General features: G+C 43.3%; 18 protein-coding genes, 1 long non-coding RNA gene and 3 other non-coding genes across 30 annotated transcripts; 10 read left to right on the forward strand and 12 right to left on the reverse strand.

Annotated features, from left to right (window-relative positions):
• Positions 1-12,372: 12,372 nt before the first annotated feature.
• Positions 12,373-15,572, reverse strand: LOC127765061 (uncharacterized). The gene is made up of 3 exons (XM_052289861.1): positions 14,999-15,572; positions 13,428-13,490; positions 12,373-12,712 (listed from the first exon to the last, which is right to left on the reverse strand). Exons 1-2 carry the CDS (start codon positions 15,509-15,511, stop codon positions 13,470-13,472), a joined length of 534 nt encoding a protein of 177 aa, XP_052145821.1. The 5' UTR covers positions 15,512-15,572; the 3' UTR covers positions 12,373-12,712; positions 13,428-13,469.
• A 9,257-nt stretch (positions 15,573-24,829) lies between these two features.
• On the forward strand, positions 24,830-28,181 carry LOC127769068 (indole-3-acetate beta-glucosyltransferase-like). The gene is made up of 2 exons (XM_052294773.1): positions 24,830-25,507; positions 27,080-28,181. Exons 1-2 carry the CDS (start codon positions 24,830-24,832, stop codon positions 27,914-27,916), a joined length of 1,515 nt encoding a protein of 504 aa, XP_052150733.1. The 3' UTR covers positions 27,917-28,181.
• Positions 28,182-28,834: 653 nt separating this feature from the next.
• On the reverse strand, positions 28,835-29,518 carry LOC127768281 (germin-like protein 3-3). Its single transcript, XM_052293830.1, has one exon. It carries the CDS (start codon positions 29,516-29,518, stop codon positions 28,835-28,837), a length of 684 nt encoding a protein of 227 aa, XP_052149790.1.
• A 3,284-nt stretch (positions 29,519-32,802) lies between these two features.
• LOC127768114 (germin-like protein 3-5) lies at positions 32,803-33,758 on the reverse strand. The gene has a single exon (XM_052293643.1). The coding sequence runs from the start codon at positions 33,687-33,689 to the stop codon at positions 33,006-33,008; it is 684 nt and encodes a 227-aa protein (XP_052149603.1). The 5' UTR covers positions 33,690-33,758; the 3' UTR covers positions 32,803-33,005.
• A 1,983-nt stretch (positions 33,759-35,741) lies between these two features.
• LOC127767795 (germin-like protein 3-6) lies at positions 35,742-36,845 on the reverse strand. The gene has a single exon (XM_052293240.1). The coding sequence runs from the start codon at positions 36,689-36,691 to the stop codon at positions 36,002-36,004; it is 690 nt and encodes a 229-aa protein (XP_052149200.1). The 5' UTR covers positions 36,692-36,845; the 3' UTR covers positions 35,742-36,001.
• A 15,172-nt stretch (positions 36,846-52,017) lies between these two features.
• LOC127768761 (nucleobase-ascorbate transporter LPE1-like) lies at positions 52,018-55,649 on the forward strand. Its single transcript, XM_052294396.1, has 14 exons — positions 52,018-52,229; positions 52,325-52,422; positions 52,507-52,683; positions 52,771-52,871; positions 52,981-53,056; positions 53,157-53,216; positions 53,314-53,498; positions 53,613-53,709; positions 54,134-54,220; positions 54,310-54,368; positions 54,453-54,544; positions 54,651-54,728; positions 54,872-55,032; positions 55,148-55,649. The coding sequence occupies exons 1-14, from the start codon at positions 52,136-52,138 to the stop codon at positions 55,364-55,366; spliced, it is 1,584 nt and encodes a 527-aa protein (XP_052150356.1). The 5' UTR covers positions 52,018-52,135; the 3' UTR covers positions 55,367-55,649.
• Positions 53,981-54,986, reverse strand: LOC127768763 (uncharacterized). The gene is made up of 2 exons (XR_008016613.1): positions 54,850-54,986; positions 53,981-54,750 (listed from the first exon to the last, which is right to left on the reverse strand). It is a non-coding gene; the product is annotated as an uncharacterized LOC127768763 (long non-coding RNA).
• Positions 55,650-55,667: 18 nt separating the features above from the next.
• LOC127768762 (uncharacterized) lies at positions 55,668-57,186 on the reverse strand. The gene has a single exon (XM_052294397.1). It carries the CDS (start codon positions 57,034-57,036, stop codon positions 55,801-55,803), a length of 1,236 nt encoding a protein of 411 aa, XP_052150357.1. The 5' UTR covers positions 57,037-57,186; the 3' UTR covers positions 55,668-55,800.
• A 2,691-nt stretch (positions 57,187-59,877) lies between these two features.
• Positions 59,878-62,805, reverse strand: LOC127765298 (uncharacterized). Its single transcript, XM_052290164.1, has 2 exons — positions 62,405-62,805; positions 59,878-60,101 (listed from the first exon to the last, which is right to left on the reverse strand). The coding sequence occupies exons 1-2, from the start codon at positions 62,803-62,805 to the stop codon at positions 60,092-60,094; spliced, it is 411 nt and encodes a 136-aa protein (XP_052146124.1). The 3' UTR covers positions 59,878-60,091.
• Positions 62,806-62,863: 58 nt separating this feature from the next.
• On the forward strand, positions 62,864-65,483 carry LOC127765300 (uncharacterized). 2 transcript variants are annotated; one of them, XM_052290166.1, is made up of 3 exons: positions 62,883-62,989; positions 63,988-64,130; positions 64,988-65,483. In XM_052290166.1, exon 3 carries the CDS (start codon positions 65,002-65,004, stop codon positions 65,344-65,346), a length of 345 nt encoding a protein of 114 aa, XP_052146126.1. In that variant the 5' UTR covers positions 62,883-62,989; positions 63,988-64,130; positions 64,988-65,001; the 3' UTR covers positions 65,347-65,483. The 2 variants fall into 2 exon arrangements, with proteins under 2 accessions (XP_052146125.1, XP_052146126.1); XM_052290165.1 differs by lacking the exon at positions 63,988-64,130 and having other exon boundaries at positions 62,864-62,989.
• On the forward strand, positions 63,621-63,738 carry LOC127769110 (small nucleolar RNA snoR104). The gene has a single exon (XR_008016679.1). It is a non-coding gene; the product is annotated as a small nucleolar RNA snoR104 (small nucleolar RNA).
• Positions 65,484-66,690: 1,207 nt separating the features above from the next.
• LOC127765297 (valine--tRNA ligase, mitochondrial 1-like) lies at positions 66,691-75,137 on the forward strand. 2 transcript variants are annotated; one of them, XR_008016103.1, is made up of 22 exons: positions 66,691-66,898; positions 67,050-67,155; positions 67,337-67,396; positions 67,512-67,681; positions 67,780-67,852; positions 67,975-68,040; positions 68,141-68,224; positions 68,560-68,637; positions 68,888-68,971; positions 69,321-69,400; positions 69,563-69,620; positions 69,712-70,014; positions 70,104-70,274; positions 70,849-71,039; positions 71,162-71,564; positions 72,124-72,375; positions 72,456-72,956; positions 73,060-73,157; positions 73,279-73,378; positions 73,601-73,746; positions 73,852-74,112; positions 74,600-75,137. XR_008016103.1 is itself a non-coding variant. In XM_052290163.1 (21 exons), exons 2-21 carry the CDS (start codon positions 67,075-67,077, stop codon positions 74,015-74,017), a joined length of 3,165 nt encoding a protein of 1,054 aa, XP_052146123.1. In that variant the 5' UTR covers positions 66,691-66,898; positions 67,050-67,074; the 3' UTR covers positions 74,018-74,202. The 2 variants fall into 2 exon arrangements, 1 of the variants encoding a protein (XP_052146123.1); XM_052290163.1 differs by lacking the exon at positions 74,600-75,137 and having other exon boundaries at positions 73,852-74,202.
• LOC127769111 (small nucleolar RNA snoR104) lies at positions 74,625-74,739 on the forward strand. The gene has a single exon (XR_008016680.1). It is a non-coding gene; the product is annotated as a small nucleolar RNA snoR104 (small nucleolar RNA).
• A 3,124-nt stretch (positions 75,138-78,261) lies between the features above and the next one.
• LOC127766380 (receptor protein kinase TMK1-like) lies at positions 78,262-79,788 on the reverse strand. The gene has a single exon (XM_052291435.1). The coding sequence runs from the start codon at positions 79,786-79,788 to the stop codon at positions 78,262-78,264; it is 1,527 nt and encodes a 508-aa protein (XP_052147395.1).
• A 5,897-nt stretch (positions 79,789-85,685) lies between these two features.
• LOC127766381 (uncharacterized) lies at positions 85,686-89,278 on the forward strand. The gene is made up of 3 exons (XM_052291436.1): positions 85,686-85,905; positions 87,388-88,132; positions 88,761-89,278. Exons 1-2 carry the CDS (start codon positions 85,686-85,688, stop codon positions 87,984-87,986), a joined length of 819 nt encoding a protein of 272 aa, XP_052147396.1. The 3' UTR covers positions 87,987-88,132; positions 88,761-89,278.
• Positions 89,199-89,345, reverse strand: LOC127769097 (small nucleolar RNA J26). Its single transcript, XR_008016666.1, has one exon. It is a non-coding gene; the product is annotated as a small nucleolar RNA J26 (small nucleolar RNA).
• Positions 89,346-95,229: 5,884 nt separating this feature from the next.
• Positions 95,230-99,180, forward strand: LOC127767369 (uncharacterized). Its single transcript, XM_052292685.1, has 6 exons — positions 95,230-96,140; positions 96,613-96,715; positions 97,246-97,301; positions 97,606-97,770; positions 98,368-98,481; positions 98,882-99,180. Exons 1-6 carry the CDS (start codon positions 95,475-95,477, stop codon positions 98,972-98,974), a joined length of 1,197 nt encoding a protein of 398 aa, XP_052148645.1. The 5' UTR covers positions 95,230-95,474; the 3' UTR covers positions 98,975-99,180.
• Positions 99,181-99,379: 199 nt separating this feature from the next.
• On the reverse strand, positions 99,380-101,719 carry LOC127767371 (proteasome subunit beta type-2). Its single transcript, XM_052292686.1, has 3 exons — positions 101,428-101,719; positions 101,129-101,252; positions 99,380-99,923 (listed from the first exon to the last, which is right to left on the reverse strand). Exons 1-3 carry the CDS (start codon positions 101,583-101,585, stop codon positions 99,567-99,569), a joined length of 639 nt encoding a protein of 212 aa, XP_052148646.1. The 5' UTR covers positions 101,586-101,719; the 3' UTR covers positions 99,380-99,566.
• A 743-nt stretch (positions 101,720-102,462) lies between these two features.
• On the reverse strand, positions 102,463-112,827 carry LOC127766897 (chloride channel protein CLC-d). 3 transcript variants are annotated; one of them, XM_052292067.1, is made up of 23 exons: positions 112,370-112,821; positions 112,205-112,277; positions 110,375-110,596; positions 110,247-110,293; positions 110,024-110,122; positions 109,378-109,452; positions 108,186-108,274; positions 107,266-107,406; positions 107,104-107,174; positions 106,577-106,656; positions 106,348-106,497; positions 106,188-106,247; positions 106,029-106,103; positions 104,964-105,115; positions 104,655-104,790; positions 104,448-104,579; positions 104,269-104,346; positions 104,103-104,158; positions 103,942-104,019; positions 103,703-103,859; positions 103,503-103,604; positions 103,371-103,412; positions 102,463-102,949 (listed from the first exon to the last, which is right to left on the reverse strand). In XM_052292067.1, exons 1-23 carry the CDS (start codon positions 112,580-112,582, stop codon positions 102,890-102,892), a joined length of 2,388 nt encoding a protein of 795 aa, XP_052148027.1. In that variant the 5' UTR covers positions 112,583-112,821; the 3' UTR covers positions 102,463-102,889. The 3 variants fall into 3 exon arrangements, 2 of the variants coding, with proteins under 2 accessions (XP_052148027.1, XP_052148026.1); XM_052292066.1 differs by having other exon boundaries at positions 103,366-103,412; positions 112,370-112,820; XR_008016316.1 differs by lacking the exons at positions 102,463-102,949; positions 103,371-103,412 and having other exon boundaries at positions 103,543-103,604; positions 103,703-103,788; positions 112,370-112,827.
• A 5,787-nt stretch (positions 112,828-118,614) lies between these two features.
• LOC127768131 (uncharacterized) lies at positions 118,615-123,065 on the forward strand. Of its 2 annotated transcripts, XM_052293662.1 has the most exons (3): positions 118,621-119,360; positions 122,634-122,705; positions 122,790-123,065. In XM_052293662.1, exons 1-3 carry the CDS (start codon positions 118,755-118,757, stop codon positions 122,790-122,792), a joined length of 681 nt encoding a protein of 226 aa, XP_052149622.1. In that variant the 5' UTR covers positions 118,621-118,754; the 3' UTR covers positions 122,793-123,065. The 2 variants fall into 2 exon arrangements, with proteins under 2 accessions (XP_052149621.1, XP_052149622.1); XM_052293661.1 differs by lacking the exon at positions 122,790-123,065 and having other exon boundaries at positions 118,615-119,360; positions 122,634-122,726.
• Positions 123,066-123,517: 452 nt separating this feature from the next.
• On the reverse strand, positions 123,518-124,767 carry LOC127768132 (uncharacterized). Its single transcript, XM_052293663.1, has one exon. The coding sequence runs from the start codon at positions 124,495-124,497 to the stop codon at positions 124,135-124,137; it is 363 nt and encodes a 120-aa protein (XP_052149623.1). The 5' UTR covers positions 124,498-124,767; the 3' UTR covers positions 123,518-124,134.
• A 6,136-nt stretch (positions 124,768-130,903) lies between these two features.
• On the forward strand, positions 130,904-134,945 carry LOC127767705 (nuclear transcription factor Y subunit A-9-like). 4 transcript variants are annotated; one of them, XM_052293129.1, is made up of 7 exons: positions 130,904-131,123; positions 131,979-132,226; positions 132,942-133,045; positions 133,166-133,237; positions 133,797-133,970; positions 134,169-134,292; positions 134,377-134,945. In XM_052293129.1, the coding sequence occupies exons 2-7, from the start codon at positions 131,989-131,991 to the stop codon at positions 134,439-134,441; spliced, it is 777 nt and encodes a 258-aa protein (XP_052149089.1). In that variant the 5' UTR covers positions 130,904-131,123; positions 131,979-131,988; the 3' UTR covers positions 134,442-134,945. The 4 variants fall into 4 exon arrangements, with proteins under 4 accessions (XP_052149089.1, XP_052149093.1, XP_052149091.1 ...); XM_052293131.1 differs by lacking the exon at positions 130,904-131,123 and adding an exon at positions 131,136-131,820; XM_052293132.1 differs by lacking the exon at positions 130,904-131,123 and adding an exon at positions 131,136-131,616.
• Positions 134,946-137,981: the final 3,036 nt, after the last annotated feature.

Consider the following 137,981-nt stretch of genomic DNA (forward strand, 5'->3'; position numbering starts at 1 on the left):
TAAAATGCGTCTCGTCCGACGACGGCAGACATCTCCTCCTCGACATACATGAAGGGATCTGTGGGTCACATGCCGCCGGTCGGACATTAGTCGGAAAAGCTTTTCGACAAGAGTTTTTCTGGCCAACCACCCTCAAAGACGCTTGCGACATGGTTCAGCGGTGTGAAGCCTGTCAATTCCACAGTAAACACACAAGGCTACCAGCGCAAGCACTCCAGACTATCCCTCTTACTTGGCCGTTCTCGTGCTGGGGACTAGACATACTCGGGCCATTCCCACGAGGACAGGGTGGCTACAGGTTCCTATTCGTGGCGATCGACAAATTCGCTAAGTGGATTGAAGCGACACCCACGGGGGAAATCAAGGCCGACAACGCCATCAAATTCATCAAAGGGATATTCTGCAGATTCGGATTGCCTCACCGTATCATAACGGACAACGGCTCCCAGTTCATCAGTGCCGATTTCTAGGATTACTGCATCAGGCTGGGAGTCAAGATCTGCTTTGCATCGGTTTCTCACCCTCAGAGCAATGGACAGGTCGAGAGGGCAAACGACATAGTACTACAAGGAATCAAGACCCGCGTCTACGACAGGCTCATGTCACATGACAAGAAGTGGGTCGAAGAACTCCCATTAGTACTATGGGCTGTGCGTACTACACCGACAACGTCTAACAAGGAGACACCCTTCTTCCTCGTGTACGGCTCAGAGGCCATGCTCCCCACCGAGCTACGGCACCAAAGTATTCCGATGAGGATCAGGAGGAGCAGCGAAACGACAATGTGAATCTACTCGAGGAACATCGCGAACCAGTTGCTGTTCGAGTAGCCAGCTACCAATAGGCCCTTCGCCGTTACCACGAGAAGCGCATCCGAGCACACACGCTTTCGATCGGCGACTACATCCTCCGACGGGTTCAAAGCCAAGCAGGGCAAAACAAGCTCTCACCCAAATGGGAAGGACCATACACGATCACACAAGTCTTGCGGCCAGGTGCATTCAAGATTGCAGACGGCGATGGTCGCGAGTTGGCAAATTCTTGGAACATTGATCAATTACGTAAATTCTATGTATAAGACATCTTACAGCTTCAATAAAGCCTATTTTCAGGTACAGATTACAATCAAAGTGTTCCTTCCTGATGACCCCTTACCCAGATGACACGTAGCGTTGAAACCTATCCTCATGTCCCTTTACGCCGTCTTGACAAGGCCTCCGAGGAACCTAAGGGAACTTCGGCTGGGGACGCCCAGAGCCGATAAGGCCTTGTCGGATCCTGTAGAGACGAAAGACCATGTAAGATCTGGTCGTGTAAGAGTTCTCGCCGTGCGTATTAACCAAGCCGTGTAATCGGAAATTAATTTTCCAACTTCACGGCTGGGGGCTAGGATCAGTGCTTGTTCAACCGAGGCAAGTCAAAGGTCCAAGAGCCTTATCTTCCGAGAAGAATTCTCCGACGACAAGGCTGGGTGCTAGGGAGAGTGTATAACTCAAACGACTGATCGAAGTCGCGAAGTGAGAAGACACTCTTACACACTGCGTCCAGAGTAAGAAAGCTTAGTTAGATAGATTTCTTTTCTATTTCACAAGTACTTCTTACAATTCCGTAAAAATCCAAAATTATATTACACTTATCCCTAAGACACTTGTCACATGATACGGAGACTACCAGGAAGGCCAACGCCAGTCCATGGACTGGAAGACCTCCTCCGCCAGCGGCGCCATTGACTTCGCCAAGTGATCTATCTCCATAGGATTTCTCCGAGAACGAGAAAACCCTTCGTGGAGGAACTCGAGGTGCAGCTGCGGACGATGATCTCGTATGCAAGCCAATACATGCCCCCCGGCATATTGGCTCGATTGACGGCACTCCTGCTTCAGGGCCTCGTCAATACGCTTGTCGATGCCTTCGAGCTGGGTGCAGGCCCCATTCAGCCAGGAGATGTATCCGGCAGCCGATTCCTCGGGATCCCCACGGGGTACTCGGAGCTCTCTACAGACTCTTGTCATGGACGTGCAGCAACTCTTCAGGTACGAGCTGAACCACACCTCGCGACCTCGGAGTGTTTCCACGGCCTAGTCCTTCTTAACTTCCAGCATAGTCCTCTCGAGTTCCGCTACCTCAAATTTCGTCCTCCAATATTGGATACGATGATCTTGGTCAGCAAGCGCACTCTCGAGGTCTGCTCAGCATGGAAACGACTAGGTCAAACTGCTCTTCTCTCCCGAGAACACAGCAAAGCAAGTCAACCCAGACGGAAGAGTAAAGGAGATGAAAACAAAAATAATCAACCTAAGGAAGTCGTCGCCATGCCCGTTTCCACAGGCGAATTTTGATCTACATCGCCCTGCGGCACATATGGCTCGAGCGCAAGTGCCGGAACGATCACTGGCAACTCAGGTTGCCCGCGCTGCTGGACATCCTCGACATCAACATCTCTACAAACGACAACAAAGTACTCGAGATCAAAATGCTAAAGAAAACTAAGGTGATGACTGCACACACAAAGGCGGTTGGAACCAATGAGAGTTTTACAAAGCATGACTAAAGAGTACAAGGGAGCCAAAATCCTACTCTTCAAAAAGCAGGAGGACGGACTCCTTCAGATCGCCGACTTCTTCCATCACATCCTTGCGCGCGTCGCTAGCCGCCCCCTGATCCAAGATCTTCTGGAGATCGAGTTCAGGGTGCGCTAGCCTCACACACGCAAGGACATGGCACGCCCTGGTATAGATCCCGTTAGATGTCTCCTCTCCGATCCTGGCCGCGCGCTTGGAGGGGATCGCCTCCATCGCCGTCACCAGTTCTGCAAGCGAAGACGTCAGCGAGAACTCGTCGGGATTCGCCGGGATGGTGGTCTTGACGCCACACTCCCCGGCGAGCTGGTGCAGACCAGTGTATGTGACCCGCAGCGAGCCACAGATTTGCGACAAGTTGTTCTCAAGTTCCGACAAACGATGCTCGAGCCCTTGCCGTTGTCGCTCATTGCCGGCCACCAGCTCCCTCATCTTCTAGAGGTCCTCGCGAACCTCCGCTAAATCGCGTGTCAGCCGGTCGGCGCGCTCATTCATCGACGACGCCGCCGCCGCCCTCGCCTCCGCGATCTCGCGGCTAATGCTGCGAGCACCAGCCTCAAGGAGGCTCCCCATCTCGACCTGGAGCTCCTCCCAGGTGAGGACGGCAGCCGGCGGACCCGACCAGCCGCGAGATCGCTGGCTGGGCCGCTAGGCGTCGCCTCGCGGCTCCTGGGAACGACCACAACATCTGTCGAGGCCACAGTAGGAGACGCGCTGGAGGTCCCACCAGATCTGTCTTGCGCCGCCTTCGCCCGCGCCACCCTGCAAAAGGCTGCGATTGGGACAGGCTGCAAGAGTTTGACGAAGTGACAAAACCTCAAATTCATCCACTTACTTCTCGCCAAGCATCACAAGCCGCTGCCGTCACGGAGGCGGGGGAGACGCATCCGAGGCCTAGAGTATAATGGGCATGACGTGAAGTGGAAGTTTTCCAACTACGCGATGAAGGACAAGGAGAGCTTACCGAGGGGGTGGGTATCTTTCGACGATTTCCGATCACGGAGGAGAATTTCCTCCCCCTTTTCGGAACGTTGCCGCCACTCGTTGTGGCAGCAGCGGCAGCAACATCGGACGCCTCCTTGGCGACGTCCTCCTTCAGCGACGCCGCCGCCTGATGATCCACGAGTGGCCCGATGATATCAGTAAAAGGGAGAGCCTACGCTTCATGAAGTCACAATGCGATCTCGGAAGAAAAATGCAAAAGGGCCGCCGAGTACACTTACATTGATGGCAGCTTCGCGTTCGGCTGCCCCCTTCTCGCAAAGGAGGACGGGGACGTTGCTCGCCGTTGTCGGGCCGCTGATCATCAATTGGCCGACGCGGCACTCCACGGTTTCGCTGTTCAAACCTGTAGATCGAGAACCAGAATTCAATAAGTCAGGAGGAACACGCACATAAGGAAGTGAATTTAAATACAAGAAAAATACCTCGAGGAGAAACCCGGGTCGCGTCCTCCAGCCCAAAATAGTCAAAGGCTGGGTGGGCTCAAGCCTGGAGCGGCTGGATCCGCCTACCAATGAAGTCGGCAGCGACTTCATACCCCGACAAACCTCGTACTCGGAGGTCATCGATGGCATCGATGAAGGATTGAAGAGAAGGGGTCAAGGCGGGTTTTGCGGTCCAAGAAGAAATCTTGTCTGGTTGTTCCTCAGGAACAATGAAGACTGGATCCGAATGTTCTATCTGAAGATAGAACCACCTCGCCCTCCATTTGCTACGAGAAGAAGGGCACTGGAAGGGGATATAGCGTGACTTCAGGCCATCCCGGAGTCAGAAACCGACGCATCCGGATACCCTGTTGGATTCCATCCAACGCAACTCGTAGTAGAAACGAAAGAGATCAAGAAACGGCTCTACCCCAATGTAGGCCTCATAAAGATGCGAAAAAATACTGAGGAAGGCGATGGAATTGGGGTTCAAATGGAGCAAAGAAAGGCCGTAGAAATTCAATACCAAGAGAAGAAATTCAGAAGGTAGAGGAAGAAAACCACAGAGAATATAGTCCTCGATCGCAACCATGCGACCCAGGACAGGCTGGGGTTCAATACCTCCTGCTTCTCTCTCCATGGTCCCGCGACCGGGAAGGGCGCCATCCTCCTGTAGTTTCTTCAGCGACGCGCTGGTGGAGGTAGACTTGTCGAGATCCATTGCCGCCGGAGATCGCCGGAGAAGGGACCGAGATGAGCTAGCTAGGGTTTTTGCGGGAGCGGAGAAGACGATGAACACTTGGAGGCTGGAGAGTTTTTTTTCACAACAGGCGGACTTCAAAATGGATCCCCAAAACTCCCTTAAATAGTCGCACTTCCGACGATGCGAATTCCAAGGAAAGGAGAGAGATAGCCGCCGGAAATTTCTGGGTCCGTTACGTGCGGCAGTTTTTCGGACTTCAATTGAAATTCACTCATGACCGTTGAGCTTCACTTGGCGTTGTCAATTACTCCTTGTCTCTCGGTCCTCACATCGAGAACGACAACAACCTCGACATCAGAAGTCACGATCGATTACACGAGTTCGTTTAAGCAGAAGTCGGGGGCTACTGTCAGGGTTATGGGTAAGGTATACCCTCTACCCTTCGATATACGTCACATATCGATATGGTTCACTTGCGCGTATACGGACGTTTTCGGCATACGTTAAGGAAATTCATCACGGAGTTCACAGATGGAAGGAGTCCTACTCGGATAGAATTGGGTTGTCACTGTATCGTGCCGGGTCCGATGTCTCAGAGTCCTACTTGGAGACCAGTTAACCTGTGATATAAAAGGGACCCCCCGGGAGGACCTAAGTCATCGAATCTCATAGCCAACACATCCACCACAGCCTACGGAGTTGAAGCCTACAGGAGCCAAGTCGCCGGGAGATCTAATCGAACCTGTTCGATTACGATCTCGACGGTATCATCGAGTTCCGCTATTCCCTTTGTAATCTGTGGTTTCCATCGTATAATCCCATATCAACTGGATTAGGGCTACTACCTATTAAGAGGCCTGAACCAGTATAATTTTTGTCTTCTATTTGCTTGATGTCGTATTACGTAGATCCTCGTACCAGCGTACCCCAGTACCCTCTATATCCGGTCTACGGGTATCCCCCGTCGACAATCATGTGCTAACGACTTGTCTCGTTTTGTATATCTTCTCAATCTTACCCTTTTCTCTTTTCTCAAACACACCCAAAAATTTGATATCAAACCAAAAAATCCCGTAAGTTCACTCTAGCTAGCACTCTTCGGCTGAGTTCGTTTATGCGTGTCCCAAACTTCTCTTCGTTTTTCGTGCGCACGCTTACTAAACTACTAAACGGTATATTTATTTTCTTTTTGCAGAATTTACTGTATGAAAGCTGCTTTAAAAATCATATAAACCCATTTTAGAAGTTTTTTTTAACTAATACTTAATGAATCATGCACTAATCGGTTGCTTCGTTTTTCATATCGAAAGGTGAGGTTCCCAACCCTCGCCCAAAAACAAAGCTTTCATGTTGTTTGTAACTCTTTCTCTGCTCAATATATATCAACCCGTAGTTGGAAAAGTTTTCAAAATAATAATAAAAAGAAAAGACAACTCGCGATGACCAAATCTCATGGGACTATGGGAGTTATTCTCTTTTGGTTAGCATTTATGAACAGGTCCAAATTATCAGGTTACTCCACTAAATAAACATGGGGAAAAGTCTGAATCCCCCCTTGACTTACTGAGTGAGCACGAATTATTCTCTAAACTTGGAAACCAAACATCTTTCATCCCCAATTGTTAATATCGGATGAAGAACCCCTTAGCAGTTTTGCGGACGGTTTTGATCCTACATGGCAGTACAGTCAACAACTTGTTTTTTTCTAAAAGAAATCAATAGAACCCACCTACCATATTCTCTCTATTCCCTTGGTCTTAAAAAAAACTCAACCTAAAAGAGAATGTGACTCCTCCTAAAAGAACGAATCTGGATAAAGGGCTATCCAGATTTATTACACTAGACCCCTCCTAGATTGAGTTTTTTTAGGACGGAGGGAGTGCTATGTATCTTTTTTCCCCTTTCTCTCTCACCTCCCCTCTAGTTCACATCAAAATTGGAAGTTTGGTTGAAATTGAAACGATGTGATGAAAAAATTGAAAGTTTGTGTGTGTAGGAAAGTTTTGATATGATGAAAAAGTTGAAAGTTTGGACTGGGCCTTTCTCCTGTCTGGTGATGGCAACATCTTCCTCCTGATGGCCAGGACCGGAACTGCGGGCGTGGGCATGGCGGGCATCGGGCACTTGCGAGGAGGGCGATGGGTGCCGGTGCGCGTGGTGGTCGAGTTCACCATGCGCACGCTGCGCACCGCCATGTCGCGATGGGTGCCGGTGCGCGTGGTGGTCGAGTTCACCATGCGCATGCTGCGCACCGCCATGTCGCGATGGGTGCCGGTGCGCGTGGTGCAGATGCTAAATATGTAGGTTAAAAGACTCGAGAAATTAAGCAAGCACTGTGATATGACGGTGAAGGAATCATGATCTAGCAGCGTGACTCTTCTAACCATTAAAATCCAGTTGTTCACTACTATTCTCTTATTGCACATACATCCACTTATTAATTAGTGCCATCTAATTAAGCTAGCCGCCTACCCTTAAAAATTAGTAAAAAGGAAGTGCTATAATCAATCAGTATTGAATTTGAGAGCGATAGAAAAGAATCAAATATCGCCGTCAAAAAGAAGCCGACCTCTTATTATTAACTTTGTTCTGTTATTGAGAGCGATCGACATATAATATATTTTCAATTTTTTTTTACCATATTCAACAAACCAAACTCGATCGACCGCAGAATCAAGCCGACTCTTTCTGCGGCCTCTGCAGGGACAATTTGTTTGGAATTTAAAACGACTTACTAGGTTCGTACGTGTTGCACTTGCATGCATGATGCATCCATGCCAGCCGCCATGCAGGACCGTGGACTTTTCTTGTTTACTCCACTAGAAGTACAAGGCTCTGACAATGCGGAGTACGAGTTGTTCATGCCACGTAGCATGTGTCAGCGTCGAGCTGGGCGAATGTGATTGGTTCAGTTGTCGTGTGGTTTGTGGCGATTCTTCTAGCAGAGAGAACACATGATTTATCGAGCCATCGCGCCCGTAATAAAATATATCTGACTTGTCTTTTAGAAAAACATTTACTTACCCTTTGTATATATGTTCATTCTTGTAACTAATTAAGGTCCATTTTTTTCTCAACTTTAAACTTTTTTTTTCGTTAGCACGTTTTTCAAACTGTTAAATGATGAGTTTTTTTTATAAAAAGTTTCTATATAGAAGTTGTTTAAAAAAATAAATAAATTTATTTTTTAATTTTATAGTAGTTAATAATTATTAATCATGTGCTAAGGAGTTTTCTTGTTTCGCGTGCACTAGAAATATCTCCCCGGTTGGAGAGAATGAACTGTACCTTAAGAGCGTCGTTTGAAGTCAACTTTTATCATTTCAATAAATATTAGTGTCAAAATCTTGATAAGTTTTGGCAGTATCATACTTTGTATTGGTGTTGACAAAAATTGGTAGAAAATTAACCATACATGAGGCGCTATTGAAATTGCTAAGAATTTAGTAGGTCTAAAATTGATATCACTCCAAACAAGCCCCAAATTTTATGAATTAAACTGCATAAATTTTAAATAAGCTATATAATAAGCTGTTGCAACAAAACATAATATTTAATATCAAATTTTATTACAAAACTACATAATCAAGGCACAATGTCATGAAACTATAGAGTTAGCATTGGCTTTATTATAAAACTACAAATTTTAAAGCATGGTTTTACCACAAAACTGATTTTAGTGTCTCGTTAGGATAGCAACGTTGGAATGAACTATTCCATATGCAATCTATAGTTTGATTATAAATTATAAGCTAAATATGTAGTTTTATATGCACGTTCGCCCGGTAGTTTCATTTATACTGGTATAAATTGACGGAAACTAAATATTTGTTTGGCAAAAGAAACTAAACAATTCAGTCTACTTTATTCAAAAGCAACCCTCAAGCATCATGCATGCTTCATGCGTTCTCGCTAGGGAGTGAGGCCTAATCATGTGAGGAGGTGACCGGCAAAAAAAAATAATAATCAGATAGCAATTTCCCAGAGAGATCGAGATGTTTTTCCCATAATTTGCCCGCCACAAAAGCAAGCAAACACACACCACAAAACAGTAGCCGAACCACCATTTCGACTTGTAAAGCATCAGGTAATTCGTTCTGATCGATATGATATGGGTGTCCAAGTCTGAAAGCTCCATACGCAAACGAACATATATATATATATATATATATATATATATATATATATATATATATATATATATATATATATATATATATATATATATATATATATATTTGTAAGAGAATATTCCACGATATATTTTCCTTTTTCAAATTCTTCGAAACTATACCGTGTCAGTATCAACGGCGAAATGTAAAAAATCGGGTGGGTTCTACGAATTGAGAGTAGCTCAGATGCTTATAGATTTTTAGATTACTTAATGTGAAATTTATCAACTTAAGTTGCAATGCAAATTTATTGATGCTTACATTTGCAGCTTCTTTTTTTAGACGACATACCTGTCGAGATAACATGTGTTTGTGGCGATTTTGCTAATTTCAGGTTATGCTAGTGTAGTTTTTAGATGCTTAAACCGTACGATGTATCACTGTCACGTGTATAAGAGTGCTTATGTCTCTCCTATTTTGTCTTAAAAAAGAAAAAGGTAGCTTTTGTATAAAGTAAATGCCAGATTTGTCCATTATACTTCCTCCGTCCCTAAATATTTGACGCCGTTTACTTTTTTAAATATATTTGATCGATCGTTCGTCTTATTCAAAAAATTTAACTTTTTTAAATATGTTTGACCGTTCGTCTTATTCAAAAAATTTAAGTAATTATTAATTCTTTTCCTATCATTTGATTTATTGTTAAATATACTACTACTACTCAAGTTTTTTAATAATATTCACAAAAGTTTTTGAACAAGATGAACGGTCAAACATGTTTTAAAAAGTCAACGGCGTCAAATATTTAGGGACGGAGGGAGTATAAAAGAAAATCAAAATTGATAGTCAAATTAATATGACAAATCTCATGATTTTGAAACCGCAGCTGTATATGCAATATAAGGTGGCGAAGAAATCAACAACAAAACGCGCGTATACAGGTCTACGATGTACGGCCGTGCGTTGAAACAATTGAGGCTTATATCAATAAATTATTGGCCATATATTTTTTTCAATAGCTTTGGAAACCTTGCGGCTCCACCGTTTGACTTATTTACGGAAAAACCAAATGATATGTTTGCAAATGGAAAATAATTTGTGAATAAAATTTTTATATATGTGTTCTTAATAATCTAAAAGTAAATGTTGAAAAATAAACTTCGTTGAAAAACTCTAAAAATATCAACTTTAAATTTAAATTTGAAATTTTGAATTTAGCTGATAAGTATAAGTATGTAAAAACGATGAGGCTGTTGGATCGTTGGGAGATGTTGATTCTACTACATACGGAGTATTTATTATTGGTTCGCAAATGATTTGATTTTGACGATGACTGCATCCAATGCATCCATCCATCTATCGCGCACAGTGGTAGCAGGGCAGCGTGTGTATAGTACGTACGTGTGGGCGTGTGGCTGGACTGGTTTAATTTGGTCGGCCAAGCCCATCGATCTGCTTCGCGGCGCGGGCACTAGTTGGTTTCTTTTCCGCGGCGTGGTTTATGTGTGTGGAGTGGTGGCGCACCGGTTCTTGTGTGTGGAGTGGTGGCGTGTCCTCCAGTACGGTCGGGTTTGGAGCCACATCCCTCTCGTCGGATCGACCGGGGTCCTCGTGTTTTTTTTCGTTTGTCTCCCTACTGATCATCATGGCCCCTATGGGCGTTCTGATGAGTAGCGAATTCAGGATGAAAATTAAGGTGGTGCCTGTCATAAATTATTATTAATCTCTATTGCTAATCAAAATAAGATTTATACTTTTTTTCTATAAAAAGAGACAACATGTCGTGCAATAAAAATATATATGCTACAACAGTTTGTAGGTTGCCTTTTTCTTTACTTCTTCTAAGTAAAATATGTGCAGAGTTTTATTCTGCATATACTCCTACCAAAACACTGAAAAATACATACGTACTTCTAAATTAAATGTCTAGTTTAACGGAAGAGAAAAAAAAAATACTATCGATCATCAATCTTGGGAAGCATAATTGGTTAGTCAACAGCCCGATATGGCCCAGCATGGCGTTACGATCGTCTTCCTCCTCCAGCAGCAACTATGCATCCATGTATTCTCTCTTCTTGCTGCTCTTTGATGATTCTCCAAGCTAACTAACACCACAGAGAGAAGGGATACATGGGAATTCAGGTTATTGGAGGTGGGGCTTAAGCTCCAACAAGCCCCAACGTAGATTCGCCCATGGTTCTGATATACACCTCTCCCATCCCATAAACGCGAATGCATAACATGCACACATATCTATATCAAAGCCTACACGTATCACTGTATCAGAAACATATATAAACGTACTAGTCATATGCCCGTGCATTGCAATGGGAAAAACCATTTTTAAATTACGAGAATATGAGATCCATCATTGAAAAAGTGCTACCTAATCATTTTAGGTGACATATTTTCCAACAATTGTACATAAATCATTGTAACCGCAAATTGAGGGTATACAATCAAATTTCAATGTAGCATGTCCGTGCTAATGCTACGGCAACATATAATACATACACCCTTCGTCTAAACAAAATCAACTTGCAGCTATATATCTAGATGTAGGCTATGTAACATAGCCAGAAGTAGGTTTTTTTAGGACGGCAGGAGGATGCAGCTCACAATTTTGCAAGCAATATACACATGTTATGCTTAACTCATTTATAAAAAAAAATTGAAACATTTTAAGAAGCCAAATACAAAAGCAGTTATTTTAGGAAACAACAAAATAAACACCTGACCAAACTGCTCAAAGATCTGTTATATTTATATTAATTGATCCACTTGTTTTTGCTCCGACCATAATCCATGCCGAGCACTCGAGACTTTGATCAAGTGTCCTAGATAGAGTGAACATTTGTGAAACAAACAAAACATCTAAGTTAAAAAAATGGTGGGTTGCAGTTAATTTAAAATATAGCAAAATCATGACAACATCATGGAAGTAAAAATATTCCCAGATTTTTGTTCTAAATACCAGCAATATTTTTATCATTTTCTTCCTCAAGAAATATTTCTATCATTTTTACAACAAAATTTCTATAATTCTCAATTCAAATGCAATATTTTGTGGAAGTCTACAACGTTATCTATACTTTTATCAAAATACCACTATTTGACAATGAGCTTGCTTGGTTTAAATATACCCATTCTTCTTGGTGGTAAGTACATTCCCATTAGTTGGGAATAGGCACAAATTAAAAGTAGCTAGATGTGTGTTTCTTTTGAAGTATCATGGACACAATACAATCAAAGCGCATTGAGAGCTATCTAAAACTATCCTCCGCATACAATCAGGACAACATATTAGCAAGAAAAATAGATCAACAGTTTTAGTTAGTTTTGATTTTAACTCGTCATCAAGATGTTGACGGGCCTGCTTGGATGTGATGGTTGTCACTGCATGTTCTCTCTCTCTCTCCCTCCCCCTCACCCCCCCCCCCCCCCCCCCCCAAAAAAAAAAAAGAAGAAGAAGAAGAAGAAGAAGAAGAAGAAGAATCCCACGCCTTCCTGATCACGTCTTCAAAAAACTCCTGACCACAAGAACCCAATAATTAATGAAGAACAGAATAAAAATTAATTAGTCTGGTGTAACTTAGGAGTATCAGCTAAAATGTTCTATGAATCTTTAATCACCTCGAGCATCATGTCAGTTTACTTGCTATTAGTATAAAATGATCACTACTTAACAGGTGTAATTGCATTTGAATCATGGAGCACGCTCCAGTATCATGGATCAAAATGACCAATAAATCTCCACAAGATCATGTGTCTCTCGGGCATGAGCAAATGTGCATCTAAGACAATATAGAAGCTGTAGAGAAATATCTCAACCAATGCTTATTCTTCTGTAGTTGGATGCTGGCAATCACTACACTCGTGGAAGGCCCGAAGCTACAGAAAGGTGGTGGAACCAGTACAAATTAGTCCAAGTCACCATAAATAATCTGAATCATTAATTCAAATATAATCAGAAAATTTATTTACAGCTTACGAAACAATAACAATGCATATTAAAATAGCCATAGCCATGCTGCAACAAAACTTACGCATCCATCAATGGGGCCAAATAGACAACCAACTGCACAGCTGACCAGTGACCACATCATTTTGGAGTTTAAGATGTTTTAGTGTAGTTAGGAAAGCCTGATGTCGTTATCACAAACTGTGCTTTGATGTGCTCAATAGTAATTCGCACAAACCGTCAGCAGCCATAAGCACATATAGTTTGTGGAACAGAACATGAAACATCCTAACTGGTCAACATATTATTTTCATCCTTATTTAGCCAGAGGAAGAGACAAGTGGATCATATACACTGGTTACTTGACAATTGGCAGTAAAAGTGTTTACTGACTTGAACCCTAGTATGACTAGTTTCATAAAGTACCATCACAAGATAGATTCAGAAGAATAATACAGCATCACACTGAGAAGTCCAACAGTTCTGAATAATGAAAACAAGCAGAATAAAATAGATTCATTGCCAGGTCGATTCCCACAAACAATATGTGCTTGGCAGATGATGATTCACAAAGATCACAATGTGAGAACAAGAAGAGTTCAAATGTCTGCGTGAATGTAATTAGACATAGGTGTACTATATTACCTCATGTAACACTGTCACAAGACCAAATCCCTTCTCCATCCCCTAAAACTGGGCAAAGAAGTTCTGCAAGATGCATCACATAGAAATACTCAGAAACAACAAAAATGTTTGAATAATCAAGTATAACATAGAAACCAACGGTGATGTGCAGCAAACAACACTACAACAGTGAGTCATGAAACAACCATATCACAACATTAATTCTGAAAGGTGAAAGCCATGTGCCATGTGCAATCTCTTTTAACTCATGAGTTAATTTATCAAAGGTGTTGGTATTTAGGCATGAATTGGATAATTCTTCTTAACCATAAAAGGGTCAAGGAGACTAATTAATCTAATTCACTTCTGATCAGACAAAAAAATATGAAATGATCTTCCTTTGAGAATATTAGACAGCTATACTGTTGAGAATACATTGCTCAAGAAAGGCTTGAACAAATAAATAACTTTTCACCTTTACCTTGACCCTCCTTTTCATGTCAAAGTCACATAGAAACATCTTACAAGCATTCATGACTCAGAACAAAACCAAGTTGAATGTCAGTAATGCAAATTCATAATTTAGTAACCCACATAAACTTCAGTATGGTGCATGACAACCAATAAACTAAACAGAATAAGCAATACTTCAGAACAGTAGATTATAAGGATTACTCATATTAAATGCAAATGCAAGCATTTCTTACCACATCAATAATAAGTTTCGAGAGCTGAGCAAACATTTCCACCGTTACTACCAACCATGAGGGAAAATACCATACATAACACCACGCACCCTCCAGAAGTTTCATTAAAACAAGTTTCTGAATACAATTGTTTGTGGTAGCTTCAGAACCTTGAAATCAAGTTCTGCATTTTTCATGTTAGACCCACATTTTTTCTACCCTAGTACACATAGGTCAGGCTTCAAGAACTTAATCTCCCCATTACCAAACTATCATTCTTTTCACTTATACAACACATAAAACCATTCAACATAAAAGTTACTTCAGTATTGCAAAGATTGGCATGTGAAAGGTAGTACAGTACCATCTTATCGAGCTTTATTGACTTAATACGACCTTGCTTCCTGCCTTCCTGGTTCTGTACAATTGCATTTTTCTTTTCATAAGCCAATGTGCAACACGTCTCGTGTCTGTTTAAACTATTCCAACTGCATGATGCAATAATACACAATAGCCCTATTTTATTACAACAACCTAATATGCCATATATTTCATTTTCCATGTCAAATATTACCACAGGAAGCAACTCTCAGCTTGCGTTTCCTTCAGCATTACGCAACCTCAAGGTAATTACATAGAAGTCAAAATTAACCACCACAGGAGTGAGCAGCCAGGAAGAACACAAGTCGGACACGAAACAATCACCAGGAAACAGCGAAGATTCTTAGCATAGTTCCGCTATCAACTTTGAAATTGACGGCACAATAACACAATCCGGGAAATTGAACTCGATTGCTACTTGGCAGCAGATTAATTTCTAACCAGAGACTAATTTGGCAAGCCTAAATCAAGAACCTATCGAACACAAACAGCTCGAAATCACAAAGGGGGAGGAGCCCGTCAGACCTGGAACCACGCGGCGACCGTGGCGAGCGCGGACGAGAGGCGGCATTTCTTGGAGTCCTCGCACTCGTGGGGGGACTCGAACTCGTCGGCGGGGAGCTTGCGGGTGATCCAGCCGATGTCGAGGTAGACGTAGCGCGGGGGCGGCGGGAGGTCGACCTTGACGCGGACGACGTCGAACCAGACGAGGAAGCGGCGGACCTTGACCCCGGAGAGGCCGGTGAGGGAGCCGTAGCGGAGGACCCCCGTGACGCGGGGCTCGAAGTAGGTGAGGTACTCGTAGTGGGCGTAGCAGGGCCCCCCGAGGTCGACGGCGAGGCTGCCGTTGGCGGCGAGGGAGAAGGCGGTGACGCTGGCGGGGAACAGCCCCGGAGGCAGGCCGTAGCGCGGGAGGATCTCGGAGAGCGTCGCGTTCTTGTGCGGCGGAGGGGAGGAGGAGGGCGCCGCCGGGGGCTCCTCCGCCGCGGCGGCGCCGCCGAGGAGGAGGAGGAGGAGGAGGAGGAGGGGAAGCGGCATCGGTGAGGAGGCTTTGGGAGGAGGGAAACAACGAGGCAGGCACACGTTTCTCGCGAGAGTTTGCTCTGCCACGCTGGTCGCTGGGTTAACAGCGATGGCTGATGGTGGCAGCCAGGTGGGACCAGTGATCCAGCCTTATCCTGGTGTTGTTTAGGGTGTGTTTAGATCACATCAAAATTAAAAGTTTGGTTAAAATTGGAATAATGTGATGAAAAAATTGGAAGTTTATGTGTGTAGAAGAATTTTGATGTGATGAAAAAGTTAAAAGTTTGAAGAAAAAGTTTAGAAATAAAGTAGAATCATCACAATACTACTCCATCCATCACGGTGCGTCTATCTCAGCCTCGCGCATGTAGCCCGTATCTAGGTAGTTTTCAAATTCTAAATTTCCCGAGTTAAACACGAAACTGAAAGGATTTAAACTCTAATCCACCCAATAAAAAAATCAGCAGAACGATACATAGGAGAAGACCATATCCAAATTCCAAATTTCCATCTGACAAAAAGAAACTAAATGAATCGGACCACAATAAATAACTCCAACCAAATAAATAAAATCATCAGAAGAAAAATCCACAAGACAACTCCAATACACCACAATAAAATCAGCAGTGGGTCGATCGCGCTACAACACGTAACAATCAAAAATCGGATATGGGAATTCCAACCCCACCTTGACCTCCTTCTTCAAGCTTGGCGCTGGATCGATGGCGGCCAGGGATCGTTTGATGCCACGGTCACTCTGCCGCATGCGCCCTCCACCTCCTCCACCGCTGCCCATACCAAGAGAAGATGGAGTGGTCGCCGGCCTCCGCCCATGGCCAGCTCTGCATTGCTGGCCGCCCTCCGTCGTAGGCCTCCACTTTGCTCATGAGAAACTTGAGTAGTTGAGTAGAGAGGAGGGGGAGGCTAGAGGTGAAGGATGGGAGGAGGTAGAGTGCGCCGGCGACTGCTCACATGCTCGATGTTGGCAAGGTTGGTTTGGGGAAGATCCGGGTGAGTGCGAGCGGCGGCTGAGGATGAGGATAGGAAGGTTGACTAGTCACTTTTCTCGTACTGCATCCAGATACGTCGACAGGATCGGAGGAGAAAACGGTACGGTTCCCCCTTTCTTTTTTCTTTTTTTTTATTTTTTGTTTTTTTCTTTTTTCTTTCCTTCTTCTTTTGGTTGAGGACTCCAACCCGGTTAGACATGAAAGTCATATATGTGTATATGCAGATCTATATACCACTTAAAAAATATGTAAGGGTTTTGGGAGTTATTTTTTTTCGTCTGTCATCTAGCTTAAATAATATGTAAGGATTCTGGGATTTTTTAATCTCTTATAAATAATACTATTTTAATAAAAAAATACAAAAATAGAAGTTGATTGGCAAAAATCGCAAGTTTAATACCTTGTCAAACAGCTCGACATGGTTGTTTGGTCCACTTAAAAAAAATAAAAAGTACATGAAAGAGCATGGCAGGGTGGCCTATCAAACTGGGGATGGGGATGTTCAATAGGTCTTGCATGCTACAGTGGCACACAGTGCCGTGCATTGAGTTTCTCTTTTATTTTTTTATTTTTTATTCCCTATCGAACAACAGCACTTTGACAGGTAACCTGTCGAACTGCGGTTGTTCAATATGTACCCTTATTGAATTTTGGTTGTTCAATAGGGTGTTATACTTGTAATTTTTGTCCGTCAAATTCTATTTTTGTGATTCTCTATTAAAAAGTATTATTTCTAAAAAAACATATTTTTTGGTTCAGCATCTAGCTTTTGTTGCACACACATATCTTTGCTTGATTCTCTTATTCCCCGCACCACGTCTAAAACTCTAGATCGCGAAGAGTCCCCAAGGTTCATGTGGAAATTGATATATGTCTCATACTGCATCCAATCTGTTAAGTTTGTGGCTGACCCAAAAACTTCAAAGTTTGAGGAAAGCAAATAGGTCCACACAATTTCCGACCCCAAAACCTTTAAAATTTGAGGAACGCGACCAAAAATCAGCAACGAGAAGAGATGAAGTTGCAAACAGAATCAAGCCATACAGGTTTTTCGCCATAGCGGGAGACGACAACTTCACAAAAACAAAACCAAAAATTCGACTAGCTCAACAAACACAAGAAACCAGAGTACAGTGGCATCTTAGCAAACCACCACCTATACCTTCCATCGTCGTATAGGGGAGGACGGGGGAGTGCCACGACCCTCGTCGCCTATGGAGGCTGCTGCCATCGCCGTTCCTGCCTAGAGAGGATAGAGGAGCACTGCCGCCCTTGCCACCTAGGGAGGGCTGAGAAGGGCCGAGGGAGCACTGATGTCCCACACTACGGGAGGACCTCCGTCACGCTGAGGGGTCCGGTCGGCTCAGGAAGCGCCACCACTGTCCCTCGCGAGTTGCAATGAGAGAGGCTAAAGTAGCACCTCCGTCATCACTGAACATATTCTATCGATGAGGACCAGATTACATAATATCTCGGATTCGTCATCAACTTTCATTTTAATCCTTTCATTCTGTAAAAGGTCATTCATTAATTGTTTTTTATGCCTACCCTCGAGTTTATAAATATTTTCACATAAACTTATTTGCAATATTAGAAATGGGAATCGAGATCTCACGGGCTTATTCTTCACCTTAGGAATGATAGAACAAAGGTGCTTTATTCTTCAACCTCACTGGTGTGCTTCGTATAACCTCACTGGTGTGTTTCATATGAAGCGATGAAGTTATATTTGTATTCACCTGTTGCGAAGCACGGGCATTTTGCTAGTAACTAATTAAAATATTTATAATTTTCCTTTCATCACACTTTTTCGTCTGTCCTCCAAATTTTGACCGACTCAGTGCGTCATCCATATCTAATTTTTCGTCCATCCTCGTCATCCGCATGCTTCCGCACAACTTGTAGGAGTCCGCATCAAATACAAATAATCCACATCGATTCTTAATAGACACAAACAAAAACAAAATTGAACAAGGACAGGCAGGGAGGATACCAGGTTCAATAGGAAAGGAAGTTGGATGCGGATTCGATTTGATCTCAAACTTGAATAAAATTAACCCTATAAATACAAGAAAGAACAAGATACATAGTAATTGGTGAAATCTGACCTGATTTCACAGAGGCGGGTTTGATTCATCTCCCCATCAATGGGACAGGTCATAGGCAGCGGTTGGTTCGAGAGGAGGCGGCGGCAGGGCTCCGATGGGGCGGAGGCCTCATGGACGCGGTGGCCCTCAACAGCGAGCTCCTGGATGTCGGGTTGTCGAGGGAGCCAGGCAATCGATGGAAATGGTGCATTAGGAGACGAGTCCTGGAAGCAGCGGCTCCCACATGCGAAGACGTCGAGAAAGCAGGCGGTGGTGGCAATCGTGTAAGGCGGAAGCAAGGTGGCGCTTGGCGCTGTGCTGCTGGAAAGGAGCGAAGGACTGAAAAGGGGATCGATCTAATCCAGACGGACCCGACCCCGTTGAATGGTTAATTGAACCAATGAGTGGTTTTTCCTGGATTTTTCACCTTTTAGTTCTTTTGAAAAACTTATCCTACAAATAGCAAATAGACCCCTAAAAAAATTTATTTTAGAAATGATCCTTATCGCGGCGCCAATGTCATTGGCGCTGTGGTCCAACATAACGGCGCCAATGACGTTAGCATTGTCCTCTCAGCCCTCGGGTGAAAACTACTCCCTCCTTACCATAATATAAAGGATTTTGACTTTTTGCTTGCACTATTTGATCATTCGTCTTATTCAAAAAATTTGTGCAAATATAAAAAACGAAAAGTTGTACTTGAAGTATTTTGGATAATAAAGTAAGTCACAAATAAAATAAATAATAATTTCAAAATTTTATGAATAAAACGAATGGTCAAGCATTGCAGTAAAAAGTCAAAATCCCTTATATTATAGGATGGAGGGAGTAAGTCACTAATGGGAAAGGGGACGGCGCCAACGTCATTGGCGCTGAGGACCAATTTCTAAAAAAATTTAAAAAGGACCTATTTGTAATAAAAAGGGACCCATTTATAAATAAAAAATTATAAATAGGTCCTCAACATCAATGTCATTGGCGCCGATGATCTATTTGTAAATATTTTTTATTTACAAATAGGTCCTTTTTTCAAAAAAAATACAATTTGGTCCTCGGCGCTAATAACGTTAGCGCCGTCCCCCTTCACATTTGTGACTTAACTTTCACCGGAGGGCTAGGGGGACGGCGCCAACGTCATTGGCGCCGTCATGTTAGACCTTGGCGCCGTGAAAAAGATCATTTCTAGAATAAGTTTTTTTAGAGATCTATTTGTAGGATAAGTTTTATAAAAGAATCGAAATGTGAAAACCCAGTGGTTTTTCACCAGGAAAATTAAACCGACCAGTTCTTTTTTTAGAGCAGAGTGGTTCTTTCTAGAGTATGGAAACCGACCCACCCTATTCCTATTCCTTTTCCATTATTTTACTGTAGGCTCCCGCAAAGTAAAGAACTACTGCACACAAAAAACGGAAACTAATAAATTAGAAGAAAAAAACATGGACCACGGTACTATGCAAAGTGAGGGGCATGCATACCAAAGCAGAATAAATTAGATCAGAATGTAACAATGAGATGAAGTGATCAAATCTGAAAATATTTCAAAACCATCATATTATATTATTATATGAATCGAAAGAGCGTAAAACCTTGAGTTAATAAAAATGTTTTTTTATCTCCTTTATTTATGTGAATTCATATTTGATATATGGCACTTCTTTATTTTTAAACCTGGAGTAATGTTTATAGACAGCTTCATGTTTCAACTTGGGATAAATATCTATCTCATTCATATCCTTATATATTTTTATATATGGAAATATACTCTCGCTGGTTTTTATATACGACATTTTTATATATGATACCAGTAACTTTAGAATATTTTAATCATTCGTCTTATTAAAAACATTTTAAACATAAAACAAATATATAAAATAATACTTAAAGAGCCTTTAATGATAAATCAATTTATAATTAAAAATAAAAGATTTTTTAATAAGATGAATGGTCATAAGTAAATACATGATGGAGTATCTACTTAAAGAATTCATATTTTTTCCAATCGTCACTCATATTTTTTTTCCAATAGTCACATACATGCTTTTAGTCTTGGTTGTCCGTGCGCGTTTTGTTTTCATCCTTTGCTTTTCTTCATATGTCATTTGATTTATGTGTTGACTTGAGGTGCTGTCTCGCTTATACTTTCCACGATGTTACCTCACACTGTTTTTATTGACCACGCTCTCTTTTATTAACCGTTTCCCCAGTGCAACGCATGGGCATTTTTGCTAGTAATAACATAAATGTAAATAGGATGTACTCCTTTAGTCCCACAAAAAATAAATCTAAAGATTGGATGTTGTCCAGTCACATCCAGTTCTAGATTCGTTTTTTTACAGAGAAAGTACTTTTTATCCTTACGAAATTCTTACTAACAACAATCTCAAGTATTTTATTTTAGTTAGTAAATCCTTGGTGGTGGGCAAGCGTGATGGAGGGAAGACAAAACAAGATGAAGAAATATGACTCAATTCTCTGATCTTTTTGGTCGCTTGGAAGGTCTGAAAATATAGAAATGACTACGTGTGTATGGTGCTACCCCTAATACTGAGCAAGTCCTTCGAAGACGGCCTTAATTGGGTGCACAGCAAGAGGCTGCCAACCTTCAGGAGCTAGCCGTTAGGGTTGAGGCAGAGGGCTCATAGACTTGTTTCTTAATTGGTGTTTCTTCATCTTTATCTTTTCCTCTTTTTTTTCTCGTGTGGTGTCTTGCAAGACTTTTTTTCAGTTGTTTTTTACTTGCTTAATGAAATGATACGCATATCTCTTACGTGTTAAAAAAATAAGTTGCAGGAAATTAAGATTTAATCACATAATGATGCAGGAAATTAAGATTTAGTTCAGAGAAAATTTACAGGAATTTTGTAGCTTCTAAACCAGGAGGATTGCATATTTTTCAGCTTTCTCATGTCGCCTCTTGCTCTCCGTCTCTGTAGGCGTATGTTGCTGGGTTCGCTGCCACCCCTGATCGATCACCTACAAACCACTCTCCATTTTGCCCCCTTTGAATCGCAGGATTGAGAAAACATAGGAATAGGAAAAACATAGGATTTTGATAGGAATGTAAGTGTAAAACAGAGGATTGCAAAACACAGGAAAAACATAGGAATGACCGTTTGATTGAACCACAGAAAAAACACAGGAATTGGATGAGAGAGATAGACTCAAAGGAAAGTTAGCAAGAGGTTGAAGCTCTTGCTAAATTTCCTCTAAAATCTCTATAGGATTGTCATTCCATAGGAATTTCAAAGGATTGGATAGGATTCAATCCTTTGTTTCAAAGGGCTTCATAGGAAATTTTCCTATAGGATTGAAATCCTCTAAAATTCCTATATTTTTCCTCCAAATCAAAGGGGCTTTCTCAGCTAGGAGGATTGCATATTTTTCAGCTTTCTCATGCCGCCTCTTGCTCTCCGTCTCTGTAGGCATATGTTGCTGGGTTCGCTGCCACCCCGATCACCTACAAACCACTCTCCATTTTGCCCAGTACTCCACCACCACTCCGACTGCCGCTGCCTCACCCTCCCTCCCATAGCTTCGGTGGCGCCATCGCCATGAAATCCACAGCTCACCGTTGTCCTGATGACCTGATCATCCTTCTAAGGCTCTCACAACACTCCCTCCTCTTTCTCTCCCAAGCTCTCCTTCTACCCTGACCCTCCACCCCAAATACTAATCCACTCCGTTGGCGCATAATTTGCTGCCATGGTTGCCGAGAGCATATGCTTGAGTAGCACTTGGAGCTAACTAAGCTAGTTGGCGAGAGAGATAGATGCTCTGGGTAGTCGCTTGTTCTGTGGTAGAAGATCAAACCACATCAGTTGAATTTTAATCCAACACGTACGGTTGGTTCAAGTGATGGATTTAAGAAAATCCTAAGTTACCTGATAAATAGCAAAGCCGAGAAAACATGTTAGCAAGTGTATCTTTTCACTTTTCAAACCGTCGGGTTGTTATGAGAAATGGGTAAGAGATTTAACGTTTCAACGTTCTCGGTCTTTGAGGTGTGATTTTCACAATATACACATTTTATTTATATGTTTCATTCAGAAGTTATTGATGATCAAAATTTTACTAAATGTCCAAAATATAAAGTATTTGTAATTAGATATGGAGTCGGTTTGTTATAAAAAATGCGAGCTGCAATAAATCTTTACGTTTTAAGACATTTACAGTGTAGTGATATGTCCACCTTAGACTCATGTTGGAGCAAAGCAACCACAATAACCAAGAGAATGGCCTTATGGTGGTGCATGCAAGTCTCATTTGGAAAGTAGCACCGAGCCACTGCTTGGAAAGCCGCATTAAGAGATATACTTCGTAGTGTGTGGTTTCAATCCTGAGATATCATGTTTAATCTCCAATATGTTTATAATCTATTTTCAAAAAATATTTGGAGGTACGCCCCTAAAAAATCTCGTTTTTGAAAGCCGTATTATTATCAATGTCCTCGTTGTCGTTGTGTATATATGTGCTTTTTTCTTTGCACATTCGAGCTAGTATGTATTGAGAAGTATTGTCCTCAATAGTAACTTTAACCTACGAGTCACTCTCTCTTTATGACATCACACTTTGAGGTTACTTCATCCGTCCCAAAAAAACACAACCTAAGATGGGATGAGACATATTCTAGTACAACGTATCTGGACATCTAGATACATTGTACTAGAATATGTCCCATCCCATCTTAGGTTGTGCTTTTTTTGGGACAGAGGGAGTACTTTGTATTGTAAATATTTTAACAAATCTGAACAAAATTGTTTGCTATTCCCTCTGGTATCTAAAGAAGTCGAGGAAATCCTTAAATACAAGGATATGCGGAAAGGCATATTAGAACTCTCCTGATTGCACACGCATAATAACTACTAGAAAAACGATTTTTTCCAACGTTATGATTTTATTTTTTTCAGACAGATTATAAAATCACCGTTTGTAAAAATAGCTCAAGATACCATAAATTTAGTTATTTTTATAGGCGAACCTCTTAAGGTACGCTTGCGAAAATCAATTTATGAGGCGGGACCTCAAATCCTCAGCCCGCAAAAATCCAACCACCCACACCACCACCCTTCAAACACTAATTCCTCACCCATCCGCCCACCTCTCCCTTCACTTCCTCACCTTCCTCCCTTTCCCTCCACTCCCATATCCAGCCGGTGATGCGGAGGGTGTAGGCGGCAACCACAGCAGCTGACGGCGCGAAGATGCACAGCAACTAAGAGGAAACCTGGCGGCGCGGAGGCGATGGCCACAGCAGCCGGCGGCACTCCCCTCCCCTCCCTCCCTTCCTCCCAGATCCGGCCAGAGGAGGGGAGCCGGCGGCGGCAACGGCCGATGGATGGGCCTCACATATTTTTTTAATTTTTTCTGACTAGGATGCCACGTCAGTGAAAAACTAGGCATCCATATTGTCTATTGATTTACTTTGTATGGTTTTGAATAGTTGAAGGGTTGACATATCTGATATTGGAGTTTAGAGATATCATACAGACTGGACGTAAACTTGAGGGACGAAACTGAACACACATCGCCTACTGCTTTAGGCATAAAGCAAAACATGCTCCTACCGGTCCATCTTGGATAGTAAGCCACGGCAGTGTTCATCTTTCTCTTCTTAAATGGGCCAAAACTACTTTGTAAAAAAGGCCCAAACTGAATCCAGCTTTGCTGTGCCAATTGTAGAAAGTCCATGGACCGAGACAATTTTCCTTCATAATAGATCACATATTACGATAAATTAGTATTAGGCCGACCCAAGGCCTGTCTCTGGGGGTGGGTCCATCCTTATCTGCCACTGCTTAAACATGCCAAATGTGCTCCATCCCATCTCCAAAGGTAAATGTCCCAGCTGTCTTTCCTCCAGGTCACCTGACAAATGTCACTGCATATATAGATGTGAAGCCAAACCATGCATGCATGCTAAGCGTGCCAATGCCCACGAGATTTGTCCTTCCTCTTCTAGCCAGCCATTTCCAGAGCCGGACACTCCTGTGCCGCGTTTTCGCCGAGGCTGACAGGTGGGCCCCACCGCTCCGAAAGGAGGCGTTACTACTGGGGTTTAATGGCGCCAGCAGAGGAGGAGAGGAGATTAGGATTCAGAGATGAGTCGCATTTGTACTATATGACGATCTCGTCGTGATCATCTCGATCCAACCTTGCTTGCCGCTGTTGCTACAGATTGTTCTTTGTGTTTTTTTTTCCTCTCCTTTTCTTGAGGAATTTGAGATCTCCAGGTAGCCATGGCGCATGTCCTTGTCGTGCCGTATCCTAGCCAGGGGCACATGAACCCGATGGTGCAGTTCGCGAGGAAGCTGGCGTCCAAGGGCGTGGCGGTGACCGTGGTCACCACCCGCTTCATCGAGCGGACGACGTCGTCGTCCGCCGGCGGCAGGGGCCTCGACGCCTGCCCGGGGGTGCGGGTGGAGGCCATCTCCGACGGCCACGACGAGGGCGGCGTCGCGTCGGCGGCGAGCCTGGAGGAGTACCTCGCCACGCTCGACGCCGCCGGGGCCGCGTCGCTCGCCGGGCTCGTCGCCGCCGAGGCGCGCGGCGCCGGCGCGGACCGCCTCCCCTTCACGTGCGTGGTGTACGACACGTTCGCGCCGTGGGCGGGGCGCGTGGCGCGCGGCCTCGGCCTGCCGGCCGTGGCGTTCTCCACGCAGTCGTGCGCCGTCAGCGCCGTGTACCACTACGTCCACGAGGGGAAGCTCGCCGTGCCGGCGCCGGAGCAGGAGCCGGCGACCAGCAGGAGCGCCGCGTTCGCTGGGCTGCCGGAGATGGAGAGGCGCGAGCTCCCGTCGTTCGTGCTCGGCGACGGGCCGTACCCGACGCTCGCCGTGTTCGCGCTCAGCCAGTTCGCCGACTCGGGGAAGGACGACTGGGTGCTCTTCAACTCGTTCGACGAGCTGGAGAGCGAGGTAAGTGAAGAATTAATAAACCGGAGATTTAATGTTTTTCAACGAATTTTTAAAGCGTATTACTATTTTTCAACTAAATTTTGTCTCGGTGATTGATTCGTAGTAGCATCATGGCCCATGCGTATAGCTTTCTTTGATGGCCTTCATATACGTATAAACTGTTGGCAGTTGGGACAAAGCTGATAAATCCTTTACATGCCTGCTTGGAATGTGAGAATGTCATATGATTTTGGTAGAAAAAAATGATTGGATAAATTATTCGGAATCAATTTACTCTCCTTTGTCGTACCCAAGTAGATATGCAGAATTCTAGAATTGGATGGGTGCAATGTAGTTCTTATTTATGCATGGGTGTGGGCGCGGCGTCAGGCTAAAATATTTGGGTTTTTGATTAATCCCTCTTGTTGATTTGTACTATAAAAAATGATTTAATTAAATCATTTTAGCCTGTCCATATGATACATTTGGAATGTGATGAGAATGGCCCGACGCTTTCTGTGGTCGCCACGGTTGTCGTGAAGACACGTGTCAACAAAGTCCTATTTGAAACACAAAAGTATTAGGAATTTTAATTTGGCCGATCGGTTGTGCTGCTGCCGCTGCCTCTGTGGCAGTTCATAGCTTTGCGACAGTTGCTATGAAGACACGTGTCACTAAAGTCTTATTTGAAACATGAAAGTATATTAAGAATTTTTTTAGCCGCAATGTATTTTTCAAGGATACGAAAACAATGTATTCTTTAAGGATGACATTTTAGAGGATACAGTATATATGCATATGTAGCAAGTGCTCGATGCTCCGGTGTTGTCTCCTGTAGTATTATACTAGGGGGTAAATTATTAACTTATTAATACAATGATTAGGAGTTACTTTGTTATTTACGTTTTTCCCGGCTAAATCTATCTATGATCATCCATTGTGTTGACATCGCTCTCATTTCATCGAAAAAACCAAAACAGGAAGGAAAAAAATGTTTAGTCACTGCTAAATGATGATTATATCATCTGCATCTATTTTTTCTTGACAATAATGACTGCGTACATTTCTATTACCGTTAACTGTGGTGATAGTATAAATAGATCTAAACCTTTTGATCAAATGAGATCAATGGGTCATATTGATTTATACTGCCCGTAGAGAGCACCGTAGTAATGGTCATGTAGCAAATATAGGATATGTGCATTTTCAACCTTCACAGTCAATTTCCTGTCTTATTTCTTTTTACGCCAAACTTGGAACGATAAAATTATTGAAATCCTATAAATGTCAGAGGAAATATATAGTGCAAACTTAGTATGTAGTATAAATCTAAAAAATAAAGTATGATAAAGAATAGAGTCTTTCTTAAAAAAAAAATAAAGTCTAATATTTGTCCAAGTTACACGGAGTAAAACTTTCGATTTAACAATGAGTAAAAGTTATTTATAGTGAGGTAAACAAATCTCAGACACATATTAAATGCTACTGTGATAATTTTCAGGTTTATATTAGGTATGTGATTTGCCAGTGGCCGATTGCACTTGACTCCACAAAATGGACTAATTGATTAACACTCTGATCGTACTGTTCTAGGTTTTGGCTGGGTTGTCGACCCAGTGGAAGGCCCGCGCCATCGGGCCATGCGTGCCACTTCCCGCCGGCGACGGCGCCACCGGCCGCTTCACCTACGGCGCGAACCTGTTCGACCCGGAGGACACCTGCATGCAGTGGCTGGACACCAAGCCGCCGAGCTCCGTCGCCTACGTCTCCTTCGGCAGCTTCGCGTCCCTCGGCGCCGCCCAGACGGAGGAGCTCGCTCGCGGCCTCCTCGCCGCCGGCAGGCCGTTCCTGTGGGTGGTCAGGGCCACCGAGGAGGCGCAGCTGCCCCGCCACCTCCTGGACGCCGCGACGGCGTCGGGCGACGCGCTCGTCGTGCGGTGGAGCCCCCAGCTCGACGTGCTGGCGCACCGCGCCACCGGGTGCTTCGTCACGCACTGCGGCTGGAACTCCACCCTGGAGGCGCTCGGCTTCGGGGTGCCCATGGTGGCGCTGCCGCTGTGGACCGACCAGCCCACCAACGCCCTGCTCGTCGAGCGCGCCTGGGGCGCCGGCGTGCGCGCCAGCCGCGGCGACGCCGACGCCGACGACGCCGCGGGGGGGACGGCGGCGATGTTCCTCCGCGGCGAGATCGAGCGGTGCGTGCGCGCCGTCATGGACGGGGAGGAGCAGGAGGCCGCCCGTGCCCGCGCGCGCGGCGAGGCGCGGCGGTGGAGCGACGCCGCGCGCGCGGCGGTGTCCCCCGGCGGCAGCTCCGACCGGAGCCTGGACGAGTTCGTGGAGTTCTTGCGCGGCGGCTCCGGCGCCGGCGCCGGCGAGAAGTGGAAGGCGCTGGTTCGGGAGGGCAGCGAGGCTGCAGCGTCGGAGATGTGATCGATCCGTGAGGCGCCGCACATCGCGTGAAATGCGATCGACGTGGAATGGGAATCCCGAGGCCGCTGACGTCAGAGTCTCGAAGACTGGTTGATGATTTAGTTTGTTTTTTCTTCTTTTAATCAGGGATAATAAAACAGTAATTCAGACTTGTGGTAGGTGGATAAGTTTATCTCGTCAGATTGCAGTGGTTCGCAGTTTTTTTTCTCGTGTTCCGTTTGGTTTTCTAGTACTGTTCTCTCTGTTAGCAGGAAGAAATTTTTGCCTGCCATCCCGTGACGCACAAGAATATCGCCCAGTAATAATATTTACTGACGTTTAGTACAAAATTCATTCCAACTTTTGAACATTTAGCAATTATAGTTTATAAAATCTGATAAGTTTTATCTTCAAAGAAATCTACTAATTTATTATGATATGATAAACTAAGCTTATTAATTTTTAAGACTAAGCGTGGCCTAATTGATGGTCGAAATTTCAAAGTTTGATCAAATGTTATCTTAGAGACCTACTCTATCCGTGATTTTTTTTTACAACTTTTGGCTACGGATCTGAACATAATTGCATAACCTATGTTCAGATTTGTAGCCAGAAGTTGTTTTTTTTTTATGGATGGAGGGTGTATATGTCTTTTTATTGGAGAGAGTAATATATTGAACGGGATTAGACACCACGATGACAATGCAATTTTACAACAATGAAAGGATAACTAGACACACTTAACAAAATACCATTTATTTAGTTTATCGAAAAGGGGAAAACCATAGTAGTAATAATATATTTTAGTTTCCTTTGCATCCGTAGCCTGTGATGGCGACGACACGTTTATTCAATACAATAATATACACCGCACAACCATAGTAGCAGAGAGCCCAAGGCCTAGATCCACGTAAGAATACTCTCATATATATTGTCAGATCAGTACCCACCGGTGAACTTGGACTTGAGCAGCTCGACGACGCCGGCGTCCACCCGGAGCGCCTTGACGAGCACCGGCGTCGGGATGGGTGGGTTGGAGCCGAACAATGTGAGCGGGACGAAGACGATGCCAGGGTTCTGGCTGTTGAAGGACACCACCATGGTGGCCTCCGTCTTGCCGACGTTGAACTGGAAGTGCATGAGCCCCCTCGGGATGACGAACGTCTCGCCGGCGCGGACCACCCTGGAGTAGTACCTGTTCCCGGTGTCGAGGCTGCCGATGATGCCGACGAGGAGCTCGCCGCGGAGCACGATGCCGACCTCGGTGGCGCGCGGGTGGACGTGCGGCGGGTTGGTGCCGCCGGGCGCGAAGTCGATGCGGTTCATGGACACGCCGAGCGTGTTCACCCCGGGCCACCCCGCGACGTCGAGCTGCGTGACGTTGGAGCCGTTCGGGTTGGCGTTCACGTCGCCGCCCGTGGCTAACCTGGACGAGAAGAGGAACTCGTCGCCGGCCGCCGGCGTGGGCTTGCACGGGTACCCGTTCACCGTCACCTCGCTGTCGAGGTCGGCGACGCAGAAGTCTTGGAGAGGGTCAGGGTCGTTGGCCCGTAGCACTGGCGCCTGCTGCAGGAGCAGCACGACGAGCACCACCCCAGCTAGGGTAGTTTTGAAGCACTCCATTGCTAATCAACGAGCAAAGCTAGCCAATGCTTGTATATGTTCCTCAGCTCTCGGTTCAATTTCTTTGAGAATGAAAAGGCACCTGGCAGAGCAAGTAGTATGGAAGCTACTTTGCCAATTGGGTGCCGATGATCGAGCTAGCTTTGGAGCCTTTTATATAGGGGCAACAATTGAAAAAGTATTTTCTAATTTTTTTTTAATTTTCTCTATAACTATTTGAGTCGCATGCAAGTGATAAGTACCAAAGCACCTAGCTGTAGAAAATCCTTGTCCGGCAATAATTACTTTACGATACTCTAGATTTCTAGCATTTGCTTCTGGACACTCTAATTTTGTGATTGTAAAAAGATACTCTGACCATTATTTTAATATAGACCCTCTCTAATCCAAAGAGAATGTTTGCAAAAGACGTTTAACCCTTCGACTGCCATGAAAGATTTAAATTTTAAACAAATTTTGGCTGAATATAAACAATGTTTTGTGGAGGACTCAGAACATTTCCCGAATTGTGGAAATCCAAAACATTTTATGCAAAATTGTTTAAATTCAGCCAATATTTGTTTAAATTTTATTTTATTATTTTTTAATTTCTTTTCCAATTGTCATTTATGTCATTTGGGACATGGCTTGAATTATACAAAATATGTTTAAATTCAACTTAATTTGGTTAAATTTAAATCATGATAGGTGGCCCAAGGATAAAATCGTCTTTTCCAAAATTTCATATCTACAGCGGACAAAGATATATTAACATATTGGTCAGAATATCTTTTGACAAATAAATACAAAAGGATGGGACATAAAAACTCAAATGCCCTATGGTAAAGCTGATAAAAAAAAATTAGAGCGTCCTAGAAGAAATTTTGCGTTATATATAGGCAAGCGCTACATTGGCAATGCATATCGATCCCTACAGGGATCAAGATTTTTTCTAAGAGCCACAGACCGCCAAAGGAAACATCAAAACAACCAGTAATTTGAATTTGTTAGCCAACCGTCGAGAAATGCCAGCCAAGTCTAGAGAGCAAGGTAAATTACATTTCATTTGTGATTAACCGTGAGGCACAAGCAACAACAACGTAGTAGGGAGGAGTGCCTGATTTTTTTCTGTAAAAACCGACGCCCGATTTCTACTTGCATGCAAAGATAAATAATAGAAAAAATGATGTAAGAGAAGTGTGATGGAATGGAATGGAACTTGAGTTTCAGAAGGATCCTATGGTTTAAAAGAGAGCTATGAAAAGGCTGAAAAGTTTGCTAGAAGAGGTAGTGTTAAATGAGATCAACACAGCCTCATTTGGAACGGTGGGAAATTCACTGTGAAATCCTTGTATAGAGAGTTAGAGAGACTACCTACCTTCGGTGGGGTTAATTGAGAGCTATGAGCTAGCTATGTTTGAAGAAGCAAAATACCGTTAGAAATCAAACACTTGATCTGATGGGTCTTTTTTTTTCCCTTATCAGAAGAGATCGTTTAATTCAATGTCCAGTTTAATTAAACCCTAAAACAAAATTGGTGGGCTCTGAAAGATGTAAGAAACGTTTGGGGGTAATTTGCTAGGTGCCGACCCGTCAATATCCTGTCTTGGTGTTGTTCCTATCATGCAAATGGGTGGTAAGAAAAGCTAGCTTAGAAGAGGTTTGCATCCCCAGCAACCTATCATTTTCTGCAAACTTAATTTTGTGTAAGAACCTTGTTATTTACTTCATCCATTTCAAATTATATGCCATTCTAGCTTTGTCCTAAGAAAAGTATTTTTATGTTTGACAACTAATTTCTAGAAATATGTGTAGTTTAACAACATACGAATTATATATATTATAAATTCATTTCTCGTGGTTAGTAAAAAGATATAAATTAATATTATGATGTTAAAAAAATATAAATGTCTAGAAATTGATAGTCAAATATATAAATGTTTGACTTAGATAAAATTAGAATGCTAAGTAATTTAAAATGGAGGTAGTAATTATCTTTAGGCTTTTATTGAAAAAAGGCAGATAGATCATAAATGTATAAGAAAGCTACAGACTCTATCAGGGGTAGAGAGTGTGTGTTTTGTACTTGGTTACGTTTCTTGCTTCGTTTATCTGCCCATCCAATTTGTAATCCTCACCTGATTAAACACCTGATTTATTATTTTTTATCTCCTAGGGACTAGAGAGAAAACAATGACTTCTCGACTTTGATAACGGTGACTTTAGCTATCGATTGATGGAAACATACCATAAGACTTCACTACTTCAGTACGGATTTATCATATCATTAGTACTCCATCCGTTTTACAATGTAAGTCATTTTAGTATTTTTCACATTTATATTGATGCTAATGAACCTAGACATATATATCTATCTAGATTCATTAGCATCAATATATATATCTAGGTTCATTAGCATCAATATGAATGTGAAAAATGCGAGAATGACTTACATGAAACGAAGGAAGTATATTATATTTTTACTTTTCACTCATTTAAAACTTCTACTAGATGTACCACTAGGTCTAATATAATAGTAGAATGGGTAAATTTCACAAAACCCAAACTATTATAAAACTACATATATCAGATGATGTGTCATAAACTAAATTACAGATTCAATATCAAATTTGTTGGGGAACTATAATTTTAAGATAATGTGTCACAAACTATACGATTTAGTAATGAAGTTCACAAAACTATACAAGCTTAGCACCAATTTAATTATAAAACTACAATGTTTACTCTACGTACCTCACCTTCATGCCTCAAGTGGATTCTTCAGGTGACAACATAGTTCTGGATGTCTGGAACAACGACGATGACACACTTGATATCACGAATATCTTGCAAGTGTCGTATTAGAGATATATCCCATTGGTGCGGTGTCCTTAATGTCCCTGCCATATTGGTTTTGTTAGAACGGTGGTAAGATTTGGACGACCGCCTATTTTACATCTCATTTACTTTTCGACATTATCTTTCGTTGTAGTTCTTGTCAACGATTATGTCAGAGAGATTCAATCGGTAATGATCATCTGATGTTTCGGAGATTCTAGTTCTTAGTTTGAGGAAGACAAGTACAACATACAACTTACAAGCCCCTGGGAAACAATGGTTATATAGATTCTCGTGAACTATAGATGGAGGTTTTATAACTGTGTTTAGGTTGGTTGTCGAAGTAAGTACCTGTATCTTGGGGGTCAGGAGACAAATGATTCGCCTATGAACTGGTGTAAATACCATCAATTATATATTGAAAATGTAATTTGGAAACAATGAAAAGATAATTGCACATACTCGGTAAACACACACATTTATTTAATTTATTGCAAAGCAGAAAAAAAATCACAAAGAAGTACATTTTGGTTTCATTCCCACAACATGGGAGATTGGGAGATAAAGTTTATTCACTCCAATAACATGCAACCGCCTCGCGAGAGCTTTTAGTTACGCTGCTGGTATAACAGAACCAGCAGAGACCACCATGAAAATGTTCTCCGGTTAATTAGTACCCACCGGTGAACTTAGACTTGAGCAGCTCAACTACGCCAGTGTCCACACGCAGCGCCTTGACGAGCACCGGCGTCGGGATGGGCGGGTTGGAGCCGAACAACGTGAGCGGGACGAAGACGATGCCGGGGTTCTGGCTGTTGAAGGAGACAACCATGGTGGCCTCCGTCTTGCCAACGTTGAACTGGAAGTGCATGAGCCCCCTCGGGATGACGAACGTCTCGCCGGCACGGACCACCTTGGAATAGTACCTGTTCCCCGTATCGAGGGTACCGATAATGCCGACGAGGAGCTCGCCGCGGAGCACGATGCCGACCTCGGTGGCGCGCGGGTGGACGTGCGGCGGGTTGGTGCCTCCGGGCGCGAAGTCGACGCGGTTCATGGACACGCCGAGCGTGTTGACGCCGGGCCACTCGGCGACGTCGAGCTCCGTGACGTTGGAGCCGTTCGGGTTGCCGTTCACGTCGCCGCCCGTGGCAATCTTGGACGAGAAGAGGAACTCGTCGCCGGCGGCCGACGCCGGCTTGCACGCGTGCCCGTTCACCGTCACCTCGCTGTCGAGGTCAGCGACGCAGAAATCCTGGAGAGGATCCGCGTCGGTGGCTCGGATCAGCACGGGCGCCTGCTGCAGGAGCAGCACGACGAACACCAGCCCAGCTGCTTTGAAGCCGTACTCCATTGCTAATCAACTACTATTAGTAACTACTAACTAATTACTTCTTCAATCAGGCAGACAGTAGCAGTGACGAGCTGGCTGGCTTTGTTTGCTACTTTGCTTTGCTGATGATCTAGTTAGCTTTGGAGCCCTTTATATAGGGGAGCACCCATGCATCGATCGTGCCTTCCGTGCATAACTGATCATGTTTCATGCGTACGTGGCACACGTGAGAAAATTTGCAATTAACTTATAGGAAGATTAGTCAGCAGTCAAGACCCCGTAGAGGCTGCTAAGGAACAGTCAGACTGATCTGTAGTTAGCTAGTAGGACCTATAAGCAACAAATCCTACATGCTCTCCATGCCGGTCAGATATACAGATGGCTTATTCAATTATTTTCATCTCTAACGTGCAATGACTTCTCCCCCGATGATTTTGATTTTTAATGTTATCTTTAGCACTGTTGGCTCAAAGAGACGATATTCGTATATACTGTTAGGTTTCTCATCATAAATAATTAAATATATCTATTTATACCTACGAGTTACACATTAGCTCCGGTGGAAGCTTCCAATTTATTATAACAAGTACAACTTGTGAGCATAAACGTAAACATTTAATGTTATATCGAGCTCCTTTGAAACACGGAATTGAGAAAATGAAGGAATAAAAAACATAGGATTTGATATAAATGAAAGTGTTAAAGGGATAATAGCAAAACATTGAAAAAATACGCTGCGCCAAGCACACCACCCAATTGCTACCCTCTAGATAGTTTGAAAGAGATAACCCGGCAAAGCAACACCTGCTGGGCAGAGGCGATTATTGGTGGCTGCTAGTTGGGTTTTGCTTACTGTTCAAAGGATGAAACATGCATGTAGGTTCATATGCTATTTGGTAGCAAATAAGAATTTTGGTTCCCATTTTTTAGAACTATTTCACAAAAGACAATATTTCTATCCAGCTAGCTGGGTTCACTGTACTTAGACGCACAGATACAAATTTTTGCGGTAACTTTTCTAGTTTCATTTACTAGGAGCTAAACAAGAACTATTCCTCTATTCCAAAATATAGCAAGTGTTTGCTATTAGATGTACAGCTAAAAATTGTTATATTTTTTATGGAGGTAGCCCAAGCTTCCCTAGCTTGCCTCACCCCTGCATGTGAGTCCTCCTTATCAAATTCTTGGTTACTAGATTAGACCCTATGTTGTTTTACGAGATTGCTCTATACAAGTAAACGACTTGTAAGGATATGCAAGCTATAAAAACTAACAGAAAAAAAAAGTTTTGAACTCTTCGGTAGTTACATGGCGGGGAGATCAGTAGACTTTCAATTTTAATTGAATATTTAAACTTTATAAACTTGAAATTATTAAACCAATAAAGTTCATAGATGTTATTCAATGCTTGTCGAGCTTTTGATCACAATTACATAAGATACTAGTTAATACCTCACGCTTTGCTAGCTGTGAGATATGTGGATAAATGAATGTTATATATTATAGAAATGATAGATGCATATGTTGTGAAAATGATTGTGGAGATAATGATTTGAATTGCTTGCATATTGAATTCTAAAAAATATAATAAAATTATACATGATATGTTATATTTGCATGATATTTAAAATACTCTAGATAAAAATTGCTAGTGGGTGATGACGTGACACACTTGTGAATTAAAATACTTTAGATAATAAGTGCTAGTGAGTAATGATGTAGCACACTTACATGTTAAGTTCTAGGAGTTAATGCGAAGGTTATGATGTACTCCCTCCGGTTTCATTTTAATTGACGTTTTGGACAATGACACGGTTTACAAGATATATCTTTGACTTTATTTTTCTATTATAATATATATAATAAATAAATGCATGTTTACTTTTATTATAGTGCTTTAAAAGACAAATCTATATATGTTATTCTAGTTTCTTTAAACTAAATATTTTTAAAGTTATTTATGGTCAAAGTTATAAAAGTTTGACCTCAACCTTATCCAAAACGTCAATTAATATGGAACCGGAGGGAGTAACACACTTGCATTTTGAGTTTTAGGATCTAGTGGACATCAGCTTTATAGTAAGATAGGATATATAAATACTGAAAATACAATTTCAAAACAACATGATGATAATTGCACATACACAGAAAAGATACACGATTCTTAATTCATTATAAGGAGAAAAAAAACATCACAAAGAAGTATTACATTTTATTTCCATTCCCATAACATGGGAGAAAGTTTATTCAATCCAATAACATGCAACCACACAACGGGAGCTTAAAGTATGCTGCTGGTAGCAGAGAACACCATGAAAATGCTCTCGGATTAATTAGTACCCGCCGGTGAACTTGGACTTGAGCAGCTCAACTACACCAGCATCCACGCGAAGCGCCTTGACAAGCACCGGCGTCGGGATGGGTGGGTTGGAGCCGAACAATGTGAGCGGGACGAAGACGATGCCGGGGTTCTGGCTGTTGAAGGACACCACCATGGTGGCCTCCGTCTTGCCAACGTTGAACTGGAAGTGCATGAGCCCCCTCGGGATAACGAACGTCTCGCCGGCACGGACCATCTTGGAGTAGTACCTGTTCCCGGTGTCGAGGGTGCCGATGATGCCGACGAGGAGCTCGCCGCGGAGCACGATGCCGACCTCGGTGGCGCGCGGGTGGATGTGCGGCGGGTTGGTGCCGCCGGGCGCGAAGTCCACGCGGTTCATGGACACGCCGAGCGTGTTGACGCCGGGCCACTCCGCGACGTCGAGCTCCGTGACGTTGGACCCGTTCGGGTTGGCGTTCACGTCGCCGCCCGTGGCAATCTTGGAGGAGAAGAGGAACTCGTCGCCGGCGGCCGACGCCGGCTTGCACGCGTGCCCGTTCACCGTGACCTTGCTGTCGAGGTCGGCGACGCAGAAGTCCTGGAGAGGGTCCGCGTCGGTGGCCCGAATCAGCACGGGCGCCTGCTGCAGGAGCAGCACAACGATCACCACTCCAGCTGCTATGGTTTTGAAGCTGTGCTCCATTGTTGATCAACTAGCTAGTGCTTCTATATATCTAGCTCGATCAGCTCAATATATTCTCTTTTGAGAATGAGAATTGAGAAGGAAACTAGGAAAGAAGCGCAGTGACAAGCTGGCTTTGTTTGCTGCTATACTTTGCTTGGTGAGGATGAGGATGAACTAGCATTTGAGCCCTTTATATAGGGGAGCACAGATGCATGAGCCATGCATAGGTTATGTTTTTTTTCTTTTTTTTGCGAGGAAATGCATAGTTTATGTTGGGACACGTGATAAAATTAACAGTGCAGTTTTGTGGGATTACCGGATTATTGTTACATGCGTCGAAACAATCTTGTGAGAAAAATCAGGTCAGCAGTCGAGGCCACAGAGAGGTTGCTAAGGAAGAGAACCTGTGACTGTGAATTAGCTAGAACCTATCTGCATGGACTAAATCTCCATCAGAAAGAGAGATTTGATGTTCTTTCTCTCTCTTATTTGTTTTCTTTCTTTTTCTCTCTTTTTTTCTTTTTTATCACGAAAGAAAGAGAGAGTACGTTGCAGTTGTGTCTCTCTCATTTTTTCTTCTTCTTTTTTTCTTTATCTCTCTTTCTTTCTTTCTATCACGAAAGAAAGTAAGTCGCAGTTGGTTACGTGTGTCTGCTTGCTGGACGCAGATCGACGGGATGGGCGTACGCTGATATGCACCCTGCTGGTGGCGTTCAGGGCTCGTTTATTTTGCCATCCAAATTTGTAACGCCCCACCTAACGATTTATTCCATTGCTGCTATTTTTCATCTATAGATTAGAGCAACGAAATGATTTCAATTCTCATCAATGTTATCGATCTTTAATTCGAATCTCGGTCAAATTTCTCACTAGAACAAATTACATTTGTCTAATTTTAAACTGGATATAAGCCGATGATCGACAGGGTGCCAGCCAACAGCCGATCGAGCACATATCCCAAACTTCTTCCCTCTAGAATTTGAGTGAGATAGCTGAGCAAGAAACATACTCCATCCGTCCCTAAATATTTGACACCGTTGACTTTTTAAAATATATTTAACCGTTCATCTTATTTAAAAACTTTTATGAATATTATTCAAAAACTTGAGTAGTAGTAGTATATTTAACAATGAATCAAATGATAGAAAAAGAATTAATAACTACTTAAATGTTTTGAATAAAACGAACAATCAAACATATTTAAAAAATCAACGGCGTTAAATATTTAGAGACGGAGGGAGTATATGATGATGGAAAATACTAGTTTAATTTGTAGTGCTCTGTTTTCGGCAGAAGAAGAAAGCGGCAATAGTATGAACGAAATCTGACCAGTGTGTGGTGTGGGTATCTTTGGAATGAGTGAAGTGCACCAGCGGTCTCTAAACTTGTGCGGGTATGTCATCTAGGTCCCTGAACTCTCAAAATGTATTTTTAGGTCTCCAAACTTGTCTTGGATGTCATATAGGTCCAAACGGGCTTCGACCCGCTCCATCCGCTGATATGGCATACCACGATGGTGTCTACGTGTCGATGGGGCCCATGTGGATCCCACATGTCGGTATCTCTCTCTCCTCCTTATTCTTTCCTCTCCCTTCTCGATTCCTCCTCTCCTTTGCTGTGCTTTCTCGTTCAACTCTCACATGTGTGCGCGCCCGGCGGGAGACGGTTGGCGCGCGACAGCGCGGGTGGCGGCCGGGCGATGTCGGCGCAGCGCAGCGGCGCGGGAGAGGCGGCAGTGGGGCTGTGGGGATGGAAAGGGAGGCGCAGCGACCGGGCGACGTCGGCGCAGCGCGGCGGCGCGGCCGAGGCGATGGTTGCACGGCGGAGCACACGCGGGTCGAAGCGGCGCGCTGCGTTGACTAGCGGCCTCCGTGTGACCCCTGTTGCTGAAGCCCCTTCTACGCATATCCCACTGCTAGCGTGGCTCCGGCCGAAGCAACCCTGCGCGTGCCCCCGGGCAGCCCCCGCGTCCCCGACACCTCCGACGCTGCACTATGCGGACCCGTGCGGGGCCATGCGGGGTAGTGCCGGGCAACCTCGCCGTGCAGGATCGCCTCCGCTCGCGCCACGCCAGCCACGTGCGGCACCGTCGCCACCGCGCGCCCGTCGCGGCTGCCGCCTCCTGCGGGCCTCATTGGCGCATCGCGCAAAATACACAGCAGCAGCCAGCAGGCATGTATGCGTTTGCATGAACCCACGACCACGCAGGCATGCATGTGTCTAGACAGCAGGCTTGCGTGCGTTTGGATGGCACTGCCACATTATGCAAGGCACTGTTCCCAGCGGAGGCTGCCTCGTGCACCGCCCTCAAGCAGCTGCACGGCCGGCAGGACGGGCCTCGGATGGCCTCCGGTCTCCGTGCCGCAGGCGACGCCGCACTCGCCTCGGACGAGGCCGCGTCCTCCGCACGGAGCTCCGCCGCGACCCCGCTGCCTCCGCCATCTCAACACGCCCCCGCATGCCTGCGTCTACTCCGCCGGTCGCACAGGGCTCGGCCGTGGCGCCGCCTCCATCGGCTCTGCGGAGGAGAATGGCGGGGTGATGGCGAGTTTTCTTGAGGGGGGTGAAGTCGTGAAGAAGAGGTGGCGGCGTCGGAGTTGAGGGCGCACGGGGTCCAGGCCGCACGGCGTCAAGCGCACCCAAGGTGCTCGTCCGTGTGACTCCAGAAAATATGGTTTTTAATTTTATTTTTATAAACATGACTGACATATGGGTCCTCATCGACACGTAGACGCCACTGTGGCATGCCACGTCAGCGGATGGAGCGGGTCGAAACCCGTTTGAATCTATATGACACCCAAGACAAGTTCGGGGACCTAAAAATGAATTTTGAGAGTTCATGGACCTAGATGACATATCCGCACAAGTTTAGAGACCGCTGGTGCACTTCACTCCTTTGGAATCATCTGGTAAATTACCCACCAAGCCACTAATGGTAATTTAGTCTACACCAAATTGGTCCATTTTCATGCACCGTCGCCCTTCATGGCCACACATCGGAAAACTATTCCAAACTCTCCATTAGACATCCCATCCCAGCGTTATTTGTATGTCGTTCAAATAGTTATAAAAAAATTCAATAAGATAAATTATTATGTGATAGATCACTTCACAAATATGCAAGGTCAAATTTAATTTCTACATGTAGCAACGAGCAAACGAATTTGACTATGAATATAAGTTAACTAGTTGTAGTTTAATTTGTTTTTTTGTTGCAATTTGCAAAAGTTAAATTTTAACTTTCATGTTTGTGAAGTGATATATCATATGTTAATACATCTTCTCAATTTTTTTTAAAAAAATTATAACTATTTGAGTGACATGAAAACAGTGAGGAGATGTCCTTTCGAGAGTTTAGAATCCACTCCCCCACACATCACAAAGCAAGACATGGCCAAGCCCTTTGGCCAGATTCGCGGTCTCTCTCGCCTACTTAAGTTGAGATATCGCACGACATGGCCCCCCTTGGAAAATATACCAAGGGCGCCTAGTCGAGGTGAAGCTGGGTAAACTCATGTACGTGGAAGACATTGTTAATGCCATCATCAGTGAAGGGGTGGAGCCAACACTAGGAGCAACAATAATGGCGATGCCAATGCCAAAGCGGGTCTTAGGCAAAGAAGGTTTTGCTAGGCAAACTTTGCGTTTTATTAATTTCATTATCATCATTTCGATCAAAACGCAAAGGAAGAAAAAAGGATTCTTTAATTTGTTTTGTTTTGATTTTCTCTAATTAATTGTTTGCTTGTTAGCTGAGCCAAAATTTAATTTAAATTTTGATACTTAATTATGGAGTTGATTTTTTTGGGTTTTTTCATTGTATTTTATTTTATAGTATTAATTCTTAAATCGCTAATAATATATATTGAGTAAAGTCCGTCATTGGTCCCTAAACTTGTATCGTTGTGTCATCCCGGTCCCTAAACTCGCAAATCGACCGTTCAGGCCCTCAAACTTATTCTACTGTGTCATCCCAGTCCCTAAACTTGCAGATCACTCGTTTAGGTCCTCCAACTCGTTCAGTTGTGTCACCCCGGTCTCTAAACTTGGATTTGAATATCATCTGGGTCAAATAGGACGGTCTAAAGATTTTATATTTAAAAATAATTTATAATTTTTTCATGTGAACTCTAATGAAAACGAATTTTATATCAAACTTGTAGCCCTCGACACGATCTACAACTTTGTAGTTGAATTTTTTTATTTTAAGTCATTTTTTGTCCCAAAATGTAATTTTAAAATTAAAATTTCAAAATCTATAAACATGCAACAATATTTTGGGACCCTAAACAATTTTAATTCAAAAACTTTTCAACTACAAAGTTGTAGGTTGCATCGAGTGCTACAATTTTGATATAAAGTTTGTCTTCATTAGAGTTAATATGAAAAAGTTATGAATTATTTTTTGATATAAAGTTCTTAGACTTGTTTAGGGACCGAGGTGACACAACTGAACAAGTTGGAGGACCTAAACGAGTGATCTGCAAGTTTAGGGACCGGGATGACACAGTCGGACAAGTTTGAGGACCTAAATGGTCGATTTGCGAGTTTAGAGACCGGGATGACACAGCGGTACAAGTTTAGGGACCGGTGATGGACTTTACTCATATATATTTATAAGTTTTACCACAAAAATTATTTTTTCTTCATTTATTTCTCCATGGCGCTCCCAAACGGTTGTTGGTAGCAAACTAGTGATTGCTTCCAATGGCAAGAAAATTATAAATCTATATCTATATCTATACCTAATTAAAAAATAAGCAAGGTTTCCGGTAAAAAAGTTTCGTCCGTCCTTTCCTTTTTCATCTTTTTCCTTTTTTTTCGTTTGCTCTTTGTTTTCCTTTCTTTTTTTTTGCTTTTTCGCATTTTTTTTCTTTCGGTCGGCTTTTTTTCCCCATTTTTTCTCGCATTTTTTCTTTTTTTTTCTCTGTCCGCTTTTTTTCCGTTTCTCTCTGTCCGTATATTTTTTTCTTCCATTTTTTTCCACCTTTTCTCCCTTTTTTGGGTTTTTTTTCATCCGTGGTTTTATTTTTACTTTTTTGGTAGGATTTGTTTTTTTTAGTGCCATACTTTTTCCGGTGTCGGGCCAAACCCTAGCAATATCGTCACATCGATATGTCTTCCGCTTTAATTCACCGAATTTAATCTCCATTTGAAAGTCATTTTTTATTAAGTTTTGCGGATTCACTCCGATTTTGATAAAAAAAATAAAAAGAGGAGATTGAGCGTATCAAAAGTCCTCAACTAATTTTAGAAGATTGAGACAGATTCGACCGGATTTTGATGGGGAGGATCGGTTTTGGCATCGTATGGACACAAAACTGTCTTCTAGAGATTAAAGAAGCAGGCTATGCAAGCTGGAACTGCAGCTCCACTTGTGGGTTGGGTCTAAGAGAGGCAGGAGAGGCAGGCAAGTAGAGGAGGTAGCCGGCTGGGCTAGGACTGAAAAGAGAGAAGGAATGGGATTTTGGTCCAAAACCAAAGAGTAAAATATATAGCGATCCAAAAATATTTTTGCCCGTTACAACGCACGGGCATTTTTTTCTAGTTAAACCCCATATGTTGTGAAGAGGAGATTTTCCTTTCTTTTGACCTATGTTTTAGTCGGTTTGGTCATATACTCCTGTATTAGGGGTTGTTTGGGAGAGAGGGGCTAAACTTTAGCCGGGACTTATATTTCTGAGAGAGAGACTAAAGTTTAGCCCCATTTTAATCTCTCCAACCAAACACCACCTTAGTCATATTAGTTACTCATACTATCTATACTACTAATAGAAATTCTACTGATATAAAGTGGATATGAACCGTTAAATGCGTCTTTCCGATCCACTATTACAGTAGTAAAGTTTGATCAAGGATAAGGCCATATAAGGTACCGTAAAGGAACTTTTTAGGCGAAAAAGAAGTCAGGAAAGAGTGAGAAGGATCGTTGGCTTACTGTCTGCTGGTTGGGTTTTGCTTACTGATCTTTAAAGATCAAACATGCAGGGGAATTTTGGTTGTTATTTTGAAAAGTATTAAGAAGAGACAATCGATCTCCATGTGTCCAGTTAGCTAGGTTCAATGTATAGTACTTTGGCGCCAAGTTCATTTTCTAGTTTGATTTACCGGCTGGAGCTAGGCGCCAAACAGAAACTAGCTGGCTGAATGGAATCTTTTGAAAATGTTCACATGTTCAGGCACCGATGTAGAGTCGTGTAGAATTTGTGGCCACTCTAGAGTCGTGTAGGGGCAGCGGGACACCTGGTGTTACAATACGGCCAGTTACTTTAAGCAGTTCATGTTTTTGCATTAAAGCAAATCATCATTCAAACAACGTGTGTGGCGCTAAATGTTGGGTGATTAAAGTGTGAATTCTTTTGATGAAAAAAAGTTCTGATTTAATTTTATACTACCTCCGTCTTTTAAATTTATCGTTTTGGGTATAACATAATTTCCAATACACGCGTCTCATCTTTATTGTTTTTTATAATTATATAATTATAAACTCACTAAGAATGGAACTGTATGAAATTGTTTTTCATGAAAAGATTGTTAATGATATTTTCAAATACTGAACCTTCATTTTTAAAATCTATTAATGATTCAAGAAATTGAGGTTTAACCGCACGTATTAGATGACAACAACCTCGAAATGGAGGTAACTATGTAATACTTATAGTGCAATTTTTGGAATTTATTGGATAAATTTGTAGCATTTATAGTTTGTATCTTGTCGAAAATATAGTGTAAATTACATGTTACTAGCAAAATTGCCCGTGCGTTGCAACGGGTGAAAAAATTTCAATGACAATACACGTTTCACATGTATAACCATTTCAATAATAATGTTTGTATCGATCGTTGTAATAGCCCAACCTCGATGAAGGGGCAACATTACCTATGCCTCTTTTACCCAAAGAATTCGATTATTTTATGTGGTTGTACACATATAATCTGAAATACTATTTGAATCTCATTCTTGCAACTAATAATAGGATTAATCAAATCCTACAATGTCTCGCATGGTCAACTCTAGACAAAACAGATATTAGCTATCAAGACGCAAAAAATCGGATGTTTTCTCATTCTTGCAACTAATAATAGGATTAATCAAATCCTACAATGTCTCGCATGGTCAACTCTAGACAAAACAGATATTAGCTATCAAGACGCACATAAAACAATATAAACGATATGATTATTTTTTATGGAATCGGATGTTTTCTTTTCCTGAAATCAGACAGTTTTTTCGCATTGCATAGTGCCGAATCAGATTTTTTTTTTGAAAAAAAGTCGAATAATTCTTTTTAGAGCGGTTTCTTTTATAAACGACGTTTTTTTTCCTCACGTGGAGTTGAACGGTTTTTTTGGATCCACTTTTTCTCGTGTGGATTCAGACTTTTTTTTTGTTTTTATATAAAACTATTTTTATCTCGCGTTGAGTCAGACATTTTTTCGGACCGGTGTTTTTTCTCCTCGTGTTGAGTCAAGTGATTTTTTCGAACCGATTTTCTTATAAATGGTGTTTTTCTCACTTTTGGGTATTTTTTTTCCTTTTTTTATAGATGATGGAAACTTGCCATGCGTTGCAACAGGTAAAAGTTTTTTTTCAGTAGTATAATAACTATTAGGAGTTGAGGACCCTTCACCTGGCATGCCTCTCCTAGCTTCCGAATACAGTCTTGTGTCCGTATAATGACAGAGCCGATCATCTCTATTAAATATACCCAACCTCTGAAAATTTATTAAGGTCTTTTGATCCACTTGATCTCCTATTTCCATTTTTTTTTTCCAAAATCAGAGCGAATCTGCAATAGGATAAAAAAGAAAAAAAATCCGGCCGGCATATTAAAGCCAAATTGAAAAGGGAAATCATGCGGCAAAGGATTTCTAATTAATTAGAGGATAAAATAAATGGATATTTATAGAATTTAGGGTGGACGTTTTTTTTTGGAAGGACCTTTTTTTAACGGATGAGAAGTCCTTTTTTTTTCCCGGAGTCGGGCGTTTTTTTATTAGGGGAGTCGGACATTTTTTTTCCACGTACGAGAAGTCCTTTTTTTCCCGGAGTCTGGCGTTTTCTTTTATTAGGGGAGTCGGACATTCTTTTTTTTTCTTTTTTTGCGACAAAATTTTTTTGTCGCCCTTTTCTATTTTATACGGACGGTGGAAACATCTTTTATTTTTTAAGTAGTATAGAGATATGTTAAAAGGATTGAAGTTCTTTTAAAAATGTGGCGTTAGCAATCCCTTTTTCTAGGTGGCTTGGTGGTGCATAGGAAGAGGTTGCTAAGGCCCCATCTTTTGGCTAAATATTGCTAATACGCCGTATGACATATTAGAAAAAAATAATTTGCATATAAAACTTTTATATATGTATTCATAGCGATTTAAATATCAATATTAAAAATAAACTTAGATGAAAAAACTTTAAAATCAACTCAAAGTTAAGTTTTAAATTTTAAATTTTAGCACTGTCTGATTCGGTGTGAACAAAATGATAAGAGCCTAAATTTATAACATTTGCCAAGGCCTAATTGAGGAATTGGGCTTATCCCTGGTGCATGTCTACCTACTTGAACTAAAGGGAAAAAAAAAGTCCATTCTATGTCTACCTAGTATCCCTCAACTATAAAATTTAGATAAATTAAGCTCATATGCAGTATTAAGAGCAGTTTTAGCTAACATAATATCTACGCGACTTGTTAGAGGTTGGGGTTCATGTGACACCACCATGGCGCTTACATGACACAATGAGGAGAAACAAGACATCTGTCAATGGAAATCTAGCTGAAAGAAATAAGCAAATATGTTGGATCCACGTGTCAGTCCGCTTGCGGTTAAAACATAAAAAAACAAATTACATTAAGACCCCTGGTTCCCCTCTGCTCTCCCTTCTCTTGCGCCGCCGAGCTCAGCCTCTAGGACGCCCCGGTGGCCGGGTGCGCATTCGCCGTCGCCTCTCGCGCGCCAGCCAAGCCGCCGTCCCGCCGCGCGCGGACGTCTCATCGCCGCCGCCGGTTTGCCCGTGCGTCCATGTCCACGCGCACCAGCGGCTGGGAGGGTCGCGGGCGCGGCTCACTCCGCCTCGTCTACGTACGGAGTCTGGCGCTGCACGGTGCACGGTGCTTCGCGGCGGAGGGAGAGGTAAATAATACTGTATTGTACTACGGCCGCGGTGAGCGGGTGCCACACGACTCGTTCGTTTGCTGGCACACACGGCTCAGAGCAGAGCCATCGATCAGCAGCCCGATCGAGCAAAACACACAAGCAATACGTTATTCAGCAGCTCATCGTCGTCATCGATCGAATTCACCATGAGCCCATGACGCCGTCGCCGCCGCATGAGACTGACACCAAACAGAGGTTAGGGGCTATGGAACAGAAATTGCCAAGCACTTTGTAGCCGGGCTCCTTGCGGCACTTTGTAGCCCATGCCTGGTGTCTGGTGCCATTAAATGGGCTGCTCCTTTGGGCCCATAGCAAGCGAGGACAGAGCTGATTCGCACGCTCGTTGCATTTTCCATAGGCGAATTTTGCCACATAACATTGTGACTTTGCGTTTTAGCTATAGGATACCGCGTGAAGTGACTTTTGGGGAAACCTACTCCTAAAATATGGTTTTTTTGCTAGGAGAAACCGCACCCATTAAGGGGGAACCTACTCCTAAAATATGGTTATTTGCTAGAAGAAACCGCACCCATTAAATTAATATTTCCTGGTTGAATAGGAGAGAGAAATTATATGAAAGTTCTAAAATGTGTCCTTGTGCCCACATGCTAGGTCTTCCTTCCCTCTTCTCAACTCCTCTCAATTAATCCCCAACCTCCAATCCAATTCCGCCCAGCCATGGCGACGCCGCCGCTGGCTGCCGCCGTGGCCCTCACCGACCTCCTCGAGTTCGGCACCTTCGCGCCACCGTCCCCGCCGCCGCCCTAGAGACCCTCCACCTCCACCACCACTCGCTCCGCCTCTCGTCCGCCCATGTCGCACTCCTCTTCCCGCTGCTCCCACTCCACCCGCGCCTCGTCTCGCCGCTGCTAGCCGCCAGCCCGCACCTCCTCCCAGTGTCTCTCCTAGCCTCTCTCTTCATCTCCCCTCGCCTCCTCCTCCTCGGTGCACTCGCCTCCGCTACAAACGGTGCCAGCCCGCACCTCCTCCCGGCGTCTCTCCCCGCCTCTCTCCTCGTATCCCCTCACCTCCTCCTCCTTGGCGTACTCTAGCCATGCCATGCCAATTCGGGGAGTACAGAAGCGGAGAATCTCGGCGGCGGCGACAGTGATGAGTCCGGCGATGGCGCCACTACGTCGCGAGCCGCATGGTCGCCGCAAGCAGTGCCATTGAGGGAGAGAGAGAGGGGAAGAGATAAGGAAGAAGATAGGAAGAGAAAGAGAAAGAAAGGAGCAATTTGGTCAAGGCATGTAAAAAAGTGGGGCCCCTCTCGTCTAGTCAGCACGAAAATATTAATTTAATTGGTGCAGTGTCATTTGGCAAATAACCATATTTTGAGACTATGTTCCCCCAAAAATCACTTCGCGCGGTGTCTTACAGCTAAAACCGTAAAGTCACAATGTCCTGTGGTAAATTTTGCCTTTTCCATATATACGTGTACGGCTTTGCATTTTTCTCCCCCTTGCATAAAGTACTTTGTTATTTATATTTAGTTTCTCACTGTCAACCATGCATTGTGCAACCTCTACATTGTTTATAAGAAACCATTACAAACACAGGTGCTCACAATACACATACACTCACCTCTATAAATACACACATATCTACGATACCATATATGTATGACCACCTCTAAAAGAACGGGCCAGCATATTTTGAGATTGATGAAGTCACGTCTATCACGGAAAGAATAAATAGCTGTAAACACAAGAACTTATGTTATGCGTGTTAAGAATATGACTTGAACCTAGGTGGGCTGCACTACTACATAAATTATTTTCTCAAACGGCCGGCTAGGCCGTCCACCTCTCCTCAAATGTCTGTCAAAATTGATATATTTTAATTAGGCAGCGCACTAGCGCACGAAAATAAGTCGTCCGTATGTGAAAAAAAATAAAAATCCTTAAATTTGAAACCCTAGCTAGCTCTGATCCGCCGCGCAATCCGTCACTACCACCGCTATCGCCATCGCCGCCGAGGCCCCGCAGCTCCCTAACTGGAGAGAAATAATGACAAGTAGAGAGGTAGGAGATAAATTAAAGGAGAGGGAGCCCGATGCTAAATTTTTGCATACAATTCTCCGAAGAGGTCCATCGGAGGGAGAGAAAGAGGGAGGAGAGAAGAGGTAAGGATAGAGGAAGAAGATGGAACTGACGTGTGGGTCCCACGTAAAGGGGTAAGGGGTATTTTGATCTCTGTAAAGATGAAAAATGTAACGGCGATGGCATGAACCCAATTTTACAAAGTTTCAGTGTCACCCAGCTGATATCGTAAATAGTAGTGCTAATACAACAAATTTGCAATTATATGGATCCAGTGAACCCAAAATTTATTATCTTACCTGGGAACAATATTTAATTATCAATTTGTAACAAAAACGAAATTCACCAAAGCCTAATATTCCGGAACGAATGTAATGTTGAATGGCTGAATAGCCAGATGAGTTATAAGAGTATAAACGAATTAATTAAAACTATTATAATGTTAAAAATGGATTTAAATAATATTTATGGAAGGTTTTTTTAACAATCGTAGCGTTTAGGAGCGGCAAACGTGCATATTCTGATTACATTTTGTTACGGGAAAAAAGAACATGCATATATCAATTAATGGCTAATGTACCTACCCACCCAGTACATATAAGTATAACATTGGGCCAAAATGAACATGGTAGTTTAACTACACTTCATTCTCGCACTCCATTCTTTTGTTAGGTACCTTCTGTATGTAGTTGCTATGACTATATTCAAATACAGTCTTCTTACGTAGAGAATCTGGCTACACTGATTTTTATTATGGTTTTGCAATTTCACTTCCAACAGATTTTTTGGCTGTTATCTTATTTTTTTCTAAGATCTTGCATCAAGATTTATATTGTTTATATATATCCAACTTATTGTTACACTCAATTACCTAGCACTTACATTTTGTTATAGTGCACTTACACTCAGTTATATATATAGCACTCCCACTTAGTTATAGTGCACTAGAATTAGATTGTAGAACAACTTTTTTTTTTGCTACATTTATGTTTTTCGACGTGTTTGTCTTTTTTTTTTGTTTATCTCATTTAAAACGAGTTATATCCATTGGTGAAGAATTCTGCAAGATTCGAAATTATAAATCTGTCGCGAGATAAATAGGAACCAATTACTATGTTCATGGAAAAATTAATTGAAGATGCTAGCTTAGACTGACGAGATCATATATGATATATCCCAGCTTAATTACCATGCATGCATCTACCTAATCCTGAACATCAAACTGAACTAACTCTACCAAAAGTTGTGGCAAAGTGACATGCCACACTATCTGTCTCGGTCAGTTTGGTTTTGTCCTGTTATCTTCGCCACGCCTTTCCACACAACTCCAATATACACGCATTCTCTGGTCGCTGCAACCCCAGAACTACCATTTCCTAATCTCCAAAAGCCAATCTGTATCACTAACAGTAACTATAGCATAACAGTCGACGAACGAACGGCTCATCATAGAAAGGTATAATTCGATCGAGATTGCAAAGAGAAATCTTATCAACGGCGCCGACATTTGGCAATGGCGATATATCAATCGCGTTCAGATGCAGGTCTAGCCGTCTAGGTCCAATGTCTCTGACGACGACGACCGGATTCACGGCGTGCGAAAGAAGTGAGACTGCAAGACTGCAACTGATCAAGTTCAAAACTAGCTAGCCAACCCTATCTAACATGAGAAAAGGGTAAAGGAAAAGGGGAAGGAAAAGAGAAGCTGTCTGGTTGAAGCTGAATATCCCATCTGCAGTGTTTGTGCCATGGTTTTCCCACCTAAAAGCCGAATCAGGAGAACCTACCGATCGAACCATGTCTTGGCTTTATCGGTCGATCGAAACTGCATTGCCCCCCTGATGTTTATGGACTTATCAAACAGCGAAAGAGAAAAGTGTATTAAGATTTAAAAGCACGATAACTGAAAATGACGAGGAATTTTTTAAAACACAGTATAAACAGTCACTCACAATGCACACCCTATAAATAAGAGTCCTACTCCGGTGCTTTCTACTCGGAGTAGAAAGTAATCTAGGCCCTTGATCATATTTAATTGTAGGGTTAAGATCTAGTTCTACTCCTACCAGAATTAGTGGAAATAGAAATGTGGAGGGGTGTTTTTGTCTAGGAAAAATAATTCGCGAAGGGGTATTATTGTTTTCCGATCCATAGATCGATCACCATGTCATCCTCGTCGGAGTTGGTCGTGTAAGATCTTAATCGATCCATGTAATCCATGAAACAACACAGTGATCGGAAACGGCAAGAAGACGAATGAGCCGAGACGACGCCGCTAAGCAAATGACATTGCATGCGTGCGTGACGCTGCCGCCGAAGCCCAGGCCGGAATTTTTAGTACCGCCAGAACTCCTGCTCAAGATCGTCGCTCGCTCGGACGCCACCACACTCGTCCGCTCCCAGACGGACGATGCGACTGAGGAAGCGGACAAGGCGGCGACGGCAGGGAATACGGATGGCGACGGAGGGGGCGGACAGGGCGGTGAGGCCGGGGGAGGAATAGCGAGGTGACTGCGTGCAACAGAGTTCGGACCTGATACGATGCGAACAGAAGAAAACATCCCATGCCAAAATTACCCCTAAACGATATTAGGAGATTACTTACCTGCCCTTTAAAATAAACGGTCAAGATTAATTCTACTTGGAGTAGAATACTGCAAGTAGATTGCATCGGAGCATTACTTTATAAATAAACATGCACACCATACATTTATGAGTGTGGTATATATATTCTGGACGACAAACATGTAGCAAAATCGATATACCTATTAATTAATTTTCTTTTTTTTTCCTCTATTGTACCCTCGACTATTGAGTATGGAGTAGCTTATTACTCCCTCCATCATTTAATATATGACGCCGTTGATTTTTTTTATGATATGTTTAACTAGTCGTCTTATAAAAAAGTAAGTATTATTTATTTTATTGTGACTTGATTTATTATCAAATGTTCTTTAAGCAAGATTTAAATAGTTTTATATTTTCACAAAAATTTTGAATAAGATGAATGGTCAAATGTTGGTCAAAAAGTCAATGGTCTCATATATTAAAAATTGGAGGTAGTATGTACTAATAAATTAGAGCAAAATGTAGAAAATAATTTTGGTTGATATTTTACACGAGGAAAGGGACGTGGGACGTTGAGTAAATTCTAGTGATTTTTATTTGGGCGATGTAAAAGGTGTGTAACCCAAATAGAAAGTAATTTAATGTAGCATGCAGAAAATTATCAGACATATCACATATATTAAGTTATAGAATTATAATACTGGGTTACACTTTATTACCTATCGTGCTATCTAGTGTGGATTGAACCAAGACCAGGTGACTAATTTGAATGCCGGGGATTATCAGCGCGTGATATAGTAGGTATCTTACATTTCTATTTCTATTGTCCAATAATGTATATGACCGTCCACGTATATCGCCTAAGCAGTAAAATATTCATTGATCTGCCACTGTTAACTAAAAAGAGCCTTTTTAGTCGCAAACTAAAATAAAGATGATGTCATTGACCATACAAGTTGAAAATAGGAGCAAGATGCCCCGAAGGTCTAATGCAAGGGATTAAGGGAGGTGTTCATGGTGTGAAGTTGAGGTGAGGTTTACATTAGGCTACACAAATATTTTAGGAGCAATCACATGGGTCTCGATAAAAAATCAAATAGTGGCCCCAACCGAATTGCTACAATCCCTTGTGTACACCAACACATACTCAATAGGTAACACATGCGTGTTGTGAAGCTTTACCGATCACGACAATAAACTTTTAGGATGCCTATATAACACACCCGCTCAACGTGACCACGGCGCGTCCCTTCTACCCCTATCTACCAATTTATTCTTTCTATCCCCAAACAAAAATCTCCATATACGGTGTAAAAATTTCTTCGAATTTTCATGGTCACCATTTTGTTTTTCGAAAACCAAAAGAGGAGGCCCTGCCTCGATCGTAAAGCACACCTGATTTTGCACCAAATTCCAGCGGAAAACCGATGCTACAGTGACCCAGCGAGACGAAACGCACGCGACGCGAGCCGCGACCCACCCTGTGTCACGCTCGCGCCGCGGCAAGGGAGCGGGGAGAGCTTCGCTTCGCTTCGCTTGGGCTCGCATGATAAAACCGAGGGCCGCGCGCCTTGCGTTTCGCTTCGCTACAAAACCCCCCACCTCCTCCTCCTCCTCCTCCTCCCCTTTCCTCTCTTCCTCATCCGCTCTCTCTCTCTCTCGTCGTCGACCGCCGCCGTCTGTCGCCGGAGTGGGGGCCATGGCCCCGGTGAAGGCTGAGGAGCTGGTGGCGTTCGTCCCCAAGGAGCAGTACGACGGCGTCGACTACTGCATCACCAGCCCGCCGCCATGGCGTCCGTGCTCTGCTCTCCTCTCCTTGTTACCGAGCTTAGCTTCGGTAGCCATCGATGGAGTACTGATCGGAGTCTCTCTCTTCCTGTGTGTGCAGTGACGGCGGTGCTGTTGGCGTTCCAGCACTACCTCGTCATGCTCGGCACCACCGTCATCGTCGCCACCATCCTCGTGCCCCTCATGGGCGGCGGCCATGTGAGCCACTCCTCCTCCTTACCTTCCTCTTTCTCTCCCCCATTTTTAGTGGTGACGTGAGATTTGATTGGGCGCGGTGTGCAGGTGGAGAAGGCGATCGTGGTGCAGACCATCCTGTTCCTCGCCGGGATCAACACGCTGCTGCAGGTGCACCTCGGGACGCGGCTCCCCGCCGTCATGGGCGCCTCCTACGCCTACATCTACCCGGCCGTCGCCATCATCCTAAGCCCTCGCTTCGCCATCGTCGTCGACCCCTTCGAGGTATGTATCACAAGCTCTTTCCTCCATTTTTTTCTTGCCTGACCACTACTCTTCTTCTCTGCTCAATCCAATGTCACACATCCACAGAGGTTCGTGTACACGATGAGGTCGCTGCAGGGCGCGCTGATCATCGCCGGCGTCGTCCAGGCCATCATCGGGTTCTTCGGAATCTGGAGGATCTTCATAAGGTGATGTTTGCTCTGCTCGTTTCTCGCCTGATCTGTTCTTGATGGATTTTTTTTCCTGCTCCGGCGAAGCATTTCGCTGATGACGCCGAGACGATCCGATCATGGGCAGGTTCCTGAGCCCACTCGCGGCGGTTCCGTTCGTGACGCTGTCCGCGCTCGGCCTCTTCTACTTCGCCTTCCCCGGAGTGAGTGTTCTTGGCCACCAAATTAACCTCATCGTCTTCTTGATTAGCATCTCCCATGGCTGGTTTAGAATGTTGGAACACTGAAACACGAACGTCGCAGGTCGCCAAGTGCATCGAGGTCGGCCTCCCGGCGCTCATCCTGCTCCTGCTCTTCACCGAGGTGACCAAAAACACCACGGAAAAATTCTCACATCAGCTTTATAGCAAGTAGTGAAAGAAATGTTGTGAATTTGGTCTGCTTTGTTGTTTGTTTGCAGTACGCGGCGCATTTCTTCGCGAGGGGGAGCTTCCTGTTCGGGCGGTGCGCCGTGCTGGTGACGGTGCTCGTCGTGTGGATCTACGCCGAGATCCTCACGGCGGCCGGCGCCTACAACGAGAGGTCCCTCGTGACGCAGTTCAGCTGCCGCGCCGACCGATCGGGGCTCATCCATGGCGCACCCTGGTAAAAAATAAATAAATTCCGCCGACGTACGGATTCAGAGTTTCTCTGCTCGATTTTTTACCACACTGACAACATTGCATCGATCGTGTTCGTTCTTCTTCTTCGACGAGGCAGGGTCAGGTTCCCTTACCCGTTCCAGTGGGGGTACCCCATCTTCTTCGCCGACGATTGCTTCGTCATGATCGCTGCCTCTTTCGTCTCACTGATCGAGGTAGGCATGCATCATCCTGTTCATCATCACTCAATTTCATGTTTTGTACTCCGACCGTATTTTAATAGATGGCGTTGTTAACTTTTTAACCAACGTTTGACTATTTGTCTTATTTAAAAATTAATGTAATTATTATTTATTTTATTGTTACTTGATTTATCATCAAATGTTCTTTAAGCATGACATAAATATTTTTATATTTACATAAAAATTTTGAATAAGACGAATGGTTAAATGTTGATAAAAAAGTTAACGGCATCATACATTAAGATAATGAGTAATCAGTAATTTTCATTACCAGATAGATGTCTACATTAGTTGAGTTCCTAATCATTGGTTTGTCACAAACATGTCTTCAAAACACTGGGGATTTGGTGAGAAGTTTGTACTTGTAAGTCTGACGAGGAATTCTGGTCGATTTCAGTCTACGGGCACGTTGATGGCGGTGACGAGATATGCAGGGGCAACGTTCTGCCCGCCTTCAGTTTTCGCTCGTGGAGTTGGCTGGCAGGTACTGAAAATAACAGAAACTTTCAGTAATTCTCACTGAGTTTTTCTGCAGAACGAACGCTCACTGCACTGCAACCTGGGCAATTTCAGGGCATATCTACCATTCTGGACGGGATGTGTGGTACATTGACAGGATCAGTAGCTTCAGTGTAAAGCACTCAGCTCTCTTAGAACCTTACCTAGATTTCCACTTAGAAGGATGGAAATAACTTGTCCTTGTATTGCTTGAGAAGTGAGAATGCAGGTCTGTTGGCCTTGACGCGAGTCGGAAGCAGAAGGGTTATAAAGATCTCAGCCTTGTTCATGATCTTCTTCTCGCTGTTCGGTATGATTTCCCATCATTCAGAATCTATCAGCAGTGTTCACCATTGCATTGTTAGCAACTCCACATTATCTGATTCTGATACAATGAGATGCCGGAAAATCAACAGGGAAATTTGGGGCAATCATTGCATCAATCCCATTGCCAATCTTCTCTGCACTGTACTGCGTTCTCTTCGCTTATTCAGGTGAGCCTTCATGATACCATCACTAATAAATTCAAGAGATCATTCATGGCCGAATGCATGATCTATGATGTAGAGGCTGAAATGAATTCATTATGGAAAATTAATATTCCGGAAGACTTACACTTGGTTTCTGCATGAGACAGCTGCTGCAGGGCTCTGCTTCCTCCAGTACTGCAACCTCAACACACTGAGAACCAAGTTCATCCTCAGCATCTCCCTGTTCTTGGGCCTGTCCATCCCACAGTACTTCAGGGAGTACGAGGTGTTCTACGTCTTCGGGCCAGTTCACACCCACTCACCCGCTGTACGTGAACCAACCCAGCTCTGAATCTCTGTTCTCTGATTGCATCAAGATCATGGCCGTTTTACTTTTCTGAATGTTTCTGAATTCTGATGATACAACATCTTTCTTTTTGCAGTTCAATGTCATCGTCAACGTGATCTTCTCCTCGCCTGCGACGGTGGCCGCCATCCTCGCCTACCTCCTGGACTGCACGCACACCTACTGGGACGGCCCGGTGTGGAAGGACAGGGGCTTCCATTGGTGGGAGAAGTTCAAATCTTACAGGCATGACCCGAGGAGCGAGGAGTTCTACTCTCTGCCGTATGGCCTCAGCAAGTACTTCCCTTCGTTCTAGGCCAAAGGATGGCGAGAGGTAGAAGATGATGCAATCATCTGGAGCCTTTAGCTTCAGTGCTGTGGCTGTTGCATGCAAAGCATTTTGGATATGAGATGTTGTGGATCTAATGAAATGAAACTTAGAATTTTGGATGGTATTACCTCTGTCAACTTGGGGGGGATTCAGGGGCCTGGATGATCCTGCCATTGATTTTGATTTGGTTTTTGATCTCTGATCCAATTTGAACAGCAGAAGAATAGTAAACCTGCCAATGATCAAATGAGTTCCTCAACTAGAAATCATAATCGGTTGGAATTCGTCCCAAATTCCAGTTCATTTCGATTGCAATTAGAGCCCATTAGGAAACACACGATTTACACAATAATTATACATGATTCTAACCGAAATCTGCTAAATTCCCGCGATAATTAGGAAGAATCCGGCGTTCCGCCCTAATTGTTCTTCCTAACCGATACTACGGAATGCCGTGATGGGCCGGGAATCGCCACCACCTTGGGCACCCACACGCCGGCGTTCTGACGCCTTGGGCCGCCGATGGACGGCGGCCTGGTCGGGCCCACTACGACGCTCGCCGCCGGCGCGGTGGACTTGGCCTCCACCACCGGCGGCTTCTCCGCGACAGGCTCCGGTTTCGTCTCCCCGTTCGTCCCGAGCGCGCCGCCGCTCCGCCGGTTGCCGCCCAACTCGGCTGCCGGCGAATTGCTGATCGGCGCCGGCTGGGGGGCCTTCCCGTCCGGCGAATTGCTGACTGCGTCCTTCTTCCGGTTGCGCCGGCTCGCCGGGTTGTCGCGGCCTCGGGATGACGCACCGGCCGCCTCGGCCGGCGCGCGTGGCGCGTCGCTGGTCACCGGTGCTGTGCCCTGATCTCCCGAGGCCTTCTTCCCCTTGTTCTTCCTCTTCTCTTCCGGCGTGACGCCGGGCGACGATGCGGTGGCCGTCTCGGCCGGCGCGGTTGGCTGTTTCGTGCCGGCGGCGACCTTCCCCTTCTCCTTGGGTTTGGGTCGCCCTTGGAACGCACTGGCCGGCGTGGCCGCGGCCTCGTCGGCCCCCTTCCTAACGGCGTCGCCTCTTATCGCCCTGCCCTTCTTCTTGGCCGCATCCTCCCTGCGCGGCGGCGGCAGCGGTAGCGGCGCCTCCGATTGAGGCGCAGCCAGAACTCCTACTGCTACATCCATCTTCTTCACCGCACCATGCGACGACCGCGACGGCGACGGCGCCACCCGGTGCGCTACAGCCACGACTCCTATCTCCATATCCATCTTCTTCGCCGCAGCCTCCACGCGCGCCGGCGGAGGCGGCGCATCCCGGTGCACCACAGCCATGGCCCCTATCGCCCCATCCACCTTCCTCGCCGTCGCCGCAACCTCCGTGCGCGCCTGCGGCGGCGGCGGCGACGCCCGGTGCGGCACGGGCGCCCACCGCTCCCCCCCGCGGCTCCTATCACTGCCGCCCCGCGACTTCTCCGACGAGCCCCTCCACTCCTCCTCCGCCTTATCCGCCGCTGCCGCCTCCACCTCCCGTCGACGCTGCTGCATCTCCTGCTCCTCCTCCTCCTCCCTCTCCTTCCGGCGGAGCTCCTGGAGGTCCCTGAGGCTGACGTAGTTGGGAGGGATGCGAGGCGAGTCACGCTTCGGCCTCGAGCTCGTCGCCGACGCCGCGGCGTCCATCTTGCCCCTCCCCTCTACTCTCTCCGGCGATCGCCGGAAGCATCCAACGACAAGACGAGACCTGACCTGACCAGAGCCGATCTTTTTTTTCTTCTAAAGCGAAAAAAAGAGGAGAGGATTGCGGGCCCAGTGGATCTTCTGAGGCCGGCCGCCGGGTCTTCTGCAGGGGGGACCAAGCTAGTCGTGCCGCGTCCTTCTATAGGTCTTGGGTTTTTATTAGTACGTTTCTAGCATATAAACACGTCAATATTGAACAGAGCTTGCATAGCGAGTTAAAAGCTTTGTTCGGCTGTAAAGTTTCCAGACTTCTCGCTTCTCCCCCTCTCTCTCTTTTTTACACGCCTACGACCTAGTAAATCGCTAGACAGTATATTTTCTATGCTATTATAAAAATTAAATATATTTTTGTCTGTATTTTGATAGATCATTCGTGTTTGAGTCGTTTTTTATGCTCGTTCGCTTTAGAAAATACAAAAGGCGTCTTATAAGAAAAAACTTGTATGCCAACTTGAGACGTTTTTAAAAACACAGAAGGAATCGTATAAGAAATCATTTTAAAAAAACTCACATGCTAACTTACGATAAGAGTCGAACTCCTTACTACAACTCGTGGTTTTCAAAAAAAAATCCAAGCGAATTCTCACAATAATTTTCACCTTAGCTAAACCATATAACAATAATAATAAAACTAAAATAATCTTTACCTATTGCAATGCACGGATATTTTTTTCTAGTTATAAAAAAAAATGTTGCTTCAAATATCAGAGCCCACAACTAGTTGCAGTGAAATAACTAATTATAAGTTGCTTTACAGTGCTGAAACGTGCTACCGAACAAGTTGGTAGAATTATATTTGTATTACAACTATATTTCTAATACAATTTTATTTTGCTCACAACTAGTATAAAAATTAATCTACACAGTTTTCTCATATTAACTTAATGATTTGTAAGCTTTCAGAGAGAACATAATATTAACTTATTTCAGCTTTCTCTTAATATAGCATTAAAAATATATTACATAGTAAAAGACATCATTCCGTATATGAAATTACATGATATTAAATTTTGGTGCCAACTCTATTGGTACAAATATTCATATTTATCTTAGTAGAAAATATTGTTAGCACTATAAGTATAGTAACATTGTGATTGTTTTGAAAAGAAACATTGTGATTGTGGTTTATAGTTCATAGGTCGGTCAAAAAGTCTCATATCTATCTATTAAGTACACAATGCCTCTAACATGTTCATATTACTTTTTCTTAAACATGAGACTTTTCCGGAAACACCAAACATACGTCGCGTACAAAGAATGCCTCTAACATGTTCCTATTACTTTTTCTTAAACACGAGACTTTTCCGGAAACACCAAACATACATCACGTACAAAGAACGCATGAAGACTTTTCTGAAACATCAAACACGTGTCACGTACAAAGAACACATGAAGGCCTTATTTAGTTATAATCCATCCTCAAGGGGATAAGAGAATTGAAGAGAATTACTTTCACACTTACCCCTCAAAAATCTTTTTCTTATGGGGATTAACCGAAGCACTAAACACGTGTAGTGTACAAGCAACACATGAAGGCTTTATTCAGTTAATCCATCCTCAAGGGGAGGAGAGAATTGAAGGGAATTACTTTCACACCTACCTGTCAACCTTTTACTTATGGGGATCAGCTGGAAAGCCTGAGGAGTGTGCAAATTGCTAGATGACAAAATGACACCACAAAAATAGGTAGATGTTGGTGTGCTTGTTTTTTTTTTAATACGCATGAGTATGTGTATCATTTCATTAAGAAAGAAACGATAAGGGAGTGGCTAAAACGCCCCCTGCCCCCCAGCCCCCAAACAATAACAGCATACTGCTACACAAACACAACTCACTCGACCTGACCTTACCCAACCAAAGTAATCAACTTTCTAAGAAACTCACCGAGTTTAGAGGCCCCAACCATACAAGAAAGACCATATCCATTTGCTACCATTTGAATGACAGACATAACATTAACACTAGCCCCATAAAACATACAATCATTTCTATGCTTCTATATTTCCTTAGAAAGTCGCCTTGACCCACCAACTAGAAAAATGATTTGTACCTTAGTTTGGTGAGATGAAAACCAATCTCAACCTTTGAAGGATTAGGAACCAAACCTATTGAAAGAAGACGCGGTTAACAAGAATGTGCTGAATGGATTCCTCAGCTTGATCACACAACAAACATATGATAGGGTGAGGCAGCCCTCGCCTTTCTAGACGGTACGGCGTCCAACAACGGTTGTTGATTACTAGCTACACAAAAAACTTGCATTTTAGAGGCGCTTAACTCTTCTAAACTCTTTTCCACAGGGGAAAAAACTTGCAAGTGTAAGCCTCCAACTTAGACAAGGCAGTGAGGCACTACTTAATAACTACTCCCTCTATTTCATAACTTGTCGCAGGACACTACTATACATTCACTCTTAACCACTCCTGTTTTATAGATAAATTTGTAGGTATTACAAATGTGTCATATTACTTAAGGTTATACACGATAAATACAAACATTCCAATTACATAATAAACGATTTAGAAGTTACTAGTTGTCAAACTAAAACAACGTCCGACAAAATTGACAAATATTCAGAAACGGATATAGCAGGTGATAACGTCCATCTGTTCTTTTTTCCTCTCACCTTTTTACGCAGTTGCCAAATATACGCACTGAAATGTATATCATAGCAGTTGGCGTAGAATAAACCTAATATTTCATCTAAAGAAACACACATTTAATAGTATTATGAGACATTTTGACCTCCATATAACATTAGTACGCAAGTAACACATTCTCAAATAGTCCAATCAGAGATACTAAATATTATGCCATGATAAAATCCTCAGTTTACCACTTTTTTGATACAAGACAGCAAAAGTGGGAGTTCTTTTTTTATATATGAATGGATCCAAATAAGAAAACATCCGTTCATTTCCTACAGTTCACCGCTGGGTATGGATTAAAATGACCATGGAGTACCGGTAATCCTCCTGCCACCTCATGAAATATGCACTCACTGGCCCCTGCAATAAGCAAATACTTTATCAATGAAAGAGAGAGTGATTCATACAACACGAACTATACAGCAACAATTGGACATTTATACGTGAAAACTTTCATGCAGCGTAATGCTTTGCCAAAACAGAAAAACATAAACAAAAACAACATCAGCATACCAAATATCACTATGTATTGGCATATTATGAGCACTGAGTTGGATAGATAATGTGCATGCCAACTTTTATGATAATGCATAATCAATCAGTAACCAACCACAATTATGCTTGTATTTCAAATGACAGTTGTAGAAATATGCAATTTTTAAACGATTATGAAAGCATGCAATTTTATTAAACTGAGCACTGAAGGTCTACATGTAAATTGTCTTTCATTCTTCGTTAATACCAAATGAAACAAAGCAAACGATAGACCTCTGGGATGCTCTATATTTCCACAATTCCACATTGTATTCCTAAACATTTCTCAGATTTACCAACTATTGGTAGAAAAAGTCCCGTACAGATCAATTCAATTTGAGCATTTATAGTAGTTTGGTTACATACGAAATATATGGTGAACATCTATTAAAATTAGGGCATTGACCTTTTTTTTTCTTCAGATTTCTAATCTTCTAGCAGAACAGTATTTTGTACTGGTCAATTCAACCAGATATGCTATAATGCTACTCCATCCGTTTCATATTATAAGTCGCTTTGACATTTTTCCTAGTCAAACTTTATTAAGTTTGACCAAGTTTATAGAAATATTTAGTAACATCTAAAACACCATATTAGTTCCATTAAATCTAACATTGAATATATTTTGATAATATATTTGTTTTGTGTTGAAAATGCTATTATGTTTTTCTATAAATTTGGTAAAACTTAAAAAAGTTTGACGAGAAAAAAAGTCAAAACAACTTATAATATGAAAGGGAGGAAGTTAAAAGTTGAATTTAGGGGCATCATACTGTGCATATGCATAGTGGAAAATAATTATGATACCACTTTGCACAGCCACCATCAAAATGCAATTACTATTCCATAGTCACAAATTTAAAATAATTGCTCTGAAAAGTAAGTGAATATTGCTCAAATTCATGTTGTCTCATGTAGGAATGGTTTACATATCCAGAGTATTGCTCTGAAAATCAACGACCGGTATTTGTTCATTAATCTGCCTAGTAATAGTGATTAACCTAACTGGCTAACTCTGAGGTGTAAACAAGGAATTGTAACAAGTAGGGACACCGATTCCTTGTAGATGGCTTAGTAGATTTTTTTAGAATACTGATCTGGTACAACCTAAAGAATTGTAACAATAAGATAAAACAACTACAAAGATCAGTAGGCTCCACATCTCTGTATATTGTACCATATTGGTTTGTTGTAATACTAAAGGTGGTCTGGTTCATTCACTAACTGATACAGATAAGTTTCATTGGCTATATGCCTACTCCCTCTGTCCCAAAAAAAAACTCAACTTCTAGAGTTTGAATTTTGTCCCACAAAAAACCAACTTCTACCATCTTATCTACCCTCAGCATGCAAAACGAGAAGTTTTATTCCTTCAATACCCTTTACCTACCTATTACTCTTACTATTTTTTTCAATAATTAAGGGCATTTTAGTCATTCTCCATCTCCACTAACTCCGCCTTGAAATGCTAGGAATGGATTTTTTTGGGACGGAGGGAGTATGTCCTAACTGATTGCTGCCCAAAGGCGGCCGTGGAATAGTAGCTCATATTATACAACTAAGCTGCTTGATTACAAAACAACCTTCTTGCATCAGGCAAAAGTATTGTAGGATTAAGCAGCAACTATACCATCATACTCACATGCACCACCAGCAAGACCACAAAAGTAGGCCTGCATCAATTCCTCCAGGAGATTTTTCAGTGAACATAGTTTATGGTGAGAATTGGTTTTGAAAAGTCTATTTTGACATTGCCATAAACTTGTATCTACCTCATCGATGGGATGGTGACAATATTGGTCAGGGACAACAAATCGTGGCGCAGCAGATCACTCATTTCCATCTACCGCAGCTCAGGTACTGACAATCCAGCGATCACTCATTTGACCAAACGCATCCCAAGTGCAACCTAATCCGTTTCCTGCTTTACAACAGTCGCCTGATATAACTCAGGCTTGCATAAAACCGGCCAGCCATTTCGTCGAACACTTGGCGAGCATGAACAAAAGCACTAACTCCGGCCAATGATAACGATAATTCTATAACACAGCAACTCGCACCCACGAGGGCACAGGAATGGCGTAGTAGCAGGATGGAAGTAGTGACAGGGAGGGGGAGGCGGCGCTGACCTGATCTTCTTGATGAGGATGTCGCGGAGCTTCTTGCCGAGCTCCTGGGAGCGGACGCGCTGCATGAGGGCCTTGCGGGCGAGCACCCGCTTCTCCGAGTCCTTGACGTGGTGGTGGATCTGGCTCCGGGCCCGGATCAGCCTCTCGATGCCGCTCGACCGCATCTTGCGCGCCATTACCCCCAGCGCGCGCTCCAGGTTGCCGTCCTTCACATGTACCACGATCCCCCGCGCCTGCTGCACTCGCGCCGCAGGCGCCGCCGCCGTCGCCGGCAGGATCCCCCGCGCCGCCCGTGCCAGTGCCTGCATCGCTGGTTCCCTCCCGCCGCCTCCGCCGCCGCCGCCGAGTGTGTGGGTCGCGTTGCTGCTGCTACGCCCTTCAATTTTCTCCTTTCGGTGCATCGAGATTCGGGACAGACCGCTGGGTATATCCAAGGACCGTCCGTTTCTCGTCTCCCTTTTTTTGCGGTAAGGTCCCTGAAATCTTGTGATTTCGCATTTTAGTTGCCTCTCTCCCAAATCCCAATCCCGACGGCAAGCAGAAGTGCAGAACCCTCGCCGCCGCCGCCACGACTACCCATCGACGGTATGTATTTCTCTATCTCTGTTATTTTTTTTCTCTCCTCGCTCGTACTGTGGATAAAGCGGATCCAATCCATGACATTTGGGTGATTTGTAGTGGGTGCTAGTATCGATCCCTTTCGTGGATTCTGGGTGCTACTGGTTATCGTTAGGTTTTTTTAGGGGAACATTTCTAGCTTCTTTGTAATTTTTTTTTGAACCTGTTAGGAGTTTTGGCTTCCAGTTCAGTCTGGATTTTTTTTTTCATTCTTGAACATTTCACACACAAGGAACCACGGTATGTCTTAGCTTCAATTTAGGGGCCTTTTGACACCACAGTGTGTCATAAAGTTGATATGGATATATATCCCCTCAAAGTAACTTAGTTGATTGAACTTAATAGCAGTGAAATGCTAACGTGTGTTGTTTCTTGTATGTGCATCTGAAAGTTATTGCATGTCCCAAATTTTCTTTGTTTGAACCAAATAGCAGGGGAAAGAGCCATTCATTAGGAAATACTGAGATTGACTTTGACATGTAAATTCAGGATTATTATTATTTTTAATTTAATGTGCACAAAATGCTAGCTCATTCTTTGAAGAAGCAATTTGCAGCCCGTTGCACATGCACGCTATTTATGCTATGGAAGAAAAGAAAGGTAGGATTCAAAATAGAAGATGCCTACCTGATACAATCTTCCTAGAGTAAAGTTGTCATTTCCTGCTTGTGGTATTGTTAGCAAGTCCTGCAAGTCTCAAATGTCAAGACAGCTGCGTCAGTGTTATCAGCTACATTTTGTTGATTTGCTGCTGCTTTTAGAATTTCAGTGATGTATTCTTATGGAGAAAGGTGATTTCTCCTTGCTTATTTTTTTCTTGTGGAGAACAGTTCTCACCTTTTTTTCCCTGTGATATTCTCGGGGTTTTAGCCTTTTCACCCTGGAATCTCTTTAACTCTTGGATGTTGCAAAAGCAATGGCAGTGCGATATATCTCTAAGTCTTCGTTTGCTTTTTTTTGTACAGTCAGAAATTCAAATCCCCCCTGTGGCAGTTTGAACGTGTAGTATTTTCTTCCATCAATCCTTTTATAAGTGAAATGCTTCTTGTTTCAAAATTTAAACAATTTCCAGCATTTTGGCCTGGAAGAAGAAAGGTTTCATCCACAGGCAAGATGTCTACCTGATACTATCTCTCTAAAATAAAATTTCCATTTCATGCTGTCATGGTGTTAGGATGTTTTACAGGTTTAATCAGTCCAATAAACCCCCTTAATACCATATCTGATAAGCACACCTGACCTATAGTTCCTAAGGTTCAACTCAAATTGCGGTAAGCCCTAATTAACAGTGGTAGGAACATTAAGGTAACTAATTTTCCATGGATCCTTCAACACTGTAAACCGTGATTTAGATGCCCATTCTATGTCACATTTTCACTTTCTGTACTATGTAATACTATATATACATATGGAAGGTAAAAACTCAGCAACTTTAGCACTACATAATGGAAGTTCCTGAATTTTGGCAGTAATTGTTGTAGCTACTGCGTACTGAATCAGTTCTTTACTAAAAGGCTAATGATGAGAACTTGTGGACAACTGAAGTTTCATGCAAAAATTGTGAACTAGTTCACTATCCCATGCTTTCCCTAGTTTCATGTGACATAATATCCGTCTGCAGTGGTGAAGCTTCATGGAGGCCAGAGTGGGTTTTGGCCCCCTCCAGTTCCATACAAATTACACTATGTTAGTGTATGGTATATTCATAGGTTTTCATTAGCTGTCTTTGACAACTATTGATGCATAACCCATGTTAACACCCCCTTCTTAACAGTCTGTGAAGCTCTGCCATCTCACCGTCTGATGTCGATGCACATTGTATGCTATGTGCTATGTTTACGACTTTATGTAGTCCTGACTTTATTATAGTCTGAAACATCAATTATTGGTTCTCTTTATTCATCCTCGCCATCTGGATGTGCTTTTGGCTAATCCTCTTTTTATTTTTCTTGGCTTGCAAAGCAGCTTAATTGGCCGATATGGTTATCCCTCCTCCAGCTAGGGCTCCTGCAATCACCAAGTTCCTGAAGCCCTATGTTCTCAAGATGCATTTCACAAACAACTTTGTGAGCGCCCAGGTCATCCACACCCCATCTGCCACGGTTGCATGCTCGGCGAGTTCACAGGAGAAGCTTCTTAGGCCAAGCATGGAGTCCACACGTGATGTCGCCGCGGCGGCGAAGATCGGGAAGCTGCTTGGCGAGCGCCTGCTGTTCAGAGGCATTCCTGCGGTGTCGGTCTCCATGCCAAGGGACCAGACGTACCATGGCAAGGTCAGGGCCGTCATGGATTCTCTTAGAGCCGCCGGTGTGAAGTTGCTGTGATGGAAGCCGACCATTTGTAGCATCTCTGCTTGCAGTTTCTGACATGTAAATATGTTTTGTTGGGTACGTACTGCCGTCCTCTGAAATTTCATTTTAGCTTGCATAATGTCGTCCACTGAAGACTTGGTGAATCTGAACTAAGGAGCTGTTTGGTTGGGTTTTTTTTGGCCGGGATCTGTTTAAGGTGGAATCCGATACTGTTATTTTGTGACCAAAGCTTGCAAAACTACAAATATTTTTTTTTATCAAAATACTACAAAACTATATATAATGATGTATTACGAAACTGTATATTTTAATGTGAAGTATCACAAACCTACAGATTTACTAATTTAGTTATCATAAAATTATGATGTTGAGTTTAGACTCCTGGCACCACTATTTTGCTGTAGTTAATATTCTGCTAGATTTATTGACACTCTGGTTTTGGGATAAGACTTGAAGCTAAATCTATAGTTTTGTAACAATCCACCTAAATATGTATTCTTCTAATAAATTTGTTGTAAATCTATACTTTTATGATACATTTTCTTAAATCTCTATTTTTAATAGTTTGCTCAAAGTATATAATTTTGTAACTTTTTTTGTTGTTTTGTTTTAATTGGGCTGGAATCGATTTCACGTTGTGGAAAAAGTACACCTGACCTCCTTCATCTTGTCGTTGAGTTACAAAATCGTCCTTGAACTAAAAAACCAGATATATGGCATCTCTCAAGATACACAACTAGGTACTTAGGCGGTATTGACCCTGGTTTTGTCTGACGTGATAGCCAAGTCAACATGAAACCTAGGTGGGTCCCACGTGTCAGCACCTCAATCCTGTTCCACCTATGTTCTTCCTCTTCCCATCTCAATCCAAGCCTCCAGCGTGGCCAATGACGGATGGGGGGTGGCAGGTGGCGGGAGAGCCGCGTGGCGGCTGACAGTGCCCTCGCTAGCGAAGACGGATGTGGGAGTGCCAAAGCAGGGGAGCATGAGGGGAGAGCGAAGGGGGGAGCATGGGGATCGCCCTGAGCCTAGTGAACTCCGCCTCTCCTCGTCACCTTCATGGATGGATCTGCCCAAGCTGGATCGTCGTTGCATTACCGCCTCGGGCCTCCTCCCATGCTGACTCAACTACCATGTCAAACAAAACCGGGGTCGATGCCGCCTAAGTACCTAGAGTGACTTAGTTTTATAAGTTGAGGGATGTCATATATCAGTTTTTTCGGTTGATGGACAATTTTGCAATTCGGTGACAACATGAGGGACCTCGTATGTACTTCTTTTTTCCTCACGCTGTAAGCAGATACCGGGGCCGCCGAGTTAAAGCCCATCCCACTCGCCCAGAGTAAAGCGGTAGCTCTACGGGGCCCAACTCCTCTCACACGTTCGCTCTTACCCCAAAACCCTTCGCCCTCGAGCTGCTGCGCCGCCGCCGCACGCGATTCCTCCTGCTCCCGTCGGCGGAAGCTAATCCCCCACCATCGCCTGCCTGCCGCGTGCGCCGATCTCCATCCTTGAGCAGCAGCGCGCGGGCGTCCTGCTGCTTCCGCCGCATCCTCGCTCGCCGGTGAGCATCCGTCCTCTTCGTCATCCCATCCCTCCCTACCCACACACCTTTTTCTCGGATTCGCGTTAACCCTAGCTTCTCTTCTAGCACCGGAAGCTTTTCAATTTGCCTTAACTTTACTAATGACAGTTTATTTTTGTTCATCAAAAAGTTTGGGGTTGTTCAAGTGAAGCACCATGTCCAGCGTTACACCTGCTGCCGACGCGCAGCCACTCGATGAGAAAGAGCTGGAGCGGAAGCTGAAGAAAGATCAGAAGGTATTTGATCAAACGCTATCTTCTTAATTATATTCATTTCTTTGGCCTAGATTACTTCTCTGTCACCAGCTGGACTCAAAATGGTCATTGATTTTCACAATGATAAAATCCAAGGTGTTCACTACTATTGCACATTTGCACATGACAAAAGTCACTGATGTGTGAACTGTTCTGCGCACAGGCAAAAGAGAAAGAGGAAAAAAGGCTTAAGGCGAAGGCAAAGGAGGCGGCTAGGCTCCAGGTTTGAACATGATTAGTGAATTTCTATGTGACTGAATGTAAAACCAGATATCTACTCGGTGAAATGCTCTGTAGAGATGGGTCTTCTATTTTCGTGCTGATTTACTTTTATGTAGGCACAAGCAGCTTCAGATGGACCTAAGAAAAGCGAGAAGAAGCAAAGGAAGAAAGCTGTGGAGGATGAGAATCCTGAGGATTTCATTGATCCAGACACTCCTCATGGGCAGAAGAAATTTCTTGCATCTCAAATGGCCAAGCAGTATAGCCCAACTGCTGTTGAGAAATCGTAAGATGCTACCATGTTTTTCTCTATCTTATAATTCATACAATAAGAAAGGCCTACTGAACTTCTGCATGCATTTGTTTCCTCCCACCTTAATGCAGATGGTATTCCTGGTGGGAATCATCAGGATATTTTGGGGCAGATGCTGCAAGCTCAAAGCCACCATTTGTTATAGTAAGTGGATCATACTTCGAAGTTTAGAGAGCTGCTTTTCATGGAATCAATTATGTATTTTCTACATGCAGCAAATTACCCCATATATGTTGCTGCCAAACAGCTAAATTATTTCTTTTCAGGTTTTGCCACCTCCAAATGTCACTGGAGCGCTTCATATAGGCCATGCACTTACGGTGGCTATAGAGGTACATCATTATTCTTGTGGAGACATATCCATAGTAACATTATCGATGTTAGCTAAACATTGAATAATGATTTTAACGTCCCTGCATTTAAGCAATGCAGGATTCCATGATACGCTGGCGGAGGATGTCAGGTTATAACGCTCTGTGGGTTCCAGGAGTTGACCATGCAGGAATTGCTACTCAGGTCTATATCTTCGATTTGTTTCACCATCATCTGAAATTTATCTTACGAAACATTCATCTGCAGATAATATAGATTACTTGATATATCTTTGTCGCTATTACTTTCTATTAAACATACTAACAATTTGGTCAGTCGCCAATGGGCAAACACATGGCAGCATTGGTTATATTAATTTACAAAAGCTCCAAATGGAATGCTGTCCTTTTTCTAAAATATCTTTTCTCAAAATAAATTGTCAACACATGTTGCTCAATTTTGTTCACCGTATCGTTATTTCCCCTCTAAACCAATAATCATTTTTGCCTCTTAAATTTCTCTGATCTCATGTATATCAGGTTGTAGTGGAGAAGAAGCTTATGCGTGAAAGGAATTTGACAAGGCATGACATAGGGCGTGAAGAATTTGTATCTGAAGTAAGCATTATTTTTCCTGAACAAAATTTTATGCCTGTTAACTCTGTATTCTTTTGATTATAAATGAGCAATTTATTACCATTATCATATGAATATCGAAATGGATCCATGTTGTTAGACGTTATGGAAATTGTGGTGAGCATATAATATGATGCATTCAAAGGATTGTGTTCTTTACTTGTTTAGTTTCACTCCCCATGTGTCTACCTTTCTCTTGTTTATTCTGTTTTATCTATCATATTCTGGACAGGTTCTCAAATGGAAAGATGAATACGGGGGTACCATATTGAATCAATTGCGTAGGCTTGGGGCCTCACTTGATTGGTCCCGCGAGGTACATTTACTACTTTCTGTAGTTAGGAGATAGTATGAGTATACTTATGACAATACTTGAGCAATAAGTTATTTTATACTACCTCCATCCTAGAATATAAGAAGTTTTAGAGTTGGACACGGTTATTAAGAAAATAAGTAGAATTAAATAGAAAGAGCTTGTGATTGGTTAAGAAGTGGAGGTAGGTGGGAAAAGTGAATGGTGGAGGGTTGTGATTGGTTGGGAAGGGAATGTTGGTGGAGAAGTTGTTATATTTTGGGACAAATCCTGAGTGCTAAAAGTTGTTATATTTTGGGACGGAGGGAGTAGTTCTTATTCTGAATATTAACTTCCCCTCTGCCTTTGCCAGTGTTTTACAATGGATAAACCAAGATCAAAGGCTGTAACTGAAGCTTTTGTCAGGTTGTACAAACAAGGCCTGATATATAGGTCAGTTCCATCACCTTATTTTGTTGTTAGAGTTGAACATTTGTTCCTTCTATTGATTGCACCATTATGTTTTTACCTGTTTGCTTCTATACAGTTGATTTTGGTTGTTGTTTGCCATCTTAGTTTTATTTTTCCTCTTATGGATGGCATGCTTCTATACAGGGATTATCGCCTCGTGAATTGGGATTGCACCCTTCGAACAGCAATTTCTGACGTAGAGGTTGTTGAGACTTTTTATTGTGTATGATGGTGGTTGCAATTGCACGCATAACTAAAATTGATCTGTTTGTTTGAAATTTCTGTTTTGTTAGGTTGATTATCTAGAGATTAAAGAGGAAACTATGTTAAAGGTTCCTGGTTATAATACAACTGTACAATTCGGTGTGTTGATCTCTTTTGCATATCCACTTGAGGAAGGATTGGGTGAGATTATTGTCGCAACAACAAGAATCGAAACAATGCTTGGGGATACAGCCATTGCTGTTCACCCTGAGGATGGCAGATACAAGCATCTGCATGGTAGGTATGCAATCCATCCCTTCAATGGCCGAAAGCTCAAAATAATCTGTGATGCTGAGTTAGTGGATCCCACTTTCGGTACTGGGGCTGTCAAGGTAGGAGCTGATGCTGACTTCTTGACTATCTCTGTTTAATTTAATCTACTTGGATCTTCTGCATACACGTTTGCTGATCTTATATGCAGATTACACCTGCCCATGATCCAAATGATTTTGAGGTTGGAAAGCGACACAACCTTGAGTTCATCAATATCTTCACAGATGATGGGAAAATAAACAACAATGGAGGTGCACAATTTGTAGGAATGCCAAGATTTACTGCTCGAGTTGCTGTTATTGAGGCACTGAAGGCAAAGGTACTGCTAGATTTGCTAAATCATCCTTTCCCAGCATCTTGTGATCCAATCTCTAAACATTTCTTTGGACTATTGCTGGTTTGTTATGGATTTATGCATCATTGCAAAATAGTATCAGAGTGAAAAGCACTTACCATGAATGTTTTAGGGCATTCTTGCATATTTATATTTTTCTATAACTCAGTCCAAAGAATAAATCTGATAGTGTATAGCGATAAGGAGTTAGTGGAATATAGCATGAAGGTTTCCTACTTTTGACATTGTCCTGTCCCCCATCCTCTCTCATTTTTCTATTAGTGGGTCTCTTAGCACAGTATTACTTTTATGATAAATAAGATGTCTTGGTTTCTGTAGACATCAGTGGTTCTATTAAATCTCAAATCCTGCATTTTGTTAATGCTTTTATGGTCGGGTATCTATAACAACTATGTGTAAAACAGCATTGAACTGTTTATGTAACCGGATAATCTCACCAATTTTGTTCTGTCAGCTTTCTTTCCATTTGGTTTGCTGTGGGTTTTGTTCAAGTATTATTGAAGCTTGATTCTTACCACTTTATGTTCTGCAATATAAGGGCTTGTACAAGGAGACAAAGAAGAACGAAATGAGTTTGGGTGTTTGTTCAAGAACTAATGATGTGGTGGAGCCTATGATAAAACCCCAATGGTTTGTTAATTGCAATACCATGGCACAAGCAGGTATTGATGCTGTAAGGTCCAAAAGAATTGAGATTATTCCACAACAGTATGAGCAAGACTGGTATAGGTAATGTCTATCACCTTCTCATTTGTCAGTTGAGAATTATCTCACCTATTATTGCAAATGGCATCATATATAGGCAATGGAATTAGAAGGAAAATAATCCATCCATTGTCATGCCCTTACAGATGGCTTGCAAATATACGTGATTGGTGTATTTCGAGGCAGCTTTGGTGGGGACATCGCGTTCCTGCTTGGTATGTTATACTAGAAGATGATCAAGAGAAAATTCTGGGTTCTGATAATGGCCGTTGGATTGTTGCTAGAAACGAAAGTGAAGCAAACCTGGAGGCACAGCAAAAGTATCCTGGGAAGAAATTCGAGTTACATCAAGATCCTGATGTGTTGGATACATGGTTTTCATCTGGTCTCTTCCCATTAACCGTACTTGGTTGGCCAGATGATACAGCTGACCTTAAAGCTTTCTACCCTGGTTCGGTGCTAGAAACTGGACATGACATTATCTTCTTTTGGGTAGCACGGATGGTGATGATGGGGATGCAACTTGGTGGCGATGTGCCATTTGAGAAGGTAATGGCAATTGCATGGATGTGCTTCCTGTGCCATTAAAACTGTATTATAACATTTTAGCAGTTCAATCTATACATTTCATCCAGTTTTTACACTATTGTCTTTCATACAACAGTATAATTCTGATCGAAATTCAAACATGAAAAAATCTATCTTCAAATTGCTAGCTGTGGATGTTATAATGAAGGAGAAGTCTATTTGAGACTACTTCGTTCGTGAGCATCATTATTTTCTGCTCTGCCATTTGTCTTCAATAGGTCACACTAATTTCATCTGAATGTACTCTAGTAGCTTGTTAATTTTGGACATATATTACATTTTTGTCAACATGCTACTTCGACTAGGCACAATACATGGTTGATTGGGAACTATCCTCAGCTGAACACACAAGTTTACCTTTTATTTCAGATTTTAAAATCTATTATTTTTCTTAGTTTGATTTTTGAATTACTTCGTAACCTAAGACGTGTTTAACTGCAACTAGAAGTATTACTTACACTGGTAAGTGAGGCGATTCTAGCTGAACACGCTTAAATTGGGGCTCTGCTCTCTTGCTCAGGTTTATTTGCACCCTATGATACGTGATGCTCATGGACGCAAAATGTCCAAGTCGCTTGGTAATGTCATTGATCCCGTTGATGTGATAAATGGCATTTCACTGGATGGTCTCCTCAAACGTTTGAAAGAAGGCAATCTAGATCCAAATGAATTGAACATTGCAACAGAAGGGAAGAAGAAGGATTTTCCTGATGGCATTGCTGAATGTGGTACCGATGCTCTCCGTTTTGCACTGGTTTCTTACACTTCGCAGGTTGTAATTACACCCATTTCAGTTTCTGTTGTATTATGCTTGCAATTCATCTCCTAATGGATTTCTCTCTTGGTTCACAGTCTGACAAGATAAACCTGGATATCAAACGAGTTGTTGGATATCGACAGTGGTGCAATAAATTATGGAATGCCATTCGTTTTGCAATGGGCAAGCTTGGCAATCATTACACTCCCCCTGCAACTATTTCTGTAACTACAATGCCACCAATATGCAAATGGATATTGTCAGTACTTAATAAAGCTATCGGCAAAACTGTCACCTCGTTAGAAGCATACAAATTTTCTGATGCTACATCTGCTATATACTCGTGGTGGCAGTACCAACTATGTGATGTGTTCATAGAAGCTATAAAGCCTTACTTCTTCAATGACTCTCAAGAGTTTGAATCAGCAAGAGCTGCCTCTAGAGATGCCTTATGGGTTTGCTTAGACACTGGTTTGCGCTTGCTCCACCCATTCATGCCTTATGTTACAGAAGAGCTCTGGCAGCGTCTTCCTCAGCCTAAAGATTCTTGTCGGAAAGATTCCATTATGGTATCAGAGTACCCATCTGTTGTTAAGGTATTATCTTAAAGAAGACATAATTTGTGTTTGGAAATATAATTGAACCAATATATAAGATAGCACACATTTACCAATGGAGACATATCTTTCTTTATGACAGGAATGGACGGATGATAAACTTGAAAATGAGATAGATATTGCCTTAGATACTGTCAACAAACTAAGATCTCTGAAGCCACCATCTGATACAAATGAGAGGTGCGTGTATAATCATCTATCTTAATTTGTGTTATTCCTGTAATATACATGATGTGTTGTCAGATTCATTTTGTTCAATACGAAAGTGTAATATATCTCTTGCTTATTTTTCCACAAACAGACGACCTGCTTTTGCACTTTGCCGAGGCCAAGAGATTACTGCCACCATTCAGTGTTATCAGTCTCTAGTTGTGTCTCTTTCTTCCACATCATCTCTAAAGGTTCTGCCTTAAACTTCTGTACTATTATGTATGCATGCATTTCTCTATTAGCAAAATATTTAGATTGAAATTTATACTGAAACCTGGGATGGAGTATTATTAGTTTAGTACCTCATAAAACTTATGTTTCTTACCATCCATGCGTTTGAAAATTCCCCAAAAGTCCTGCCTGAGTTGAAAGATCTTGACAGAAGAACTGATCTGATATTTGAAACCATTCAGATCCTGACAGAGAATGATGAAACGCCACCTGACTGTGCAACAGCTGTTGTAAACAAAGATTTGTCTGTATACCTTCAACTCCAAGGAGCTCTCAATGCAGAAGTTGAGCTTGAAAAGCTGAGGAAAAAGAGAGAAGAAATTCAAAAGTAAGCGTACTTATGTTATCTCAAAATATCTTGAATGAAGATTTTCCTATGTTTCACTGTTCCCCTGCGCTAGAAGGATATAACTTACTATTACCATGCACGCAGGCTCCAACACGCACTGTCACAGAAAATGGAAGCTTCTGGTTACAAAGAGAAGGCTCCACAGAATGTCCAGGAGGAGGACATGAGAAAACTCACAAGTTTTTTTGAACAGCTAGAGATTATCAGTGAAGCTGAAAAGAAGCTAGATGCAAAAACTGGCAATAATTGACCCAGAAATCTCTGATGTGATTTTGAAGATGCACATTTGTTGAAGTTTATCTCAAATTTTTTGCATGGTTACCTTAATCATACCTGAATGCCCAGGTACTCATTTTTATATTTTGCAGCTTGAAGAGTATATTCACAGCATTATACTTTTGTAGTTTTGGTTGTCCAATCTTCCGTTTGAAAATATTTTTTGTGGTGTTGATTTTTCTTACCTGCGCCGCTTCGGCATCAGAATCATGGGCCGCTTGCTTTTATCATGTCCTTATTCGTTCTCTTGTGTTTTATGTTCATGTCAGAGTGTGCGTGCATGCAAGGGGTATGTTGGATAATTCTTTTAGTACGTTACGTATATATACACGAGTTTCTTATAATTAAGTGTACCAGTTAATCAAACTTTCCAGGGGTGAATTGCTAACGTGTGTTGCTTCTTGCATGTGCATCTGGAAGTTATTGCATTTTCCTTTTTTTTTTTTGAACTAAATAGCGAGGAGAAGAGCCATTCATTAGCAATTGAATTTGACATGTAAAGTTAGGATTGTTTATACCTTATTGTGCATAATAATGTGCTAGTTCACATGCACAGCTGTCTATGCTATGGAAGAGAAGAAATGCAGCATTCAAAAGAGATGCCTACCCGATACAATCTTCCTATAGTAAAGTTGTTACTTCCTGCTTGTGGTATTGTTAGCAAGTCCTGCAAGTCTCAAATGACAAGACAGTGCTAAGCAACTTGTATCATATCGTTGATTTGCTGCTCTGCTTTCGGGGTTCCAGGGATGTTACTTGTTTGGCATGGCACCAGCTTCCAGGGAGTTGGAGCCCAGCGAGTCTAGGTTACTTCACAGCTCTTTAGAAATTGGAGTTCTATCAAACGGACTTATTTTTCAGTGTTTTTTTTCCTTAGTGGAGAATGCTTCATGCTTATTTTTATTGTGGAAAACCGTTCTTGCTGCTTTTTTTTTTCTGTGATTATATGTCACTGTTTTAACCAGTTTACTCCATGACCTGACAAAACTGAACCGTGTGAGACCCAACAAAATGTGTAATTGATTTGAACACGGTTAGCCCATGATGTGTGATTGATTTCGGAAGGTGATTCTGAAACTGATTGAATAGGCAGTAATGTATTTCTACAATCATTATACATTGTTTTACCGATCAAATTAAGCGAGATAGTTTTATTGTTGGCACCTTGAATTAAAAAAAGAAAACATCTAAAAGCGGCATTATACAGAAGATTCACACATACTACACTCAGACACACAAGTCACAAGTACGCCCCTTATGCCCCTTAACAGGCTAACACGCTAAAGCAGAGACTAGCGGCGTGTGCTTAATAACCAGTGCTTTGCCAAATGAGATTATCATCATCCAACGCAATACATACCATCAGTGCTTTGGTTACAAAGACGTTTTATTTGAATTCTAACTTTCCAAGCAATCATATGTTCATATGGTAATCTTAGTTAATTGATGCACTATTGAATTCCAAGTAATAAATCATATTGGTAATCTTAGTTTAATTGTTTTGTACTAACTAGGAAGTTATGATCACGGGGAACGTTGAGATTACCACGAATCTCGATTTACCGTAACGAAAGACGCACTAATCTACGTTAATCTAGGATCGATCTACGTAAATTCCTCGTTCGTTCTTCTATTTCTTACGTGCATCGGCCATGTTAAATATGGCTGATAAATTATCAACTTACCGAATTAAGTACGTACGTGTAGGTTTTCCTAAAGGAATATATTTGGTCATGCATGTCGCAAAGAAGCACAGTTTCTACTTAATTGGCGATTAAGAGACGAAATCGGTGTAGTTACACTAGATTAATTTGTACACTAGCGACATGATGAAGAAGTCAAGCAACGTACGTTCGTATATATCCCGAAACTTATTGCTGAGTTAACTCAAGCTTTGGCCGGTTCTCCTTGATAATCTGCGTCATATCAGACTCAAAACAAATCCCTGATAATTTCGATGTATTTTGAATTTTTATTTCTTCCAAAAAAATCCTTATTTCTTTACTATACTAATTCTTAGTTCTTAGATGAAAATAAAAGATATGCATGCTTTAATTGGAAGAATATAAAACAAAAAAAAATCCACTTGATTCATTGTATCCATCGAGCCAGGCCAAAGTCCATATATATGTACCATGACGTCGTACCGCGCCACCCACGTCTCCAAGAAAACCACCGCCATGGCCGTCGGAGCAGAAGTCGGCAGCCATGGTTGTGATCCCCCGAAGACCATGGCGAACGCCGTCAAGAGCAAGCGGAGGTACGGCGACAATGCGGCCTTCGTCTCTCCGCCGTGCGCCGTCGGGCCGTCCCCGTACTCCGCACCCTTCTCCTACGCCGCGCCTGGCGTGGCGGCGACGACGACGACGGCGAGGGACAATGTCGTCGCCTTCGCCAGCGGCGGCGGCGGCGTCGCGGCGACGACTCCGGCTCCGGCCAAGAAACGCGCTCGAGCGCAAGGCCAGTTTCTTGGCGCGGATCACGTCGTCGTCGACCTCGACCCCGTCGTGAACCAAGCCAACCACCAACACCAGCAACAACAACAACAACACGGCCTCCGGCGGAGGACGGCGGAGGCCGCGGAGCTCGAGCGGTGGCGGCGGCACGCGATGGCGTCGCTGGTGGACGCCGCGAAGCGCGCCGCGGTGATGAAGGACATGGAGATCGAGCGCGCGTGGGGCCTAAACCGCGCGCTGGTGGCGAGGCTGCGCGGCGTGCAGGCGCAGGCGCTGGCGTGGCGTGACGCCGCGCTGTCGAACCGGGCCGAGGCGACCGCGCTGCGCGCCGAACTGGAGCGCGCTCTCCAGCCTCCACCGCCGCCGCCGCCGCCGCCCGCTGAGCCGGGAGACGCCGAGTCGTGCTGCTACGGGGACAACGGCGACCTCCTAGGCGGCGGCGAGGAGGAGGTGGGCAGCGACCGCCTGATCCACGAGGCCGGCGTGCCGGTGCTGCGGTGAGAGCGCGCCGGCACGGCGGCGGCACTGCCGGTGAACATTTGCCGTCGTAGATCGACGTAACTCAACGGAGCACACATGTTTTGCCTGCCGTCGTAGTTGGGTGTAACTCAAAAACTGGATTGAGCACATGTTTGAAGCTGACCTTATCTCTGGTGCCGATCGAATTTGATTATTATTTATTCTTTAATTTTTTAATATATTTTAATTTCTGAATTTTGGACCACCCGATTCTCTAGTTTACGCATGGCAAACAACTGCGCAAGAACTTCCCTAGTCGAAAGCATGCAGGATGTTCACATTCCATACCACATTTTAAAAGTTTGCAATTTCGCCAATGCCATCAAACTATGTATAACTAGTTTAGTTGAACTATCCAATGACAGATGACATGTTTAGTTTAAGTTAGACCGAGTGACCGACGAAGCGAAAGCAAGCTGTGAATCACATCCACCTACCAAATGTGAATCACACCGATCAGCTAGGACGTAAAACATCCAAATTAACAAACCTGCACAGTGGCATATCCGTCCTCCGTCGAGAAGTCGTAAAACATCAAAACATGCATATATAATCATCGATCAACAGACAAATTTTATCAATCTGGTGACTGGTGTACGTACAACCTCAAAAAAAAAAAAATCTGATGTACGTACTAGCTAACTGAACAAACAGCTAGCAACATAGATAACGAAGGTACTCTACTAGCTAACTAAGCAAACAGCTGCGAGACGACGAGGAGGAGAAGATGGCGGTCACATTGAGACCAAGATCATTCATATTCTCATATCCTCGTCATCCGCGTCGCCCTGGTCAATTTCTTTTATCTTTTTTTTATGGGCGGATTGTTACAGGAATTTGATCAAGTTAGCAGAGAAGAGTATGATCAGCATATATAGCGTAGTTCGCTCCTTTCACGTGGTAGATGTTAATGCTCCTCTCTATAGTTATGACGAAAACCGAAATGCTTATAGCATAAAGGGAGAGTAGAAAAAAAAGTAGTGAAAACGATAAAATGTTAATGGCACTATAGTCCATATAAATCTCATTTAATTGTCCAATAGCATGGCGAACAAATCAAATTTCGTCAAATTTAAGTTACTCGAAGCGAAGCAAAGCTGTGGCCTGTGAATCACATCAACCGTGAGCTAGAAATGCACTGAATGATAACATGGCATTCTGTGCGCCGAGAAGTGAAACATCAGAACAGCCATGGTCATCTGAGTAGCTAATCGATTAACAGACAAACTAAGCAGCTGGAATACTAATAACCAAACAGTGCAACAAAGACGGCAGCAAAGGTAAGGAATGGCGTTGTTGCCTCTGAGAGCTGGAACCGAGAAGACGAGAAGCTGCCGGAGGCAGCAATGGCGGTCACGTTGAGCCCTCCTCTGTTACCATCAGCCAAGATCAGCACATCGTGCCGGACGCTCAGCACGGTTCCCTCTAGCGCGTTGTTGGAGACGTCGAGCACGCGGAGGGACGGCATCTGCAGGATGGACGCCGGGACCGTCCCGGTGAGGTTGTTGCCCGCGAGGAGGATCGCCTCCAGATACAGCAGCGAGGCGAAGGCCGGGTCGATGGTCCCGTTGATGCCGAGGCGTGACAGGTTCACCCCGGTCACCTTGTTCCGCCCGCCGCCGCCGCCATCGCCATCGCCGCAGTGTATACCGAGCCAACCGTCGCACGGATCGTCTCGCCTCCAGCTCACGGCGAGAATCTCCGGGTAGTGGAACGCGGCGGCTACCGACAGGAGAGAGCTGGTCTCCTGATCGCAAGGGCCGTGCACGTCCAGGCGGCAGAAGCTCCCCTTGACAGCTGCCTCGGCGAAGTCCGTTTTCACCGAGTCAGGGAGCTCCGGCACTGGCCCCTGCAACAGGTTGTCGGAGACAGACACCCACGAAAGGCGCCAGACCCGGGCCAATGACGGAGGCACGACGCCGGTGAGCCGGTTGTGAGCGACGGAGAAGACGCTCAGCAAGTAGAGGCCGCTCAGGTCGGCGGGGAAAGGGCCGGAGAAGTGGTTGTGGTCGAGGCGGAGGTCGGTGATGGACGACGCGAGGTTGTTGATGAAGTTGATCGATCCAGAGAGCCCGTTGCTGCTCAGGTCAAGCTTGGCGATGCTCTGGCTCACCAACTTCTCCGGCACAACACCGGTGAGACGGTTCCTGGCGAGCGACACCTCAGCCAAGGCAGGGAACGCGCCGAGGTTGCCGAGAAAAACCTGCAACGTGCCGTTGATGTTGGCATTGCTGGCATTGAACACCCTTAGCTCCGTGAGAGAGAGGAGATCCGACCACAGACCCCACTCCTCGAGTCTTGGGTTGTCGCTGATGGAGAAGTAGTGCAACTCAGGCATGCCGCGGAAGAAGGAATGCGGCAAGCCGCTGAAGGCGTTGCCGTCGAGGCGCAGAGTTAGCAGCCGGTCGAGGAAGAGCGTGGGTACCGGGCCGGTGAGGTTGTTGTCGCCGAGGTCGAGCATCCGGAGGTGGGAGAGGGAGCCGGCCTGCCGGTCAAGCTCCGGCAGAGTGCCGCCGCCACGGAGTAGGCCTCGCACGTCGATCTGGATGATCCTGTTGCCGTCGAAGGGGGCGCACGTGACACCGACCCAGCTGCCGTTGCATGGATCGGAGTCCGCCTTCCAGCCGAGCAGGCGCTCCGCGCCCGTCGCCGCCGCGAGACGGTGCATGTACTCTTGGTCTGCCGTGCTCGTCTCGGCAACGGGGAGTCGGGTGGCAGATTGGAGCAAGACAAGGATAACGAGCAACGGAGGCACGGCCAGCTTGGCCATTGTTGGCTTTGCTGTTTATTCTATCGCGAGCATTGAGTAAGAAGCAGAGGAGGAGGAGGCAGGCAGGCAGGGTAGGCAATACAAGCAGCAGGCGAGGCACGACGAGCTGGCTTGCTCAGGCTCGATGAACCACAGTGGGGCTCATCCACAAATGGTAGAGGTCACAGGCAATGAGTACACCACTGTAGAGCTCCCACATTTGTGGTCAAATGGGCATAATTAGTTTCTATATTTGAGGGCATAAACTTGTTGTCCCTGACATGTAAAGTGATAGAGAAACCAAGTTCATGGTCCCAGCCTTTGACCTTGCCCTGGAGTGGCATATATATTGCTTGCTCACATTTTCTCCAACAGCATATGCAATGCTGGCATATAAGTATGTGACCAGAGTAACAGACAGCAGAGCTTTGCCTACGGGCTGCAACTCCAATCCTCTCAAAGTCGTTCTCAGCTGAAGCAAGCCATGTTTGCACTACATATACACGAGGCATATACAAATCGGGTGCCCGATTCTTTTTTCAAAAATTAGACACTTTTTTACCAAGTAGATCGTATATGTTTCACTAAATACTCCCTCCATACTGGTAAAAAATGACGTTTAGGACAGCATTTAGCATACCAAGGAGTGATTAATTAGGGATATTTTTCCCTGTCTGCCCCTATTAAATAGGGTTGCGCGTAGCATTCCACACGAGAAACTTACTTAAGTGGCTAGTGCACCAAGGCTGGAGTCCTCGGGACCCAGTTTCGAATCCTGGCGGGGGCAAGCTGGTCGCTTGGTTTTGCATGGCACTGTTTTGACGCTGAAATTTTTTGGAGTACATAAAAAAATGTTTCAGTCTTTTAAAAAGCTAAAACACAACCAAATTACCTCATGAAACATTTTGCTACAACGTATGAAATAACGTTTCCAAAAAATCGAGCGCTGCTTCACCCTATATAAAAACAAATGTTTCAGCAAATGTGAAAAAATATTTCAATTCATTGCAACATTTGATCCATACATAGTGAAACATTATGAGTATACTAGGTGAAACATTTTTGGTGGGAAAAAATAAAACGGATTCCCTTAATAGAGGGTTTCCATAATATGTGAGTGATTTGTTGCAAAAGAATATTTCAATTAACTGTAACATTTGATCCACACATAGTGAAACATCATGAGTACAGTAGGTGAAACATTTTGGTGGAACAAAAAAATAAAACGGATTCCCTTAATAGAGGGTTTTCATAATATGTGGGTGATTTGTTGCAACAGCGTGCGTGGCATGGACACGTGGCGGGAGCGGCACAGGACATGTGGCGGGGGTGGCGCGCGCGCGTGGGAGGCGCAGCGCCTTGACGCCTGATTTTAACTCTCCCCGTCAGGCGCCCGATTTGAGGCAATTTTGTCATATACATGTACAAAGTTTGTACATATGCTTATGAGCAATTTTACCATTCAACATTTGGTACCTCGAGGTACAACATTTTATATATAAAATTTTGGTACTTCGAGGTATCACATTTTATACTAAAAAGTATCCCGAGATACCAAAAATTTGTGGTACCTAGAGGTATCAAATGTTGTATGATAAAATTATTCTATGCGTATACCTGTACATATACATATATGAAAAAAAAATCTAACAGCTCATGAAAAAAAATGCAAATGAGCCTAGTCCAATACAATATGAAAACTTTGTAGTACTATATAAAAGTTTTCTACTAGTGTATAGAAACTTACTACTATAAATTTCGTACACAAGAAATCAACTATCTCGAATTGGGCCAGAAATTAAAAAAAGCCCAAAAAATGAAAAACATGTACATGTGCAAAAAAAAAAGGAGGAAAAACATAAAATGAGCGAACTAGTCATCACATGGCAGGATGCGTGCGTGACTAGCTGCTAATTAGCGTTTGCGAAGCATAGAAGGAAGCAACTTGAATTCAGCATGTATATCTTTCTTTTTTTACATGGATAAAAGGATCGTGCGTTGCAACAGAAAATAAAATGATGCGGGTTTAATGTTCACGATATTAAAGAGAGATTATTCATATGGAACAATGTTCATGATATTAAAGAGATCATTCATATGGAACTAGGAAGATAGCATACACGACGCATGCATATTAACTTTCGATCAAAATAAGGTTTGTTCCAAATTAAAATAAGGTATGTCCCGACGGATTACCTTTTTTTTAAACTATAAGTGGGTTCGCATACGGGCATATTTGCACCCTTATAATCAACCCTAAAACACTAAGATATGCCATGTAGTATCCTTTTGGCCTTTCTCCACATGCACCTAACAAGCTCATGTACTAAACAAATATTTTACAAGTTCGTACACAAAAATTACACCCACCTAACAAATTTATTTAGTGTCGATGCAATTTACTTATAGATTTATTTTTTGTCCACCAGCTCGACTTTTAGCTATGATTTTGTAGAAAGAAAATTGTTCAACTGAAAAACATTTTGCAAAACAACTTTAGGGGCATGCATGAATGGTATTGTAAAGTTTAAGAGGCTTGATATTCGGTTTTAAAGTTTAGAGTGTTGGATGGACACTACTAAAAAACTATTTTTCAGGTCCCTCACCTTTAATTTCACAGGCGGATAAAAATGTGCAACACCTGCTTAATGTTTACTAGGTAGGGAGGTTAAGTAGCAGCCCATACATGTAAATAGAATACCAGGCCGTTGATGACCGCTGCAAATGTCAATTTTCATAGGCGGCTTACTTAAGAGGCCGTATGTATTAACAAAGATGTGCGCCTTGTGATATGGTGGGAAAAGAATGTGGATTTACACGGGCAGCGGTCTACTACGCGCCACCGTTAGACAAACGTTTTGTGTATGCAGTACTTTCTTCATTTCATATTATAAGACTTTCGATAGATATTAATGAATCTATATATATATATATATGTTTAGATTCATTAACATACATATAAATGTGGGTAATGTTAGAAAGTCTTATAACATAAAACGGAGGGAGTACTAGCTAGACTTTGGGGTGTGTGAGTGTGGTGAGTAATTTGGATTTTTCCAAATCATAATTACTCGTTTCTTATATTTTCAGGAGCTTGGTAGCATATTCTAAATATGCGTTCATATTTTTGTTAATATTTTAGAACAACTTCAATCTGCATTGATCTACTCAGTGTATAAATATCACCGCTCTTTTATCCCAGTAATAATGTGCAAGGTGTAATTCCTACATAATTTTTGCAAATGAAGCAATGTTTTGCACCTCATTTTTGTAGAACAGGAGCTGTGACGCGTACATACCACCTAATCCGCGCATTGCCGTGGGATTTTATAGATTGAATTAGACAGCTAACACATATGATGTGTGTTAGAAATATGGGTTAATGGATCCATGCCACTGCAATTTTGTTAAATTAAAATAATATCACTACTATTCGCGATATCGGCTGAGAGCCACTAAAATTTTAGGAAATTAGATCCATGCCACTCCATTGTGTTTTCCATCCACTCACCGTTGACACCGTCTCTCCGCATCGCCCACTGGCCGTCCCAGGGGCTCGTGCATGCCGGCTGCGACGCGGCCTCATCGGCCGTCGCCACCGACCATCTGCTGCTCCACCACCACGAGCTCGATGGCGGGGAGCTCAGCGGTGGCGAAGGAGCTCGACGGCGGCGAGGGAGCTCGGTGGCGGCGAGCTTGGCGGCGGCGAGGGAGGGAGCTCGGCGGCAGGGAGCTTGGTGGCGGCGAGGGAGCTCGGCGGCGAGCCTCGCCTTCGCGTCCCGGATGATGCGCACCACGTCGACGATGTCGGCCCCGGCCACCTCGCCGCTGCTCCCCGTTGCCAGCACCGGGTAGAAGCAGTTACCCCGTCGCCGCCGCTCCTGCTCGGTGTCGCCTGCGGCGATGAGGGCGCAAGTGCGGGCCTGCCATGTCTTGGCGACGCAGACGTCGAAGGTGGAGCAGCAGTGGCCGGTGGACTTGACCTCGGTGATGTGGTCTGGGCTGAGATCGACGGTGAAGTAGCGGAGGTCGAGCAGCTCAAACTGCGGTGGCGGCGGCGGCAGCTCGGCGGCAGGGGGCTCAGCAGCGGCAAGGGAGCTCGGTGGCAGCAAGGGAGCTCGGCGGAAATAATTTTATCTTTGATCAGCAACTTCCCTCTTTGTCCTCCTAGAGAAAACTCTTGAAGGGTGATCTCCTCCTTTTGTTGCATAGAATTAGTGCGAGAGATCACGATGTAATCTTAAATTGGATTAGTCTTTTGTAATTTCCTTATTTTCATTATTAATAAAATTATGTTAACAGTGGGGTCCTTCCCTGTTGTGTTCCTTTAGAAAAAAAGGGAGCTTGGCGGCGGCGAAAGAGCTCGGTCGTGGGGATGAATGGATTGACGATGGAACGGAGGAGGATGAGGACGGCGTAAGAGGAGGACGGAAAAAGTGACGGGAGTGGCATGGTTCTAATTTTAGAAATTTTCAGTGGCATGTAGCCGATATGATGAATAGTAGTGGCATTTTTTTAATTTGGCAAAGTTTTAGTGACATGGATCCAATTAACCCTAGAAATATTGGTTTTATTTTAGTGTAGTATAAATTATCATATATTTATATGATAAAAAACTGAAGGTAGAAAAATGATTTTTGGTTCAACTTTTAAGATTAGTAGAAGTAATTAAGGGATAATAATCACATAGTTTCTAACAAATAAACCGACAAATCAATAGAGCACATAATATATGCAAAGGGAGAACTAATGAATCAAGTACTATTCAATTCAAAGTTCCTCTATTTGGAAAAAACACAAATCCAAATCAAACTGAATGAAGAACAAGAAATATAGAATTGGATGGATATATGTTGAGACATTGTGAAAATAATGTGAGGATGATTTTATATGCTTACATGTTAAGCTATTGATTGTAATAAATTGTAGATTTACATATTTGTATATAATAATTGCTAGTGAATAATAATGTGATATGTTTGCATGTCAAGCTTTAGGATATAGTGGGTTATATCAGTATAGAGGATATAGATAAGAAGAACGAATTGTTTCATTAAATCTCATTCTTACTAGAAGAAATTATCATTTTTGAAACGGCATATGAGAGAAAATCATCTATTCCCAACCAGAGTAAAGAGTCACACATGCAAGTACCATAAAACATAGAATTAACGAGGGCATTCGGTGCCAATTCTCGGATTTCCATCAAAGTTGGCTGCAATCCTGCCGGCGTCGGCGAACACGGGCACACACCGCACAGGTCGTTGTAAGAGGCATCGAAAACGCGCAGGTTGACAAGCCTGGTGGCGTCGGGCACTGGCCCGGTGAAGGCGTTGTGATCCAGGCGAGCCTCCACTAGGCTTTCCATGTCGGGGATGAACAGGTCGATGCGGCTGTTGAGGCTACTCTCGCCTCCACCGTCGAAGTCTCGCTGGCCACCGATGTCGAGGTACTTGATGCTGCTCTTCCTGCCGAAGCCGTCGCGTATGGGCCCCGTGAGCCGGTTCCTCGCGCCAGCGACAGCCTCTCGAGCCGCGGGAACAAGGTGGCGTTGCCGAAGTAGTCCGGGAAGGTGCCGTAGATGCTGGCGTTGTTGGCCGTGAAGCTCCGGAGGTTGGAGCAGGTGACCACGTCGTTCGGGATGTCCTTGATCAGCATGGCGTTGTCGTCGAAGGCGAAGGTCTGGAGGGCGGGGAAGCCGGCGAAGAAGCCGTCGGGGATGGAGTAGAAGGAGTTGGAGCGGAGGTCGAGGGAGAGGAGGCGAGGGAGCGGCGCCGGGAGCACGGGGAGGTCGTCGTCGAGCTCGTTGAAGCTGAGGTCGAGGTCGGAGAGGAAGGCGAGCTTGCTGAGGTCGGTGCCGTTGAGACTGGCGACGAGGCCGCCGCGGCTGGCGTTGATGGCGGTGACGCGGCCCATGCATGGAGTTGCAGCTCACGCCAGCCCAGGTGCCGCCGCATGGGTCGGCGGATTTCGCGCCCCAGCCCAACGCCTCGTCCGCGCGTGTCGACCTGGCGATCGCCTGCATGGCCGCCGCGTCCGAGGGATCGGTCGGCAACGGGCGAGCGGCAAAGGCGCCGCCGCCTCCGGTGAGCATGACGATCGCGATGAGCACCGCAGCGATTGACATATTGCAATATCGTTCGATCTTCATAGTTCACGTTTGGTTTGATCGATGGATGAAACGGGATTCGGCACCCCGGTACTTGATTTGCTTATGTAGTACTACTTCACCCGGCCCGTGCATGCCTGCATGGTGATATGGTATATCCTTTTTGACAAAGTAATTAAGAGCATCTCCAGTAGTCACTATTTTAGAGTCCTCAAAGGTTGAATGAGGGCTGCTCCCATTTCTTAAGAATTCAAAAATTACCTCCAACTCTACCAGCAGACCCTATTTCTTAGCCCCCATTTCTTTTTCTCTTGTATTTCTGATTATACTCTATGCTTACACCTAGTTTAACATAGTAATAATTCAAATACGAATATTTCTAAGGCATAGAATTCAATTGTATTCAAATCCATAATTTTAAATACCATAATTCAAATTCAAAATTCTCAAACATGGGAGTGAAATCCTACCGGCAAGTATTAAAGACACTACGTAGTTCAATTAAATAAGAACTATAATCAATAGATAAAATTAACTCTATACCTTTTCCAATCTAATCTATCTGAGAAACTTCAGAAAGAGCTTAAATCCTCCTAGAAAAAAAACCTTGAAGTTAAACTTCAACTCACAACTGACACAAAAGAACAACACTGCAGAATAATCTTTGAAGGAACTACTGCGTAATTGCAAGCAGCCTAATTGTCTCAACCTACCAAGCACCACAAACTTTAAAGGAACAGAACAATAATTTTTATACCATGATCGTTTAGAACCACAGTTAGCCATAAACCAATCGAGAGCAGGATTGTTTAAAACATGTTTATGATGGTCATGAATTTCAGAACATTCTTGTCTACCATATAGTGCATCAGTGTGCGAACTGATCAAGGACCACGAAAAAACAAGCAAGCGGACATGCGAACGACAAGCAGTGGCCGGTGGAGGTACTGGATGGTTGCACCGTCGGCCACGAGCGGCGGAACCAGCGAGCTGGCGAAGATCGGCGCCATGGCCACCATTCCGCGGGAGGGATGATCTACAACCCCTAGGCCTAGGGGCTGCGGAGGGGTATTTGAGGTCCTTCCTATTTTAGGGCCTATAGTAGGGGCTTTGCTGGAGTTTATTTTTTTGTCCCTAGCACCTAAAAACTGTTTAGGAATTGTATTTAGGGTCTCTGTTGGAGATGCTCTAAGTAGGTAGTACTATATAATATCGTGTCACCAGCGTGATTTACTGAAACATACCAAATTAAGATACTTCATGCCATCAAATTATATGAAGTAGGAGTATATACCTATTCCGAATATGTCAAATCTCAATCCCAATACGGTGTGTCTCTAGATTTTCTTCTTTAATTAGTTTGTGTTATCGTCGTTCAAAAAAAATTATTTGGTGTTTTCAACTTTTACCATTTACCCTATAGTTGAACAAATGGTTTTACTCATCCATCATATCACATATCCAACGGTCGAAACTCATTTGAAGATTTTGGATCCAACGTCCCATATCAGCGCGCGTCCCACACCTCCCTCTGCCGCAATCACCGCGCCTCCTCCGCATCCGCGCGACCGCGCGCTTCTCTCGAATCGGGAGGTGCTCAAGAGAGGCGCGCTCCCCCCGGCAAATCACCGCCCCCTCCACCCGGATCCCTCGCCTCCGCGTCGCCGGTCTGCACTCGCGCCGCCCCCGGTCAGCCCGCGTCGCCGGTCCCCATCATCGGCGGCGCCGCCCCCGATCCCCCTCGATCTGCACTGCGCCCGACGAGTTTAACCCTTGCGCGGCTCTGCTGGAGTGTGAGTGCAAGAACGGCGCCGCCGCCGAGAACACGCTGCTCCGGGCGGGCTACGGCGGGTGGCTGCTCTACTCGGCAGCGTCGGCGGGGGACATGGCGTTCGTACAGGAGCTCATGGACAGGGACCCCTTGCTGGTGTTTGGCGAGGGCGAGTACGGCGTGACGGACATGTTCTACGCCGCCGCGAGGGGCGGGAACGCCGAGGTGTTCAAGCTGCTGCTGGACCACGCCATGTCGCCGAGGTGCTCGACGAATTGTCCCAACGGGGAAGGCGCAGCAGCGGTGGTGGCTGCTCCTCGGTGTTCTGGCTGGAAATGATGAGTAGGGCAGTCCACGCCGCCGCGAGGGGCGGCAACGTGGAGATGCTGAGGGAGCTCATCGAGCGTCGCTCCGACGTGTCGGAGTATCTCGACTTCCGTGGATCCACCGTGCTGCATGCTGTTGCAGGTAGAGGGCAGCTAGAGGTGAGGCATCTACTTCTTGGCCATTGCTTACTTCTGTAAAATGCTTGATACAGTAAAATTTTTCTTTGTGCCAATATGGATGACAAAGGTAGATCCTCATTTCATCAGAATGTTTGGGTGAAATATTTCCATACCCGATATCTTTTGACGTTATGAAACCCATTTTGCCTTTAGATGCGCTGCAGGTTATTATCTGGTAATCGATTTCAACATAAATATTAAAGTTGCTCTTGATCATGAGAAAATAGATATATTAAGGATCAACATAAATAATAAAGTTGCTCTTGATCATGAGAAAATAGATATATTAAGGAACAAATTATTTTCATTCGTCCTTTCTGAACAAATGGTTTGAGCTTGGAAGGATATTGTTCAGCTAGAATGCTGCGTGTTACCAAAGTAGACATTGAGATATGTAGATAGTTGTAATTAAAGAACATTTTTTTTATCTTATATAATAAGCATACCACGCCCAGATGATAAAGGCTCATTTAGTTAATATCGTCATGCTCAACTCTCCAGTGTATTATGAAGCCAAAGAATAAATATAAAGACCATACTGATTTGGCCTCTTTCACATGGACTTCAAGTTGTGCAATTCATGACCGGATTTTCTTTGTAATTTTAGTTAGAAGCAACCCAGCGCTTCCGACTGAGATGGTTGTGCGACGACTGGTAGCGCCCAGCGGTTGAGTTCCTGCTGGACAACTGTGGGCGAAGCGGCAAAATGGCTCACGAAGGCCAGCGGCGGCTGGAGATTGACGATGAAGAAGCGGTCAGTGGAATTTCTCCTCCATAGCCACTTAGCCTCTCCTTTCAAGATAACTCTGTATGCTTGATGCCCCTCTAATAATAGCTTAGGATTTTTTGAGGCATCGATAGCTGAAATCAGTGCTCATGTCATCATTCAATGACCTGTAACAATTTCGAAAAACTATGTTGGGCACCAGATGAACCCAGGCAGATGTTCTTTGGATCGGTTTTTGTACACCACAAGGTTCTATCTGCAGGAAATTTAACAAAAAATAAACTGGCCAACTATATTCGCTATGCAATGGAGTTTATGGTGAAAGCTCAGTTGCTTTTTGTTCCATGTATTATCCTTGAATTGTAGTCTGAAACCAACTTCTTAATATAATGGGCAGAGCTCCAACCTTCAGAAAAAGAGAAAAAGTCACCTTCTCCTAACTTACCTACTGTGTTGTTTTTTCCATTCACATGCGTTTGCAGCTTGGCAACTAGAGGAGGAGCTGACTTCTAGATTGATCTGCTCTCTTATTTTCCAGCAATGAGCATCTGTTACAGGCAATGAGCTTGTACAGCAAAAAAGGCTCAAATATGAAACCATCTGTTACAGCTTATATGTGTTTGCATTGAATTAGCAAGTACAACAAAGAAGGCTCAAAATTCCCTTTTGTTATTGTTAATACTTCATGAGCTTATGAAACTATTTTAGTAAAATTCAATTCTCTCAATTCCTTAGCGATTGCACCAAAAACGCAAGTTCCATTTGGATTCCCTTTTTATCAATGATAACCGCAGCACTGTCGTCATAGCGTATTATTATACTGTCTTCGTATTTGAACTCAGTAGTTCCTCATTAAAAATTAGACTCTATAGATATGGTAATATGGAGAATACAAAGTGGTTTGAAGCACACACAGAACCGGAAGCGCCCCTTGTTTCAAAGAGATGATGAGTTATTCATATTTAATTTGATGGTCAGAAGACAATCTGTAGTCGTGCCACCGTCCCTCCTGCCGATCTCCAGCAACGTGCGGCTGCCTAAAGCGCCACTGCCGCCGTCTCTCCAAATTGTACTAACGTTGTCGCTTTGTCGTCGAAAGGTCCTGCGTGCACGCTTCCTAAACTATTAGATGGGGCATTTTTTTACTATATATATATGTATATATATATATATAATCCATTTTAAAGTCTTTTTTAGCTAATTGTGTTAATTCATCGTTCCATTTTACATGTGAAGGGAGGGATTTCTTTCTAGAGAACACAGCTCCACAGCCTGATTATACCGGGGAAAAAATTGAAGTCGGACAGATACAGAGGTAAATATTAACAGGGAGGGGAAACATGTAGAAAGGTGAGCCGATACGGTGAACATATCATATAAATTTTTTTCCTAACATGAAATTTTAAAAGTTATTAAAAACAATGGAATTGCACCGTAACGTTTAGCACGGGCATATTACTAGTTTCCATTGATGGAAATATTAGCAATTCTCTAAAATTCACAAATATACAACGTTAGATAATGTAAGCCATTGGCATATTACATTTAATATATTCCCTCTGTCCTCTAATATAAGGAATTTTGATATTTTGCATGCACTGTTTGATCATTCGTCTTATTAAAAAAATTGGAATTATTATTTATTTTATTTGTGATTTACTTTATTACCCAAAGTACTTTAAGCACAACTTTTCGTTTTTTTTATATTTGCACAATTTTTTTTTAATAAGACGAGTGGTCAAACAGTGTAAGCAAAATGTCAAAATCCTTTATATTAGAGGACGGAGGGAGTAACAAAGATACGGTTAGGTCCGCGTCACCCACCACACAACGCCGCTTTGCCATCGCCAGTGACACCACCTCTAGCGGCGGGCATCCCGCTACCTCCCTATTCCTCCCACCACTTTATGTCCCTCTTTCCTTTCCTTCCCTCTCGCCCCTTTAGATCTAGATCTAAATAAACTCTAAAGCTTCATTATCACCTTCGCCGCCGCCCCTAAGGGCGGCCATAGCCACCACCCATGTAGCTCCTCCCCTCTCCTCCCTACGCTCAGCCATGGCTAGAATGAGCCGCCAGTGAAAAAGCTGAACCGGGGACTGACCTAGTGAGCTCGTTGGTTACCGGTCAGACAGCCGGTTCATGGCTAATTATTTTTTAAGTCATAATTTACTTTAAATTGCTAAATAGAATAGGTATTCTATTCTCACCAACAAATATCTCTTGCACAGTTGGTTAGGTCAGAAAGTACAATGCATGCAGCGCCACAGGCATGAGGTCTGGGTTTGACTCCCCTTATGCTCAACCTAAAATTTATATTTTTCCATGCAGGGTCCAACCGCTCCGGTTTTAAGCCGGTTCAACAGAAAACCGGCCGGTTCAGCAGATTTATACTGGTTTATATACATTGACAGTCTTTTCTGCAAACAGAACCGTGGCACTGGTTCCGGTTTTTTCTGGTTGAACCGCCGGGCCGGTCCAGTTTTTTTACTATGCCTCAAATGCTCAGGATGACGGTGGCCACGACATATGATGGACAACAGCACTACCAACCCCTCCTGAGAGTGCCTATGGAAGAGGATTACCATCTGGTTGGCAAGATAACCAGATGGTCTGGAAATCGCTATGGAAGATTGTGGCTCCGGGGAAAATGAAGATCAACCTTTGGCGAGCGGTACATGACTGCCTCCCTACCGGTTTCCAACTAAGAAAGCGCCATATCAAAGCTCTTGATGGATGTTTTTTCTGTGGTAGGGATGATCAAGTGGAGCATATCTTTATCCAATGCCACTTTGCTGTTGCTGTCTGGCAGGATGTTAAAGAGAAGTATGGAATGAAACTCTGCAGGAGAGAGCTGGGGAATATGAGGTAATTTTTTTTTGAACGACTCGCACGAGACGGTGCGAAGTTCTATTGATAGAGCAGGAAAGAATTACAAGATTATAACCCTGGAGGGTCATAATCAGGAAAAAAGAAAAAATATACCACCCCCCACACACCGACAGCACCAACACACACGACCAGGAGGAGGCTAGCACCGGACCGGCCGCCGCTAAGCGTGACCGGCCGCCGCTAAACCAACAAAGGAACACAGACGAGATCGCCCTATAGCTAGGGGGTGCCAAAACGACGTCTTCAAGAAGAAAAGCGACGAAAAAACCGCCGCGGCCGTCCGTCCGGGCTCAAAGGAGCTAGGACTGGGCTTTCGCCCGGCAACCGCCCTTGAGAGGTGAGACAGCACGACAATACCCTCAGGAGGGGGAATTAACCATCGTTGTCGGCCCGGCAAGGCCGGACTAGGTTTTCACCTGCCGCACACCACCTGCAAATCCACGGCTGACGCACCGATGCTCCACCACCACACAACCTCTACCGACATGTGGGACCCCCGCACCGGCGCCCCCCGCCGGCCAGCCTTCGAGCGCCGAAGATCGTGCCACGCCCACCGGCATCTCCTCCTCGCACCAGGGTTACCTCCTCTTCTGTCGGCCGTGCCTCTCGCATCGAACCGGCCTCCTCTACCAGACGCGCCTCTCGCGCCGATCCGGCCTCCCTCCATTGGCCGCGCCTCTCGCGCCAAGCCGGCCTCCATCTCCGCCGCCCGCGCCTCTCGTGCCGAGCCGGCCTCTGCTGCCATCGGCTGCACCTCTCTGCACCAAGCCGGTCTCTGACCCCTCCTCCGTACTCTCCCGCGCCGGCCAGATGCAGCCGTCTGCCACGTCCTCGGCTAGCCGACCGAGGCCACCTCCCACCACCACCACGGCCGCTGCTGCCGACGGCCACCTCGCCGCCAGCCAGCCACAGCCCCATCGCCGTCGTCCAGCCGCTACCGCAACCGTCGCCATGAGTTCCGCGTCGCTGCCTCCGCCGCGAGAGCCCCAATGCCACAGCCGCCAATGCCGTCGACCAGCCACCGTGCTGTCGCCGCCGAAAAGCCGCTGCTGCCACCATCGCCATGAAATCCGCGCCGTTGCCACCGTCGCCGTTGCCTCGTGCTCCCGCGCCGTTGTCGCCGACGACGTCGCCGCGAGCTCCGCGGTGCCGCCACCACCGCGAGCTTGCTCCGCCACTGCCGTGAGCTTGCCCCGCGTCGCCATCCTCGCCGGCCTCCGGGCAAACAGCCTCAACCGCCGCTGGTGATGCTCACACGCGCCCCGACCGCGTCGCTCGCGACCTCAGCTGCGCCGCCCGCGCAACCGTCGCCGCCACCGCCTCTTCCCCGCCGCCAGCATGCCTGCTTCCCCGCCGCCCGGTGTCAGCCCCGCCAGATCCGGCCAAAACGGAGCGGATCTGGGCGGGGGTTTCTGCCGCCGCCGGCCCTATACGTCGCCATCACGCACCGCCAGTCGCCGCCGCCACCACTCCGCCCCACCACCAAGCGCCGCCCTGCCGGGTCCGGCCGGGCGGGCGCGGATCCGGACGGTTTGCCACCGTCGCCGCCCGGCCAGCTCCCCGGGCCGCCGAGCGCGCGCTGAGGCGAAGCCCCGCCGCCGCCGTCCCCGCGGCCGCGCGGCTTTGCCGGCGCCCGCTCAGGCAGCGGCGAGGTAGAGAAGGAGGGGGAGAGGAGGAAGAAGACGGCGGCAGCGGCGCCTCTCGTGTCACCCGAGGGGAGGGCGACGCGAGAGCCCTTCTTCAAGTCCTTCAGTGGTCGTGGTGCAAAATGAATATGAGGCAATGGATCTTTGATTTTTTGAACAGGGGTACAGATATCCAAAATACAGCCCTCGCTGTTACTATTTGGCACATTGGGAGGCGAGGAACAATGCAAAGAATAACAATGAATCCATTCACCCAAAGCGTGTTGCCCAGAAAATTTTTGCTTATGTCGACATGATTGTTCGACATTGCTACAAAGCACAGGCTGCTCCCAGGGGTGATTCCTCTCCTTCAATTCCACGATGGACTCCCCCACCAGTAGGTACTGTGATGATCAATTGTGACGCTGCTCTGTTTCATTCTTCTTGTCAAATGGGCATTGGGTTCCTCATACGCGACCATGATGGAAGATGTCTACTGGCTCTCAATGAACGAGTCCAGAATGTAACTCAGCCGGAGTTGGCTGAAGCTGTGGCGATCCGGCGCGCCCTGTCACTTGCAAAAGAGGAAGGTTACCAGAAGGTAATCATTAGCTCCGACTGCCTATCGGCCATCCAACGTATCATCTCTCCATTACTGGATCGATCAAGAATTGGCTGCTTGATTAGCGACATTAAGAGGATTGGGGCTGAGTTCTCTGAGTGTACTTTTATGCATGTTAATCGTTTGTGTAATCTTGCAGCACATACACTAGCTCGTCTGTCTGAGCCTGCTGGTAGTAATGTCTATCGTTCTGTCACTCCGGATTGTATCCGTGAGCTTCTCTGTAATGATGCTACTTAATCTATGAAATGACATCGTTACCTCAAAAAAAAAAAAACCCTCCTGAGAAGGTGGCAAAGGCGATGAGCTGGTGGAGTCTGAGTATTCGCCCCATGGTCAGACCTGCTTGGTGGATCCATGTGCTGTTACCTCCTCACAGCATCGGTTGCTTTTGGCCGTGACCCGATCCGGCACCTATGCGCCTTGCAACGCCTCTCCGAGCGGGGGGTGACGAGGAGACAATGGGCATCATCTTTTCGCTTATGCGTATACTTATTAGCTAAAATTTAAATTTTTAACTTTAATTTTAGAGTTGATTTTAGAGTTTTGCCTTTGCTTTTATATTGTTAATAACACGTATATAAAAGTTTTATTCACATATTACTTTTGGTTTGTAAATATATTGTTTCGCTTATTCCCGATGGCTCCGAATATGTGCATTCCTATCGGTAGTTGCAGCCTGCAGGACGATTGTTCATGGTTGCCGGTGTCCGAGGTTTACTTCGTAGGGGCAGCGGGCTCATGTGTCCTTGTTGGCCTACCCATCTCTGCCTTGTGGGGGAAACATTTTAGTCCGATGATGGTATCTTAAAAGTTATTTCCTCCGTCTTAAAATAAATACACTCTTTAAATTAGAAGAATGCATTTTTTATAAGGGAAAGAGATATATTGCCGAATATATGGTGCACATGATTTATTAATACGTGGTAGCCAGGGATGGTAATTGGAAGTGAATTTTTCCTTTATTTAACCTAAACAAATCTTAACCATCCGTTTTAACTTAAGATCTAAGATATAGTATCTAACTAAAGTTCATATCAATTTTCACCATCTCTACCAAACAAAAAATTAAGACTAAAAATCTTAGGACTAAAAATTATATTCTTATCTTATTCTTGTCATCAATTCGTTTGTCTGAACTTCCAATCCGCTTTCCTCCAGTTGCCTAACAATCGGTCAATCTAGTAGCACAAGACATTCCAAAGCCGTGCGCTTCTTCTTGCTGCGGCGCCGCGGTGGAAGAAGACATAGCGAGGGGCCGAGGGCGGGGGCTTCGTCGCCGGTCAATCCTCCACGTCGCCGCGCGGCTCGCGATCCGAACGCCGCCCGCTCGCAGCCTCACATCCTGATCCTTCTCCCCCCCACAACCCGACTCTTCTCAAAAATAAAAATATCTTTTCCTCCCGCTCTTCTGCTTGCCCCCCCCCCCCCCCCCCCCTGCCCCGTGCGCCGCCGCCATGGCAGCCGCGACGACCTCGCTGCTCCTGGAGGCCACCCCGCGCCTCCTCTCGCTGCCGCCGCGGCGGCCTGTGCAGCCCCGTGGTGGCATCTTCCTCCTCAAGCCGCCGCCGCCGCCGCCTTTCCCCTCCCGCCGCGGGGTGGCAGTGGCGGTGGCACCGCCCCTCCGCGCCTCCCACCCGGACACGGCGCGCCGGGTGTCCGTGTCCCCCGCGGCGGTGGAGCCGCCGCCCAAGCCCCGCGCGCTGCTCGACGCGATCAAGAGGTCCCTCCTCGACTCGCTCGCGGCGCTCAAGAAGCCCGCGCTGGCGCTGCTCCTCGCCGGGGCGCTGCTCGCGGCAGCGGGGCCACACCACGGCGCCGCGCTGGCGGCATCGGGTGGCCGCGTCGGCGGGTCGGCGTTCTCGTCGCGGTCGTCGTCGCCGCCGTCGTCCTACGGGTACACCGCGCCGGCGCCGAGGGGCGGGTACTCGGCCGCGCCCTTCTACTCGCCCTCGCCGTTCGTGTCCGTCGGCCCGGCGGTCGGCATCGGGTTCGGGGGATCCAGCTTCTTTTTCGTCCTTATGGGGTTCGCCGCGTTCCTTTACCTCGCCGGGTTCCTCTCCGATTCCTCCGGCGGTAGCGTGCTCACCGAGACGGACAAGACCACCGTTCTCAAGCTGCAGGTTCATCCCGTCCCTCGGTTAACATTTTATTTATCGAAGCAATTTACATTAGCGAGGACCAATTGCCATGATCATTTCTTATGTTAGCAAAGAAGAGATGCAAATGAATTGCTGTTAGATTGGTTAGTTATACAGTATACTTAATCCACTTCTTGATTAGCACGGAGTGACATTGTAATCGAGCATGGCCTGATAGACTGGTCTACCGTGAGGCTTGATTAGAATTGATATTTGAGGCTAGTATTTGGTTGTGAGTTGCTTTCTGAAGTGCTAAATTCTTCTCTTAGGGCTTGTTCGGTTCATACCTTTGCCCACAAAGGGATTAAAGGGGATTTGGAAGGGATTTATTCCACACCTATTGTGGTGTCGAATTATTCCTCTTCAATCCCCTCCAATCCGGGATTGGAGGGGATTGAAGAGGAATCAGTTTTTTTTTTTTTTTTTACTTTCTAACCTATAAGTATGTTCCTAGGTTGGTTTGCTGGGCATGGCCAGATCATTTCAGAAAGAGCTTGATCAGATAGCTGAGAAGGCAGATACTTCTACCCCGGCAGGGCTGAGCTATGTGCTAACTGGTAAAACCAAAGCTATCAGATCATATATGCTGCTTCATTCTACTTCAGAGTAATTTTATGGTGTAGATATTTTGAAATGGCATAGTTCTGTTTCTTTTGGCTCTTATTGCTGGCACTTGATGTCAATATACCGCTTTTATTTTGAGTGCCTTATTTTGAGTGCTATGTTTGAGTAGCAGATGACTGAGTTTATCTACCTTGGTTTGTTCAGAAAGATCATTTTCATATTGGCCGGCAAAGTTTCATCTATAATGGATATCAGGAGGGGGTTTTGGTTTTGGAGAGCAATATGTAAAAATAAAAAGAAAATGGTGGTTTTTTACTAGTTGTGTTTGTTGGCGGTTATACATGCTCCTGAAATAAAATTGTTAGTGATAATGTAGCTATGTAGTCAAAGTGTCCAACCTACATTACACTGCAATTCATTTTGAATGAAAAATACCAAGATATGATATTATGATATTTTCTTAAGATTTTTTACTATTGCGTCGAAATCATCTGAACTATGGTTCTTTTCTTCTGTTTTGCAGAGACAACATTGGCATTACTTCGGCATCCAGATTGCTGCATCTCAGCTTACTCATCAGTATGCATACTTTGTCCTTGAGTTTTTATTTATCACTTACCCTTCACTCTTCCAATGTATTATTACTGAAATCATCTTATTCTTCTATTCATCCTTCAATAGAATGTAATTAAGTTTTACTATCGCTCCCAGAAAAATGAAAAGAAATGTTTGAAATGTTATATGTGTTCTTTATATAATCTATAGGCATAATGTATAACATGCGCGGCCACTATATCATGTAGTAATCATTTGTTGCCAGGTCATATAGATTTGAATTTTGACAAGCTCCTTACTGTATATATTTTTAATATTTGTTCTAAAGGTTGATGTGAAAAGAAGTATAGATGATGGGGAGAAACGTTTTAATCAACTATCAATTGAGGAAAGAGGCAAATTTGATGAAGAGACACTTGTGAATGTGAACAGCATCAAGAGGCAGAAAGCAGGCAGCCAAAGATCGAGCGGTTTTAGCAACGAGTACATTGTGGTATGTTTTTTTCTTTAGGAAAAGGTGATCAGGTGATCAGATCAAGGCGTTCCCTTTTATGTGATACTTGACATCATGCAATGGCCGGTAACATGGGAACTTCATTAGTGATATAGCCCCCATTACTGATGAGTGATTGATATTTTGTATATTTTCACCTAGTAGAATAAAAATAATGGACGGCATTGGAAGATTCTGTCATGATATAGCCCCTATTAGTGATATTGCCTTACCCATACTGTTCTTTACTTCTTTTGTACTTTAATATCAATATTTTGAACTGCTATGAAGCACAAATTGTTGTTACTCAAGAACTTTCATTTATAATGGAGTAGTGATTTATTGGCTAGCAATCTAGCATTAGTAGCAAATTCATTTTGAGTTACTACGATGATACCATGTAGGATTCCTTTTATCATTTCAATTTACATTTAAAGAACACTATAATTCCAGTCATATAGCACTATTCTGGTGTTCCTGGGGTTTTCATGTTCTAATTCCAGCATTTGTAGGTTTGATCGATAAAATGTTTCTGATTACCTGTGTTGCTAGCAATCATCATGCAATATCTTATATGCTTTTGCTTCTTATCCGTAGATAACCATATTGGTTGCTGCTGAGGGTGTACATAAGCTACCCAGTATAAATGGCAGCGGTGACTTGAAGACAGCTCTACAGAAGCTTGGTGCCATACCATCAAGAAAAATACTGGTACCCTGCTTGTTCCTTTGATGTTCTTATTCTTCTGTTCATGGCATTCCAATTTCATTGAAATAAAACATAAATATAAGCAGCGATCTGCTGACACTACAAACTTGTTCCACATTGACGTAATGGGCTGAGTTCAATAAAGCTTTTATTATCGAAAAGGAAAAAATCTTGTTCCACTTCAGTATGCAATATATTTATCTAGTACATTAACCTTGAAGAACGCTGGTAGACTGAAACTCTGCAAATGGAAGTTGCAGCAAATCTTTATCTCGTTGTAATGAACATTCAATGAGCATTAGGATTAAAAAACCGGTTGATTAACTGATTATCTACCTCTGTTGATATGATTACGTTGTAATATTGACGTTTCTTATTTTTATTCTCTTGTTTTTCTCTGCAGGCAGTTGAGGTACTATGGACTCCACAAAATGAGAATGACACATTGTCAGAACGAGAGCTGCTCGAAGATTACCCGCTTTTAAGACCCCTATGAAGGATGCATTTTAGATTCATTTTTGCCGTATTTCAGCTTATTAACTATAGCTCAGGTTGTGTTGTAAAGATAGGTAACGTAAAAAAAATTGGCCTACATCATTCTCGCAACACAATTGTACGGTAGTCTTTCCTGACAGTCTTTGTAAATAGAATGCCGACACATAGTTGAATACCAATTCTGCTCGGTGCATCCGCCTTCATGGATATGGTACTGGAATCTGTCACGCAATGTTGCATTTTTTTTTTCTGCTGTGGGAAGACAAGTGATCTCGTGATGTTTTGTTTCTAACCCTTGCGATGTTTCAGTTCAGACACATGCGTTGCTCGATCCATATATTTTACGCATCACACAAATCTCAGCAATATTCAGAAAACCGCAGCTCTTGCAACTGTGGGAACAGGAGGAACTAGAAAGATGTCTATAAAATCCAGTTGCACAGCATTCACGAACATGAAACAGTTAAACAGAATAAATAACACAAATAAAAGAGGAAGAAAATTTGCAACAAAGTTCTCAGATCCCAGTACTTGTGATTACATAGCAATTGTACTCGGAAACCTAAGGTTCACACCCATATGGCAGATACAACTCAGGCTGCTACAGTTGCAGCTTCTGATGTTGCAGCTTCCGGTGGACTGTCGGTGTATGCACGCCTGGCATACTCCCTAGCACCCTCTTTATCAACAATCTTGATTATGAAGTTTTGAGGAGCAACGACCAACCTGAGCCGAATTTCTTTAATGCACTTGTCAACAAGATCAACAGCTTCCTCGACTGACATGTCTGGACGATATAACTTGTCCATCAGCGAGAGACAGAAGTAGGAGCCATACCCAAAGGCACCCTTTTCGATCTTATGGAATGTTGCGATGTAGTCAATGTAATACAAAGAGGCACCAACATCCGAATCATATCCAGCAAGCAACACGTTGACATAGTACGGATTCTGCAAGGAACGAAACGTGAAACATAGCTTCAGAGTCTCAGGGAAGGAACATATAGGGCAAAGGAAAACAAGAAATAAGTTTATATACCACATTCAAGCATTGTAAATTTTTATCAATACTTCTTTAGACAAAAAGCAAAGCAAGGTATACGAAAAAGAGTTAACTTAAGTATCGATAGCACAAAAATCTGAGAAGTACATATAAACATGCCAACAAATATTTCTATGTAAAAGTTCCCAATCAAATTAATGCTAAAAACACTGAAAAAATATGTAATTACACTACTTTGGGAAAATTTAATAACAGGCTTCTAGAGAACATTTGTTGATTATAGTTGAAGGTTGAAACATCCCATATAGTGTATGACAGACTCATTTAGCTTGCATCAAGTGGGCACAGCTCCTATGAGTACCCAATGATTTTCCACTTAAAATCTAACATTGATTTATGTCCAGCATCTAATATTTTTCCACAATAATTTAAGTTTATTATAATGTTTAGTTTGCTGCAGGCCCGCAATACACCTCAGCAGAGTTGCTCTCAGGCTCTTTGCAATTCAGCTATTAAATTTCATAGGGTCCTAACTTGACTTGTATGAATGAGTATCGATTTGTAGCAATAGATGAAGATTATTATATTGATTCATTTCATGTTGTTCAAGCTTCAAACAAATGGTAACAACAAATTGTACATTCTCTATTTAGTGACGATAGTGGCAAAGTGGCCTCTAGATATCACTACTGAGGAAAAGAAAACATGGTAGCCATTTGATCAAAACGGATGCAGATTTCAACAGCAAGTAACCAAGCACCCTTCCAGGAGTCAAGAGGAGCCACACCACTAGAGGTATAGCCTGATCTTAGCTTAAACAACTAGCAACACGTAACAACAGATAAAAACTGTCCATGTAATTTTATTGTGCAAAACAAAACCAACAAGGTTATTCAGTTAGTAAGCATAACCCACCATATGAGTCTGCAAAAATTTCCCAATCACAACCACAAGACCACTCCATATGCATGATAACACCAAAGTACCAAATGCACAGACATGAACAGTATATCATATAATCTAGATCCGCACAAGCATACCGAATAGAACCATAAAACGCCACAATCGGTAAATAGCTGATCAGACCAACCGCTGGGCGCAATCGACAATAGAACACTGGAAAACGGGGAGAGAAGCCAATCCGGATCGGTACCTTCCGCAGGGCCGTGGCGAGCTCGCCGCGGGTGAAATTGGCGGTGGCGGCGGTGCTGAGCGGGATGTTGTTGCGGAACTGATACAGGTGGAGATTCTTCTGGATGAACTCGGTGAACTGCACCCTGCGAACACACGAAGCACACCAACCGCAATAAGGACCAAAAACCCATCCCCTTCCATAACCAAACCAGATCGGGGGACCAGATCGCTGCAATTCCAAACCCTAAAAAACAAAACCGGCGGACGGATCGAACGCGAGGATCGAGAGGAGGGGGGGGGGCGGCGGCGGGGTCTTACCGGTCGCCGGGCTCTCCGGACGCGCCCATCAGCTTGTGGCTGTCGAGCACCATCACCTTGTCCTCGTCGGTCTTGTGGACCAGGATGCTCTGCACCGCCGATGTGTCGGCGGCCACCACCGCGAAGTCGCGGCCGACGACCCCGATAACGCACTCCATCACCGCCGCCGCCGCCGCCGCCGCCGATTCGTCTGGGAAGTGGAGCCTGGAGGGAGGAGGTTGCGAACTCGCCGATGTGAGAAGAAACGGGAGCGAGAGGGGAGGAGAGAGAAGAGGTGTATAAAGGAGTTGAGTTCGCTTCGTCTTCGGGTGCAAGAAAGAATCGGGGTGAGGAGGGCGGAAGAGCAGTTTGGGTTTTAGTGGGCCGGGCCGTGTTTAGGCCCGGTTTACAGGGCAAAATTTTTTTGCTTTGGGGTGTCTAAATGTAATCATATATACGGATATATATTTAAAGTATTAAGTGTAGTCGACGAATTTATTAAGCCTAATTAATTTTTTATTAGCAAATATTTACTGTAGCACCACATTGTAAAATCATGACACAACTAGGTTTATAAGATTCGTCTTGCAATTTACACGTAAACTGTGTAAATGGTTTTTTATCCATATTTAATACTCCACGCATATATCAAATATTTCATGTAATGGGTGAAAAGTTTTTGTTTTGGAAAGTAAACCGGGCCTACTCCAACGCGTTGAGAAAGTGGATGTTGGACGTCGGATCGAAAACGGAGATGTGCATGTGCTGGTTTCACTAACCAAATCGAGTATGAAAGAACTTAAACACAGGCACAAATTGATCGTATAATCTCTCAAAATAATTTGGTGGACAAAATTTCTAGACGACCAAACATCGTGTCGGCAACAGGGTGTTCATTTCAGTCGACAAACATCTATTCTTGCCTCCAGTGCAGGCTTGAAGCTCCTTATGAGCATTTTAACTGGTAAATAGCTAGCACAAGCAAAGGCCCAGATAAAAACCCGTGAACATAAATTTGTGCAAACGGGGGCAACAATTTAAGGAACTCATGCCTCAGGTCTGGGGCTTCCCTGTAATTCCCGTTAAGAAAAAAAAAGGTATTTACATGCGCAAACTCCTGTAAAGAAAAATGAATCCTATAAAATCGTTGTGTAAACATAATCAGATGTTTTCTCGTGGTATGCACGGATGATGGGTATAAACATCTAAACATTTCTACGAGTTACAACTTACAATCACCTAACTAGTATCCTAGGTATGGGGCAAATCACCTAATTAGCCACTACATGAGGATAGCTCATTGCTACCCTTTCTGTCGCATAGGATTGCAGAATCCAATTCATGTTGCATCAGCCAGAGTCCAGGGCCGCCTTGTTCGAGGAGCTAAACATGCCCCAGGATGCAGTGACAGGTTAGCTGCTTGCGGTCAAAATTATCTTGAGAGATTATGGTCACATGTATTTACTCCTCAACCACAATACTATCAAGAAGAGGATGCCCCAGATGTGTGCTGCCACTGAGCATTTTGCCATTCAGCTGACCCCTGCATAAAAGAATATCTCCCAGTCAATCCAAAATGGCAGAACTTGCTTAATGAATAAAATGTGTTGATTTGCCCCGCAGTTTTTTTACAAAAATAAAAGCAAGCAAATCCAGTACTACATAAAAGATGTCATCAGAATATGCAAGTGATTTACTGGGTTCAGCTAGTGAAAAACAAAATACTATAGCCTTCTCTCTGTCCCTGGACATGTCAACGTATCACCAAAATCAAGGAAGAAAAGGGCATAACTATATCAATTTCTACAATTAAAAGTTCCTAAAGTTCAGTGCCAAATTGCCAGTACGAACCAAGTAAATAAACCTTGAGCTATAAGCAAATACAGTTAGAACCAGAATGAGGAAAACTGAAGAGTTTTGCTAAATGTAGACAAAATTTGAGGGCAGCAGCATCAAAACCTTACACTAGTCGACTGGAGCTCAGTTGTCACATTATTGCCGTTCTCCTACAATCAAGACATTAACACTTAAAAGGGTGTCCAGACAATTAATATTTCTTAACTTCTATACGACAGTATCATGAGTTTGCTTTTCACCTCAAGTAAAAGATCTTGTCTTGTTATTAATCCAACAACCCGAGAAGGCCGTGGAACAACAAATATATGTCGCAATCCTAGTTGGCGGAAGAGATTGTAAACCTGAAAATTATCAGCAGAAAGATCATGCATGCATCACACCTCAATAAAATAGGCATGGTTAAAAGCAAAAATGATGATGATGAAGAAGAAGACTATACCTTTGCTAAGGACATGTCCTCTGGCACTATATAAGGAGAAGGATTTAGAAATGGGGCGAGATCCAAATACAGCCCTAGCTCATCTTCTGTCAAATGAATATCATCAATTGACTTTCCTTTACTCGATGCTGGTTTAACAAAGTCACTTGTATTGTGCCTTTGTAGCAAAAAAAACATTATTACCAGTGGAAACTACATTAGATAATCATATTTTCTACTTATGATAGAAAAGCACAAACCTGTTGAGTATACCAGGTCCACAAGGGAAAGGACTATTCTGGAAATCTACTTTAGATTGCAGAAGTACAAGTAAGTGACTGCAACAAGAGGATGATTTGGGTCACTGAACAAGGTAATACAGATCAACAATTTCAAGAGAGAACTTGGCATTGTATCTTACCTACGAAGTATCAGACCTATGACAAGTGACTCGCCATTCTGCCCACGATCAACAACCTGAAATCCTCATAAAAATTAATTATGGATTCAACAACTTAATCCCCTAAAAGAGTCAATTGCCGGAGACTCCACAGAAACATGTTTAATGAACTGTCTTTGTAACTTACAGGGAAGCCATTATGCTTGTTGCTTCGCAAAACAGAAATAATATCAACAATTCTTGAAACGCGAGGAAGGGACACAACCTAACATAAAAAACAGAAGATTGTAAGTGTTAGAAATTGGAACACTATTGATAAAGAATATATTTCTCAATCCCACTTAAATAGATATAACTACTCCAAACCTTTTGATTCTTGCAGGCATCCTTCGCACTCATATTTCTCATAACCTGTTTGGGTCTTGAGTCAAGTAAAGGGATGCCCCTTAATTGGGCTTGCACTTCATACAGCCCTTCATTAAAAAAGTCACCCACGGCCTACATAAAAGAAATCAGAAGATGCATTTTATTGAATTATGTTCATCAAAGGAGACAAGGGTTGCACATATATACCTTAGAAATCAGAAGCACAAGCATGATTAACGGCAGGAGTTTCAAGTTGTTAGTAATTTCAACCATTATAACACATAAAGATACAGTCATTCTCATTGAGCCACCAAGAAAGGAAGCAGCACCAAGTAGAGCATACCTATAACAAAATCACATCAAAATGTAACTTCGTAAGTAGGAAGTTACTCCTACATCATTCTCTGCCAAAATAAATATATATCTAGAAAAAAAAGGAAATCAAGGGCTATTGGATGCAAAAATTAGAAGCCGTATTAACATATAAATTGAATAAGCTAGATGGTAAGAACTCACGTGCCCTCCTCAACATTTAGCTTCTTATAAAACTTAACAACAAACATTCCAACAAGCCGGCCATATGTTGATCCGATCATTATTCCTGGAACAAATTGACCAGCTGGAACAGCGGTTCCAAATGTCACGACAGCTAAGGAGTAAAACATGACCTGAGCACAGTAATAAAAGAAAGGTAAGAATATAGGGAGAGAGGATTCTAACACCTCAGAAGTCATCAAAATAATTTGAGTAAGATTTTGGAATAGCCAGCTTGGTGTTTTAAAAGAACAACTTAAAATGAGATTCAAGTTAACTTTCCTAATCATTAGTCAACTTTTTATGAGATCCAAGTTAACTTTCCTTATCATAGTATCATACAAAATGCACGAGTTTAACAACTTAAAATGAAATAAACATGAAATTAGAAGAATTTAGTGGAACACATAATCAAAAAAATCCCAATCGATACAATCAACAAAATAATAAATTAATCAAAGTCTAGGGTTAACTGATGCAGCGCCTAAACCTTCAGCTGATCATTATTTGAGATAGTGGAGCCAGGCTACTACAAATCAGCCGAAGGAGGTGCAAAAAGGGATTAATTCTTTGGTTATCTTAGTGGCTTGGTAGATTTGGAAGCATCGAAATGACTGTGTTTTCAATGGTGCCAATCCTAGAGTTGCAACGGTCTTGCAGGAGGTAGAGAACAAGGGTAGCCTATGGTGTCTTGCAGGGGCTTCTGCACTCCAAAATCTTCTTAGTGGGTCGGCAAACTCGGGCAGCTAGCGCTCCCCAGTATGGGCTGGGTTGTGTGTGCGTGCATATGTGTGTGTGTGTGTCTCGGTGGGAGGGCCTTGGTCTCTCCTACTTTGTAATTTTCTTCCCTTTGTTTTCTTCCCCTTAATGAAATGAAATGTAGTTCTCTTGTGTTTTCTAGAAAAAGAAAATAAAAGATAAATTAATGGTAGTGCAGCACAATCTGTTCCAGCCTTGTACTGTGCACGTGGAATTTTTTAAGTAAAGACCAAAAAGGAGATGTCCAATATTACATATGCTAATATGTAAATAGAGAGAGAAGGTTACCAGGAAGGTGATAAGGCTTTGTGCACTGTATTCATGGAATGTTTTTGCACTGAATAGATTACGTATTGCATCATCCTGCAAGAAAATGATGTTGAATAGTCACAAGGAAAAATACAAAAAAAATCTAACCAAAGAAATTGATCTCCATTATATTTTAACCTGAGTATTGAAGAAAATGGTTGCTAGGTCGTTGTATTCGTTATCTTTAGAACAATAAAACTGCACGATGAAAACAACAGATAAATAACAGAAGACAACTGAATTAATGTGGCTTAGATGAATATATAGATTGAATAGAAATTTACAAAGTAAACCTCACATTGACAAAATTCCCATCTGTTCCAGGTGGCCGAGGGCATTCGATGCCAGAATTAGTTTCTAACTGAGGACATGAACTGCATTTCCTCATCAATGGCAACACAAAGGAAATTGTGGATGTAACCAAAGATATAAGGCATGCTTCAAAGATCTGGAAAATGGATGGATGTTAGTTCTCGAACTAAAAGAGCATCTTTTTCTACCATTAATACATTGTTTCTTCTTTATACCTTCACTCGTTTCCCCTTTTTGTGAAGATATGTTCGACGCCATTTAGTTATATACAGGGTAAGTTGATTGAATAATGCCCCTGAAAAGAAAAAACAAGGCATTAGATTAGATTGAGGAAAGGCTAAGTATAGTAGGATTTCCTATGTCTTGAATATACAGTCTGCTAACTTTTTCAGCATTTGGTTGTGCTTTGCTCAATTAGCAGTTTGATTTTCAGAGAGGCTGATACCACTGAGAATAAAGAGGTGTCTACCAGATGTCGGGAGCAATTTAACTAGCTATCACAAAAAATGGTTTACAGCAACTTAGAGGTGAACATATGATTCATTTCTACAGTGTATCCGCATTATTTTCTCACTGTTAATTGGTAAGCGGCATAATGAGAACACACCTACCAAGAAAGAAGAAAAAAATATATATAAATAATTAGAATGTCCTAAGCAACACAGAAAAAACTGTTATGTACAAAATTTTCACTTAGATTTTTCTAGATATACGAGATCAACTTAACATACCATTTACTTACCTAGAAATCCACCAATAACACCAATAATTGCCATAGGCAATAGTTCTTGGTAGGAGTAATCTTCTTGGCCTCTGAAGAAAAGTGAAAAAAAAAAAAAAACAAGATTACAAAACATAATTTGCAGATTCAAGCAAATCCCAAATACGATATAAAACTTCTTACCCAGATATGTCCCAGATTATGAAACCCCCAGATCCAAAATGACCACACTTTCCACTCTTGCACCAGTTCATTGCTGATCGCACCACAACAGCCACAACAGCAGATGTAAAGAATACTCTCCACATAAGATGACTTCGCCACCTACAGTAACATAATGGCAAAATAATTAATCATATGGCATTGCATTTTAGAGAAAGGTGCACAGCTGAACAAAATAGTTCATGTCAGTCAACTACGCCGCTTGAGTTGAAATGCATAGAAAGACGAAAAGTATCATATAAGCTTTCTGATCCAGTCACCAAATAAGCTGCCACATAAGTGGCAGCATCCATCAGGTACTCAACCCTGACAAACGTATCGAGTGTCATGCAATAGAAGTCAGAATCAACAAATTATCCCTATGGACACAGTTTTTTTTTCTGGGGACATTTGATTATCCTTAACATATGAGTGGCATATAATTTGCCATCCTGGCCCACATTCAGTGACCACAGGCACCATGAAGTCAACAACTTCACCTTTATTAGCATATAATTACTTAGAAACTGCTGCCAAACCATTTCTAGTCATTTGGCTATTCAAGCAGTCAGCCACATAAGTACCATAGGCTGTTGCTGGCAACTAAAGAGAGGAATAACCATTCTCGCAAGAAAATATATCAGTTGGCAAATAAAACTAAATACAGAAGTTTTAATCAAACAACCTGAGCATTTAGGTGGTGTTTACTCTCAAGCATATGGAACACGATATCATTACCAGTAGTGTTGTTTAGTGAATTAAAAGAAAGCAACAGTCAAAAGTATAGCATCTCGAAAACTAGAATATGTTACCACTTGCCATTGGTCCAAAAATCCAAATTACTAGCTTACTAATTAATTTATCTCCACTCTTAATAAAGTAAGACAAAAGGCTATTCTTACCAGGATGTAACTTCCTCCAGGGCAAATAGTACCCCACCAACCGGAGCTCTGAATGCTGCAGCAACCCCAGCTGCACATCCACATGTCACCTTTTGAAATATTAATAGGTTTAAGATCTTTGATATGGTAATACATCCATTCCAACAAATATGGCTAAGATGCACATGACGATAAATCTATTCCATCTTAGATACAGGACCAACAATGTGCCCAACAGTATACACCACAAGTCCACAACATACAAAATGAAATAAACAAGGAAAGTCTCACCCTGGTGTTTTTTTTTTATCCTGTTGACCTTTTCTCATATAAATTGTAGTACCAGAGCATGCATACAAAACATTGTGAAAAACAAGTTGAATAATAGACTTAATTTGGCAATTATTACTCTTAAGTAGAATCTCCACAAACAAGCTGCTTTATTTCAAAAAAACTCTAAACATGAGCTCTCAATTGAAATTGAAGTGTCAGATAAAATAGATTGCTAAGACCAAAAAAAATAATTTCCTAAAGAAGTTTTAAATATCATTTTCATCTATTTAGAGATTAATTTTGAAAAAGAAACTTCGTCTATTCAGATATCTTATGAAACGTAGCAAAGTTTTTAAGGTTCGAGAAGATAAGCACCACATGCTCATACTCATCCACTGGTCACAGCAGCTGATAGAGAAAATACTGGTCAATATGAGAACAATAGGAGGTGATGAATAAGGAGCGCTGTGTGACTTGTGTCCCAAAATGACCCCGTATTTTAACAGAGAAGGCACACATTAGTGTCAATGAGGTTTACTTTTTGACAATACTAGGGCCATGTAGCCTACTATTACGAGTGTCTAAGCAACAAGGACGTCTCTTGGATCGAAATAGGGTGGATAGTAAGTAACATTAGTCAATATTACGTAGTAATCAAAAATAGCATGTCATAGCATACACCCGTCAGGTTTTCTCCAAAATATGTTTTTCAACCAGGCTACACATTGTGTACCTGACTGGATGCCAAAAAAAACTATGATTAACTTGCATTTGTTTACAGACTCAAGATTGTTCAGTTCTATAAATGGCCTAGTTGAGAAACAGAGATCAGAAGAATCAAGCTAATTCAAAGGTTTAAAACTTAAAAAGTATAAAAAGCAGTAGAGTCATGAATCTATTTAACAGCTATCAATACATTAGTAGTTCACATTTAGCTTACAAGGTCTCGCCGATCTCGGTCGCTTTCAAAAATCCGTACCCACCTAGAACTCAAATGGTATTTTGCTGATCCACCCTATGCACATGCACACAAGAATTAGTTGACAGCATAAACTCACTTACCCAAGATAACCATGAAGTACTTACTGAGTTAACATGGAATAAAATAAAAAAGTTGAAATCTTACAAGTTTAGATAATAATGGATGATGTAATAAGCTTTGGTGGACTAAACAACAGTGATTAGAAGTACAGATTGCTTCATGTACAGTAAGTAACCAGTCAGTCGAGTTGTGAACATAAACAGTGAACTACAGCTCTACTTCTTCCCCCAAGCACAGCATTTAGTCAAGTACTGATTTGCACTGTGAATTATTTGCGTAATAAATCAGGATACTAGTTTAGAAAACCATACTAAAATGATCATTTTTATCATATACTATGAATATGGATACAGTGGCTTTTTCAAGGTTTTTTTTGTAAATTAATGCTGGTAGCAAGCTATATTGTAATAACTAATTAAACAACTGATAACTGCCACCAATTCCATATATATCTGTGTTAGATGCTAAAAACGAAGATGTATCCAAATCTTTGTTTTGAAATGAGATAAATGTTGCAGAAATTTAGATCGCCAACATAAAATACCTGTCCCAGAAGAGAAGCGATGCATGCCCCAGTATGAACAAGAGGCCCTTCTTTTCCTAGAGCCAAACCTCCTCCAACTGATCCAATGCTCCCAAAGATCTAACTCAAAACAGAACTGTTTCACCATGATGCAAATGGGGGCACAACTGGCCAACTGCACAGGCTACATGGGCACCAAAATATTTTGATACCATAATAGCTGAAGAAAGTAAATTAAACTCACCTTCCCAACTAATGTCCTGAAAAGGAGGATTCCATGTGTATCCACTCCTGCAAAAAAGATCTTAAATTAGAGCACAAAGGTCAGGCTGGCAAACCATGATGTTTTAGTATCCAGTACTTAAAACCTACCATTTAAGTAACCTTTGATCTCCGGAATACCAGATCCAGCTGCTGCTGGTGCGAAGTTTGTTACTATGTATACAGATGAGAAGACGAGGGCTAAATTGAAAACTATGTACACAAAGAACCCAACAAAATACGAGTGCTGTATTATAGCAAATGTTGCAGCATATTTCCAGCCGGAGAAGTTTTCAACCGCCAGATTAATAAAAATAGCAGCCAATCCAGTACCTGAAAACAGGATGGTAACATCATATACAGCTTTACTCAGTTGACACAAAGAACTGACAATGAGAATAAAGCAAGTAGCAATTCTTAATGAAGTGTTGCACCGTGTATAAAATGTGTCATACTGTGACTAAAACATGACGTTGGATGTACGATACAACCATCCTTGGCAAATATGTAGCCTGTTGTATGCTTAAACTGTCTATTTCCAGTATGAACATATGAAAGATGAAAGAGAATTTCAGTTCAGAAAGAGAAGGCCACGTCTCTAAAATTATTGCTGGACCCTAATCAACTTTAGATGATATTTACAAATTGTAGCCCCCCCCCCCCCCCCAGAAGATAGTGAATCATCTCTCTTATGTAGAATCAGCATAAGTACAAAGATTCATAATAAGAAATACTGAAATTCATTTAATATAATCTATTAATCCTAACTCCGATATTATCATCTGCTAATCCTAATCATGGAAGATGGGATAATTCAACCCGATGCAAGAAGTGGGATAGTAATTCTGATTAGCTATCACTTACACCCCAAGTTGCCAACCATTGCATACTACAATTACAAATGGTGTGGCACCTCAACTCTTTGACTGAAGATTGTAATTCGACTCTCATATACTGCTGGTTGAATCAGGTAGCGCTATGTGTGTGGATTTTCTATTGTGGTTTTCCGGCATTTGAACCCTTGACCTGTAGCTTGTGGGCCATAATATAACTACACTAGCAAATTATCCCATTCCCAACTCTAGAAAGTACTTACAGGCCAGATTGATAATTAATTCATTTAGGAACATAATTTGCCATGGATGATGACGCGGGGTGGACTAGAGATTTTGCATAGAAATACCAGCAGAACAATGTACGCATGATCAAGGTTCAGCATCAAATCGATTCCACTAGGAATATCTAAAACACCCTTTAGGGGGTAGAGGCAAAAAATGAACTTTATGCTAGCTTGAACAATCTAACCTCCCATTATTATTAAATTGAAGTATACAAATAAATACATGTGTTATCATGGAGGTATGCAAAATTAACTAAATAATATTAAATATATAAAGTTTGGTAGATAGCATATTGTTTGATAATTAATCTATAAACATTCCTTTGGCCTCTTCTGGTTAGTACTGACTTCCGTACATAGTTCAGTGGATCCCAAACTTAGATCAAATTATCCATTGGGACTTCATTCTACATATAACTCATCGATGAGATCACGAGAGGCGTCTGAACTCCATCCTTAGCTCAACTACTCTAGTTTAACATTGCTAGGCAATAAAAAACATCACTTGTGATTGATATATAGGCCAGATGACAAATGAAGTTACTGAGTGCTCAGGAAGTAGTCGTCAACTCAAACAGAAAGATTGGCCTATGTGCCATGTCACACTATAAAGACTGAACCAGCCGAGTTGTTGCCTTGTTGGTGTCCATGGTCAGGTCTTCAATTAGAAGAACACACTAAGCAATGATTTATGTTACTCGTAGTGTTACCTCCGAGTCAGCATTCTTACGCCTAATCTCTTAGAAACGGCATTTTCCATTGAAGTTACCAAAACAAAGTGACAAGACAAGACAAGCCAAGCCATCGAGAGTGTTTCTCACCGACGCCGATCAGCAAGGAGAACAGCCACTTGAGCATGACGTAGTACGGCACCCAGAACTTGCTCCGCTGCGCCTGCACAAACACAGAAACCCACCAAATAAGCTCACACGGAGACCGCACCTTCGCTGACGAGGGCAATAGCGTGGGCGCGCGCGCGCGCGTACCTGCTCCTCCCGGTAGGCGTAGTTCTCGATGACCTCGTAGTCGAGGCTCTCGACGCCGCCGGCGAAGAGCTCGTACCCTGCCGACGAGGGGGAGGCAGGGACGGGCCCGGGCCCCTCCGCCCCCGCCCCCGCCCCGTCGGCGGTGGGGAGCCGCGTCCACGCCAGCCGCGCCATCCCGATGCCGTCGGGTAGGTCCTGGTCGCCGGAGAGCATCGGATCGGGGGGACCCCGCCCCCGAGATGCGATTCCAACGGCTCGACGACGGAGAGAGGTGGGGGGGAATTTTACTGCGCGGGTGTGGGGAAGAAGGAAAGCTGAGCCAAGAAGACTTGCTGGTTGGTCAAATCTGTGGTGTGGTGTGGTGTGTGTGTGTGTGTGTGTGTGTGTGTGTGTGTGTTTTGGGTGGGTGGGGTTTGTGCCGTCGCCTCGTGCGCTCGTCGGCGCGGTCGGCGTCGCGGGGTCGACGGCGTAGTGCGTGGCTTGGCTCCGGGATCTGAACCGCGGGGTTCTTTTATTTTTACGGCGGTTTCTGTTCTGTTTTGCTAGGGCTCGCCGGAGCACGTGGTGGAGGTTGCGGTGGGGACCGTGTCGACGAGAAAATTAACATTTTACCGGAACGCTATCCCGAAAAGTAAAAATATCACTCTCAAATCTATACTAATATAAAAAACATTAGTTCATCAAACACCTGTCTTTTCTTACTCTTAGATTAGATCTATTCATCCAATGGCTTATATTAAAAGTTGGATCAATCCCTGCAATTAGCGGTCCCCAGCTCCACTAACCTGCGGTTACAGAAATTAGCGACCAGTCAAAGAAAAGAAAAGGAAAAAGGGCGAGTGCGCCAGCCCAGCGCCGCCACCTTTTACCCCTCGCGGCTCGCGCCTGGTTCATCGGCGCCGCCGCCGCGCGCCCGCCTGCACTGAGATGTCGTTGCTGCAAGGTGACCGTCATGCTGCCGCTCCGCTAATCACCCGACGGATAGGTTGTCATCTCGCCGCCGCCGATTCTCAGCACCGCCTCTCGTTCCTGTCACCCTTGCCCGGGACCGACCGACGGTTGCCGTGCCGAATCTCTGCATCGTGCAGGACGACCAGCCGCTTCCGACGCCGGCCAATCCGAGTCGATCAACAAGCACTGAAGCACATGATCCACTTCTCCACATGTGAGCTCTACTGCCAGACAATCGGCAGCTTCCTCCCCACCGACCAGCGACCAGCATCGCCGTAAGGTGATAGATGATTTATCTGTGCTGTGACGTTTCTGGACATTATAGTTATGCCATATAAAGTGTGACCTTTTTGGTTGGTTCACTGATAATCGAACTGATTGGATTAGGGGTGAAATGGATCTGATGCAATTTTTGCTAGAATCATTTTTTTCAACCGTAATTATCCTGTATTTGTTGTCGTCCATTCTTGAGAGTAAGGTTGGGTTAGGTTAAAATTTTGGCTGCGAATTATTTTCTTATTGAACCTTGTCAGCTCGTTGGTTGTCACTGGGTTGGTTTGTTCTTCTAGGAATTTAACCTCTTTTTGGGTTAACCAAGAGCTTTGTATTGATGGGTGCATTGACTGGTGGTGGTGCAGCCATCAGCTCGCTCTGCACTCTGAAGTGGTCTCATCACTGGTAAATGTACAAAAATCACATCTTGTAAGCAAGTAAGGAGTATATGTTGTCACTACCGTTATACTACAGATACATACCTACATACATACATACATACATATATATACATATATATATATATATATATATATATATATATATATATATATATATACTTGATACGGAGTATATCATATAGCCGGGCAGCTGGTTGATTTGACATGTAGCCTGTGAATTTAAATTTTAGAGTAAAGATATTCAGAGTTAAAAGGTCCAGCTTTATTTTATGTTCTTAAAAATTACCTGTTATGTCTCAATTTACTACGTCCTCTCTTTTCTTCATACTCCCTCTGTTTCTAAATATTTGACATCGTTGACTTTTTTACGTATGTTTAACCATTTGTCTTGTTCAAAAAACTTTTTATACATATAGTTTTATTTTTATGTAAAACTATATGTATACATAAAGTATATTTAACGATGATTTAAATGATAGGAAAAAAATTAATAATTTACTTAAAATTTTTGAATAAGACGAATGATCAAACATATTTAGAAAAGTCAACGGCGTCAAATATTTAGAAACGGAGAGAGAATGTCCCTTCACACATAAGACAGTAATGGATGCAGGTAGCTAACTGCGTGGAAATTGGTCTTCCATCACTCATTCGCAAAAATAAAAGAGAAGCGTCTCCATTGCTTCTGAATTCTGGTGCCTTGCATTTCATTATTAACCCTTCATTTAACCGCAGGATAAAAAGAGTCTTGGGATATATGGCTTCTTTACTTTACGGATTGCTCTTCCTGCCCAGTAAAGGTATTTTGCAGCCTTCAAGCAAACAAGGATCATGGAGGCTCTCCAAATGATATATGCTAAAATGTGACTCCGGATAATTAGTGCTTCTGTTCATAATCTGCTTGTGGGTTACATGATCTGCTTGTTCATAATGTGCCCTGTTCTTTTCTCCAACAAAAGTTGGATTAAATTTTAGATACTCGAGGCACACTTTTCAAACTGCTAAACGGTATGTTTCGTGCGAAAATTTTATATATGAAAGTTGTTCTAAAATATCAGATTAATCTATTTATCAAGTTTGGAATAATTAAAACTCAATTAATCACATGTTATTACAACCTCATTTTGTGTGAAACACTTAATCTTCATCTTCAAACATTCAAACACCACCTGCTTCTGTTGACACGGATAATTAGTCCATCTCTATATTCACAGATGACAACTTATTTCCCTTCAATGCAGCCACATTTTTGTGGTTCGTTACAATCTTGCCTGACAGTTAGTGCAAAAGGACCAATGCAGAAATCCATAAAACCAAACAAACAAATGGTCTATGTTATCTGAGATTATAAGCAAGTTATTTTTATACTAAAATATATTTGTCGCCCTAGGAATATTTGAGGACCAATATAGTTGTCAAGCTTAAATATTGAATTTCAGTCCATGTGCACTTGGCTTCAAGGTAAACATAATTTTATTTCTAAGATGTCATTTTAGTTTATAGTAGATGTACACACTTTAACTAGGTATGCTGTTTTTAACTGTGAAACTCAATAGGTGTAACTTCTACTCCCTTCGTCCCAAAATATAACAACTTTTAGCCCTTAGTATTTGTCCCAACATATAACAACTTCTCCACCAACATTCTCTTCCCAAACAATCACAACCCTCTACCATTCACTTTTCCCACTTATCTCCACTACTCATCCAATCACAACCCTCCACCATTCACTTCTATCTACTTTCTTAATAACCGTGTCCAACTCTAAAATTTTTTATATTTTAGGACGGAGGGAGTACTATTTAAATGCAGATTTCAAAACCAAGTATACCAAAATTGCAGTTGTTAAGTAGTTCTACAGCAACACTGACTATTATTTGGTTTTTATATAATACAACTGTATTAATTAGTATAGAATCACATCACAAATGTTCTTTTGGGATTATTGGGATCAATTGTTTCCAATGTGTAAGGGCTATGGTGCTTCAGGATGCTGAGATATTGCACACCCAATGATAATTTGCCTAGACTTCCATGAACACTGGAAGCATGCCATGCAAGGTCATGTTGGTGCTAGCTCGATCTTGCCATATGTTTTTTTAGCGTTTTTCAGGGTTTTCAAACTGGACAGCAAAATCAAAAAGCGACCACATGCCTAGGCATATGTGCACATGCATAACCAGGTGACCAAGGAAGCTATAATGTAGAATGTGAACTCCTTGCCTTTTTTTTTTTCCAATTAGACACTTTATTACGTAGTGTTGTTGTTTGAATGCAAAATAAGCATAGATCTGTTGCTCAAGGTTTCCAAATATTTATCAAGCTATGAAAAAAATTACATATTTGGTATCATTAGCTGGAGTTGTTTGAATGCAAAATTGACATAGATCTGTTGCTTGAGGTTTCCAAACATTTATCAAAGCTATGAAAAAATTGTATATTTCGTATCATTAGATGTCCTTCATTTTCATAGTTAGTGTAAAGGGAGAGATATGTGGCATATTAATATTAAATTTTTGTATTTATATGTCCTGTGTGATACGCGTCGTAGGAAAACCTTATAAATTTGATTGTGTTTATATGTTTACTATGACATATAGTGAGGAACGTGCTTTGCACGTGCACTCTTACTAGTAGAGACAACATATTACAATGTTATTTTATACTTTTCTTCTTAATCAAAATGAATTTTATCATGTTTTTCTTTGCGGCGGACAAAAATACCCATCGAACCGAGTAAACCATGCCGGCGCCTCCCACCGCCTGGCTCAACCGTGCCGGCACCACCGCCCCCAGCCGAGCCGAGCGGCGCCGCCAGGGGCGACCAACACATTGGCGCCTCCACTTCACCTCGTCGGGACACGCCACCGCCGTCACCTCCCATCCACCCAGTTGATGGACACCGTCACCGCCTGCCTGAGCCGCTTGTCGATGCAGTATGGCCCCGTCGGCAACACCGCTTTCTCCTTCAGCGGGCTCGTCAGGAAGTGGCGGGCAAGGTGGCGGTGGAGCCGTTGCCGTCCCTACCCCTCCTTCCGGCCCCGCTGAGCCGAGCCACCTTCCCCAACTATGCCGGTGCCACACACCATGTGCAATGGCAACCTCCTCCACATCTGTCGACGAAAGAAGAGGAAGAGATAGAGGGGGAGATGAGATCCAAGGGTATTTGGGTCATCTTAGCAAGAAAAACATTGCAAAAATCATTAAACTAGGAATAAATGGCTGAGATAGCATTGCAACATGTTGCCCTTGTTTGAGGGTGGCATTTTAATGAGACACTTTTGAGAGTAGCATTCCAGCGAAACTCCGTTCTAATGATGGCAAAATGTCAATTTTTCTCCCATGGCGACGGGTTTCGTTGGAACTGTTCCAACTTCAGGTTTCAAGTTCCAACCAACTTTTGTCACTTTCGGTAATGGAAGGTTCATTTGCGCGTCTATAAAATATGACCCATATAGTTCCATATAGCCTATGATGAACTGGTTATATATTGTGCCATCTTCATTTGAATACGACCTATATATATAACCAGTTCATCATAAGCTACATTCTATACGTATTTTCTCCTGGGTTCATCCTCTCATTACTCATTAGTATTTTTACTTGCTAAAAACCTTTAACTAAACAATCAATTTGGCTATCTGCCAGCACATGCATGTCTATAAAAAAACATAGCACAAAGAGTAGTCGGATGCAAATTGTAAGAGGGAAAGATAAAAAATCTACTATATCTTCTCTTTTTCATGAATGCTCCAATCCCTCCAATCCTTTAAATTATAACCAAGGCCATGTGCCATGTTTGACCGACTACTCCTACAAACATTACTCAAGTCATTGCAAAAGGCAAATAAACAAATGTTACTTAAGTGTATGCACTATCACTTAACAAAATAAGATGTCAAGTCTTAAAAGAAAATGAGTAAGATTTTGTTATCAATATAAAGATGTAAAAAAAAGAAAGAAAAAAGAGAGGACTATCCCTTGTAAATATGGCTGTTGATTTCTAAACATGCAAAACAATACACATACCAGTATAATAATTGTGCTACTACATGCAAAATCCAACGACTTCCACTTTGTGCTACTATTTATAGTGGACTATATTTTAATATTAGTGTGGTAATCTCTTCAACAAAAACCCTCTAAGCAAGTGAATTTAACACTAAAACCATATACAATGCGTGAAGCCACATCCCGATTAGATCGGACAATTACCTGGACTCTATCTATCATCTCTTCTACTGGTAAATATCGGCACATATAAAATTTCACATCATGATAAGATCGGACAGTGGACGGCTGCCTAGACTCTACCACCATACCACTATCATCACTTCTTCTGGTAACTATCGACACCTATAAAATTCCAATGATCATTAAAAATGCATTATCAATCATTTGTGCTTGACGCGTCGCTGATTCCGCCACTGATCATTTTTTTTTTACCTACACTTCTGCTGAACTGACGAAGGTTTAACCGTGAAACTCATTGCGGTGAAGAAAAATCGCTGTGACGACGTGTCAACCTCGCAAACATTCAAGCGTCCCAACCAGCGACAGGACAAACAAGGCGAGGCCAGCCACCACCCAATCGCATCAGATCCGCGGGATCATCACGGCGACTTCACGAGCTCCTCCGCTTGGCTTCCAATCAACCTCCTCTTCCTTCCTAAGCTACGCCAAAACCCACTCCCCGCAACCACCCCCACACCCCCACCACCGGCGACCACCGCCCCCACCAACCTCGCCCTCGCCCTCCCATGGCGAAGGCGCAGCCTCCGCCTGCGCGGGAGCCCCTGCTCCCCTCCTCCGCCTCCCCGCCACCCTATCTGGACGCCCGCGCCGGCGCCGACGCCGACGCGGACTCGTACGTCCTCCTCGTCCCCGTGCGGCTCCGCCGGCTGCGGCGCGGGTGCCGCTGCCGCTGCCTCGGCCCGCTCCTCTCCACGCTCGCGCTGCTCTCCCTCGCCGGGTTCCTCCTCTGGCCCGCCGACCCGGACGTCAGCGTGGCGCGCCTCCGCCTCGCGCACGTCTCCGTCTCCGCGCGCCCCACCGTCCGCGTCACCATCTCCGCCGCGCTCAAGGTCCGCGTCCGGAACCCGGACCTCTTCGCGCTCGACTACGGCCGCCTCGACGTCGACATCGGCTACCGCGGCGCGCCGCTCGGGCGCGTCACCTCCGGCGGCGGGCGCGTCCGCGCGCGCGCCGTCTCCTACATCGACGCCAACCTCAGCCTCGACGGCATAAGCGTCGTGGAGGACGCGATCTACCTCCTCGAGGACCTCGCGCGGGGATCCGTGCCCTTCGACACCGTCGCTGAGGTCGAGGGCCACGTTCACTTGTTCTTCCTCAGCATCCCTGTCAAGGTCAGCGCCGATGAAACCTTTCTCGTTGATTGCTTTTGTTGTGGATTGCAAATATCGTGACTTAGTTTATACAATCCAAATTGGTATCGCTGCTCTAGTGTTCATTCTTCAAACGCCCTAATTTTATCGGATTAGCAGGAAGGATGTGACACGATGATTGGAATTTTTTTTGTTCCAAACAAAGGCCTGATCAGTGATCACTTGTCATCATCTAGTCGGTTCACCTTTCATCTAGAGGCTAATGTCCCTTATTGTGGCCAGTGCAACACAAATTCTGATTCTATGAGGAAAGCTGATTTTTTGTCAACTTGATTGTTTATTACTCAGGATCTATTCGCCAAAAGACTACGTCTAGATAGCTTTCATGATTTCCAAAATATGGTTCAGATGTTCAAAGTTTTTTGTTTCCAAATACTCCTGGTTATAATATTTGATGTTTAGGACAAGATTTGATTAAACTTTTGAAACTTTGACCCGATATAGTGTCTCAAATGCTTAGTTTTTTTTTAAAAAAACATGGTGTGTGTAGATTTGCCTTGAAAAGTACTAATGTAATGTCATAAACATATTAGATCTCTGTACTTATTCTAATATAAAATTGATGGGCCCAAATATCAAAAGTTTAACCAAATTTTGTCCTAAATGTCAAATACTCCTATTTATGACTATAAGGAACATACTCTTGTTTCCAAAGTCAGGAATCATGATTTTTACTACAGTATAATATCTTTTTTTTTGTTAAGATATTCATATAATGCATCTTATATACTATCATGTTTCTATAAGATTTTGATTCAGGACTTCAATGTGTTACTATATGAGTGTGTGGGCATTGAAAAACAACGCCTTATCATCATTTGTTTACTTCTTTAATAAAATTTTAAAAAGGGAGCAACATCTGCCTAGCATTATGATGTTTACTTTTATGTTTTCTGATCATAATTCCCTAACTGAAAATGTTAATCCTGCTGAAAACTGTCAGCATATCCATGAAGAAATTAAATATAAGGCAAAAAAAATATTTTTAACTTTAGTTATGAAGAATAAATGTTAGCAATTTATAATACTTAGTATCTTGTGCTTTCAGCTGGTTATCACATGAAAAAGACTATACCGATGGCTCTAGATGAAATGTGTATTCTTTGCTATTTAATGTCTTGTGTTTACGGCAGATTATAATCTACTTTTGTCTTGACCTTGATCTCGTATTACTTGCTAAAGAGGTATACCAAATTGATTATCACTAATGAAAATTTTGCTCTAGAAAAGAAACCGAATTATTATATTTATTACTTGGGTGCATTCAAGTCCACCTCCAAAATCATGAGTTGAAACTTGAAAGGTTTGGTTTTCTGAAAATAGTTGATTTGCCGAAGGATATATCACACACTTTCTTTTCACAACTCTGGTAACATTTGGGAATAGGATTGGTTCAGGGACTTTCAGGTATGCTTCTGGGGTTGACAGATATAGCAGAACCACAAATCATGATGTATTAAAACGTTTTCTTTTTTGGATATTTTACTGTGCTCGAACAATTTCTGCCAGCATGTGCTGCATCGGAGTTGGCATTACAAAACTTTAACATTTCAGTAGGCATCATTTGATTTTTGTGTACCACCACAGAACCTCATTATTTAACCATTCCATTGCCAAGAATTTCTATTATCCAATGGATAATATATAATTCCTGTCAAGGTAGCATACGCCAAGAAATTTTACATTTGCCCGGTATTTTGTCTAGGACTCTCTCTTGAACTTCTATATATTGGGCCTAGAACCCCCTTATCGAATACATCTGCAGATCTGCTATTCATAACAATTCCCAACACCTTGCCTTCTCCATGGAGACTTCGGCAATTTTTTCCCTAAGCCACTAATCTATGGCCTTACCCCTGCATGATTGTCTACCAAAACACTTTTTGATATTTTCACCAAGTCTCATATCAGCTTTTTGCATGCTTTTACAGCCACTTCTGATCTTTCTTCTTGCATATAAAGTGATTTTTGCTGCTTGTGAAGCAAATTTGTTGATGGATTAAATATGGACTGCCATTCGTAGTTTTGCTACATGTCCTAAGAAATGTTGATGGATCAATGGTAGGCTGACTCTTGGTTAGGGGTGGATATTTGGTTAGACTGAAGAATTCAGTCTCGGTCTTCTGTCATCTAAAACTGGAGACCAGATTTCATTGAAAAGAAATGCAGAGCAGGCAATTTTGTCTCGGTCATGACTGAAATTTTAGGAGACTAGAACAAATCACCCCCCCCCCCCCCCCCCCAAAAAAAAGCAGATCCAAAACAATCACTCAAAACAAAAAATTCCTACTCCTGGTATTGCATTTAGATATAGCTGTTTGGGCATAGAGTTATGATCAGAAGTGGTTTTGGCACGTATTTCCCCTAAGAGAAATCTAATTTGAGGATTAAATGGAAAGTGGTAGACATGTAGGCATGTTGGCCATGCGATCTGTGCGATGGCTATTATTTTTGTTGGATAAGATGTTGACCAATGCAAACATTGAAAGGTTTTGCAGCAGAACCTTCTGGTAGCAGAGTAAATCCCACGGTTAGCCACGCAGAAACATTTTCAAATATCTTTGTAAACAGTATTTTCTGATGCTATTAGTCGACATGCTGCCTCTGCCTTTTACCTGCTAATTTATCATGTCAGGGCATCATTTAGCAGCATATGGCTGTATGGATACATTTCTGGGTTGCAAAATTTCAATATGAAAAAAAAGGTCCTTTTAGAAAATATACTTTGGTGATTTCATTTATCTGATGGTCACATGTGTTTCATTTCCAGCCACTGTAATTTGGTAAGTGTTTTGGATATGTGGGGGTTATGCCAATAAAATGTATTAATATCATCTCATGTATTGGCGTTCTATGTGCCATGACCAAATAAGGATTTATTTCAATATTTTTGGTCTCCTGATAGATTTGTTGCACAAAAAAATGACTATAACAACCTAAGCCAAGGTCTTTTGCCTCCTGACCTTTGGGCTACTCTAAATTTCATTGGCAAAAATTCCTTTTGACATTATACAAAGATGACACACTGATATGATCACGTGATGTTTACCTTTGGTATGGCTATAATTACATATTCTCACCTATGACTGAACATTAGCAGATTAGCTGCTGCTTCTATGGAGTATATACATTGGAGACCTTTACTAGAGAAAAGGATGCCCAACGTTTTGCATTATTGGTGCTCTGCTCTCTGTCTGACCCATAAGGACTGAACCCTTTGTATTGTTGTTGCAGGGGAGAATATCTTGTGTGGTGCATATTAACCCGCACAATCAAACTATAGTACACCAAGACTGCTATCCGGAGGTAAATATCTGCTCTCTCTGACGCATAAAATATCTGAATGCTTATTGTAAAATTTTCAGAATCTGACCAGTTGTTTTGTATCAGTGAGTTGCTAATGGCGTTCTAGCAATCGTCGCGTGTGAAGAGGTCATTTTAAACTTCCCTTGGAGTGCTTTCAGCTGTTGTATAAATATGATCCATTTGGTTATGTACCATGGTTGTGCACTTGAGGCAAAACATTCTTTATCTTGCACTACGCTGGTAGACGGGTCGATTGTAAATTTCTTAGCAGGCCTAAATACCATGGTTTTAAGTCATGTCTATACGATCAATCAGTTACCCAAAGAGAAAAAAATTCCACATTGGCATTTTCGGTGTCCATGTCTATACTGTTAATCGGTTACCCAAAGGGAAAAATGTTTACAGCCATTTACATTGGCATTTTTGGTGCTGGTTGGGTTTATGGCACATTGGGTCATCCACTCGTGAAGGTTGCATTTTCAGTAGGGGCCATCCATTCATTTAAGTAGGGGATCTGTGGTTCTGGTGTCTTCTTCTTTTTCCTAGCCTGCTCAGGTTATTTTGGAATCTTTCGAACTGCTATTTCTCTTTGGCCGTTTGCTTTGGTTTTTAGGACACAATGAATGAATGATATGGGCCAATATTACGTGTATGCAACTTACATTGTCGAAGGTGTAAAAAGAAAAAAATTACACCCTGTCACATCAATATGTAGACACATGCATGGAGTATTAAATATAGACGAAAAAAACTAATTATACAGATTACGTGTAAATTGCGAGACGAATCTTTTAAGCCTAATTACGTCATGATTTGACAATATGGTGCTAGGCGGATTCTGTAATTTGTTTTGTTGTTAGACTAAATTTAATACTTCAAATGTGTGTCCTTATATTCGATGCGATACGCTAAAACTTTACACCCCAATATAGTTATGGTGTTTTCTTCTTTTTCCTAGCCTGCTCAGGTTATTTTGGAATCTTTCGAACTGCTATTTCTCTATGGCCGTTTGCTTTGGTTTTTAGGACTCAATGAGTGAACAAGGCCAATATTACGTGTATGCAACTTACATTGTCGACGGTGTCAAAAAAAAAAAAACTTACATTGTCGACAAAACCACGTATTGCGGCAACAAAATGGGGGCTAAATATGTACTATATGAAACAGTGAAACGCACATGTACCATCCATTCAAGTTTAATTAACCCTAAACTTAATAAGTTTACATAATGCTGTATCATAACCAAAATCTTACCGTAAACGTGAATTTAGAGATCCTAACCTCGTGATCTACTGGACAAAAAGAGCAGCTATTTTAGCATGTTCATATTGCTACATAATCTAATCATTACGCTAATACCCCGTATAACCACGCTACTGCTGGCCTACCGCTACAAGAATCTGACACAAATTGCAGGAGCTCTGGGCCTCTATTTGGCGTCACTCGCCTTTGACGATCCCTGCGGCTGCTGGGCCGTCGCCGGCGGCGGCGGCAGCCCGCTGTCGAGGCAGCTCCGGCACCGCCGCTCCACCCACCCCTCGACGTCGCGGTCCCCGCTCGGCGCCACGTGGCGTCCCCCGCACGCCCGCGCGACGACGCCCGCGAGCACCGCGACGAGCACGATCGCCGCCACGATCACCACCAGCGTCTCCACCGACCTCGCCGTGGACCGCGGCCCGGGCGCCGCGGGGCTCCCCTGCTGCGCCTGCGCGTACGACACGGCTCCGGCGCCGGCGGCGGCCTCCTGCATCGACCTCCTCACCGCCGCTGCCACCCACGGCACGGCCGCCATCGCCGCGAGAGGGAGCTGTGTTGGGTGGTTGTGGCTGGCTGCTCCTGCTCTCTCCCTCGCCGACACGGTCGCGTCGTCGCGGGCCTCTAAATAGAGAAAAGCCACTGCTGAGCCACTCGGCTAGGCCATATGCCAATGCATCGCATTTGCGGCGCGGACAAAAGAAGGGTCAAGAGAGACTTTAGACTCGCCTCGCCTTGTGTGGTGTGCGCTGAGCGTGACACTTGCTACAGATTTTGCACTGCTGCTACGTACTCCTATACTACATGCGTTAGGCGACCGTTGCCACGAGATTTTTGAAACGTCGTGGCGTCTCTCTCTCTCTCTCGGCGTGGGAACTGGGAAGAAGGAAGACCCCAGTTGAGTTTGAAATGGGTGCCGCTTGCGTTCCGCTTGTTTGGGGGAAGGCGGTGGCGGCAGCACGGGGAAAGTAGAGCAGGCAGGCGTGGGTGCGCGCGGGGGCCGCACGGCGCACAGCGACATTGACCGGTGGGGTCAGGGGCAGCCCCTCGTGGAATAATTAGCTTTTTGCTACTTTTACACACGGTGATAAATTATTTATTATTAGACCCACATATCATAGACATATAACTATATATATCGTAAACATTGAGTAACAAATAATTAATTATCATATATTAATACCGGAAGTTAAATGTCCCGGCTCGCCGCGCCGTGGTGAGTGACACCAAACCGGTCATCTCCTCTCGTCTCGTCGCGCGCGGCGATGTCGTCTTGTGTGTCCCGTGGGCCTGCGCGGAGCAGCGTGTAGGTACTAGGTAAGTAGGTAGCCGTGATTGCCCCCACGCCAACGGCCGACAACGATAACGGGCTAGCCGCGATGGAACGGAGTGTGCGCCAGGCCACCGGCCTGTTTCATTTTTTTTTTACAACATACTAGCCCATATGTTAACGTGGCCATCACAAATGTGGGCCTTTCCAAATATTACAAGGCCCGTCCGAATGCAGGAAGCTAACCTAATTGATCACGAGACTCAAAAGACAAACTGTTCGTTACGAAATTATTGCAAAATTTCTGTGAAATGGGACATAATTAATCCCCAACACCTACACGCCTATTTGGAGCCGAGTTTCAACGTGCATGCCAGTAGCAAAATACTTCTACAACCGAATTATCATCTCTCCCCTGCATGTTCTCCATATTAAACCAAACAGTACTAACCATTCATCGTGAAATAAAAAGGAGAAAATGTTAATCACTCGAACAAACTAAACACGGATCGTGTAAAGTGGTGTTTGGGAGGGAGGGACTAAAGTCTAGTACCTCCCACAAAAATTTTTAGTCCCTGTAAGAGAGACTTATCATTTTATGAGAGGGACTAAGACACCACCTAACCCGACAGAGTCCGTGCCTGTTCTATCTTTAATTTGGCATTTTGGGGTACGTACCACGTAATCAATCTACCTTTCAGCAGCCTGTACAGAACATCGATCGCGTATTGGCACGAAGCCACGAAACCCATACTTGGAGAGCACTCTCGAGGCAAAAACACACACCGCCGCTTGGCAGCTGCGGCACGTCTGTCGACTCTCACTGGAGCGTGTCACGGTGTCCCCCGAGACCCCAGCATCCCGAGCTTGCCACCTCGCCGCCGGACAGCGCCAACCGCCAATCCGCCACGCCACCCCCGCAGCCGCGCGGTACGTTTTCGGATATGCTAAAGGGTAGGAATACTTTTTTCCAAAAAGAAAAAGTCTTATAAAAAAATTGCTTAAAAAACATACTTCTTCGTTCCTAATTAACCATCGTATTAAAATAAGTCTAATACTTGAGCTTGCTGCTAGCTGTTAGTACATTTTAAAACCAATATATATAAGGTACTTCATAATGCAAGTACGTGTTGAGCAGTCCTACCGTAACTCGGTATGTGTCAGCTCTCTGTGCATCCCTATTAAGCTGTTCGCACCTTAACTAGGTTTCGAGTTCCTTGCGTGTGCACTTGAGGACGAGCGGTGCAGAGCACGCACACGCGCCTATATACGGAAGGCCACTTGACATTGTGGGTTACGTAGCTTCGAGGTGTGTCATAAGCATATATTGGATCCATTTGAATGTATTTGTGAGCATGCACTATGAGAGTTATGGCTCAAGTAGTCGTCTTTGGGCCTACATGGCATATCTGGAAGCTCAATTGAGTTACTTGTATTGTCATTGCCCTAATAGATTAGCTATAATGTTATTTTTCTATTTTTCTTCTCCCCTCTTTATCCCACTTATATATGCAATATATTTGTTTTGGAATAAGTGTAAAGCTACCTGAGAGCCATCACATTTCTTCTTTCTCTCTCCTCCACGTAAACTTGCAGATTGCTTATTATAGCCCACTCCTATCCTTGCTCTTATATGAGAGCGCTTCATTCAGCTCAAATCCCATTTTAAGTATAGCTGAAGTTGTACTAAATATACCCTTATTTTACTTATGGTTTTAATTTTTTTTCACTCCTCTTAAAAGATTATCCTAATAACCGAGTCACGGTCGCGCCCTCAATCTTAGCTGGCTAGCTCAGCGCGGATGACGGCCGCATCGTCGTCGCCGTCGCGCACCAGGGTGCTCCCACCAACCGAAGGCCACGTCGCCCCCTCGCGTGGTCCCGGGTCCTCGCGCGGGCGGACGCGTGGCCCCGGAGCGTGTGTGTGTGTCATGTTTGTTTTCCGTTCGCTGGGACGTCGTTGTCTCTCTGTCTCTCTCTCGCGTCGCGCGATCGCGATCAGCCAAGGGGCAGCAGGGCAGGTGGATCGATCCAGGAGCCCACCGGCGAAGCCGCGCAGGCAGGTGGATCGATCGTGGAAGTGGCGGCGTCGTTGGCGTATTGCGGGCGTGGGAGAGAGAGGGGTGGATCCCATCTCGATGGCGGCGTGAAACGATCGCGCGACTGACTTTGGCTGATTTTTATTGCTTCTTTCGGCGAGGCGGCGAGTGCCCCCCTACAGCCAAAAATGGCGGGACTGCACTGTTCCCGTTCCCGGTGAAAAGCTCCCGGCAAATCCGGGCTGCTACCCACCTGTCCATGCCCGCTCTGCTGCAACCTTATTCTGACCGGTATGCCCGCCCTTGGCCGGTTGCCCTGCTTTTTTTCTTTAAAGAAATTTATTCTTGCCCTGTTTATCATATCCGTATAAGGTAAGATTTGTTATATTCTAATATAATATAATAAATCTGAACAGAATCTTTATCAATTTTGTTATCTTAAAATAAGATTTACATCCTACAAATCTTAGATAGTAATATATTAGGATAGAGAAAATATTTGTTATTGTCGTGGAGTAGTGACTTTTGCGAGGGTGTGTCGTGTAAGACAGAAGGGGTTATCTTCTTATTTTGCACGTCTTTTTTTCTTTTTCCTTTTCTTTTTCACCTTTCGTGCTCTTTTTAGTAGTAGTACAAACTTTGCTAATCTCATTAGGTTTGACGTGCAAATGGTAATTGATATCCTGCCGCGTTTATTGGTTAATTTAGTGGCGGCTGCCCTTTCGAATTTGGCACCAGTCAGTCGGTCGGTGGGGCGAGGTGGCTCGTTCGATCGGCGTAAAACAAAAGAGTTAGGGCCGTGTTGGATGGAAGCCAAAACGGTGCCCTATTAAAATTTTAGTAATTTAAATAGTAAATTTATTAGTTTGGTTTGAAGCCAAATAGTTGATAATGCCCATATTTAATTTGGCCATATTCTAGAATCTTCTTCAGCTCTATATTGGTATCAAACCAAAAAATAGACTAATTAACTTTACCCTACCAAAAAAAATTGGTAGACTACCAATGAATAGGTAGGATAGAGAAGTACATAGGCCCTTAGTAATAAAAATAGTTTGTCGTATTACGACAGGGTTAACACGGTGGCATAATTGGATAAGCGCGAGCTCGATCTTTCTCTAAAGAAGAACACGGTCATCCATTTTATATCTTATGTCAAACATAATTAGAACTCCGTCCTTTTCATATTATAAGATTTTTTTAGCATTACTCATATTAATATAGATATTAATAAATTTAAACACGCATATATATATATTTAGATTTATTAATATATATATAAATATGAAAAATGCTAAAAAAATCTTATAATATGAAACGATGAAGTACTACTGAGAGTACGACCAGTTCACAAGCCATGCCTAGCAAGACTCAGGAATTTGCGACATCTTATCTTGCATATACACTATCCAGTACTACTACTGCTGCAGTTAACACCACATGTACTACTGTACTAATTATCCTCTTCGCCTGTATCACTGTATATATGCAATACTAGCACCTCCCATTCATAGAAGATCAACAATACTAGCGACAACCCTCGTTCAGCACAAAGCGTACCGTGGAAGACATTACTAATCAATAATATCATGCCGTGGAGAAGTATACTCGTAATAAAGCTGCAAATTAAATAATCCAACACAAGAAGCACGCCCGGCTACTCTGGACGGCCACCGCGCCTGCCATCTGGCATCGAGCAAAGCTTAATTAAAACCTGACAACGCTATTTAACCATTAAATATCCTTCTCTTTCATGTCGTCAACCTGCCACAGTGCCACTCCACCCAGACAGCAGTGCACACTCCCTGCAAATAAAAAGCCATATGAAATAAAATAAAGAGAAACACTGGATAATTCCTCGTATGCCTGTTCTTTTCTGATTCTAAATTTTGGATTTTCGTTTACAGGTTTTCTAAGCTCTAAGAAATATGTTTCACGCAAAAAAGGAATATTTAAAATCCATTTGAAATACTTTTCTAAAGAAAGAATAGCTAATTCATTCATTTATACCTTTAAATAGTTATATAAAAATCATATTATATACTAATCCATCAATTTTAACCATATCCTAAACGTTTAAGTTGTTATAAAAAATTATATTAGTGTATTAATCCATCAATTTTAACCATCTCAAACGGTGGTAGAGAGAGAGTGTGTGTTACTCCATCTGTTTTACATTGTAAGTTGTTTTGACTATTTTTGTAGTTAAACTTTTTAAGGTAACTAAATTTATAGAAAAGATTAGCAACATTGACAATACCAAATTACTTCTATTAGATATAACATTGAACATATTTTAATTACATGTTTGCTTCCTGTTGAAAATATTAGCTACTATATTTTTCTATAAAATTAGATAAATATAAAATTATTTGATTAGAAAAAAATATGAAAGCGACTTAAAATACGATGAAACAGAGCGAGAGTATGTATCAAAGTGATGACCACTTAGGGCACCTTTGATTCGCAGGATTGAGAAAACGTAGGAATAGGAAAAACGTAGGATTTTGACATAAATGTAAGTGTAAAATAGAGAATTGCAAAACACAGGAAAAACACAGGAATGACCATTTGAATGAACCACAGAAAAAACACAGAAAAAACACAGGAATTTGATGAGAGCTAAGAAATATGTTTCACGCAAAAAAGGAATATTTAAAATCCATTTGAAATACTTTTCTAAAGAAAGAATAGCTAATTCATTCATTTATACCTTTAAATAGTTATATAAAAATCATATTATATACTAATCCATCAATTTTAACCATATCCTAAACGTTTAAGTTGTTATAAAAAATTATATTAGTGTATTAATCCATCAATTTTAACCATCTCAAACGGTGGTAGAGAGAGAGAGTGTGTGTTACTCCATCTGTTTCACATTGTAAGTTGTTTTGACTATTTTCGTAGTTAAACTTTTTAAGGTAACTAAATTTATAGAAAAGATTAGCAATATTGACAATACCAAATTACTTTTATTAAATATAACATTGAACATATTTTGCTACTATATTTTTCTATAAAATTAGTTAAATCTAAAATTATTTGATTAAAAAAAAATGAAAGCGACTTAAAATATGATGAAACAGAGCGAGAGTATGTAGTGATCAGTGATGACCACTTAGTGCACCTTTGAATCGCAGGATTGAAAAAACGTAGGAATAGGAAAAATGTAGGATTTTGATATAAATGTAAGTGTAAAACAGAGGATTGCAAAGCGCAGGAATAACACAGGAATGACCGTTTGATTGAACCACAGGAATTGGATGAGAGATATAGGCTCAAAGGAAAGTTAGCAAGAGGTTGAAGCTTTTGCTAAATTTCCTCCAAAATCTCTATAGGATTGTCCATTCTATAGGAATTTCAAAAGATTAGATATGATTCAATCCTTTGTTTCAAAGGGCTTCATAAGAAATTTTTCTATAGGATTGAAATCCTTTAAATTTACTATGTTTTTCCTCCGGCCCTTAGCTTTTGTTAGGAGTAATTTTTTTTGTCCCGTCCCGTACACGTCTATCCAAATGGCCACGTTAATCTTCCACTCACCAACGCGGGAGCTACCCCCTGTGCCCCCATCCATGGATCCACCTGTCCACGCAGCTGAGCTTAACCACCGCAATAATTATGGTCCCCTCTCCTCGCCCAATCCCATCTCGCTCCGCATTAGGGCTCGCCTCTCGTTGGCTAGAGCGCGAGAGCCAGTAGCCGCAGCTGCAGCAAGCAGCAGCAGCAGCGAAGAGCCTGAGCCCCAGAGGAGGCGTGCACCGCCTCCGATTGGCCGGCCTCTCGGAGAGAGAGAGAGAGAGATCGATCGAGTCCTATTGGCCGCCGCCTCCGCGCCCTGGCTGCTCACTGGTCAGTACTAGCGGCTGCGGCCGCGCGTCTCCTTCTTCCTTCTTCCCCCCCTCTCCTCCTCCTCCTCCTCTTCCTCTTCTTAAGTCTTTTTATCCTCTTCCCTTTCCCTTGCTTGCTCTGCTGGATCCTGATTGGCGTTGCGGCCGTGTCTCTACTGTTGTTGTTGTTGTGTTTTTTTTTTCTTTTTTACCTTTTTTTGCCGCCTTGGTTTTGATGCGGAGTCTGGATGTTTCTACTTTTGGATGGGGTTTTTTTACCTTACCCGACCGAATTCGTGGGTGGATTGGATGCGGTTCATGGAAGGGAACGGGATCTTGGTCGGCTACTCGGATGGGGGGTTTGCCGGCCGGTTGGGATTTCGGGAACCGGATCGAGGAAGAGGCGGAGGAGAATTGATCCGCGGCGGCGGCGGCGGAGGAGGAGGAGAGAATATGTGGTGATTTTCATCTGAGCCCGGTTGCAGAAGTCCAACTGTATCGGAGAATCTTACTCGGTTCGTACTACAGTCCCCCACGCTGGTATTCAAGGAATCTTCTCTGGATGGACCAGTTCTTGGTTGGTCCCGGTTCTTTCATGTCCAGTTCCCCATGGTGGTTCAGTTGGCAGTTGTGCCCTAGTTGTTGTAGGAGTAATTGTCGGTGGCTTTAAATGGTTCATGCTCGTCAGTTCTTCCGAGCATTCCGAGGTGTGGAGGAAGGTCAAATCTTGCCATTCTATTCATTCCATTCTATCCCTGCTTCGTGCTGTCAGACTTCTGCTGCTGCTGCTGCATCAATAAATTTTCCTGGATCTCTTCTGCTCAGCTTCGTCTTCGTGCCTTTTTTCTTGCTGCAAACTGAAACTCTGCCTGAGCAGGTGAGCGAGCATGGAGTCGAGGCCGGGGGGAACCAACCTCGTGGAGACGAGGGGGCAGGGCGCGCTGCCGTCCGGCATACCGATCCAGCAGCCGTGGTGGACGACCTCCGCCGGGGTCGGGGCGGTGTCGCCCGCCGTCGTGGCGCCGGGGAGCGGTGCGGGGATCAGCCTGTCGGGCAGGGATGGCGGCGGCGACGACGCGGCAGAGGAGAGCAGCGATGACTCACGAAGATCAGGGGAGACCAAAGGTATTGTTCCTTTTCCTTTTTGGAGTGGTTGTAGGTGCTCGGCCCGGTTTTATCTCTGCAATTCGTGCTTGTTTTGGGAACAAATTGTGCTTGAGTTGAAAAAGGAGACTAATTCAGATGTTCCCAATTAGGAGTGCAAGAGTGTCCTCTTATGGAGGTTGGAATCGAAAGTAGGCCAACTTTTTGCGTGCTGGTTAAGTACGCTATGAGCATGGTAGAACTCTGAAGTCTTGGTCACCTCGTTAATCCTGAAACACTCGTAGGTGTATCGCTGATCTATCATGCATTAGCGTTGCATATGCAGTGGCTGTGGAGCCTGTCGTGTTGTGCTGATGTTGTACCATTTGTCACTACTCACTAGATCGTGTTCACTCTGTTGTAGCTGCACTTGCCTGGTTCTTTGCTTAAGTAATACCATCCTATATACACAGTCATGCTAAGAAAGAATGACTTAACTAGAGTAAATTCAGAAAAATGATGATGTATTTTAGTTGTTCTTATTATAGTATCTGACCTTTTTTTCGCAAAATTTTCTGATCCCTTCGTATGTATCCGCTAATCATAAAATAATTGTTGATTTTAGGAGTTCCATGCGAAGAGTTTTTTTTTTTTTTTTTTTTTTTTTTTTTTTTTTTTTTTTTTTTGCATTGGGTCAACGCCAAATGTAAAACATGCTACCTCATTTCAGTACGAACTAATATTGTTTGAATGCCAGATGGAAGCACTGGTCAAGAAAAGCATCATGCAACATCGCAGATGACTGCTTTGGCATCAGACTATTTAACACCATTTTCACAGCTGGAACTAAACCAACCAATTGTATGCATTCTTTCCTTGTTGAGTTTCTGTTTCTTATAGATCTTGTTGTGTCTGCAACTCGTGTATACTTTTCCCTGTCAATATGCTCATTTTCTCATGCTCATATCGGTCATTGTGCAGGCTTCGGCAGCATACCAGTACCCTGACTCTTACTATATGGGCATGGTTGGTCCCTATGGACCTCAAGCTATGGTACCTTTTTCCTTGCCAGTTTAAATTATCATAAATCGTCTCCTGCCTGGTATGCAATCCTTACTCTCTTGGAGTATGAGATGCAATTTTGGATCTGAAATATTGAAGAACTGCGGATATTGGAGCAGCTGTCTATCACTCTACCTTAGTGATTTCCCACAAAGGGCTGCTGAAATTGCAGCGCCCTATTTTAGCTTTTTTCTAGTTTTGTATAAACCATATTTTTTTAGACAGCTACTAGCATTTACATTAGGAAACACCAATAGCCAGAGGGATTAAGATCAAGAAGACAGACAGCAGGCATGGGCACAGAACTGCACAACTGATAGAGTAACAAGACCATGGATACACCTGAACCAAAAACGGACTTTGTGATTACCAGAAATTTGGTTGCTTTCGTAGTATATGGAAGCCTGAAAGATCTGAATGCTCAAATGTCTTTAGGTTGACTCCACCACTTTGGCTAGACTTAACGTGGTTTAACTTTTATAAAGGTTGAATATTTACTAAAACTGTCCTTAGAGAGTTGCTGAACTTTCTGCATTTTTGTTTCCTGCAGTCCGCACAGACTCATTTCCAGCTACCTGGATTAACTCACTCTCGTATGCCGTTGCCTCTTGAAATATCTGAGGAGCCTGTTTATGTAAATGCTAAGCAATATCATGGAATTTTAAGACGGAGGCAGTCACGTGCGAAGGCTGAACTTGAGAAAAAAGTTGTTAAATCAAGAAAGGTTAGTGAAGTTATATCTTGGTTCTCGCCTCCTGCTAATTCTGGAATTTCCTCCTCTAGATCGAGTGTTGAGTTTTCAGGATGATCCTTCCGTGTCCTGGTTGGATGTCTCCCATTTACTGAAGTGTAGAGCTCGATAATTTGTTAAGCACTGGCAGTGTTCTGTAGTGATAGCGGAATTTGGTGTTTGATATTGCAGCCCTATCTTCATGAGTCTCGTCATCAACATGCTATGCGAAGGGCAAGAGGAACGGGTGGACGCTTCCTGAACACAAAGAAAAATGAAGATGGTGCTCCCAGTGAGAAAGCCGAACCAAACAAAGGTAACAAAATTGCTTCACTTTGAGAGAAACAAGTGTCAGTAGGGGTATTTCCATTTCTGATGAACAGCTTTGTGTATCCAAAAGGAGAGCAGAACTCCGGGTATCGCCGGATCCCTCCTGACTTACAGCTCCTACAGAAGGAAACATGAAGTAGCGGCTCGAAACCTAGAACAGTGGCTTCTGTCCACCGGCATTCACTCTTGAGGGTGGATTCTTGCTCCAGAATTGTGCTGCCATCTTTCAAATGATCTTCATCGTGCAAAGTAATTATATGTACATTCCTCTGAATGATCTATGCACCAATTGTTGATCCTGGCAGGGTAATAATCTGGATGTATTGAGTCCATCACAGTGCGAATGTCACGGGTAGATCTGCTGTTTTCAGGCAATTCATTCTTGGCTTTCTATCCCACCCGTCGTTGTTGCAAGTTAAGCTAGCAGTACTTGTCTCAGTGTCCGTGAGACGTTTGTGTAAGATTAGGTTAAACTAGAAGTTGCTGTATTAAGTGTTTGTATTTCTAATATGAACCGTAACAAGGCCAGAGCAGAACTCGTTATACATACAAAAATTGATGGCCAGGTCAGTGTTACTGTATTATTATGCAATGGCAGAAGCTTGCATAAGGCGTGGTGCCACTCGTTGCTTTGCTGTATGTTTTTGAGTTTCATTCGATTTATTTTCACTGTTGAGTTTGTGGGTATATTTCTCTACGAGAAAATGCTTGGGAAGTGAGAACCGTGTATGGCATTGAAGTTGAAGTGGTAATTTTTGTTCAATACAAACGGCAATAAAAATAAGAGGAATTTAAAGATAAGCTTCGGCTTGTCAAAATGTTGAGTTGGTGAAACGAGTCCACATTAATCACGGGCGAACCGAGAGAGTCTTCATCGATCGGATTTTCATCCATGCATCCCACGATTGCATCAATCTTTCCTACTCCTCTCTCTCCGTTTCATGTTACGACACATTTTAGTCGTTTGACTAAGTTTATAAAAAAATATAATAATATTTATAATACTAAATTAGTTTTCTCAAATCAATTATTAAATATATTTTCATAATAAATTTATTTTGGATTGAAAACGTTAGTATTTTTTTTATAAACTTAATTAAACTTAAAGGAGTTTGACTCGTCTTATAATCTAAAACGGAAGGTGTAGCAGCTACTTATCCGTGCATTTTTCTTCCGCCAGATTACGTACATTCCCAGCCGCGCGCACGCGAGATGATACTACTAGACTGTACGTACGTGTTGCTCGTCGACGAGGTTCTTGTTCCTTTCTTTTCGTCTTCCGTGCACTACTTGTGTGTTCGCAACCTCACAGTCGTGAGGAGAAGCGATCGATGATCCCTGGAGATGAAGCTAGCTGCACATGGCGAGAACCCTCATCGGCCATCTCGATCAGGCTATGGCTTGAATCGCTATGGCTTTGATTTCAAACCAGAGATGATGGTGAGTGAGCTCATCACCTCCTTTAACATATGTGTGGCACGTAGTGCTTTCTGCTTTATTTGCTCCCTGTGTGCGTTCGAGCCCTTAATTTTCAGTGACCAAAGTATTTGATGCAATATTTTGCCCTTAGCGTTTTTCTTCTTTCCTATTAGTGATGTAGCAATGCTCCTTATATCCAGGTTAATAGATGCATTATTGAGAAAGTAGCCCTCGTTTATGAGTGTGATCTTTGTGTGGAGAAATATTCTGACAATTTGCGCTGTGCTAGTAAGCACCTTAAAGATATATCTGGGATGGACTGTGAGGGTTGGTCTTTACTGAAAATTGCCACTGCTCTCAAATTAGTATGGTACCCTGACAAAAGAATTGTGACTGAGGCTGTGTTTAGATAGGCCCAAAGTGCCAAATAAATCGGTGAAAGGGGTGCACTCGGGACTTTGGATCTAAACAGGGTGGGAGCTGGAATTCGGCTATTTCGCACATTAATGGCCCAAACAGTACCCTAGGGGATGTGTGGCCCGTTATACCCCTGGGAGGAGGCGTCGGCGCCGCTCCTATCCATTCCCCATCGCGTCGTCACACGTGTAAACCCACAAGCTCCGGATCGACCGGAGTGTGCGATGGATTCGTACAACGGCGACGGCGACAATGGGGGCAGCTACAGCGACGGCCATGATGGAGGCGGGTACGGCGACGGTGACAACGGAGGAGAGTTCGCCGACGGCAGCCACGCGAGCGGGTACGGCGACGGCAACGCCGCGCGCGTATTCGGTGACGGCAGCCACCTCGGCGGATACGTGCCGGACAACCGCTCAGGTGCGTACGGCGGCGGGACCACTGGCTCGCTGTACGGGGCCGAGCATCGATTCGGCGCCGGCATCCCTACTCGCGACTTCCTCGGTCAGCCTCTCCATGCGTATGGCGGTCGCCCGTCGTTCAGCTCGGGTGGATTCGGTGAGGGGTCTTCGAGCAGCCAAAACCTCTCCCGTCTCGAGTTCGGGGCACTCGACCTCAACTCTGGTGATGACTGGTCGTCCATGCACGCCTATGAAGACCTTCTTCGAGGCGGCGGTGAGGAGGGAACTCAATGCCCTCCCGGCGTACACGTTTCTGCCCGTACTGGAAATCGCATGCTCGGGCTGCGCGGCTGGCCAAGTACTCAAGGGGCTTCCAGATCTGGGGCACGACGTGCCCTTCCGATGTCGGCCGGAGGACTTGGCGGACCGCATTCCGTTGCTGCTGGGTTTGAAGCGCCAATGGCTCCGCCATTTGGAGGTACAGGCGAAGGAGGCGTCTTCGTGCCTCCGATCCGGCCGCCAGCTCCGGCCGCTTCTCAAGGTAGAGGCCGAGGCAGGGGTCGTGGTTCACGGCCTCGACAGACACAGGTATAGCCGTTTTAAGTTTTTGCAATGTGTGGATTTGCAATTGAACATATTGTTGTGAACTGCTGCGTTTGATTAGTTGCTATGTATTATATTGTTGAACCATGTGAATTAAAGCTACTGCAATACTTGCGAAATGTGTTAGAGCTACGGTTAGTCCGTATGGTTACTGACTTTGACTTTGTTGCTCACAGTTCTTTTGTTAAGGGTTAGTTTTACAGCAATGACATACATTGCGGCGCATATTTTAGCATTAACATGACATAGTGAGATGAGAGTTCATTGTTATAAAGTTGTTTAATTTGCATTGATTGATAAGTGCGAAAGTCATTGCTTCGTTCGGTTTACTTGTGCATCTAGGATGTCAATGATATGGCAAATTGGACAAATGAGAACACCAAGCTTTTTTGCGAGCTTTACTGCAAGCAAATAGATAATGGGAACTGCTTAAGGGGATCCATGACTAAAACTGGGTGGAAGGAGATCAGGAAGGGATATTATGCCGCCACTGAATTGGTCCACGACAATGAGCAATTCGGATTTAGATACAGGGGTTTGAAAAATATGTGGACCTTTATACAGAAATTGCATACAGACACTAGGTTAGGCCGCATGCCTGACGGTACCGTCGTTGCTTCTGAGAAGTGGTGGGATGACAACACGAAGGTACAAAAACTTCAATATTACGTTGTGCACTTTTATTCTTGCTCTTTCCCATGCATCTGACTGCTGCCATCATTTTTTCTAGGGCCATCCTAAATTGAGAAAGCTGAAGAACGGGATGCCCGACTATCTCGATGAACTGGACCGCATGTTCATGGGGGTAGCAGTCGACGGATTGACTTCATTTGTT

This window comes from Oryza glaberrima, chromosome 3, assembly GCF_000147395.1.
Source record: "Oryza glaberrima chromosome 3, OglaRS2, whole genome shotgun sequence".
In the NCBI taxonomy this organism is placed as follows: Eukaryota; Viridiplantae; Streptophyta; class Magnoliopsida; order Poales; family Poaceae; genus Oryza; species Oryza glaberrima.

What these genes read in the sequence shown, in the direction of transcription:
- LOC127765061 (XM_052289861.1), bottom strand. Translation starts at nt 15,511, where the DNA reads ATGCCGCTTCCCCTCCTCCTCCTCCTCCTCCTCCTCCTCGGCGGCGCC. An exon ending in CGGTCGCCGCGTGGTTCCAG is followed by an intron (nt 13,491 to 14,998) that starts GTCTGACGGGCT and finishes TGCATCTTGCAG; the next exon opens with AACTTCTTTGCCCAGTTTTA.
- LOC127769068 (XM_052294773.1), top strand. Translation starts at nt 24,830, where the DNA reads ATGGCGCATGTCCTTGTCGTGCCGTATCCTAGCCAGGGGCACATGAAC. An exon ending in TCGACGAGCTGGAGAGCGAG is followed by an intron (nt 25,508 to 27,079) that starts GTAAGTGAAGAA and finishes GTACTGTTCTAG; the next exon opens with GTTTTGGCTGGGTTGTCGAC.
- LOC127768281 (XM_052293830.1), bottom strand. Translation starts at nt 29,518, where the DNA reads ATGGAGTGCTTCAAAACTACCCTAGCTGGGGTGGTGCTCGTCGTGCTG.
- LOC127768114 (XM_052293643.1), bottom strand. Translation starts at nt 33,689, where the DNA reads ATGGAGTACGGCTTCAAAGCAGCTGGGCTGGTGTTCGTCGTGCTGCTC.
- LOC127767795 (XM_052293240.1), bottom strand. Translation starts at nt 36,691, where the DNA reads ATGGAGCACAGCTTCAAAACCATAGCAGCTGGAGTGGTGATCGTTGTG.
- LOC127768761 (XM_052294396.1), top strand. Translation starts at nt 52,136, where the DNA reads ATGGCCCCGGTGAAGGCTGAGGAGCTGGTGGCGTTCGTCCCCAAGGAG. An exon ending in GATCTTCTTCTCGCTGTTCG is followed by an intron (nt 54,545 to 54,650) that starts GTATGATTTCCC and finishes GAAAATCAACAG; the next exon opens with GGAAATTTGGGGCAATCATT. An exon ending in TTCACACCCACTCACCCGCT is followed by an intron (nt 55,033 to 55,147) that starts GTACGTGAACCA and finishes TTCTTTTTGCAG; the next exon opens with TTCAATGTCATCGTCAACGT.
- LOC127768762 (XM_052294397.1), bottom strand. Translation starts at nt 57,036, where the DNA reads ATGGACGCCGCGGCGTCGGCGACGAGCTCGAGGCCGAAGCGTGACTCG.
- LOC127765298 (XM_052290164.1), bottom strand. Translation starts at nt 62,805, where the DNA reads ATGCACCGAAAGGAGAAAATTGAAGGGCGTAGCAGCAGCAACGCGACC.
- LOC127765300 (XM_052290165.1), top strand. Translation starts at nt 65,002, where the DNA reads ATGGTTATCCCTCCTCCAGCTAGGGCTCCTGCAATCACCAAGTTCCTG.
- LOC127765297 (XM_052290163.1), top strand. Translation starts at nt 67,075, where the DNA reads ATGTCCAGCGTTACACCTGCTGCCGACGCGCAGCCACTCGATGAGAAA. An exon ending in AAACAAGGCCTGATATATAG is followed by an intron (nt 69,401 to 69,562) that starts GTCAGTTCCATC and finishes GCTTCTATACAG; the next exon opens with GGATTATCGCCTCGTGAATT. An exon ending in TGGTTTCTTACACTTCGCAG is followed by an intron (nt 72,376 to 72,455) that starts GTTGTAATTACA and finishes CTTGGTTCACAG; the next exon opens with TCTGACAAGATAAACCTGGA.
- LOC127766380 (XM_052291435.1), bottom strand. Translation starts at nt 79,788, where the DNA reads ATGGCCAAGCTGGCCGTGCCTCCGTTGCTCGTTATCCTTGTCTTGCTC.
- LOC127766381 (XM_052291436.1), top strand. Translation starts at nt 85,686, where the DNA reads ATGGAGTTGCAGCTCACGCCAGCCCAGGTGCCGCCGCATGGGTCGGCG. An exon ending in GATTGACATATTGCAATATC is followed by an intron (nt 85,906 to 87,387) that starts GTTCGATCTTCA and finishes GTCCCATATCAG; the next exon opens with CGCGCGTCCCACACCTCCCT.
- LOC127767369 (XM_052292685.1), top strand. Translation starts at nt 95,475, where the DNA reads ATGGCAGCCGCGACGACCTCGCTGCTCCTGGAGGCCACCCCGCGCCTC. An exon ending in TTAGCAACGAGTACATTGTG is followed by an intron (nt 97,771 to 98,367) that starts GTATGTTTTTTT and finishes TCTTATCCGTAG; the next exon opens with ATAACCATATTGGTTGCTGC. An exon ending in TACCATCAAGAAAAATACTG is followed by an intron (nt 98,482 to 98,881) that starts GTACCCTGCTTG and finishes TTTTCTCTGCAG; the next exon opens with GCAGTTGAGGTACTATGGAC.
- LOC127767371 (XM_052292686.1), bottom strand. Translation starts at nt 101,585, where the DNA reads ATGGAGTGCGTTATCGGGGTCGTCGGCCGCGACTTCGCGGTGGTGGCC. An exon ending in TCCGGAGAGCCCGGCGACCG is followed by an intron (nt 101,253 to 101,427) that starts GTAAGACCCCGC and finishes GTGTGTTCGCAG; the next exon opens with GGTGCAGTTCACCGAGTTCA. An exon ending in TCGCCACGGCCCTGCGGAAG is followed by an intron (nt 99,924 to 101,128) that starts GTACCGATCCGG and finishes CGTTCCTTGCAG; the next exon opens with AATCCGTACTATGTCAACGT.
- LOC127766897 (XM_052292066.1), bottom strand. Translation starts at nt 112,582, where the DNA reads ATGCTCTCCGGCGACCAGGACCTACCCGACGGCATCGGGATGGCGCGG. An exon ending in AAAAGGGGAAACGAGTGAAG is followed by an intron (nt 106,498 to 106,576) that starts GTATAAAGAAGA and finishes TCCATTTTCCAG; the next exon opens with ATCTTTGAAGCATGCCTTAT. An exon ending in CAGATGGGAATTTTGTCAAT is followed by an intron (nt 106,248 to 106,347) that starts GTGAGGTTTACT and finishes TTCATCGTGCAG; the next exon opens with TTTTATTGTTCTAAAGATAA.
- LOC127768131 (XM_052293661.1), top strand. Translation starts at nt 118,755, where the DNA reads ATGGCGAAGGCGCAGCCTCCGCCTGCGCGGGAGCCCCTGCTCCCCTCC. An exon ending in TCCTCAGCATCCCTGTCAAG is followed by an intron (nt 119,361 to 122,633) that starts GTCAGCGCCGAT and finishes TTGTTGTTGCAG; the next exon opens with GGGAGAATATCTTGTGTGGT.
- LOC127768132 (XM_052293663.1), bottom strand. Translation starts at nt 124,497, where the DNA reads ATGGCGGCCGTGCCGTGGGTGGCAGCGGCGGTGAGGAGGTCGATGCAG.
- LOC127767705 (XM_052293129.1), top strand. Translation starts at nt 131,989, where the DNA reads ATGGAGTCGAGGCCGGGGGGAACCAACCTCGTGGAGACGAGGGGGCAG. An exon ending in CCTATGGACCTCAAGCTATG is followed by an intron (nt 133,238 to 133,796) that starts GTACCTTTTTCC and finishes TGTTTCCTGCAG; the next exon opens with TCCGCACAGACTCATTTCCA. An exon ending in GAAAGCCGAACCAAACAAAG is followed by an intron (nt 134,293 to 134,376) that starts GTAACAAAATTG and finishes TGTATCCAAAAG; the next exon opens with GAGAGCAGAACTCCGGGTAT.